This window comes from Barbus barbus (assembly GCF_936440315.1).
Source record: "Barbus barbus genome assembly, chromosome: 50".
NCBI classification, from domain to species: Eukaryota; Metazoa; Chordata; class Actinopteri; order Cypriniformes; family Cyprinidae; genus Barbus; species Barbus barbus.
In genome coordinates, this window is record NC_136728.1 from 14,539,575 (window position 1) to 14,666,480 (window position 126,906).

A 126,906-nucleotide genomic window follows, 5' to 3' on the forward strand; every position below is an offset into this window, starting at 1 on the left:
ACCACTGTAGCGAAAGAGGAAGTGAAAGCTTTGCTATTAGGTCTGTCCCTCAAAAGGCTTTGCCTAAATATGACTTGTGAAGGTCAGAAGCACGTGTGGGATGACGGGAGATACTGCTGTACTTTCTTTCTGTGTGGGTGAATTCAACCCAAAATCTCCCTCCTCACATTCCACTCATAAAGGGATATTCCCCTCACAGAAGAGTCTCTATAAAGTCTGACTGCCTGGACAATGAGCCACACAGCAGCAAGTCCAGCTTGAGTGCTTACCTCTAACAGACTGTACATCAAGTCAATCTAATACAACAAAACGGCCAAAATGACTGCCTCTCGCTTTGTCATTTTCTCCGCAGTGGTGGTGCTTCTGTGCGCAGTTAGCCTCAGTGAAGGTAAGATGGAGGAGAAAGATAAAATAACATATTTAAAAAAAATAAAACATGTAAAAGATTTAATTAAAGTCTATGTAACGTACAGTCTAGTTGTATACTGTTTTAACAAAAACTTTGTTATTGTGTATTCTTCAATCTAGGTTTGCGTGTTGGACCACAAAGGTGCTGTTTTTCCTTTTCAAGCCGTCCTGTGCCAGTCAAAAAATTGGTTGAGTACAGCATGACAAGCCAGCAGTGCACCAATGAAGCCGTGCTGTAAGTTTCACAACAATATATTTCTGTTTTTGTGTATGTTGGAGAAAAAATACAATAGTAGTATCATTATTAAACACATTTGTTTTTATATATTTATTTATTTATTTATATTAATAATCATTAATATTGTTATGTTTAAACTGGTTTGAACTTATTTGACCAACATAGCAATTCCTTTGTGTTTGATGGCATGAATTTCTCTGAATACAGGTTCAAGACTGTGAAGGGTCATTATGTGTGTGCCAAACCCACTGACTCATGGGTAAAGGAGAACATGAAGATCATTGACAGCAGGAATGTCGGAAGCCAGGGGACCTTGTAATCATGTTGACCTGCGTCCTCCAACTTCTGAACCATTTTGGAAGCACTGGACAAGTGTGGAGTCTGAGCAAAACTGAAGAAAAAAAAAAAGAATGCAGTTATTGTACTCGCCGACAAATGCATTGTCACTAACTGATCAGCATGTTGAAGCTATATGGGGTTAAACAATCCAGAATGTATGTTATTTGAATTGTTTTTCTTTTTGACTCATCTGTCATTTGTCTTCCTTATTTCTAAAAAGAGTGTCTTGTACTGAAAGATAAAGTAGATTGCAGATTATCAGCCTATAGCTTAAAGTATAAACTATTTAATAGAAGAACATGAAATTAATCTGAATATTTTTGTAATGTGTCATTTAAGACAACATAATTATGATGACAATCTGTTTATGTAAGTTTTTGCTAATGTAACCTCCTCACAATAAAGGCACTTTTGGGTCTCTATTTGACTTTTATGACTCCATTTGTGTAAAAAATAATCCTGCGTTATCTTTTGCCATGATTCACACTGTTCACACTTATAGAGGTTGTCAGGTTTCAAGATTTCTGTACACTTGAAAAAACGTTAATATTCGTGTATTTGCATATAAGAGGCTGTTTAACATGCAACCTGCTTAAACTTAATCTGTGGAAATGTTGCCACATAAATCCACTTGGTTGTCCTACTGGTTCTGTAAGCTATTTTATATAGAAAAAGTTAAAAGATAATCTACTCCCTGAAGGTTTCACTAAAATAACTGTTCTAACATATCACACAGATCTGACAGACAGCAACGCCACCTCAGTAAATTAGTGAAACATTAAACTGAGATAATACCTAAATAATATATTTTAATATTAATAATGCAAGAAATACCCATTAAAGCAGAAATAAGAACGATGTAAACGGCATCTCTCATTCAAACTCGCTCATCGTCAGCATCGTCAGTCCTCTCCCTGCACTGGATTATGGGAAATAGTGCTTCAGCGAGTGTACATCAGTTCTTCCATAGATAAGCTGCTATATGTAAGAGCAAGAGCAAGTTGCAGGTGGGTTTTACAACCATTGGCTGTGCTGGATTGTGGCAACTTTGAATATTATTTGATTATTATGGTGAATGACGTCAAGTTGACCATTGCAAGATGGTGGACGCGGTGGGTAAAAAGTACCGAACGAATGTAGGGAATGAACTCATTCACTCAGACTGTGGACAGCACTACAAAATGGCAGACAGCTGATATAGTGCATTATATAGGGGATAGGGAGCAGTTTCGGACACAGCTCTTGTCTCTGTCAGCTCTAGTCTCTACACTGTAAAAAAAAAGAAAAAAAAAAAAAAAAAGGTTGAGCCAACTTAACATTTTAAGGCAACCAGCTTCAGCAGATTTTTGAGTTTTCTCAACTTGTTGTTTAAATTTTAAGAATCTCCTACAAAAATGAGCTGAGAGAACTCAAAAATCTGCTGAAGCTGGTTGCCTTAAAATTTTAAGTTGGCTCAACTTTTTTCTTTTTTTTTTTATACAGTGTGGGCCGCTGTCAGATTAGCCAATCAAAAGGCCTTTTGAGTTGCTTTATTCCTGTCAATCAATTAGTGCATTCTAGAAAACAGTCCATCTATGAACAGCCGGAAACGGAAAGATTATAAATGTAATAGTTTGGATATTTTATCGTCAATGATGTTTTAACCTGCATAAAGGCTGAATAAAATAAAAAAGACCAAAAGCAATGAGACAAAAAAAGACGCAAGATGAGATTGAGTGAAAACTGAAGCTTTTCATCGCTGGATGGATCTGAGTGCTTTAACACTCTTACAAAAATGTCCAAATGTGATTCTGCTTGACAGGCAAACATACGGTTACGCTGGCATACAAAGAAGGGGCTTGGTTACATCTGGCAGAAGTTATAGATTGGCTACGCTACAACAACAAAAATAAATCATACGAAGACAAAAATTTGATTCATCACTGATTCATATTTTATCTACTTCCCTCAGACTCTGAAACTAAACAGCCTGTGAATAATGAGGCAAGCATTGTTTACTTAGGCTTAGTAATTGCAAAAACAACTTGTCGCTAGCCCAATATTTTTCCCAGAGTGTACATCATTAATAACACAGTTCTTTTGGGGTGTTAAAATTGCTCTGTAAACCAGATGGAAAGTTTGGAAAAAGTTTATGACCTTATGCATCTGACATACAGTGAGTGGTGTTTTCAACCACATACAGTAGGTTTGTGGTCATGTGTATTCTACTGTTGAACTTGAGATGGTGTAATCTTCAAATATAACACAGTTCAGTTCAGTTCTCTATTCTGCCCACAAATACACGTCATGTTGGTAATAGGACGTGACGCTGTCAATTTTAGATCCGCATACTGTACGTACGTAGATAACTGTGTAATTTGACCATGCAGCGGTTGTGGGACTGGGATTCTCTGAGAAACTACAGAGGTATTTGGATCTGACGGATTTTGAGGGCTGATCAGTTGGCCTAACATAAGGGCTTTCAACGCTGTTCAGACCAAGGACCCTTTAGAGTTGTTTTTTAAGCCTAGTCTCTAATATTCTTATATTACCATATGAATGTATCTACATCCTACTTACATTATTTACATTACTGTATATACTGTACTTGTACATTAGGACTACATTCTAATGTTACTGAATGCATTTAGTGGTAGGGAGACAAAAAAAGAGGAACACTGCCTTACTCTGTTCTAAAACCTTCTTCCGTTCTTCTCGACTGACCTCTGGTGTTCAGTCAACAACATGTCTCTCTCTCTCTCTCTCTCTCTCTCTCTCTCTCTCTCTCGCTCTCCCTCTCTCCCTCTCTCTCTATAAAATGATGATCAGTAATATTGAAACGAAGTATCTGTGGTTAGTTAGCCCTAAACCTATTACTGTTCTGCAGTCCTTTACTGCCACCTACTGATGAAAGATTTAGGCTTTTATTGGGAAACAACACTAGGCTACACAAAATATTATGTGAACATGTTTGCCCAAGTTATGTTAGATAATACCATATTAAATAATTAGTATTAATATAACAGTACATTTCCAGACACATAATGATTTACTCTGACTGAAAAAACAAACAAACATTTTATTGTGAATGTAAACTCACAAGTACAACCCAGATTCTGGAAATGTTGGGATGTTTTTTTAATTTGAATGAAATCAAACTAAAAGAATTTCAAATCACATGAGTCAGTATTTTATTCACAATAGAACATAGATAACATAACAAATGTTTAAACTGAGAAATTTTGGTCTCAAAATATTTGGCATGGGGGCAACAAAGGGCTGAAAAAGCAAGACATTTTGAAAAGATTCAGCTGGGAGAACATCTAGCAATTTATTAATTAGGTTAATTGACATCAGGATTGAGTGAGCTGATAACTGTCCGCCATTATGTCGACTCCGGTGCAGGGGATGTCTCTGATTAAGCGATTGAGGCGTTTTGTTGTTGGATGTAATAATGAATATAGCAGTCATCATTTACTCCCTACATTTGAGCCGCTGAAGACGCAGAGGATTAACGCTACGTTTGTTTTGAAGGGAATGCGCCGATCCCGATCTACATAAATGTGCCTATGTTCACGCAAATCATTTGTGATCCAGCTTCATCTACAGAAGAAGTGAGTATACGTGTTAGTGATGCGTGGATGAGCTATAACGTCATCCGAATCCGCAGCTTCAAATAAATTATCCACCCGCCACCCGCCCGCACCTATATTTTTGTCTGATTTAGATAACCGCACCCGATCGTCACATTAAGGGTTCATACTGTAATGAAAAACCTGGAAAAGTCGTGAAATTTTAAAACAGCAATTTCCAGGACAGACAAGTTTTGGAAACTCATGTGTATCGGTATTGGATCCGTGAAATAGGTCTTGTGACAGCAGCCTAATAAAGCTGTGCCGTTTGTCATTAATGTTAATCAAACAACAAAAAGACAAGAGAAAATTCCTCACTGCTCTTGACTAAATAATGTTTTGTTGAATATGTTCATTTACAGTTTATTCAATTTCTGTAGCCTATTTAACACACGTTCATAATTTAGAAAATGTAGTTAATATTTGCATCATTAATGATTTATCTTATCCTTATGTTTTTTAAGAATATTTGCAAATCACCTTTCCTAATAATGTGCTAGTTAGCCAGTTTTGTGGATGAAGTGTACAATCTGCTTGCCACCCTATGGAAGAGAGGGGCAGGGTCAGCAGAGCTCATTAGCATTTAAAGCAACATGGACTAAAACAGCTTGCTGAAAACAAAACTGATTTTGACAGGGTAAAAAAGGAGGTTTTTATACACTACCATTGAGAAGTTTTAACCAAAGTATGTTTTTTCATTAAGACCCTAAAGAATCATATCAACTTGTGGAAAATGGGCATCCGATGACCCTTTTAAGAAAATGTGCACACAACAGAAAGTGTGCAAGATTGTCCCAGGTTTAAATCTCTAATACAACTTCAAAGCATCACAGTCCAGTCACATCTAAACCTGTACGGGGAAAAAAAATGGACTGGTATGATTTCAGTTAGACCAGTGCTTTTCCCCTCATTACATTTTAATTTTTTAATTCTGTGAATCAGTTTAACTGTGGCTGAATTATTCTAACTTCTCTATTAGACCAACAAGTGTCACTAGAAACAAGAAGTGGTTTTGTTTTCTTAGAGCAGGGGTTCTCGGTCCTGTTTCTGGAGGTTCAACTTGAGTTTAGTGCTTTAATTAAACAAACCTAAACAAGTTAGTCAAGGTCTTTGGGTTTATATGTGAGTAACGGGTCAAGGTTAAGCACCTGATATTTGGTATTATTTTTGGAAACTGGTGGCATCTTACCACTGGACCAGCAGCAGCTGTCTCAGACGAGCTATTGTGTGAGTGTCATCAACATTGTTTTATTTTCAAACTGTAAAGCTAATCTTTATAAGACACTCCATAAAAAAAACTTTGACCTAAATTTTTATTTTTGTTTCTTTCCCATCAGGTTTAAGACAACTGCAGAGAGAGAGTTCTGTGTTGATCCAGAGACCACCTGGGTGAGCGGCCATATTGATAAAGTGGACAAAAGAACAAGAGTCTAAAAGAAGCTACACTGTTTCTATTTGAACTGTGCATTTCATATTGTATATTCAAACCTTCTGTTATCGCCAATGTGTATATATAAAGTATTTTAATTTTACAGAATAATTTATGTTATTGGGTTCAGCTGTTTTAATAAAATATATATCAATGATAAAATTATCATAACATAGTAATGCTTTTATTCTCTATTCCATACAGGTATGTAAAATGTTATTAAAGTGTGTGTGTGTGTGTGTGTGTGTGTGTGTGTGTGTGTGTGTGTGTGTGTGTGTGCATGTTTATGTGGTTTTGAGGACACAAATTTGCATAATGGGTATGACATAGGTATTAAATTGTGAAGGTGATTCATGAGAGTGTCCCCGTAATTCAAAAGGCAAAACAAATTGACTAAATGGTGGGGTTTTTTTTATAAAAAAGTACAATGTTTTCTATGAGGGTTAGGTTTAGGTGTGGAGTGATATAAAATACAGTTTCTACAGTATAAAAAAACGTTACACCGGAGAGTCCCCGTAAACCATAAAAAACTCTGTGTGTGTGTGTGTGTGTGAGAGAGAGAGAAATAATTATTATGAAGAAACAAAGTATTTGTTTTACATATCTCAGACTATCATGAATTTTATAAATATGACTAAAAACAAATCTGTTTTAGCAGCACATTTCCCTTCTCATGTAAACACTTGTTTACAGTTTAGGCTATAGTGAATACATTAGATATTATGCAAAGTTTTCCCTTAAGTAGATCACAAAAAAAAAATTCTTAGTGTCATTAACTGTAAATGAAAAGCTGCCCTTTTCCTGTTATTACATTTGCATATATTAATTCTGTGAATCCAGACTTCAAGCATGACGGTCTGAGCTGCAGGCTGATATAACTGAGGAAGAGTGGCAAATAGCATGTTTAAAAGCCCAAACTCAGACAATGAGCACCCATTTGAGACTGCTTCAGTATAAATGGCTGAGTAGGCAGTATATCACTCAGTTAAGTTACATCACTTCAACCGGAATATTCCTGAAAAATGCTACAAATATAAACAAGAGAAGGGAACTTTATCCCATTGTATGTGCATGGGAATGCACTAAAGTTCATTGTTTTTGGGTTAAAATATTTATAAGTCAAATCATTGGTAAAATAATTCCTCTTGGGTTGTGTATATTACATATTTGTCCTCTGAATTTTAAAATCACCAAACATGAAAGATTGTTGTTAATTCTCTGTTTGCTGGTAGCTAATAATTGCATGTTCTTGGAAAAAAAAAGAAAGTCCTGGTGTGTCTCACTGGATAAAGGGGATGACCTCATGACTTGCTTTAGAAAAGACTTCCTATATTTTGAAAAACAAACGTCATGTATTTTAGTCCATCTGGAAAGTGTTCTATTACTTTTTAGAGAGTCTAGAACTTTAGTTTCTAGAAAGAGGTGACTCTTTTGTGGAACTGATAGTCATTGAGAGTATAGTCAAGTACGTTATTGCTGTATTTTTAAGAGTACTGAGTTATCTTTGAGTTCAATTATTTATTATTATTATTATTTACTTATTTTTTTATTCAGTTATAATGAAAAATTTAACTGTTGTCTTAACATGACACTGTTTGAAAATTGTTTGAAAAAAGAAAACAATTCCGTGAATCGGTTTAACCGGGGGCTGAATTATTCTAACTTCTCTGTTAGACCAACAAGAAACTAGAAACAAGAAGTGGATGTGTTTTCTTAGAGCAGGGGTTCTCAGTCCTGTTTCTGGTGGTCCAATATTTTAAGTTATTGCTTTAATCAAACACACCTGAACCAGTTAATCAAGGTCTTTGGGTTTATATGTGAGTAAGGGGTAAAGGGTTAGCACCTAATATTTGGTGACAGTACAATTCATATTCAATACATATTTGATCACGAAATCTTCAGATGTAGTTAATTTTATGCTGAGCTTGACAGGCCTGAAAAAAGCAGAAGTTGTGTGTTGTTTTGCTGAAGCACATTTTCATCTGAAAGAAAAGTCTGAAACCCCTTTGCAGAAAAAGGATGAGAAAAAGAAAGAGCTAAAAACAGCTCTCATTCTATAATGTTGATACTCAGAAATGGATTTGCATGAATGTCTTTATGAGGAATATGTCTCTGACTCTGTATAAGAAGGTGCTCAGACATTATTCTGGACACAACAGCTCTGAGATCTTCAAGCTCTAAAGAACTTCTACAGATTCTTTCTGTGATTGTGAAGAAACATCTTGAAGAATGAGAAGCCTGATGTCTGTGCTGTTCCTGGTGATCTTCTGCTCTGAGCAGATGACTTCAAGCGGTGAGGGCTCTTCCAGTTTTTATTTTTGAATGAAGACCAAATGTATTGCATTTGTTGCAACTGGTGATTAAAAATGTAGAAACATGATCAAACTGAAAACGTTTGTCTTATTTCTCCATATTTCAGCTACCAGTGCAATTGATTTGGCAAACTCAAAGTGCTGTGGAGAGCTCTCTAATGTGAAGATTCCTGTGAAACTGGTGGCGTCTTACTACTGGACCAGCAGCAGCTGTGCCAGACAAACTATTGTGTAAGTATTATCAACATGATCTCATTTTCAAACCGCAAAGTCAAGATACTCCATTAAACAAACTTTGATCTAAATCATATTTTTGTGACTTTCCTCTCAGGTTTAAGACAATTGCAGGGAGAGAGTTCTGCGTTGATCCAGAGACCACCTGGGTGAGCGGCCATATTGATAAAGTGGACAAAAGAACAACAACTTCTACAAAAGTCAAACTCAGAGTCTCAAAGTCTAAAAGAAGCTACACTGTTTCTAATTAAAATTTGCATTTCATATTGTATATTTAAACCTTGTGCTATTTCCAATGTGTATATAAAATATTTTAATTACAGTATAATTTATGTGATCGGGTTCAGTTGTTTTAATAAAATATCAATGATACAATTATCATAATGTAGTAATGTTTTTATTCTATATTGTATACAGGTATAATAAATGTTATTCAAATGTGTGTATCATGAAGAAACAAAGCATCTGTTTTAAATATTCAGGTCAGACTATCATGAATTTTCAAAATATGACTAAAAACAAATCTGTTGTAGCAATACATTTCCCTTCTCATGTTAGCACTAAATCATTTTATAGCTATATATTCTCAATATTTAACTTACAAGTTATAAGATGTATACGTTCTTCATGGTACTCTCCTGCAGTCATATACTGCCGTCTAATGGTGGAAGTTTTCAGTCTGATAGACTTTCAATGATAAAGTTAAAATACATCAGATGTTATGCAAAGGTTTCCCAAAGGATTAGATGATAAAACCATGCTAAAAAATTATTGTTGACTCTAGCTGTAAGATTACAAGGATTACAATATTACAATTTGCAATGGATTGTTTGCATTATTATTGTATCGTCAAACAAAAATCAATAAAAAAGAAAATGTACAGAAAGTTTCTGAGCAGCTCATGTAGTCTCTTGAGTTTCTAAAAGGACCTTGTAGATCTCCGGATGGATCTTTAGAAATTTCCAGAGACTCCCCTTTACTAATTATTTTGAGAAATGCACTTGCTGGTTTGTTAACTTTAAGGATGATTTGAGAAATGTACCAAAGCAACTGAGAACAACTGTAATATGTGAAATATAGGCGTTGAATAGTTCAATTGAATAATACTGAAATACTTGTTAATACCAGATTTGTTAAGCATTCAAATAAAGAAGGCAATGTGAATGTAATAAAGTGTAGAGGAAATAGAATCTGAATCATTCTGATAACATTAATAACATGATTCTAAATGATTGATTGGGACAAACTAAATGAAAATGTTCATGTATTTTATTCATGCTTTTGTAACTTAACCGAAAGCTTGAAGCTCTGTGGAACTTCTTGATTCATTGCGTCATTGTTCATTGAAGAATGAGAAGCCTGATGTCTGTGCTGTTTCTGGTGCTCTTCTGCTCTGTGCAGATCATCTTAAGTGGTGATGGCTCTTTTTGTTAAATAAAGATTTATTTTCAGATTATTTAGGCAGGTCTTAGTTTTTCTTGTTGCAATTTCTCGTTGCTCTTGGTGATTTGAAAATATAGAAAGATACCAATAATTCTCAAAAACGTGCATTTTTTGTGCATGAACAAACAGATACATGTGATTTTTCTAATTTGGGATATTTTGGTTGTAGTACTCGATGTGGCACAATTCAAGTGCTGTGGAGAGATCACTAATGTAAAGATTTCTCTGAAACAGGTGACATCTTACTGCGGGACCTGTCCCAGACACTAACTGTAAATGAGGAGCCCTGTTCCTGTTATTATATTAGCATATTTCAATTCTGTGAATCAGTTTAACTGGTGGCTGAATTACTCTAACTTCTCTATCAGACCACAAGTGTCACTAGAGACAAAAAGTGGTTTTGTTTTCTTAGAGCAGGGGTTCTCGGTCCTGTTTCTGGAGGTTCAACTTGAGTTTAGTGCTTTAATTAAACAAACCCAAACAAGTTAGTCAAGGTCTTTGGGTTTACTTTATATGTGAGTAGCGGGTCAAGGTTAAGCTCCTGATATTTGGTGACAGCACAATTCAGATTTCATCATTAAAATCTTCAGATGTAGTTAATTTAATGCTGAGCTTGACAGGTTTGAAAAAGAGGAAGCTGTGTGTTGTTTTCCTGAAGCACGTTTTCAGTGAATCTGAAAGAAAAGTACCTTCCACTTTCTTACATGGCAAGAAAACGGATGAGGAAAAGAAAGAGCTAAAAACAGCTCTCATTCTATAATGTTGATACTCAGAAATGGATTTGCATGAATATCTTTATGAGGAATATGTCTCTGATTATGCATATAAGAAGGTGTTCAGACATTATTCTGGACACAACAGCTCTGAGATCTTCAAGCTCTAAAGAACTTCTACAGATTCTTTCTGTGATTGTGAAGAAACATCTTGAAGAATGAGAAGCCTGATGTCTGTGCTGTTCCTGGTGATCTTCTGCTCTGTGCAGATGACTTCAAGCGGTGAGTGCTCTTTTACATTTATATTTTTTACTCGAAGACCAAATGTATTGCTTACAGATAATTTATGGCAGTTTCATTTGTTGCATTTGGTGATTTAAAATGTTGTGACATGATCAAATTGTAATGTTTGTCTTTTTTCTGCATATTTTAGCTGTCATTTCAATTGATGCAGCACAGTCTAAGTGTTGTGGAGAGTTCAGTGATGTGAAGATTCCTGTGAAAAAGGTGGTCTCTTACTACTGGACCAGCAGCAGCTGTGCCAGACGCGCTATTGTGTGAGTATCATCAACATTTTCAAACGGAAAATTCAGTCTGAATGAGAGACTCCATTAAACAAACTTTGATCAAAATCATATTTTTGTGACTTTCCGCTCAGGTTTAAGACAACTGCAGAGAGAGAGTACTGTGTTGATCCAGAGACCACCTGGGTGAGCGGCCATATTGATAAAGTGGACAAAAGAACAAGAGTCTAAAAGAAGCTACACTGTTTCTATCTGAACTGTGCATTTCATATTGTATATTCAAACCTTGTGTTATCTCCAATGTGTATATATAAAGTATTTTAATTTTACAGAATAATTAATGTAATTGGGTTCAGCTGTTTTAATAAAATATATATCAATGATAAAATTATCATAACATAGTAATGATTTTATTCTCTATTCCATACAGGCATATAAAATGTTATTAAAGTGTGTGTGTGTGTGCATGTTTATGTGGTTTATGAGGACACAAATTTGCATAATGGGTATGACATAGGTATTAAATTGTGAAGGTGATTCATGAGAGTGTCCCCGTAATTCAAAAGGCAAAACAAATTGACTAAATGGTGGGGTTTTTTTTATAAAAAAGTACAATGTTTTCTATGAGGGTTAGGTTTAGGTGTGGAGTGATATAAAATACAGTTTCTACAGTATAAAAAAACGTTACACCGGAGAGTCCCCGTAAACCATAAAAAACTCTGTGTGTGTGTGTGTGAGAGAGAGAGAGAAATAATTATTATGAAGAAACAAAGTATTTGTTTTACATATCTCAGACTATCATGAATTTTATAAATATGACTAAAACAAATCTGTTTTAGCAGCACATTTCCCTTCTCATGTAAACACTTGTTTACAGTATAGGCTATAGCGAATACATTAGATATTATGCAAAGTTTTTTCCTTAAGTAGATCACAAAAAAAAAAAATCTTAGTGTCATTAACTGTAAATGAAAAGCTGCCCTTTTTTTCTTTTTATTACATTTGCATATATTAATTCTGTGAATCCAGACTTCAAGCATGACGGTCTGAGCTGCAGGCTGATATAACTGAGGAAGAGTGGCAAATAGCATGTTTAAAAGCCCAAACTCAGACAATGAGCACCCATTTGAGACTGCTTCAGTATAAATGGCTGAGTAGGCAGTATATCACTCAGTTAAGTTACATCACTTCAATCCAAATATTCCTGAAAAATGCTACAAATGTAAACAAGAGAAGGGAACTTTATCCCATTCTATATGCATGGGAATGCACTAAAGTTAATTGTTTTTGGGTTAAAATATTTATAAGTCAAATCATTGGTAAAATAATTCCTCTTGGGTTGTGTATATTACATATTTGTCCTCTGAATTTTAAAATCACCAAACATGAAAGATTGTTGTTAATTCTCTGTTTGCTGGTAGCTAATAATTGCATGTTCTTGGAAAAAAGAAGAAAGTCCTGGTGTGTCTCACTGGATAAAGGGGATGACCTCATGACTTGCTTTAGAAAAGACTTCCTATTTTTTTGAAAAAGTGATAAAGTGATAGAATGTACCAAAGCAACTGAGAACAACTGTAATATGTGAAATATAGGCGTTGAATAGTTCAGTTGAATAATACTGAAATACTTGTTAATACCAGATTTGTTAAGCATTCAAATAAAGAAGGCAATGTGAATGTAATAAAGTGTAGAGGAAATAGAATCTGAATCATTCTGATAACATTAATAACATGATTCTAAATGATTGATTGGGACAAACTAAATGAAAATGTTCATGTATTTTATTCATGCTTTTGTAACTTAACTGAAAGCTTGAAGCTCTGTGGAACTTCTTCTTGATTCATTGCGTCATTGTTCATTGAAGAATGAGAAGCCTGATGTCTGTGCTGTTTCTGGTGCTCTTCTGCTCTGTGCAGATCATCTTAAGTGGTGATGGCTCTATTTGTTAAATAAAGATTTATTTTCAGATTATTTAGGCAGGTCTTAGTTTTTGTTTTTTAACCATGGCAGCATAATCCAAGGTTATTTTGTGGCATGATTCACACCGTTCATACCTGCAGGGGTAGTTGTTTTAACTGAACTTCTTAAATTTCAAGCTCTCTGCGGAATTTATACAATCTTTATACTCAGAAATGGATTTACAAGAATGTTGTTTTGTGAAAAATCTCATATAATAAGGTGCCCGTACATTATTTTGGACACATCCGTGTAATGACAAGTATTTAGCTACAAAATTGTGGGGGTTTTTTCTTTCTTTCATGAGTAGGGTTTTATTTGTGTTTCAGTTGTGAAATGCTGACTGTGTAGTGACTTTTGTATGGACAATACAAAGGTTAGTTTATTTTGGCCTGATCATATAGGATGAAAATGAATGAGTGATTTAATGCACCAGCTTTGTACCACGAGAGGAGCTTTGACAGAGCGGACGTGATTCTCCTGCTTCTTCATTTTCTCTTATTAGGCTTACAGGTAAAATCCGTAAATTAAAAAAGAAACCATTTAAAATAGAAGGATACTTTGATCGTGAATATAAACAGTGGCAATAGTCAATTATCTGTTATGTATGCAAAACAGAAACAAGTGCAGCCTTGTGCATTTTTTGGTATCAAAACACAGCAGCAGTTTACATCAGGAAGCACTGTCAGTACATAACATGGCTAAACATTTCGACTATCTTGTTCATTCTGATGGCACTAACGCATTCATTGATATACATTTTTACTTTTGAGAGATGAACTAAGGATTTTGAGCAATTAACAGGCTTTTGGTAACCCACTGTGTGATGCTGTTTGTATAAATTGGAGAAATGCACTTGCTTGTTTGCAAATGTTAAGGATGAATTGAGAAATGTACTAAAGTGACTGAGAAAGACTGTAATATGTGAAATATAGATTAAATGAATACTGAATACTTGTTAATACCAGATCTGTTAAGCATTCAAATATAAACTAAAAAAGGCAATGTGAATGTAATGAAATGTAGAGGCAATAGAATTGGATTATTTTTGATACTGATTATTCTAAATTAGACTGATTGGGGTAAAAAGGGACACTGAAATAAATTAAATGAAATTTTTAAGTACTATTTTATTCATGCTTTTGTAACTGTGTAACCTTTTGATTCATTGCGTCATTGTGAAGAAACATCTTGAAGAATGAGAAGCCTGATGTCTGTGCTGTTCCTGGTGATCTTCTGCTCTGTGCAGATGACTTCAAGCGGTGAGTGCTCTTTTACATTGATATTTTTTACCCGAAGACCAAATGTATTGCTTACAGATAATTTATGGCAGTTTCATTTGTTGCATTTGGTGATTTAAAATGTTGTGACATGATCAAATTGTAATGTTTGTCTTTTTTCTGCATATTTTAGCTGTCATTTCAATTGATGCAGCACCGTCTAAGTGTTGTGGAGAGTTCAATGATGTGAAGATTCCTGTGAAACAGGTGGTCTCTTACCACTGGACCAGCAGCAGCTGTGCCAGACGCGCTATTGTGTGAGTATCATCAACATTTTCAAACGGAAAATTCAATCTGAATGAGAGACTCCATTAAACAAATTTTGATCAAAATCATATTTTGTGACTTTCCTCTCAGGTTTAAGACAAATGCCGGGAGAGAGTTCTGCGTTGATCCAGAGACCACCTGGGTGAGCGGCCATATTGATAAAGTGGACAAAAGAACAACAACTTCTACAAAAGCACAAACTCAGAGTCTCAAAGTCTAAAAGAAACTACACTGTTTCTAATTCAAATGTGCATTTAAACCTTGTGCTATTTCCAATGTGTATATAAAATATTTTAATTACAGTATAATTTATGTGATCGGGTTCAGTTGTTTTAATAAAATATCAATGATACAATTATCATAATGTAGTAATGTTTTTATTCTATATTGTATACAGGTATAATAAATGTTATTCAAATGTGTGCATCATGAAGAAACAAAGCATCTGTTTTAAATATTCAGGTCAGACTATCATGAATTTTCAAAATATGACTAAAAACAAATCTGTTGTAGCAATACATTTCCCTTCTCATGTTAGCACTAAATCATTTTATAGTTACTAAATCACTTTATAGCTATATATTCTCAATATTTAACTTATAAGTTATAAGATGTATACGTTCTTCATGGTACTCTCCTGCAGTCATATACTGCCGTCTAATGGTGGAAGTTTTCAGTCTGATAGACTTTCAATGATAAAGTTAAAATACATCAGATGTTATGCAAAGGTTTCCCAAAGGATTAGATGATAAAACCATGCTAAAAAATTATTGTTGACTCTAGATATAAGATTACAATATTACAATTCGCAATGGATTGTTTGCATTATATTATTGTAATATTATTGTAATTATTTTGAGAAATGCACTTGCTGGTTTGTTAACTTTAAGGATGATTTGAGAAATGTACCAAAGCAACTGAGAACAACTGTAATATGTGAAATATAGGCGTTGAATAGTTCAATTGAATAATCCAGAGGTGGGTAGTAACGAGTTACATTTACTTCGTTACATTTACTTGAGTACATTTTTTGGGTAACTAATACTTTTAGAGTATATTTTAAAATGGGTACTTTTACTCTTACTCAAGTATATTTTTAGAGAAAAAACGGTACTTTTACTTCGTTACTGTGGGCGACTCTCCTGTCGTTACTGTATCTTAATGCAATACAAGTAAAAAATGCTTCGGTTTATTCCAAACGCGACGTCTACTTTTCTCTGGGCAATGAACGATGCCCATTCGCGAATGATTCATTCTTTTGAGTCGATTCTGTTTAAAGGCTTTATCAAACCAGTTGGCAAACCAGTGAATCGGTTCGCGAATCAGTTTGAATGATTCGTTCAGTTCCCTGCCGCACGCGCTGAGTCTCTGAAGCGGTTCTCACTCAGATAACAGAGAGTTTAAGAACATCAAGAGCGCTGAAGACGTGGCTTTGGATCTACAGTCAGTTGAAAGCAAATCTGCAAAGGCTTGTTTGCTAGAGCTATATGAAGATCTTTATTAGATGAACACCACGTGTGCTGTCTACTGTTCCACAGGTATAGGCCACGATACCACTATGACATTACCAGTTTGTTGTACATGTACCTTACATTAAATACAATGTATAATTTATACATTAAATAAGCTGTCACAGAGTATGAAATGAACACTCGCGGAACCCGCGTTAGCTCTGCGCAGCGGCGCGCGGCCTGTTCTAGACACAATTAATATTCATATTTTATATTTAGGCTTGCAAAAATATAGGCTACATTTGTTTACATTTTGCAGAACAGAAGATCCGTCAATATGCATTTGTTTTGTTATGTTCAGAGCAGTCGTGAGGCGTTTTCAGAGGTTATAGGATAATACATAATTAATTTACTTTAAAATATAATTTAATTCAGTGATGCAAATCAGAATTTGCATCAGCTGTTACTCCAGTTTTCGGAGTCATATGATCCTTCAGAAATCATTATAATATATTGATTTATTACCAGTGTTGGAAACAGTTTTGCTGTGTAATATTTTTTGGAACCTGTGACATTTTGTTCAGTATTCTTTGATGAATAGGAAGCTAAAAAGAGCAGCACTGATAATAAATCAACATGATTTCTGAAGGATTATGTGACTCTGAAGACTGGGGTAAAGGCTGATGAAAATTCTGATTTGCACTGAAATAAATTACATTAAAATATATATATATATATATATTTTGAACGGCAGTGTGTGTGTGTGTGTGTGTGTGTGTGTGTGTGTGTGTATACACATACACATTACATAAATTTAATCTATATATCTAAATAAAAATAGACTATATTCAGTATATGATCCAAAGTAACTAGTAACTAACTACTTGAGTATTTTTTTTTATCCGATACTTTTTTACTCTTACTCAAGTAACTATTCAGACTATTACTTTTACTTTTACTTGAGTAAATATTTCTAGAAGTACTTTTACTTGAGTACAGTTTTTGGGTACTCTACCCACCTCTGAATAATACTGAAATACTGGTTAATACCAGATTTGTTAAGCATTCAAATAAAGAAGGCAATGTGAATGTAATAAAGTGTAGAGGAAATAGAATCTGAATCATTTTGATAACATTAATAACATGATTCTAAATGATTGATTGGGACAAACTAAATGAAAATGTTAATGTATTTTATTCATGCTTTTGTAACTTAACCGAAAGCTTGAAGCTCTGTGGAACTTCTTGATTCATTGCGTCATTGTTCATTGAAGAATGAGAAGCCTGATGTCTGTGCTGTTTCTGGTGCTCTTCTGCTCTGAGCAGATCATCTTAAGTGGTGATGGCTCTTTTTGTTAAATAAAGATTTATTTTCAGATTATTTAGGCAGGTCTTAGTTTTTCTTGTTGCAATTTCTCGTTGCTCTTGGTGATTTGAAAATATAGAAAGATACCAATAATTCTCAAAAACTTTTTTCTTTTTTTGTGCATGAACAAACAGATACATGTGATTTTTCTAATTTGGGATATTTTGGTTGTAGTACTCGATGTGGCACAATTAAAGTGCTGTGGAGAGATCACTAATGTAAAGATTTCTCTGAAACAGGTGACATCTTACTGCGGGACCTGTCCCAGACACTAACTGTAAATGAGGAGCCCTGTTCCTGTTATTATATTAGCATATTTCAATTCTGTGAATCCGTTTAACTGGTGGCTGAATTACTCTAACTTCTCTATCAGACCACAAGTGTCACTAGAGACAAAAAGTGGTTTTGTTTTCTTAGAGCAGGGGTTCTCGGTCCTGTTTCTGGAGGTTCAACTTGAGTTTAGTGCTTTAATTAAACAAACCCAAACAAGTTAGTCAAGGTCTTTGGGTTTATATGTGAGTAGCGGGTCAAGGTTAAGCACCTGATATTTGGTGACAACACAATTCAGATTTCATCATTAAAATCTTCAGATGTAGTTAATTTAATGCTGAGCTTGACAGGTTTGAAAAAGAGGAAGCTGTGTGTTGTTTTCCTGAAGCACGTTTTCAGTGAATCTGAAAGAAAAGTACCTTCCACTTTCTTACATGGCAAGAAAACGGATGAGGAAAAGAAAGAGCTAAAAACAGCTCTCATTCTATAATGTTGATACTCAGAAATGGATTTGCATGAATATCTTTAAAGGCCAATTCACACCTCACAGACAAACTCCATCAAACAAGTTGGCTCAAGTTGGCTGTTGGATATAGAATCTTAATAATCTTAATAACTGTCAGGTTCACACTGCACCAACAGACACCGACCAACTCTATATCTATAAGCATGTTCAGTCGGGTGAAAACAAACTCCAACCAACACCAACAGGGGTAACAAACTGATCTAACAAACTCCAACAGACTAGTTTGTTGGAGTTTGTTAGCGTTTGTCTGTGCGGTGTGAATTGGCCTTATGAGGAATGTGTCTCTGACTCTGTATAAGAAGGTGCTCAGACATTATTCTGGACACAACAGCTCTGAGATCTTCAAGCTCTACAGAACTTCTACAGATTCTTTCTGTCATTGTGAAGAAACATCTTGAAGAATGAGAAGCCTGATGTCTGTGCTGTTCCTGGTGATCTTCTGCTCTGAGCAGATGACTTCAAGCGGTGAGTGCTCTTTTCCATTTTGAATTTAGACACAATGTATTGTTTTCAGAATATTTATGGAAGTGTTAGTTTCATTTGTTGCATTTTGGTGATTTAAAAATATTGATATAACAGCTTATAATCTTCATGAAAATGTTTTTTTCATGAATACGGATTTTTGATATTTTGCATATCTTCATATTTCAGCTACCTTTGCAACTGATGTGCAATCAGACCGCTGTGTAGAGTTCAGTAATGTGATGATTCCTGTGAAACGGGTGGTGTTTTACTATTGGACCAGCAGCAACTGTCCCAGACGAGCTATTGTGTGAGTGTCATCTTAGCTATTATTTCATTTTCAATCTAAAAAATAAACCTCAATAAGACACCCTTCTGAAGTCTGACTTAAATCATGTTTATGTGTTTTTCCCTTCAGGTTTAAGACAATTTTTGGGAAAGCGTTCTGTGTTGATCCAGAGACTGCTTGGGTGAGCAGCCATGTTGCTAAAGTGGACAAAAGAACAACAACTGCTACAGAAGCTAACACTACAACAACTGCTACAGAATCTACTGCTACAAAAACAACATCAACTGAATCAACTGCTGCATCGCCAACTGCTACTACAGCAAAAACTCTGAGCCTTACAATCTAAAAGAAGCTACACTGTTTCTATTTGATCTCTGCATTTCATATTGTACCATATTTCTGATGTGTATATGAATAGATATTCTACAAATAATGTATGTAAATGGATCCAGCTTTTTTAATAAAACATAAATTAATGATAAAATTATCATGTAATTTTTTTTTCTTTTATGGATTTAGTATTTAGTCTTTATTTAGACTGTACTTAAACTTAATTTAGTTTTATTTAAAGGTCAGTCGTACATGTATATGTGTGGTACAAAACAAATCCATTCCATTGTTAAGTTTCTTGTAGACAACAGAGATTTGTGCAAATCCTCATAACATACAATTAATTTATATGACTGTAAATGTTTCAAAAAGACATTTACACACACTTTTTTAAGGGGTGTTTATTCATTCGCCTCCTCATTAATAAATCATTTTATTGCAATCTAATATGGATCAAATGCAAAATGAAGAAAAGTGTTTTTTTGTTTGTTTTCCAAACTGCACTTATATGATGCAACACCATTTTTTTCATTCACAATAACTCTGCTTACTTCTTTCTTGTAAAAACTGGTTCTATAGACTTTATACAGTTCATTATCTTATTAGGTTCATTATTCTTATTAGTCTCATATCTTCTTCGTCATGTTCATCTCTGCAGTTGTGACGAACCATAGAAATGAAAGGGGAAATTATCTCCATTAACATTGCCCCTGTGGAATATTTCTTACCCCAAAGGGGCTACAATTTTTTTATGTTCCAAGGAGGAAGAGACCTGGAGATATATGTGGAGGGGTTCATCAGCACCAGCCACCTCAACATCTGTGATGACATTGCGCTTATAGAGGGGTTTTGGGTGGGACTGGAACTGGTGACATACTACAACAGCTGGTTACAACATCAATAAACAAGAAGGAACAATGACAACAAGATGGCTACTTATAGCAGCCAATACAAGTCACATGACAAGAAACAACCAATGAGAGACACGACACATGACTAAGACTACCAATCAGAACATGACACAATGAACAAGAGAACCAATGGCATGAATACATGAGGGCAAGGGAAGCATGACACTAACAGCATGAAACATTTACAAAATAAAAGACATGAAAGCAAGAACATGAAACAGAACCCAAAATAGACCTTACAAAAATACTTGTCTATAATGATCTAGAGGGCCTGCAATACTCACACTTGGCCTCTTGAGAACTTGTGCATGCCACCGGAAATAAGTGCATAAGACTTTCACTTTTCCTGTCATTATATTTGCATATTTTAATTATTTGAATCAGTTTAACTGTGGCTGAATCATTCTAACTTCTCTATTAGACCAACAAGTGTCACTAGAAACAAGAAGTGGTTTTGTTTTCTTAGAGCAGGGGTTCTTGGTCCAACATCTTATGTTTAGTACTTTAATGAAACACCTGAATCAGTTAAACAAGGTCTTTGGGTTTATATGTGAATAACGGGTGAAGGTTTAGCACCTGATATTGACAGCAGAATTCAGAATTGATTATTAAAATCTTCAGAATGAGTTAATTTAATGCTGAGCTTGACAGATCTGAAAAAGAGGAAGTTGTGTGTTGTTTTCCTGGAGCACGTTTTCAGTGAATCTGAAAGAAAAGTACATTTTCACATTAATGACAAAGCAGAAAAAAGATGACGGAAAGAAAGAGCTAAAAACAGCTCTCATTCTGCAATGTTGATACTCAGAAATAGATTTACACGGATGCCATTATAAGGAATACATCTCCTACCATGTATATAAGAAGGTGTTCAGATGTTATTCTGGACACATCAGCTCTGATATCTTCAAGCTCTACAGAACTTCTACAGATTCTTTCTGTGATTGTGAAGAAACATCTTGAAGAATGAGAAGCCTGATGTCTGTGCTGTTCCTGGTGATCTTCTGCACTGAGCAGATGACTTCAAGTGGTGAGTGCACTTTTTCAGTTTTATTTTTGAAAGAAGACAAAATTATTGTTTTTAGTTTATTTATGGAAGTTTCATTTGTTGCATTTGGTGATTTAAAATGTGGTTGCATGATCAAATAAAAACATTTGTCCTATTTCGCCATATTTTAGCTACCATCGCAATTGAATTGGCACACTCAACGTGTTGTGGAGAGTTCACTGCTGTGAAGATTCCTGTGAAAAAGGTGGTCTCTTACCAGTGGACCAGCAGCAGCTGTGCCAGACGCGCTATTGTGTGAGTATCATCAACATTATCTCATTTTCAAACTGTAAAATTAAATTTGTATGAGACACTCCATTAAAAAATTTTGATCTAAATCTTATTTTTGTGTCTTTCCCATCAGGTTTAAGACAATTGCAGGGAGAGAGTTCTGTGTTGATCCAGAGACCACCTGGGTGAGCGGCCATATTGATAAAGTGGACAAAAGAACAAGAGTCTAAAAGAAGCTACACTGTTTCTATCTGAACTGTACATTTCATATTGTATATTCAAACTTTCTGTTATTTCCGATGTGTATATAAAATATTTTATTTACAGAATAATTTGTGATTGTTTCAGTTGTTTTAATAAAATATCAGTGATAAAATTATCATAATGTAGTAATGTTTTTATTCTCTTTCGCATACAGAAATTCACATTTTACACATACATAATTATGATTTTGTTGTGTTTTAAATAAGTACACTTATTTTAATATATTCATCAATATACTAAAGCAGTAATGTAAAATAATTTATTTTAATTTCAACTTAACTGTGTTCTTCAAAATTACATTTGTTAATGTATTTGAAATGTATTTAGTCTATAATATATACTATGTGCATTAATGCACTTGAACTGTATTTTTCTTCTAAACTTAAATACACTTTCTTATACAGTATCCTCCAATAAAACTTATTGTTGAAATTTTCATCACCAGCTCTTGCGCTATGAACTCTATGAAATTTAATTTTCGACATAATATTTGATACAGTGTCATTTATGAGAGTACAGAGTACTTTCAATATCATTATGTTGTTCTCACTTAAACACACATTTAATTGCATTAATTGCAAGCAAAAGTTTAACAGATCTAAACAAAATTCATTTGTATTCAAATACGTTTGATTTTAATTAGACTAGGCTACACTGCACTGTAAAAAATGACTGACTTTTAGTTAGGAGAATGAGTCATGTGTAAAGATACGTCTCACTAAGGGAACACAGGATTCAGAGATACAACGAAATGAAACTTTAATGAGGAAGAGCAAACCTTTCCAACAAAGGTTACCAAAGATCCTACATTACTTTAAGACTGGACGATGAAACTCAAGAAACTAAAGGCTTATAAAGACAGAGAGTAATGAGCAAAGGAGATGAACACAAGTGAGGATACTTAACGATGATAGACTAATAATGAACTTTTTGCATTACAAGATGGCGCCGCTGATGGCAGCTATTGCGCGTTGCTCTCCAGTGTTTGTACTGTTTTTGTTTGTTTTTCCTGTTTTTTGTTTTTCAAATAAGATCAATTTTACCAGGGATGACATTCAGCAGAACACACCACAAAGTCTTTTACTGGATTTTGATTTTTCGGACGTTTTGCTGGACATTGTAGTTGGCGGAGCTGTAGCTCTGGTCAAACGCTACAGGAGGCGCAGGCGGCGGGGGAAGCAAGCTGGAGTGCTCGTGAAGCTTCGTCAGCGCGGATTTTCAACGGCGTTGCCTAGCATCCATCTGGCGAATGTCCGCTCTCTACCCAACAAAACGGACAAACTCCTTCTGCTCTCCCAGACAAACAAGGATTTTTCTAACTCTGCTGCCCTGTGTTTCACGGAAACCTGGCTAAATGGCGACATACAGGACAGCGTACTACATCTGCCTAATTACCAGCTGATCGGAGCAGATCGCGACGCGGAATCAACGGGGAAATCGCGCAGCGGCAGGACGTGCTTTTACATCAATGAGAGGTGGTGTACAGATGTAACTGTGTTAAAGAAGATGTGCTGTTCAGATCTAGAAACGCTCTTCATTAACTGCAAGCCGCGGGAGTTCTGCTCGTTCATTCTCGTGAGTGTCTACATTCCACCGCAAGCGCACGTGAGCACAGCTCTACAGAAACTCGCTGATCTGATCACAGACACGGAACAAATCACCTAGACTCTGTTTTAATCATTCTCGGGGACTTTAATAAAGCAAATCTCTCCCGCGAACTGCCAAAATACAGACAGCACATCACATGTCCCACCAGAGACAGTAACATATTGGATCACCATTACACAACAATAAAGGACGCATATCACTCGGTTCCACGAGCAGCTTTAGGACTCTCTGATCACTGTTTGGTTCATCTTATTCTGTCCTACAGGCAGAAACTTAAATCTGCAAAGCCTGTATTAAGATCTGTTAAAAGATGGACTAATGAAACAGAGCGGGACTTACAAGCCTGTTTCTCTCTCACTGATTGGACTGTTTTTGAAGCCGCTGCCATCGATCTGGACGAGCTCACAGAGACTGTAACATCTTATATCAGTTTCTGTGAGGATATGTGCATTCCTAACAGGACTCATCTAATCTACAACAATGACAAACCATGGTTCACTGCAAAACTCAGACAGCTCCGTCAGGCCAAAGAAGATGCTTACAGAAAGGGGGATAAAGTCTTGTACAAACAGGCCAAATACACACCGGAAAAGGAGATCAGAGTGGCAAAGAGGAATTATTCTGACGAGCTAAGCAAAAAATTTTCTTCCAGTGATCCTGCTTCAGTGTGGAAAGGCATGAAGGATATCACCAGTTACAAGACACCATTCCCCAGCACTCTGGAGAATCAACACCTGGCAGACGACTTGAACGAGTTTTATTGTCGTTTTGAAAAAACACCCCACACCTGCCCTGAACACCTCTCCACACAACCATTAACACCTCCAGCAACCCTCCTCTCCCCCACACCTACAATTCAAATCAGCGAAGAAGATGTGTGCCAGGTCTTCAGAAAGAACAAAAGAAGGAAAGCACCAGGCGTGTCACCAGCCTGTCTGAAATCCTGTGCTGACCAGCTGGCCCCCATCTTCACCTAGATTTTCAACAGATCACTGGAGCTGTGTGAAGTCCCCTCATGCTTCAAACGCTCCACCATCATCCCCGTCCCAAAGAAACCCAAAATTACTGGACTTAATGACTACAGACCTGTGGCTCTAAAGTCTGTAGCCATGAAATCATTTGAAAGACTGGTTTTGGCTTATCTGAAGGACATCACTGGTCCCTTACTGGACCCCCTGCAGTTTGCCTACAGAGCAAACATGTCTGTGGATGATGCAGTCAACATAGGACTGCAATTAATCCTGAAGCATCTGGACAGAGCAGGGATTTATGTGAGGATCCTGTTTATGGACTTCAGCTCCGCTTTTAACACCATCATCATGGAAACCCTTCTGAATAAACTAACCCAGCTCTCTGTCCCCACCTCTGTCTGTCAGTGGATCAACAGCTTCCTGACAGACAGACAGCAGTTAGTAAAGCTTGGTAAATTCACATCCGGCACTCGTACCATCAGCACTGGAGCTCCTCAGGGCTGCGTACTCTCCCTAGTGCTCTTCTCCCTCTACATCAACAACTGCACATCTAAAGACCCCTCTGTCAAGCTCCTGAAGTTTGCAGATGACACCACACTGATCGGCCTCATCCAGGACGGTGATGAGTCTGCTTACAGACAGGAGGTTAAGGAGCTGGCTGTCTGGGGCAGTCTTAACAACCTGGAGCTTAATACGCTCAAAACTGTGGAGATGATCATGGACTTCAGGAGAAACGCCCCTGCTCTCCCCCCACTCACCATCATGAACAGCACTGTGACTGCAGTGGAGTCATTCAGATTCATGGGCACCACCATCTCTCAGGACCTGAAGTGGGATATTCACATAGACTCCATTGTCAGAAAGGCCCAGAAGAGGTTGTACTTTCTTCGCCAGCTGAGGAAGTTCAATCTGCCACAGCAGCTGCTGAAACAGTTCTACTTCGCCATCATTGAATCCATCCTCTGCACTTCAATAACTGTCTGGTTCAGCTCAGCTACCAAATCTGACCTCAGAAGACTACGGAGGGTAGTCCGGACTGCTGAGCGAATCATTGGTACAACCCTCCCCACTCTCCAAGAACTGTACTTATCCAGAGTGAGCAAAAGGGCTGGTAAAATCACTCTGGACACCTCACATCCAGCACACTCCCTCTTTGAACTGCTGCCATCTGGTCAACGCTACACAGCACTGAGCACCAGAACGACCAGACACAGGAACAGTTTCTTCCCTCAGGCAATCCATCTCATGAACACTCAACAATAAACGTGGAACATACAACTATAATACATTATCCATTCACCACACTCACTTATTTTATTTTTATTTTCTCATTTCTAATTTGCACATACTTGACCTGTACATACATAGTTGTCTATATTATATATTGTGTTTTTGCTGCTTCGAACATTGGCTATTTGTATATTATTCTTCTATTATCTGTGTCCTGTCCTGTTGCTATCTTTCTGTTGCACTGTGGAGCTTCTGTCACTACAACAAATTCCTTGTATGTGTAAACATACTTGGCCAATAAAGCTCATTCTGATTCTGATTCTGAGCTAATGAGAAAAACCGGAACAAAACCAAATATGGGCAAACAGGAACCAAACCGTGACATCATGAATGAGTCTAACAATTTGGTCTAACTACACAATGAATTAGGACAACTTGAACTTGAACAGAAATGAAAAGCCTGAAATAACATGTAATCACGCATTCATTTATGGTGTGTGATATGATGTTACATTAATCCATATTGAGTAAAAATGTCCAGCTTATCATCATTATTAACATAATTTTTTTTATCATAATCTCGATATTATATCGTTTATCGTCCGGCGCTAATTCAGGCTGGCGGGCGACTCAGAGACTCCATGCGGGCTACTAGGTGCTCGCGGGCACCACGTTGGTGACCCCTGTCCTATACGTTATGGAGATCAAATGACTCCACAAGGCTAGTAATACCAGTAAATTTTGACCTTGTGGACATTTTTAGGTCCCCAATGAGGAAAAGGCTTATACATCACACAGAATGATGTTTTCTATGATGGTGAGATTAGGTACTTTTGTATGTAAGTATATAAGTGATTTTGCATTGTTCTCCAGACTCTTTCTAATAAGTGAGTTAAAGTGTTGCAGCTGTGTGTAGTGTCTTGTGCATCAGCAAAACACATTTTTGTGTATTTGGTTTAGAGATTGTTTTGTCAATAAATGTAGTGTTTTCATTTTGTGTTTGTGTTGATTTTAACTAGGTAATTAAGAGATTTTTAAAATAAAATTTGAAATAGCCTATACTAAATTTCAACTTGATTGCCAGAGATATATAACATTGAAGTACATTGAAATGACATTTGAGTATATTTTAGTTCACATTAATTGCTTATTGAGAAGTACATATTTACCATGTTTCAAAGTACATATAAGATATACTAAAGTCCCACTTAAGTGGTTTAAAAATATCACTCAAAAGTTCAACTAATTGCATTTAATGTAATTTTAAACTGTAATATATTTGCAATCAATTACAAAACATGCATTTAGGTGGTCGAGAATATTACATTTAATTCATGCTTAAATGTATTGTTAACTGACATTAAAGTATATTTTAGTTAACATTAATTGCTTGTTAGTACATTAGTAGTACACTTTAAGCATATTTTAAAGACACTAGAAACAATTATGAAAGTACATATAAAGATGTACTAAAAAGTACCACTTAAGTGGATATATTTGAAGTTAATTACAAATACAATGTATTTAAACCTCGAAAACAACATTTAATTTGTACTTGTGTGTTCTTTTAAAGTATATTATTTCTGCAATAAGTACACTTTATAAAAGTATACCTAAGTGCACTTCTTTTTCACAAGGGATGGTTTCTGTTGTTTTTAGTTAGGTAGTTTGTTTTTGGCTACATTTATGTGACAAACTTGCATATCCTTAGTAAAACTGTGAGTGGATAAAAATAGAAATCATTTTCAATTCCTTTCAAGGTGTAGCTGAAACACCATGCACTTCACACAATTCGCTCTCATAGAAACACTTTCACTTTCATCAAATGTTTTATGTTAAAAGTTAAAGACACTAATGAATGAACAATACTCGGGTTGACCAACAGACCACTAGGCCTTTTTAAAGTGCCTATTTTGTTATAGAAGTAGGGTATTTCCTGTGTCAAATGCAATGAGCTGCATTTTCTCTAATGCATTTTTAGCACCTAACAGCTATGCCAAATAAAGAGGAATTAGAGGGTTCAGAGATTAATGCTTTCTACTTTTCTACGAAAAGATTGTGTTACTAGCTCAGAGAATCAACAAGGGGATTTCGTTCAACACAAAAAGTCATTCATCTCTGTTTGCTGAGCTGCTGACAATTCACCACATATTCTTCTCTTGACGTATACCTGGAGAATGAAGACCTTAATGAAGACTTCATTACTGTTTCTGATACTGTGCAGTACTCTGCTTTTTACTTCAGCTGGTGAGTGTCTACTTCCGTCACTTTTTTGGTTGTAAAGCAAAGGCTCCATATTCACACTTTTCCCTTCATTTTGTTAATTAATCAATTCTCTCTGAAAATATTGGATAACACTTCATCTCGCCAACAGCTCAAAATCTTCCAATCTAATATAACATTACTTTTTAACACATACTGTATGCAAGCACTTTTAAATGGGCATGTGCAAAAACATTTTAAATGTGGACTTTTTCCCTCAGGTTATGACACCTAAAATTAAATTTAGTGAAAAACCAGACGAGTCTCGGATGAAGACAAAAACGTGAGAGTCTTCATTGAAAATGCAACATATGTAGCCAAAATGATATTGTTTCCACTTTAAAAACTGCAATAATATCTTTTTACTTTTTTGTTGTTGTTGTTGTTTGTTTATTTATTTCTATCTTCATTAAGAGCTGGTGTGACAAGACAAGCAACTCTGACCAAAATTGACCCTACTTCACTCCCCCCTACCTACCTCATCCCAACAATCCAGTCTGTCTCAAAATATCACCCCTCAAATTCCATGCCCATCCTAGCAACCAATTCTTCCATCCTGCCAAAGGAAGATGCACCACCCAATCCTCCACCTATCCACCCACCTTATCATGTTGTAGAGGACCATTTTCATTTACATAAAACAGTTTTAAGTTTGTCTCTGTATGTTGTATATAATTTCTTCACTCTGTATAGAATGTGTTGAATCACATTTTACTAGTGAACCCTTCACTTTTTCAGACCCTTATGCATTTGAGATGGCAAACCATATCTGCTGCTTTAATGAAATCAATATCAGAATACCTCTTAAACGGCTGGAGTCTTATTTCTGCGCTCTAAAAAATGCTGGGTTAAATACAACCCAGCGCTGGGTAAATTATGGACGCACTCAGCGATTGGATTGTTTAGACCCAGCGGTTGGGTTACTGCCCAGAAGGTTGGGTTAAACATTTAGCCCAACTGTTGGTTGAAAACAACCCAGCATGTGTTCTGTCCAATATTTACCCAGCACTGGGTTGTATTTAACCCAGCATTTTTTTAGAGCATGGACAGGCAGCAGTTTCCCTTTCATTCTAACACATTGTGCGAGTATCCCCTATTTTTAGATGTTCACTTACAGTATATTGATGCTAATATTTAGTGTTTACTTACATTCATTTTGTTTGAATGCTTTTCACTGTAATTTGCTGGAGGTTTGTAACACTTCCTAGGAAGACACACATCTGTGTGATCCCTGAATATAACTGGGTCCAGCAAGCCATAAACTACATAGATAAGAAAAGTCCTTCAGATTCAAGTAAATTCTATTTTCTTCATCTACACAGATACACACACACACACCCTGCATATACGAGTACAGTTGTAAAATAAAACTTCAGTATTGTACTGTAGGATTTCAGAGTGTTAACATGGAAATGTTGTAATGTATATTAATAAAATGTGTTGAACTTATGATCTGTATGTCAGTAATAACCCTTAAAGGTCTGATTTAAACTTTAAATTAGCTATTTTATTATTCCTTTATTAACATAGAGAATATTGTATATAGAATTGGCATATGTTAAGATTTCCTTTGTTTTATGTCCAAAGTTTTCTGTATATTTATATTTGAAGTGGTATTGTAGTGTTTTGTGGACAAAAGCAGAGTATTTACGTCAAACGCATTATTTTAGCACTTTTAAAACCACCTCCACTTAAAGAGGAAGAAGGTTCAAAGACAGTGCTGTATTGTACTTAGAGAAGGCAGTGTCACTGGTCCAGAGAATCAGCTTAGGGGGATTTCTTTCAACATGAAAACTAATTCACCGGCACTATATAATGGACTACAGGCAGTTCACCACATACTCTCCACCTTCTCTCTGTCTCTCTGGAGAATGAAGACCTTCATGAAGACTTCATCACTGTTTATGATGCTGTGCTCTGCAACTGACCTCAGCTAGTAAGTGTCTGCTTCTTTCATATTTGTTCTCTGGCACAGAATGTAAATGCTCCAGATTTAAACTTTTCAAAAGTAAACTTCATTTTTTTCTCTTTTCTCTTTCTTTAGCTTTCTGAAAATATTGGATTACTCTTATTTACTCTATATTTTAAAAATCTTTTTTTCAGGTCCTTTAGCAGATGATATGGCAAACAGTCTCTGTTGCTTTAATGAAAGCAATGTGAGAATACCTCTGAAACGGCTGGAGTCTTATTTCTGGACAAGCAGCAGTTGCCCCCTCAAACGCATTGTGTGAGTATCCTCTCGATATGTTTGAATGCACACTCATATTGTACACTTATATATTATCTTTAGTATTTACTTCACATTCATGTAGTTTTAATGCTTTTGTCTGTAATGTGCTCTAGATTTGTAACAGTTCCAGAGGATAGCGCTCAGAAGAAACAATTCTGTACAGACCCTGAAAAAAAGTGGGTCCCGCGGGCCATTAACTACTTGGACAAGAAACATACTTGAAAATTAACAAAATGAAACTTGCAATAAATTTTCTACTTTTCTACACACACATCTGTATATATGAGAAAAATTGTAAAATATACTTGTATCCCTTATGAAACAGAAGTTTATTCAAGTGTGCTATTAGTATACTTTTAAACTAAAAACAGGAAAGTATATTTAGTCTATTTTTATATAATTCTCAGAAATGGGCTGTATGTATTTCTCAGAAATATACTTAAAATGACATTTAAGTATACTTGACTTATACTTCGAAAAAGTCTAAATATGTTTGAGCTATATACTCCTAGAATCAGTGTTTTCATTGTTATACGGTAGGGGGCGCTAGCACACATCTTCTATACTAGCACACATCATCAGACATAAAACAGCATCAAAACTGTGTAACGTTATGGAAAAAAAAGTGTTTAAAAAAAGAATGCATGAAGCTAGAATAAAATGTTATTGTTTACAAGCAGATACCCTGTTCTTTCTTTTGTTGTTTTGTGTGTTCAGATATTCATATGACAAAATATATACAAATTAATACCTAAATATGGACACAGTAGTATACTTAAAATATGATGTAAAGTTCACTTAAAGAAAACCTATGAGTATACTTGCAGTATAAAACTACTAAACTATTAGTTTACTGAGACTATACTTCAAAGTGTACTAAAAATGCTACTACAAGTATTTAATTAGTAAACTATCAGTATACATATGTTCACTTTTAGTATAGTTGCAGTACAAGCTAAACAACTTCAATGTGAACTAGTTGTGCACTCAAAGTTTACTACTGTTATACTTAAAGTCTACTTAAAGGTATGCTTTTATATACTAGAGAGTGGGCCAATTTAGTCCCAAGGAGTATTGAAATAGTACACTTACAAGTATACCATATTACACTGATATTTGTTCAAGTTTGAAGTTCAAGTTTATTTGTATAGCGCTTTTTACGATGCAAATCGTTGCAAAGCAGCTCTACAGGAAATTACGTTTCCACAATATATTTATATATTGCAGAACCTTAATATATTTAACGTATGGCAAAATTTGGTAATTCTGTATGTTGTCTGAGCATTGGCATCCTCTGAGGTCCTCTGAGGGGTTGGCATTATCTTTTCTCAGGTGTTCGGTCATCTCAGATCATTTAAGGGTTGGATCCAGACTGAAGCTTCTGTAATTCCTATTTACCATGGGATGTTAATCCCATGACAGAAACAGAGAAACAAATAGAGACATAATTAGCGTAGCTGCTGTTCCATCTAAGCAAAAATGATTTGTTCAACCCAAGCTAAAGAATAATAATAATGTACATTTGATCAGATATAACTGTAGTACAAGATTATAAAATGCATTATGTGAATGCTTGGCTAAAGAGATGTGTCTTTAATCTAGATTTAAACAGAGAGAGTGTGTCTGAACCCCGAATGTTATCAGGAAGGCTATTCCAGAGTTTGGGAGCCAAATGTGAAAAAGCTCTACCTCCTTTAGTGGACTTACGTACTACCAAAAGTCCAGAGTTTTGCGACCTTAGGGAGTGGGTTGGATTGTAGCGTGGTAGAAGACGAGTTAGGTACACAGGAGCTAAACCATTTCTCAATATTATCTAAACCATTACTTGCCTTATAGGCAAATAATAATATTTTGTAAATGATACGGAACTGAATAGGTAGCCAGTGCAGACACTGTAAAATTGGGGTAATATGATAATATTTTCTTGACCTGGTAAGAACTCTAGCCGCTGCATTTTGGACTGATCTGTAGCTTGATCTGTAGCTTGTTTATTGAAGATGCAGGTCAACCAGCTAGCAGTGCATTACAATAGTCCAGTCTAGAGGTCATGAATGCATGAACTAGCTTTTCTGGATCAGAAACAGGTAGCATGTTTCGAAGCTTGGCAATGTTTCTAAGATGGAAGAATGCTGTTTTTGTAACATGAGAAATATGATTTTCAAAGGACAAGTTGCTGTCTAATATAACACCCAGATTTTTTACTTTAGATGACGTAACAGTACATCCGTCTAGTTGCAAATTGTAATCCAAGAGATTCTGTGTACTGGTTTTTGGTCCAATAAATAATATCTCTGTCTTATCTGAATTTCATATGAGGAAATTATTGGTCATCCAATCTTTTACATTTTTTACACAATGTATTAGCTTAGATAGTTTAGAAGTTTCATCTGGTCTTGTTGAGATATATAGTTGAGTATCATCAGCATAACAATGAAAACTAATCCCGTATTTTCTAATAATATTACCAAGGGGCAACATGTATATTGAAAATAGCAGAGGACCTAGGACAGATCCTTGTGGTACTCCATACTTTACTGGTGATACCTGAGATGACTCCCCATTTAAATGAACAAAGTGGTAGCGATCGGACAGGTAGGATCTAAACCATCTTAAAGCCTGCCCATGAATACCAGTATAGTTTTGTAATCGATCTATGAGTATGTCATGGTCTATAGTGTCGAATGCTGCACTAAGATCAAGTAATGCTAGATGCAGCCTTGGTCTGAAGCAAGAAGCAAGTCATTTGTAATTTTAACAAGTGCAGTTTCTGTGCTATGGTGAGGCCTGAATACTGACTGAAATTCTTCATAGAGATAATTTTTTTGCAAGAAGGAGCCCAATTGAGCAAACACAACTTTTTCAAAAATTTTAGACATAAACGGAAGATTTGAAATGAGTCTGTAATTTGAGTCTGAAATGAGTCTAGTTGTGGTTTCTTAATAAGAGGCTTAATAAGCACCAGCTTGAATGGTTTTGGGACGTGACCTAAAGATAACGATGAGTTAATACTATTGAGAAGCAGTTCTTCCGCTACAGGTAACAAGTCTTTCAGTAGTTTAGTGGGTACAGGATCTAATAAACACGTTGTTGGTTTAGATGCACTGATAAGTTTATTTAGCTCTTCCTGTCCTATAGTTGTAAAGCACTGCAATTTTTCTTTGGATGCGATGAATGAAGCTGAAATACTAGACGCAGTAGAATATACTGTACATTTGTTATTGTATTTCTGATGTTATCTATTTTATCAGTAAATAAATTCATAAAGTCATTACTATTAAACTGTGGGGGAATATTTAGATCGGGCAGTGTCTGTTTATTTGTTAATCTAGCCACTGTGCTAAATAAGAACCTTGGATTGTTTTGGTTATTATCTATGATTTTGCGGATATGCTCTGCCCTGGCATCTTTTAGAGCCTGTCTATAGCTGGACATACTGTTTTTCCACGCAATTCTAAAAACTTCCAAGTTAGTTTTTCTCCATTTGCGCTCAAGATTACGAGTTTCTTTCTTAAGAGAATGGGTATAACTGTTGTACCATGGCGCAGTACGTTTTTCTCTAACCTTTTTCAATTTGAGGGGGGCAACAGCTTCTAATGTATTAGAGAAGATAGTGCCCATGTTGCTAGTCATTTCGTCTAGTTCATGTGTATTTATGGGTACACAGAGCAGTTGAGATAAATCAGGCAGGTTATTTGTGAATCTGTCTTTAGTGGCTGGAACAATAGTTCTGCCCGGATGATAACGCGGAGCCATATAATTAATATCAGTAATACGCAGCATGCACGATACAAGGAAATGATCAGTAACATCATCACTTTGAGGTACGATATCTATATCGGTAAGATCAATTCCATGCGATTTAATGAAATCTAGCGTATGATTAAAACGATGAGTGGGCCCGGTGACGTTTTGCTTGACTCCAAAAAAGTTTATTAGGTCAGTATACGCAAGTCCTAACGCATCATTTGTATTATCAACGTGAATGTTAAAATCTCCGACAATTAGCACTTTATCAACATTAACCAATAGATCTGAGAGGAAATCTGCAAATTCCTTTAGAAATCTGTATATGGCCCTGGCGGTCTATACACAGTAGCCAGAGCAAGAGATAAGAGAGATTTATTTTGCATATCTAACAGTGTAACATTAAGCAGAAGTATTTCGAATGAGTTAAACCTCCTGTATCCTGTTTTCTGAGTAACATTGAGAATATCACTATATATTGTTGCAACACCGCCGCCACGACCAGTCTGAAGGGGCTCATGTTTATAACAGTAGCTTGGTGGAGTAGACTCATTTAGACCAAAATATTCATTTGGTTTAAGCCAGGTTTCAGTCAGGCAGAGTACATCAAAATTATTATCCGTGATCCTTTCATTTACAATAACTGCTTTGGGTGCGAGTGATCTAATGTCTAGGAGCCCAAGCTTTAAAAATTGTTTTTCTGGTTTAATCACGATCAGATTTTTTCTAGATCCTGCATTAAATGTATATTTTGACCTCGCTATTCGGTGAACAGACACAGTCTGTGTAGATTGGACAACACAAGTACTTCTATCTTTTAAGTGGGTAGAACATAAGTCATCATAGTTATTAGGGCCCAAGCCAGTAAGGCGCAGGGCCCTATTGTTCTTCTAAGGATTATTATTTTTTTTTTGTTTTTTTTTTTTTTTTTTTTTTTTTTTTATTTCAATCATCCGGGCACTTTTGGGGGCCTTAACGTGCCCGAAAACTCTTGAAAATTGGCACGCACATTGGAACCTGCGGCCATTAGGACGCCGCTGAGGCTGGGACCCGGGCGTGGCACAGGGGCTCTACGGCGCCCCCTGGAAAATTGTCAGAAAACTTTATGTATAGCTCACACATACTTGCACATATTCATATGAAACTCGGTACATATATAGAACTCATTGAGCCGAACAACTTCCGTGCAGCATGTCTTAGGCTCCGCCCAACAGGAAGTCGGCTATTCAGGGCTGTTTAAAAAGCACATGCTCTGGAATTTGATATACTCCTCTGAGGATTTCCATACGATTGCCACCAAACTCGGTGAACATGATCTCAAGACATTGGGGACGCTAAATTGCGAAGATATTTTTGATATGTCGAACGGTTTGCCCGTGGCGAGGCGATGAAGTTATGGCGAAAAATGAGACCCAGGAAATGCCTAATAACGTCCACATACATTGTATGATGTAGATCAAACTTCAGAGATTTGTTCGTTGTATGATGCCGATCGGATAGATGTGACTATTATGACTGAAAGTTATAGCGCCACCAACTGGCTGCAGGAAGTGTGTCGTTTTCAAAATGCTTTGAATTCAGCATCTTATTTTTACTCGATTTGCTTCAAACTTCACCAGAATAATGTCAAAACACGGCCGATGTAAAACTGTGAAGGGAATATTGAAATCTAAAATTGTGTTGCCATGGCAACGTGTCAAAGTTGAAAATTCGTTTCTGGTGATTTTGAGGCAGATAACATGTTTAGAATGTCATGAAACTCAACACACATATCCATTTTAATGATAGTTAGAAACTGGAAAAAGCTCATAAACGGGCGTGGAAGAGGCACTCTATAGCGCCACCTTTTGTCAAAAATGGGGGGGTTAGTTTTAGCTACAGACACCAAACTCGGTACATAAATTGTTCTTATTAATCCGGACAACTTTCTAATTTACAGTCATTAGCTACGACCAACAGGACGTCGGCTATATTTATTTTAATGTGGGTTTTTTTTTTAAACGGGCTGTAAACAAATTCATACTCCTCCAAACAGAAACACGGAAATCACACCAAACATTTTTTCTCATGATGCCAAAATACTGATGATGCTAAATTGCGGACGGATTTAGGATATCTTGAACGATGATTTAATGGAAATTTATTAAAGTTACAGTAAACAAGAAAAAACTTTTTTTTTTTTATCTTTTAAGAGCAGCTTCCAAACACTTCATAAGAAATTACATACACAGAACAATACAGTCTGAGGTTATGGGATTAATTTCATGAATTTACAATACACTATGCGGAGGAGAAAATTTAAAAACTATCAGATCTGCTTTTGAGTGAGAGCTCCCTGCCAGCCTGCATCTGAGTGAGAGCTCCCTGTCACTGCTGCTGAGTGAGGGGTGGGGTGGGGGTGGGGTGGGGTGTCAGTGACTGTGTGAGTGACTGTGTGGATTGAGGCAGTGGGTGAGAGAGAGAAAGAGAGAGAGGGTCTGTTTTTTAAAATCTTAAAAAAATGCTTATAAATCATTAAAGATTTTGATAACACTTTATAATAAGGTCTCATTTCTTAACATTAGGAAATGCATTAATTAACGTGAACTAACAATGAAAAATATATTTTTACAGCATGTTAACTCTTCCATGATAGTATGAAATAACAAAGAGCAATTTTTTTTAAAGCATTTATTAATCTTTTTAATGTTAGAAAAATAGTCATGTTCAAAAGATAAACTTTAAAATTTAATAATATATTAACACATTTTGGAATTAATATTGATCAACATTAAATGGTATATAATTATTAATGTTTATATATATATATATATATATATATATATATATATATATATATATATATATAATGATAGCTACAGACACCAAACTCGGTACATAAATTGTTCTTATTAATCCGGACAACTTTCTAATTTACAGTCATTAGCTACGACCAACAGGAAGTCGGCTATATTTATTTTAATGTGTTTTTTTTTTTTAAACGAGCTGTAAACAAATTCATACTCCTCCAAACAGAAACACGGAAATCACACCAAACATTTTTTATCATGATCCTAAAATACTGAAGATGCTAAATTGCGGACGGATTTAGGATATCTTGAACGGTGTTTTAATGGCAATTTATTAAAGTTACAGAAAAAAGAGAACTTTTTTTTTTATCTTTTAAGAGCAGCTTCCAAACACTTCATAAAAAATTACATACACAGAACAATACAGTGTAAGGATATGTGCTTAATTTCATGAATTTACAATACACTATGCTTAGGAGAAAAATTTCAAACTTAGAGATCTCCTGTCACTGCTTCTAATGTGTGCGGTAGGTGACTGGGTGAGTGACTGACTGTGTGAGTTCAGTGAGTGTAGAGGGGGAGAGAGAGAGAGAGAGAGAGAGAGAGATAGAGAGAGGGTCTGTTTAAACTTCTCAATAAAATCCTTAAAAAATGCTTATAAAGCATTAAAGGTTTTGATAACACTTTATAATTAAGTCTCATTTGTTAACAGTAGGGAATGCATTAATTAACATGAACTAACAATGAAAAATATATTTTTTACAGCATGTTAATTCTTCATTGATAGTATGAACTTACAACCAACTAACAATGAACAAAATATTTGTAATATTAGAAAAATAGTCATGTTCAAAAGATAAAACATTAAAATGTAATAATATATTAACACATTTTGGAATTGATTTTGATAAACATTAAATGGTATATATTTATTAATGATGTAAATTAACAACAGTTAAATAATGTTGTTTTTTAACATTGGTTAATTCACAAATAACATTAAATATTAACAATATATTTTTTACTTTATTCATTTGTGTTAGAAAAAATTATTAATGTTAGTTAATGGAAAAATAAATCATTAAAAAATGCTTATAAATCATTAAAACCTTTGGTAACTATAATAATTTCTCATTTGTTAGCATTAGTAAATGCATTAACTAACATCAACTACCAATGAAAAATATATTTTCACAGAATTTAAAGTTTTATATGTTGTTCTGTGTGTGTGTGTGTTTCACAGAGTTGATGGTTTGGATTAACCCTTTAATTGCCGTATCCCTTAAAACCAAACTGCCAGAGGGTTACTGTGATGCGTGTGCTCGCTGGGCACCGTTTTATCGATGCCACCGGGGTGGCGTATGCTGACGGCTTGGGCCCGTCATCGCTGCTTGCAGCTATATTTTGAGAATTGGTTTACTAGTCAGATGGAGCGTAGCGTCCTGGGGATGTTGTCCAACATTTGTATAGTTACTACATAAACTATACTTAAAATATACTTGAACTTTACTTAAGTATACTTAATAAAATATACTTGAAGTATACTACTTTTTGGTAAGGGTCTACAGAACTTCTACAGATTCTTTCTGTCAGTGTGAAGAAACATCTTGAAGAATGAGAAGCCTGATGTCTGCTGTTCCTGGTGATCTTCTGCTCTGAGCAGATGACTTCAAGCGGTGAGTGCTCTTTTTTACCATTTTGAATTAAGACTAAATGTACAGTAATGTTTTCAGAATATTTATGGAAGTTTTAGTTTCATTTGGTGATGTAAAAATATTGATATAACAGCTTATAATCTTCTTGAAAACTTTTTTCTTATGATTTTTTTTTTTTTTTTTTTTTTGCATGAATATGGATTTTTGGTATTTTGCATATCTTCATATTTCAGCTACTGAAGCTGTTAATGTGGCCCAGACTGCTGTGTAGAGTTCAGTAATGTGATGATTATAGACCTACACGAGTACCGGAATTCCTGTGTCCTGGCCAGGTCCTTGATCATCAAGGTTTTAAAATATAGTGTACTATTTATTGGAAACACCTCTATCTTATACAGGATGTACACTGACAGGTTATAGCAGCAGGGATGGGCAGCTTTGATAGTGACAAAGGCCAGCATTTTTTCTCCTTTATACCAAGGGGCCAGATTACTAATACACGTCCACATATCTTTTACATCGTCTTACTCAATTTTTCAAGGCTTGCTTTGCACAAAACCCTGAAGATCTTGTCCAGGCCCTTGTATTTTTACTTTACAGTTTGTATGTGTTTAATATTGTTCACAGTGTTTAAATGTTTATGTAGTCTTTGTTTGTCTTGAAGTCTCTTACCTATGTTTTATGTAAATGGTTCACTCCAATACACGAGGAGCCTGAGATATAAAAGAGTTTACGGCAGCTTATGCACACACACATACACTCATACATACTTACATAAACTTGTATATACTGTGCACCCTGTGGATTATCGCGCACGATTGCATGTAAATAAACACCTTCCTCAGTGCACAGTGCATTATGTAACTCCACATGTATAAATATACAGAAAACTGTTTTTCTTTGATGCAGCTAATGTACACTATACAACAACACAAATAATTAATGATAAAATTAATCATTTCTTCTTGATTAATAAGAGTATGAAAAATAATACCACCCCTGTAGACCCACCCCTGCATATGAAAGTGTATTTCACATAGGAAAACCCTTCTTCTGTCTAAATTCACAAGTCTTATTAAAATTACCTCCCACAGACTCCATGAAACAGCATAGTGCTCTACTAACATCCAAGTAGCCCATATATTAAGAACACAACTTGTCTTCTCTATGTAGTAATTAATGATAGACAAGCTCATTTAGAATCTGTTGATGTGTTTAATATACAATGTCTTGATCTGGTGCTCTAGACGCTGACATTGTTATACTGTAACTATTTTTAAACAGAACCACAAGCACTATACCTGAATGCTTGTTTTTTTTGTTGCCACCGCACAGTCCTCATGTCACCCCCTTGCCACCTTATAAATAATTTCCCCCTTGCTCATATGTAATTTTAGCACATACAGGAACACCTAATGGACTACAGTCTGTTCACCACATACTCTCGTTCTCTCTCGTGTGCTGTATCATACCTGGAAAATGAAGACCTTCATGACAACTTTATTATTGTTTCTGATGCTTTGCTGTGCTCTGCCACTGACCTCAGCTAGTAAGTGTCTGCTTGTGTCATATTTGTTCTCTGGCACAGAATGTAAAGCATTTCATGCTCCAGATTTAAACTTTTCAAGAGTAAACTTCTTTTTTTTTCTTCTCTCTTTTCTCTTTCTTTAGCTTTCTGAAAATATTGGATTACTCTTATTTGCTCTGTATTTTAAAAATCTTTTTTTCAGATCCTTTAGCAGATGATATGGCAAACAGTCTCTGCTGCTTTAATGAAAGCAATGTGAGAATACCTCTGAAACGGCTGGAGTCTTATTTCTGGACAAGCAGCAGTTGCCCTCTCAAACGCATTGTGTGAGTATCCTCTCGATATGTTTGAATGCACACTCATATTGTTCACTTATATATTATCTTTAGTATTTACTTCACATTCATGTAGTTCTAATGCTTTTGTCTGTAATGTGCTCTAGATTTGTAACAGTTCCTGAGGATAGCGCTCAGAAGAAACAATTCTGTACAGACCCTGAAAAAAAGTGGGTCCAGCGGGCCATTAACTACTTGGACAAGAAACATACTTAAAATTTAACAAAATGAAACTTGCAATAAATTTTCTACATTTCTACACAGATACACAGACACACACACACACATCTGTATATAAAAGAAAAATTGTAAAACATACTTGCTATTGTAACATTTCAGAGAGTTATGTATGTAAACGTGTTGATCTCATCATTATCAGTAGGCTACTGTTCTGTAAACTTTTAATGAGCTGTTTTATTATAACTAATAGAGAATATTGCATATAAACTTTGTCATTGATTTATCAAACGTCTTTGTTTTATTTTTTACATTGATGCACAATGTTGTCTCCAAGTAAGTTTCTTAAAAAGAAACCTGTAAATATATATCCATTTTATTTATGAGGTCTATTTTATGAAAAATGCTTCAGATTGTAACATTACTATTCTTAAGGGAAAAGAATAGCCTTTTATTATGATATACAGGACACATTGCAACTACTATCTGAATATTACACTAGAGGGCAGACGTGGCCTACATCATTACAGATTATACACTTAATCTATTAAAAATAGTCCCCCTTTATCCTTTTCATATCTGTTATCTCGGTGCTTTTTAAAAATATTTTGTGTGTGTGTGTGTGTGTGTGTGTGTGTGTGTGTGTGTCACAACTTCACAATGACAGAAAGTTTATTTTAACTGAATTATTCCTTTTACTTCTGAGGATGACATACTTTAATTTATGAAAGAGCCAAAACATTTAATATCATTGTTTTATATGATCTAATTAAAAAAAATACTATGTATATATAAATATAAAATTGAATACTATTAATATTATATAATGGTACATATTGTGTATTATAAGACAGATACAATCCAACATTTAATTAAAAAAATATATATATATTGAAAATAAATGTTTACTATTTGAATGATTTAAACTGCATTCAAGGAAGCATTATTATGAAAGATCAACATCATGGTAGACCTGCTCTTACAAGACATTAAAAAATCTGTTGATGTATTTAATAAACAGTGTCTTGATCTGGTGACCTAGACATTGACATTTTGTTATTTAATTGTTAATATTTTTAACTAGAACCCTAAGCACTATGCGTGGTTTACCCTGGTAATAATTTCCCCCTGCTCATATGCAGTTTTAGCATATACTTAAAACATGAAGAGGGTTTCGAGACGGAATTTTGTTATGTAATATAGACCAGTGATGCAGCTCTTTCCATTTAGAAGAAAACTTTTTCATCATCTCTATATAACGGACTGCTGGCAGTTCACCATATATTCTTACTTTCTCTGTCTCTCGTGTGCTATATCATACCTGGAGAATGAAGACCTTCATGAAGACTTCATCAGTGTTTCTGCTGCTGTGTTGTGCTCTGCAGCTTAACACCTCAGCTGGTGAGTGTCTGTCTCTGTCATACTTGTTCTCTGTCATAGGAATATAAAGCATTTCAGGTTGAAACTTTTCCGGAAACTTCATTTAAACAATCTAAAACAGTTCTTAGTTATTTCTTTCTAAAAATGTTGGATAGCTCTGATTTACTCAGTATTTTAAAAACCTGGAGTATAAAAACATGTTGATTTCACTTTTTTAGGTACTAAAGCAATAATGAGCGTTAACAGTATTTGCTGCTTTAAAGAAATCAATATCAGAATACCTCTGAAACGGCTGGAGTCTTATTTCTGGACAAGCAGCAGTTGCCCCCTCAAACACATTGTGTGAGTATCCTCTCGATATGTTTAGATGTACACTTATATTTGAACTAATCTTCACGTTTACTTCACGTTCGTGTAGTTTTAATGCTTTTGTCTGCAATCTGCTCTAGATTTGTAACAGTTCCAGATTCCAAGAAACAGGAAGCGATTCAGAAGAATCTATTCTGTATGGACCCTGAATATAAGTGGGTCCAACGGGCCATTAAGTACTTAGACAAGAAACGTGACTGAAATTCAACAAAATTAAACTTTCTACAAATAGAAATGTTCTAAATGTGTACAAAACATATATTTGCATAAATAAGTAAAATTGAAAATAAGAAATGGTATTGAATTGTAACATTTCAGAGAGTTACTATTGTGATGTGTATTATTCAAATGTGTTGATCTAATCATTATCAATATTATTATGTCAATAGGCTACAGATTTGGTGTAAATTTGAAATGAGCCGTATTATTATAAGTAATAGAGAATACTGCATACAGAAGTTGTCATATGTTTGGAATTAATTTTAGTGTCATCTGCCTTTTTTATTTCAACATTTATTTGACAGTTTACTTCAGTTTAGGTTACTTAACAACTTTCTTAAATTCTGTCAAGTAGTAATTAGTGTAACTAATATTTACTTCAAATATAAAAAAATATTTTTTTTCACTGATTACCTTTATTTATATTGTGCTTGTTTCAAATCAGTTTTACAGTGATAAAAAAATTCAGTGATGCGAACAAAATTCAAAATTCAATTCTGCTGTAAAGCAGTTTTGAAAAGAAATCAACTTTATTCAGTTGAAATCAGTTCATTGTTTATTTCTGTTTAATAACTATGAAAAGTCCTGCATCACAAGTGAGATATTTGTTAGTTTATTTATGAGGTCTGTTTTATGAACAAAATTTATCAAACATTTTAACATTCCTGCTCTAAAGGAAATAGAATGTCTTATTATTATTATGATAAATATGACACGTTGCAGCTACTTTTTGAAAATTCCACCAGAGGGTAGATGTACGTCATTACAGATCATAGAAATCGCCTGTTAATCTGTTCTTCCAAGTCTGTTAATAATTAAAAATATTTCCGAATTTGTTTATTTATTTATGAGATCTCAATACTGCCATAATTGTGTTTGTGTGTGCGTGCGTGTGTGTTTGAAGTGTGTGTGTGTGTGTTTGTGTGTGTGCTAATGCATCTCCCAAGGCAACTTCACAACCTGCCACTACAAATACCACAATCCTTTGTAAAAATCAAGTGGGAGAGTGGGCGGGATATCATGACATCACAACAAGCGGCCAGTCGCTGACCAATAGGGCTTGCGTTCTTTAGGAGGAGGAGGACAATCGCCTTTCATGCTCGCAGCATTGTAACATTTTTCCCCGGTCGATGCTCACATGCTTGTTTTTGTCCTGTGCACGTTTACTTCCCTTAAAAATCCATCCATTTAGTCCAAATCCGAATCAGCCGTCAGGGTTCATCATCGCTTCTGCACGCGACCGTTTTTGAGTCGACTCATCTTTTTATGCCTGATCTATTGGGATTTAGAGTGGGTGTTGTCACAGGACAATGATCGAGAGACACGACTCAGCTGTTTCCAGCGTTGCAGTGAGTACAATTTTCATGCATTTTCCCAAATCTGTCCAGAAAATACATTTAAGGCACATCTGGCTTACAGATTCATGCATGTGCATAGTGGTGGGCGAATTGATTCCTAGCGTGACTGTCCCTCTAATCATCTGTGTTATGGCAAGCCATTTTCACATGTAGTACTTACAACTAACTAGCGTCTATTTTTATTACTAATTTCACCATTAACTATTCAACAGATGCTAGTACATTTCTCAATGTTATCTAGTAGGCTACATATTCAAGTAGTAACTAGTACTCTTTCATTGCATACATCTATTCTTTTTCTGCTAGTCTTTTTCCAAGTAACAAGTCACTATTTCTCTGTTAATGGTAACAAATGGCTAATTTTGTGGTAATGTAATTGTTTGTAGTACTAGTAATAAGGGAACAACAACAGTATACAATACACAGAATCCTATAAAATAATAGCTAATATTTGCAACTTGTCAAAGCAAAGTAAACTTGACTAGTAAAGGAATAAGCACTAGTAGTCTATATGAAAACAAGTGTCTTCACTATTGGATTACTATTTAGAAATGAAAAATAAGTACTAGTTACGTTAAAAAAGATACTAGCTGTTTTTAAGAAATAAATGTGAAGCTGGCTTGCCATAATTAGGGATCCATAAACTTGATCCAAACCTGTATTTTATTGATAAACAACTATTTAAAGTGAATTGTCACATGTGCATTAGCTCATGTATTAAAACATTATACTTTTATCCAAATCATATGAAAACTAAGAAACAAATTCCGCAGAATAATGTTTTTAGACCTAAACAACCCCTGCATTTGAAACATTACCCTCTATCAATAAATGTTTCCTCATACCATAACATAGTTGAGGCGTATGTGAAATGGTGAATCACATATTTCAAAAATGAATCTGCCTTTTTTGGAGGAGCCCTATTATGGTTGAGGCTGCACACAAAATAATATGTTGAATATGCTGATTATTATTGACCTCAAGACAGATGATTGTGATTGCAGATGCATACAAATGTGTTTTTGGAGTGCAATAGTTGGGCTGTTAATAGCTATTTGGAGCAAATGAGAATGATGGGCTCTAAGCGTGATGCGCAGCTCTCTTGCGGAGAGCAGTGAGTGGAGATGCATTTCAATGGGGTTAGAGAGAACAGCAGCCAAAAACTGTCACCAAGCATATATCACAATCCTATTTGTGTGAACTTGAAGGAAACTGACTTCATACGTCTGCTTAAAATCAAAATGGGGCTATTTGGTTGAGTAATTGCAAAAATAGCTCATAAAAGTGAATTTGGTTCTGAGAAGAGGTCTAGCATTTCTTTGCAGATGCCAGTTGATGTTATATACGTTTATACCTTTTAATACTCTAAGTGCTTTTGGGGGACACTATACTTGGGGTCCTCATATCAGCTGTGTGAAATGCACAAATGTTAAACCTATTCTTAATAGTAAGCTTGTGAGCACCCTCACTGTTTCACATTTACGCTATCTGCATCGTTCAATCTATCCCGCTCTCCACATTGCACGTCTGAGTTAGGATGCTAACATGGAGAGGGGATCGATAATCAATGATTTGATTCACCCATTTGGTCAGATGTTTTGTTGTTTGCCATGTTGGGCATCAGTGACATCAATCTTACAGTTACGTAAGAGCGCTTGAAGAGTGAAAGCATGGAAAATGCCCTGGGATGTTCACAGAGCAAGGCTATTTATAGACTTCTGTATGAATTATATGGTATGGTTTTGAAGAAGATGCTGTCGCATTTTGCACTGCAAGTGTTCATAAACTGTTAGAGGTTTTATATCAAATTCATTTTGAAATTTTGGTCTTTTAAAGGGATAGATCACACACAAATAAAATCATTGTCATTTATTTATGCATGTTGTTCCAAGGCTGTATGAGTTTTAGGGATGCACCGATATTCAAATTCTAGTCGATACCATATGTGACCCTGGACCACAAAACCAGTCATAAGGGTCAATTTTTCAAAATTGAGATTTATACATCCCATGAAAGCTGAATAAATAAGCTTTCCATTGATGTATTTGTTATGATAGGACAATATTTGGCCGAGGTACAACTATTTGAAAATCTGGAATCTGAGGCTGCAAAAAAATCTAAATACTAAGAAAATCGCGTTTAAAGTTGTCCAAATGAAGTTCTTAGCCATGTATATTACTAATCAAAAATTAAGTTTGGATATATTTACTTTTGGAAATTTACAAAATATCTTCATGGAACATGATCTTTACTTAAAATCCTAATGATTTTTGGCATAAAAAAAAATTAATAATTTTGACCCATACAATGTATTTTTGGCTTTTGCTACAAATATACCCCAGCGACTTAAGACTGGTTTTGTGGTCCAGGGTCACATATGATAATTTTGTCTGATAATTGTGTTATGGCTAATAAATAATAAATGGTTTTGCTGTTTGTCCTTTTTACATAATTAAATAGTTTTTTCATATTGTGCTTTTTTTGTCATGTTGTACATTATACTGTTGCTGTTGCAATGTTATAATGTACGATATAAAAATGAATGAAAAATATTTATTTGTCTAAATAAATGAAAAAGAAAACACTAAAATCATTACATTTTGGCATTGCAACATTATAATATACAATCTGAATAGTTAATACTTTATAGCTATTTTTCTGAAGATTCAGTAGAGATGCATGTTACATTGATACCATATCGGTTATTGGCCAATAATGTTTCTAATTTATCGGTATTGCTGATAACCAATATGATACCGATGTATCGTACATCACTAATGATTTTCTATCCAAGTATGCGTTTTTGTTTAAATGAATGTATTTCGTCTAAATGGAAAAATAAAATACAAAAACTGCCATTGCAATATTGTAATGTACAACATGAAAAATATTTTTATATTTTTCTAAAGACGGCATTTTAACAGTATTATTAAATTAGTGTTTAAAGATCAACTGAGTAATTAAGTGGACCTTCTATAATGAAAAGGTTATATAAATGTAAAATCAGGGAAAATAGGATTTATTCTTTAAAAAAAAAATCATTACACTGTAAGAAAAAAAAAAGTAGTTTTAACTTCAAATAATTTGTTACCCCACTGACTTAAAATGTTTAGTTTATTGAACTAAAATATTCCAGTTGTCCCTTAAATGAACATTGAGTAACTTAAATTTTCAAGTTGACTAAATTAAAAATTTTAAGTCAGCGGGGTAACAAATTATTTGAAGTTGAAACAACTTTTTGGAACTTTTTTTTTTTTTTAAATAGTGTAGAGATGCATGTTATTGGCCAATCATTTTTCTAATTTATTGATATAATAATATTCTTACCACAAGCTCTGACAAAAAACTGTTTCCCAAAGAATCTATTGGGTTGGTTTTGGTTTTGATTAGATTAGTACATATGTGGTAAGGTCCAATAGAGTTAAGTTACCTTGATAACTGTAGCCCTCCCCATTCAAAATCTCTCTCTCTAAATGATCAGTATGGCCCCTACTAGTTAGTTTTCCATTGGCCTACCATGCATGAGAAGCTCAGCGGAGCCAAAGCAGAGCGATCAATTGTGTTTGCCTCGCCTAGCATGTGCTTCAGCACTGAGCTTCCGAGAGCATGAGATTATGGAAAGCGACGGAGAGAAAGGGATGGAGAAGCTCTAGAAGGAATTACAGCTGGCCAAGGCACTGGCTGTGATCTGGAGTGAAATTCACTGTCTCCATGACGACGTTGAGTTCATGATGGATTTGATACGAAACGTAAATGAGCATGTGGGCTTCACCTCATCCCATGTGTCCTCCCTTCCCCAGCCTCAAAGTTTGTGTTTGGGCTAGAAAAGCGCTCAACCTCATTGTTGGCCTGTAGCTGTTTTGGTGCGTTACTTTCATGTGCTTAAGAGATCTGTTTACTTATCCTCAAATTAGCAAAATTCCATGTTATCCTTTGTTGTGGTCTCCCTGCATGTGAGATTAGGAGTCGCAAAATCATTATTCACTGTAACTAATGTTAATATTAGTATAGCCTTTAATATCTTTCCTCTGAAGTCCTCTTGAGCCCTGTTTTGAGAGGGATAACAGTAATGGAGGAGCCGTTTTGCTCTTTAATCAGTGGAATGTGGAGTAAAGCTGTGTTCTCTTCCAGCAGAGGAATCTGGAGGGTTATGTCGGCTTTGCCAACCTCCCCAACCAGGTGTACAGGAAGTCCGTGAAGAGGGGGTTTGAGTTCACACTCATGGTTGTCGGTAAGTCGCAAAATACTTTTGCTCACCTGTGAGAAAGTCAAATGGGTGCAGATTGATGTTTTTATAAGATTTTAGACATAAGTAAATATTGTGCTTCCATTTCCAGATGAAATTAAGAATTCAGAGAATTTCCTGGTTGACACATTTGCAGTTCAATTTGCAAATATTGTGCTCAAGGTTATGAAACTACAGAATGTTTATTAAAAATGAATGTTAATGTTGATTTTTCTTTTGAAACAAAAACTGGATGTAGTTGTGCCTTTAGAAAACATTCAGGAAACATTCATTTAATGTTAAGTTGACACATACGGTTCAGTTTGACATTGAAAGTCTTGTGTGAAAGGTTGTGAAACTTTTTTAATTATTATTTAATGCTGAAATTTTATAAATGTTTTAAATTTAATTCTATTTGGATCTATTGTTTATGATGTTATGCAGTGTTAAACTTTTATAATACTAATGACATGAAAAGATGAAAACAAAATAAAGATGAAGTTTGTCATAAAATGTCATAATTACTTTTTTTTTATGGTATTCATCTCTGGGGGGAAAAAAATGGTCAAATATGATGATAACAGGGTTGTGCATAACCTGGGACACAAAATTTGAAGTTATTTTAATAATACACAGACAAATAAAATCTTAAAGAACACATAAAGGGAAATTGCTGGCTTTTAATTCCATGTATTTTTTATTGTCTTAAGTGTCAGTTTTTCCAAATTGAGATTTATGCATCATCAGAAAGCTGAATAAATAAGCTTTCATTGATGTATTTGTTATGATAGGACAATATTTGGCCGAGATACAACTATTTGAAAATCTGGAATCTGAGGGTGCAAAAAAATCTAAATATTGAGAAAATTGCTTTTAAAGTTGTTCAAATGAAGTTTTTAGCAATGCATATTACTATTAAATGAAGTTTTGATATATTTACTGTAAGAAATTTACAAAATATCTTCATGGAACATAATCTTTACATAATATCCTAATGATTTTTGGCATAAAAGAAAAATTGATAATTTTGACCCATACGATGTATTTTTGGCTATTGCTACAAATATACCCCAGCGACTTACGACTGGTTTTGTGGTCCAATGTATCATATTTGAGTGAGAACAGGCCTAAAACTGCATAAAAATAAGAAGCAAATGGAAATTGTAACAAAACGTAATGTTGTCATCAGTGATTAATTGAAAGTCTTTCTTTACATACATGAGGAGCACAAATGGCACTTTTTTTTTTTTATTATTTAAATGACACTAAATCAGATTGCTGTGGGTTGTTGTTTGCTTTAAGGGAATAATCCCGTCTGTGGCTTTGAATGAAAGTGATTTTTTGCTGATGAACGAATGAGTAAATTCCCACATAAAAGAGTACATAGATGAGAAACGTTTGGATGATCAATACTGTTGTCACCATCACACACTCTCTGTGGTTTGGATGCTGTGACTAAAGCTGTATTGGAAATATGGATCTCGGTGGCATAAGTGCTTTGCCATAGTAACTGTTAGCACTTGCAGAGGGTTTGCTTTCCAGCTCTGTTGTGAAATAATCTCTTTATTTTTTCTGTTCCTCTATTCCTCTTCCAAGTTGTTACTCATTCTGTGTCTTTGTCTCTCACTCATTCCGTTCCTCTTTTATATAGGCTAGTTGTCTAGTTTTGCGGTTTCCTGTTTGGTAAACCAGCCTTTTGAGATACTTGTACTGGTGCCAGGAGTTGAGCCGCACTAGTCTTTGTAGAAAGCTAGTTGTGTTGACTTGAAGATGTGTGGCCCCGTTAGGTAAATTTACAGTCACGTTAGCAATATTATAGCAAAATGTTACGGGTTAAAATGATCCATTGTCATTGCAGTAGCAAAGTTACTTTGAAACCTAGCAGCTTTCTGTTCGTCAGCGCAGTGAATTTGTGTGACATGAACAAAATCTGCATGGGGATCTTTTTTGATATTTTTAATGAAATGACTGGATTTTATCCACAAAATCTTGCTGAGCGTTAGTAAATGTGACCTGAAATATTAAACTTTTTTTTATTATTTAAATTTTTTTTATTTGATCGTTCGATTTTTCCACTGGCGTTTCTATTCGCACCTATTATTGTTTTCTTTTTTCTCGCTCCGTTTTTCACAAGTTCATCAAACAACAGTGGTAAGTGGTAAGTTAAGTTGGTATCATTCATCAATCACGGTGAGTAATGGCTTCTTCTCCTGCTATTGTTGTTTGCACTTCATGTCACATGTATAGTTTATCTCTCTCTGTCGGCGATGAGGGATTCACATGTGATAAATGCAGGGAAATAGTTAGGCTGACAGAGAAGGTTTCAGAATTAGAGACACGCATCCAAACTTATTTGAGGACAGTAAGACTATGAGGGCTGTAGAAGCTTTGGATGCGACTAGCTCAGGGAGTCCTGTACATTGTCCGGTTCCGGTTGAGCCCGTGCAGCTGGGTGACTGTCTTTTGTTCCGATCAGAACATCAAACAGGTTCTCCCCACTCAGTGAGGCACCCACTGAGAAACCTGATGAAAGTGCTCTAGTAATTGGCGATTCTATTATACGGAACGTGAAAATAGAGACACCAGCCACCATAGTCCATTGTTTACCGGGAGCCAGAGCGCCTGGCATCTTGGCAAATTTAAAAGTGCTGGCTAATGCTAAACGTAAATTCAGTAAAATTGTTATCCACGTCGGCGCTAATGATGTTGGACTTCGCCAGTTGGAGATCACTAAATATAATGTTAAAGAGGTGTGTGAACTTGCAAGTACGATGCCAGACACTGTAATATGCTCTGGCCCCCTCCCTGCTTACCGTGGCGATGAGATTCATAGCAGACTGTCGTCACTCAATGGCTGGATGTCTAAGTGGTGCCCGCAGAATAGCATAGACTTTATAGACAATTGGATGAGTTTTTGGGGCAGTCCTGACCTGTTGAAAAGAGATGGTCTTCATCCCTCTTGGGGTGGTGCCGCTCTTCTCTCTAGAAATATGGCACATAGTCTTAGAGTTCGTACTTGACTAACTGGGGCCTAGGTCAGGAAGCAGACAAACTGGCTAAACCGACCGTCTGCTAGCCGCCTCACGTCACAGAAGTCAGTTAATTCTCAGCACATAGAGACTCCTTCACTGTGTTAATTATCAGACCTAAAAGCCCCACATGTAATAACCTAGAACACCATCTAACACTTGACGGCTGCTCTGTCAATTCTTCTTCATCAGTTAGGAACCTAGGTGTGCTGTTTGATAGCAATCTTTAATTTGAAAGCCATGTTTCTAGCATATGTAAAACTGCGTTTTTCCATCTAAATTGCAACCTATGCTGTCAACGTCAAATGCAGAAATACTAATTCATGCGTTTATGACCTCAAGGTTATACTATTGTAATGCTTTATTGGGTGATTGTTCTGCACGCTTGATCAACAAATTACAGTTGGTCCAAAATGCAGCAGCTAGAGTCCTTACTAGAACCAGGAAGTACGACCATATTAGCCCGGTTCTGTCAACACTGCATTGGCTCCCCATCAAACATCGTATAGATTTTGAAATCTTGTTAATTACTTATAAAGCCCTGAATGGCTTAGCTCCTCAGTACTTGAGCAAGCTCTTATCACATTATAGTCCTCCACGTCTGCTGCGTTCTCAAAACTCTGGCCATTTGATAATACCTAGAATATCAAAATCCTTTTCCTAAATCAGATCCTTTTCCTATTTAGCACCCAAACTCTGGAACAATCTACCTAATACTTTTCGGGAGGCAGACACACTCTGTCAGTTTAAATCAAGATTAAAGACACATTTCTTTAACCTGGCTTACACATAACACACTAATACACTTCTATTATTCAAAGCCGTTAAAGGATTGTTAGGCTGCATAAATTGGATCAACCGGAACTGGGAACACTCCCCATAACACATGATGTACTCGTTACATCATAAGAAGAATGGCATCTACGCTAATATTTGTCTGTTTCTATTCTGTTTCTCAGTCCGGATCAGATGGTGGATCGGTGCTGGGAGATGATGTATGTGGCCCTGATCATCGGTGGATGCCGGACACCTGGATGAGCCCGGGGACATATCCCCAGTCACCATAGCCACCCGATCCGGTCCGTATCCAGCCCAGATTGTCACTGCAGTCACCAGATCCAGTCCGTATCCAGATCAGATGGTGGATCAGCACCCAGAGACGACCTCTACAGCCCTGAACGTCAGCGGAGACCAGGACACCGAGATGAGCACCAGAGACAGATGCCCAGTGAGGACCCCGCCACTTAGACAGCCATCGGGAAAGACCACTGGAACCAGTTGAGCCCTTACAATCTGACTTTGCTGCAGTTGGAATTGAACTGCTGGTTCGTTTGGCCAGAGGAGAACTGCCCCCCCGACTGAGCCTGGTTTCTCCCAAGGTTTTTTTCTCCATTCTGTCACCGATGGAGTTTTGGTTCCTTGCCGCTGTCGCCTCTGGCTTGCTTAGTTGGGGACACTTCATTTCCAGCGATATCGTCGACCTGATTGCAACCTTGATTTTAAACTGAACTGAGCTGGATGATGACATCACTGAATTCAATAATGAAATGCCTTTAACTGAAAATATATATTTTTTTTATCGTTTCATTTTACATTATTGACACACTATTTTCCTTTGATATTGTGCAGTTGCTTTGACACAATTTACATTGTTAAAAGCGCTATATAAATAAAGGTGACTTGACTTGACTTGAATAGCACCACTGATCTTAATAAACGCTAATATAGTAAGTATCTGTCTTTCAGTTAATAGTTCACTAATATTGGAATGCCACATTTTACCTCAGAAACAAGTTTCCCCCTGAACACAAATTCTCTGTAAACAGGATTTTGCATAAATGTTCCACACACTGGGCTGAAAATGTGATGTACTCTAGCTATCTAAGTGTGTATACGGGGTTTAGTATCTAATTAAGACTGTCATCCAGTGGCCTTTTAAAGGACAGTACTGAAAACTGTCGTCTTGTTCTCTTGTCACTCATCCAGAGAGACACCACAGGGCTTTGGCTGTGGACTCCATTTCTCCCTCCAAAATTTCAGGGAGGAAAAAATCTGTTTCCTGTCTTTTCTGTCTCTCTCTCTCAGTCTCCCTTGTGCTTTTTTTTTTTTCCACAAGCATTTCCTGTCTTGAGCTTTCCCTCTCAAACCAGCTGGCAAAATGTTTCTTCAGGGAGAAACCATTGGAAAATGTGAAGAGTTTTAGAGGTTAGTTTTTCAAATTGAGTTATCTGAGGCGTGTTTGAGGTGCAAGAACAGGCCACAAAAAGATTCACGAAGTGAAATGAAACCTTGAAGTTTATAGTCTTGTTAAAAATATGGTTTAGTCTGATTTATTAACTGTTATTCAATCTGTGTAGTAGAATTCACACCTGTACAAGCAATGAATAGAAACAAAATCATATAATTTCATGCCTGTTTTTGTTAATTGTGCTGTTTGCATTCCTTCACAGTAACAACTCCAACAGCTGTGTTTGGACACAACTTGAGATGTTTTAAGTGATGATTTTTCTAATTGTTAGCTGAAGTCTTCAGACCTGACATGTTGTTGAATTCCAAGTCATTCAGAGAGGTTTTCAACACCACCGCAGCAATTTGTCTGGTGTGGCTGCACTAGTGTAGCTACTGCTTGGAGCTGCCACTTTTCTCGTACATTAGCATGCTTTAGGTCCTTTTAAAAGGTCCCTGCCTGAAACACGGACACACACAGGCAGGAGATTTTAATCCCTGGATTATGAAGCCAAAGCTTCCCCTCTTTGGCCTGCCAACAGGTCATCTAACAACCCGGTCATAGAGCTAAGCCTGTCAGACAGTCTTAGCCCACACATGCTAATGTATCCGCCAGCCCACAAACAAACACTGGCATATCTCTGGGTACTCAAATAAACACTCTTTTAAAGTTTCGTTCAAGATTAAAAGGGGAATATTTTAAGTTTGTTTTTTGCGCAGGACTTGTTCTCGGCTCTTGACGGCTATGAGTGTATGATGTAGTAGAGTAACACCATTATGCAAATCCTCTCTCACTCTACAGAAGCCATTGATGAGTTTCATCATTTTGGAGAGATGTTTGTTTACAAATAATCAATTAGGAATTTAACAGTTTGGAAGATATGTGCGTGATGGTAGAAATGTTGAAGTGGCTATTCATTTTCCAGCGCAGTCCACTTTGCTAATTATTATGAAAATTAAGCTTTGACAAGTATTTATTTAATTAATTACACTGTTAGACATTTCAAAGGTTTTTTGTGGTAACTTACTGTAAATTAAGATTTACAGTAGCAAACTGTATTTGATTTACAGTTGCAAACTGTACTGTTTTACAGTAAATTACTGTAAAAATCCAGTTAATCAATATACTACTGTAATTCATTCATTTTAATATAGATTTCATTAGATTTGATCATTTTTATATAGAATTATTTTTTTACTCTACATAGGTACAACTGGCATTCAATTAAAACAGACACAATAATTACAAAATATCAAATATCAAGATGTTTTATATTCTGGATTTATACTCACAAAGAATATTTAAGCACCAGAAACACGATGGGGAAAAAAGACAAGCAGCCAAAGAGTACATAGCCATCTGCAAAACCCAGGTGCTGCTCTAAAACGTGGCCACCACCTTTGTTCACCATCCACTTTGTTAGTGACAGAAATGTCTTCTCTGAAGAGCAAGTAGAAGTATAAATGGCACACTTTTAAGAGGCAAACCTCATATAGAATACACAAACCATTTAATATGCACTCGATCGTGAAATGTAGCTTTACAGATCTTATGTCACATTACAGGAAGTGAAGTAATTGAATTAACTGCATCATTTTAACCACAGATTTCACATCTCTAATGAGAACATGCAAATTATGCTTCAGGTCTCTGAATCTTTAAATCCTGGTGTAGGTTCTTGGAAAGTTGGTTTGAGGCTTCTGAGAAATATGTGGACAGTGTATTAAGTAAGGTCCATGTGGTTAACATAACTTTTAATCGTGTGAAGACTGCTATGAATGAGAGCAATGGCTTTTGGAGAACCATTACAATCTGAAGCATTTCTTAAAGCTGTTGTATATAATATTACAGATTCAGAACAGAAATTGATGCATGTGGCAGAAACATAGTCCATAGCTTAGGGCAGAATTATGTGTGTTTAAGAGTCTTGCATCGCCGGTGGGGAACATCTAACTCATTTTAACTCTACATTAACTCACATTTCTGCATGTGAGTTAATGTAGAGTGTGTATGCTGATCGAGATGTGCAGTGTGTAACATCACACGTGTCACCTCATGGATCTTATTTTCTTTGTAGGTCAGATTGATTTTCCTATTTGAAGTTACTTGTATATGTGTGTGTGTGTCCATGGGAGTTTTTAAAAGTTTTAGAGTTGCTGATTGTTATCTCAGGCTGTTCGGAGATGAACTCTGACCTTTGTTGGCGAACAATGGATCTCTACAGGAGCCCCTCTCTGAAAACCAGCTAAACACACACTTGCTATCACACATCCTTTAAAATCAGTAACTGTACTAAATACTTGATCCCAACGCTTGTTCTGGCTTGTTCAAATTAAAATAGTTTGTCCTGCTGTTTATTTGCACCAGCAATTCAACTTTGTTTATGTGTTGGGGTAGTGGGGCCTCTCTTTCGCTCTCTGTCCGCTATCTGTTTGTTAAAGGGTTAAGCAACTGTATGGCAGCAGTGCTTGAGCCCCTTTTATGAGGGGAAAAGAGTGAGTGAGTGAGCGAGCAGAAAAGACAGCAAGAGATGAGATAGCTGGGATTGGATGGGGGGCAGGGCAGTGGAAAAGAGGTGGAGGTGGGGAATTGTCAGGATATCTGAGCCCAGTAATGGGCCCTGGGGTGCTTTCTGGCCCAGAGCGTGATGACAGGAAGAGGTAAAAAGATGAAAGTCAAGAAGAATGTGTGGGAATCTCTTGGAAAGTTCATCCATTCGTCCCAGACCTCCCATCCGCCCATCCATTTAGGGTAGTAGCAATTAATAATGGTAAAATAAATCTATAATAATAAATACGGAAGTTTTATTAATTGATAATCATGTGTTAAAGCACTTTTCTAAATTATTAAATGGATAGTTTAGCCGAAAATTTAAATTCTGAATCATCATTTCTTCACCTTCATGTCTTTTTAAACCTTTTTTTTTTTTTTACACAAATTATATTTTGAAGAAATAAAATATTGATATTTTGAAATTTTTTTTATTATTTTTCAGTTTTTATTTTAAGTTTTAGTAATATTGTAATGCGTTTTTGTTTTGTTTTTCTAGCTCTATTCAACTTAATTTTTGAATTTTTTTTAAAAAGTTGCATCTATTTTTTTAAAAGTTGAAAGTTTTAAAAAAATATATTTTACTATATATTTATATTCTAATCATTTTACTTTGAAAAAACATGAGAGTGAGTAAATAGTGACAGAATTTTAATTTTAGGGGTGAAGTGTACAGATTTTTTTGGGCCGTACATTTTTTTGAAAACATTATTTAAAGACTTACAAACATACTGCATGGAATGCTGGTGATTTAAAATACTTTTGAACACCATTCGCCCCCAGTTTTTCAAGCTAAATGCAAACCGTGTTAAACTGGGTCAGGAAGTGATGCTAGCCATGCCCCTTATATTCTGAAATGTTTGTTCCCCTTATGCCTCTCTGGGTCTAGTTCAGCGTAAAACCAGTGGAAATAGGGTCTATTTATCTGCACTATGTGGTTGTGCCAGTCTATTAGCACTGCTATAGACTTTTCCTCTGTTTAATGGTTTTCCAGTGTCTCTGTTTGTCCCCGCTGGAGAAGCACATGTGCTGTATCCCTTTGATTGGAGTAGAAAAAGAAAGATGATAAAGGCTCCAAAACGAGACACGGAGATGAGTTCACTCCATTCATCCGTGGGTCTGATAAAGGTCAGCCAACTGTGAACTAGACCTGGATCCTTGCTGTGTGATTGAAGCGTCTCGTTTTCAGAGATCATGCGGACCGATATTTAATTAAAAGAGGGGATGAGGCTAATTGGGTATGGTTTTGCCCTGAGGGGGTGAAAGGGAAAGAGATGGAGAAACAGAGCGTTAGAGATATCTGGAGCTGGAGGCAATCTACTTGCTCTCACCCGTTAAAACAGTGGCATTGGGATTTCATGAATGCATCCCGCCGTGCACATGTGTACTAATGCTAGTGTGTAGTTTCTGTAAAACACAAGCTTTTACTAGCCTAAACTAACCTCTGGAAATTATTTATTATATAGCAATTTATTATATTTATGAAAATTATTTTTGTGATCTGAATGGTTTCAAAATGTATTTTTGTCTTAGTTTTAGGACTGTATCTAACTTTTACCTGTGTAACCCATTGTTTTTATCATTAACTAAAACTTAAAAAGTAGTTTTTGATCATTTGAAAAACAGCTGAAAAAATATAAATATTAGATAAAAAATCTTAAAATTTGAAATGTTGCCTTAGTAACTAACTGAAATACGCTGAAGTACTAAAATTAAAGAAATAAATTTAAAACTTAAAAATATAGAAAAATAATAATGCTGTTGCGTTACGGGCGTCCCGAGTTCGAATCCCGGCTCAAGGACCTTCCCCGATCCCACCCCTCTCTCTCTCTCTCTCTCTCCCAGTTCACTTCCTGTCTGCTCTCCAGTCATATAATAAAGACAAAACGCCAAAAAGACTTATATAGGGAACTTGCTGTACATGATAAACAAATCAATTTAAATTTCTTTGAATTTGTTAGGTTAGTTAAATCCTGCATATTTTAGTGGAAAAAAAAAGAAAAGGTGCTGTTTCCCCATGGTCTTGTGTGTTGGTACATGGGTTCCATTAAAATGCCAATGTAAGTGCAGACAGACCAAACTCTACTCTGTCTCGCTCTATCTGTCTCTCCTCCCCCTTTCCTTCATTTGCCACTGGTCGCCTCAGTTTCAGGTTGCTGACGTACTCTCATCTTCCCCCCAACCCCACACACATAGATGCTCTCACAGTCCAGTCCCTATGTCTTGTTTAGGTAAGTCGTTGTAGCCAGAGGCAAGGAGGTGTAAATTTACTTAGCAGACAGAGAGTGGGTTTGGTGTCTGTGTGTTATCTCTGGCATAGCACAGGAATCTTAAGTGTATATATGTCCAAATGTTGAACCGTTTTGGCTCCATAGGACACACTGGTAACTGCTCATACTTTGGCAAATTTGGTTGATGTTATAATCAAGCCTAACAATCCAATCCAATATCAATGAACAAATCAAATTATTTAATACTGAATATTAGTTTCTTCTTACAGTTGGTAAATGTCCACATTGGGCTTGGTGTAGTAAATGAATAAGGCAAGATTTGGAAGCTCAGTAGCAAAGGATTATCAGTGGGAAGATTGTTTATTGAGAGAAGGAGCTTTCTTTTAACACCCCCTCTTAAAACCTAGGATCAAGCTTGTGTCAAAAACGTGGAGTGAGAATGTGTATTTGAGTGGGTGAAGATGGTGTACATTGGTGGTCTTTTCTGCCAGATGAGCCCAAGCGTTCCCTTCCCCCAATTCAAGAGATGTTCAGAATGATGAGCCTCTTGCTCATCAGTTATAAAGAGAAGTGTAGAGTTGGCCAGAAGGAATGGAGCAAGCAATGTTGTGTTATTACTTTAGAATAAAAGAGCTTTCTCTCTCTGTCTTCCTCTTTGTCTACAATGTTTTCCCAATATACCCATCTGCTGTCATTTGATTGCTGTCTTCAAGAAGTTCTGGCTAGGGTCCCACGTGTGCCATTAGTTGGCTCAAAAACAACAAACTAATTGTGTGTTTCTGTGTGGGTGGATGGATGTGAGAAAGCTTGTTAGGATCTGTAGAGAATCTCATATTCATCACCTCCTGTTTTTAAGTATGGGTGTCTCCGTCTGTCTCTTGCATTTGGCATTTCATTCTAGCACAAGTTAAGCACAGCCACTTTTAACTTTGTTTGTTTGCCGCTTTTCTGTTCTAGGTGAGTCTGGACTGGGCAAATCCACACTGATCAATTCCCTCTTTCTGACAGACCTGTACTCCAAAGACTACCCTGGCCCATCTCAAAGGATCAAGAAGACTGTTCAGGTATGTCCTCTTTAGCTGACCTTTGACTTCTGATACTGATCCAGCGATCTTCCCTTTATCTACCACTATCTCTATGTTAGTTTTCGCTCTCTATCTTCCCTTACCTTTGACCCTTTATCTCCAGCCACCATTATCTTCCACTGCCTTACAGCCAGATGTGACAGAGAGAAGCCATGAGGGAGGCTTCTGAGGTCTGATTTCTTAATTCTTACCTCGGACCAGGAGTTGGCAACCTTTTTTGTCATGAACAAAGTACACAATTCGAGATGAACTCTGCTACCTAACCATGAAACCTTTTGTATAACACATAAAACCAATCTATTTTCTTGTATGCCCCCACTGTTATGCTGCAGGAATAACAGTTTTGTTGTTGAAACTGGTCTGCATGGTGCTATCAGCAAGTTGGGCAAGTAAACAAATGCAGTCGGCATTATCCAGGGGTTGCACATACAGTTGGGACCCACTGCTCTGCTCAGTTGAGCAGCATAGTTTTGATACTTTTTAAGTGCTTGTTAGATTAGCTGCATGACTATGAGGAACGATTGGGCCTTATTGCATTAATCACACTCACGCACTCTTGGTAATTTCAAGTCAACCAACATGCAAGTGCATTGAGACAGCTGGAGTGCAGAGCACCAAGCAGGCTCAAGCGATCACAAACAGATTCCTTCCTTCTGAAGGTCCCAGGCCAGAGCAAATGCTCCCAGACTTCCCAGAGGAAAGAGACAGCAGAGTTTTGACCTTATATGGATTTGATAAACAAGACAAGAACAGATGCTGAGGCTGGAACATCAGAAACGGGGGAGGATACATTGAAAAGAGCTTGCAATATGATGGAGTGACTCAATTGGGAGTGTTTTTTGAAGAGGATGGGAGGGGCAATATGAAGGGATCTAGATTCCTCTGGAGGCAAGTAGGGTTCAGTAGAAGGTCAAGAATTTTCCCACGAAACCCAACACCCGGCAATGACTTTCCCACCACCCTTGAGATGGGACGTGTTCCGAGGCGGCCAAGCCCTTTCTGGGGTTTTAAGTGCAGCCACTCTCGGTTCTCCTTTATCTTGATGAACAAACTCTGTCTTTGTTGACATCATGACTAAGTTCACCGTTGAGGTTTGGATCCAAGTTGTTTTGGACCTTGGTCAAGCTTGGATGACATGACACGTCCTTTCTGAGGCAAGTTATTTCACTTAGTGTCCAGCTTGAAAAAGCTATCCAATCATGCATGTACATCTCCTGTCTACTTGAATGGGGAAAGATTGAAATTTCAAGAACTTGTCTGCCATATTTATTTTGCATTAACACAGGGCTGTCCAGTTCTGCTCCTAAAATGACACTATCCTGCAGAGTTTAGCTCCAATCCTAATTAAAAACACCTGAACTGGCTAATCAATTACTAGAAACTTAGGGGCTGTTTACACCTGGTCACTTCATCCATTTTGTCTGATCGGATAGCTATCCGATCGTGAAAAGACCAGGTGTAAATGCCCTCTGAAACGCATTCGAGACAGATAGAAATCCAATTGCTCAAACCACTTCAGGAGGTGGTCTGGGCCTCATTCCAGATGAAACTGGACAAGTGTAAAACATCTGGTTGTTGAAAACACCTATGTAAATTTTACTCCTCCCAAAATGTTAAAATAATAAACGTGTGAGAGCATTTTTTAGGCTATATGACATTATAGTCCGATATGACTGCGCTAATACAACACGCATCACCGCGGACGAGTAGCTGAGCAACTCTTCAGCAAGCCGATGCGCAAACTGCCGCGAATGAAACTGAAAGTAAGACGCAGACAGTCAACACACAGTCATCTTCATTAAAAGTAGTAATACAAACTTATATTTCCAGTGCTGATGCCGCACGCTCTCTTATTGCGGTCTTTGATCTTGAAATGAGCTGATAATTAATAAAATGCAGAGCTTTAGATTCTGTTGACATGAACTCTTAAATTTAAATATAGCGCGGAATTGACGATCGGATTTATATCCGTTTTGCGATGACACATTTATGTGGCCAAGTGTAAATGGAAACATTTTACCAAATCAGATAGATATCCGATCAGCGTAAACGCATGAAATGACCATGTGTAAACAGGCCCTTAAGTGTGTTAGAGCTAAACTCTGCAGGACAGGATTAGACGTCAAATCACCAATAAAATCTGACTCATGATATAACTGGTCCAGCATATGTATTTGTTTCTTGCAGCCGCCATGACAAACCCTGTCCCCAATGCAAACAAACAGCTGCTTATTTAACATATTCGTTTTGTGATAGCTCCAGTGACTTATTTCTTCTTAGTTTTCTGATAACTTCTCTTTGTTGGTGAAATGATGGGGTTGTGTGACGTTGTTCCAGAGAGGCATGTAAAGGTCAGGTTTTAGTGAAGCACAGCGGAGCTTCTGGCCCGCCGGTGGAAACTCATTGTGATTTTGGGCTCAGTGCTACAGGTCCGAGGCTATTAGCCCCACCAGGCCTGTTTAAAGCACTGACTCGCACTGGCCCGATAGTGGAAAAGCAGCTATTGAACGCTCTTGAGCACTCTTCTGAATCCTAAAATGACAAATGGGACACCCTACAGCCTCACGCACTTCACATACACAGGACAGTGAACAGGGCTTCAAAAGTGATTTATTTCCACTCAATTTTTAATGAGAAGCCTGTGTTTTCATCATATTGTATCTGTTCACATGGATCAAAGTTTGGAGGTTGTTTTTTTAGGGTTATTTGCTTTTCTCACAGCTGTGCAGAAACCAACCAAACACAACCTCCACATCATCTTACAGTTTGAATCCAGTGACTGTGGCATCTGTCACCCAACATCTAAACAAATCCATTCTCATTTGGAGAGGTGACGTAAAACCAAAAGACATTGCTTGTTCCCACTGGAATTCGGTAGAAGATTCATCCGAGGTGGCACCTCTTTGTTTTTACCACAAAACTACTAGAGATTTTAGATTTGATCTCGCCACTTGGCATAGGTTTACCTGTATTTCACAAATGAAATCTGACATTTTAAGTTTTCTCCTGCCCATGCTTTTCTCTTCAGACCCCATTTAACCTTGTCTGGCGCTTTCCCTGGTGGCATGATGCTTTCCGCCATACACTTTGTCTTGAGCTGTTCCACCATGAATGCCCTTGGTATAAATTTGTCAGCCTGGCCAAAGGCCATGTTGTGATGTGTGGCTGTCTAGTCCTCTGTGGTCACCTCAGGCAGGACATAGAGTCAGCGGCGAGAGTATTTATATTCCAAAACAATCTGCAGTGTTTGTCATAGCAGCCACACAAGGGCCACTCTGGTTGCGTCGAATGAAAGTCTTGACATTTTTGTGGCTTTGTGTTTCTACATTTTCATTTATTTCTTTTTCTGTCTTGTTGCAAACTGAAGTGGCCTGATGTGCCTCATGAACATCCTAGCATAAGAGAGAATGAAAGAGTTTTATTAAGGTTCAGTCCACTTCCATTCCCCTCATTTTCACTTTCTCTCACTTTCTTCTCAAGTCTCTCCATTTTCTCCCTCCCGCTCTCTCCTCTTTTTGAAGAACTAAGAAAGGTCGTGGCTGTTTTTTTTTAGCGAGAAAGTGTATGTGTGAAGGAGAGTGCAGTTTTAGAAAAAGAGGGTCAGCCAAAAATAACCAGGCCTGTGAGAATAAGCCGGTTTTTACTGAAAGCAGCTGAAATAACTTCAGGAGATGATGAAGCTGAATCATAGTGACATTGGAGATGACTATTTCAGTGTCTCACCTTGGTGCCCGACACTGGCCTAACCTAGAATGCAACTAATGTAGAAGATGATGCAGAAACTCTTGTGAGACCACATCTGTTGCTAGCAAGGGGAAGGGATGATGATTTATAACTTGACGTCATTTTAAAAACATGAACATGTTTGTTTGTTTGTAGCAGCGGCACCTTTTAATACAATAAGCTAGTCAATCTCACTATTTGTTGGACAGCTATCTGACCATTACTACGTCCCAAATGATGCACTGTACACTATGCACTATGTACTTACACACTATTACTCAACCATGTAGTCTGTGAATTTTCTATGGTTATTTTATCATTAATAATCAGAGACTAATAGCCCCTCCCCCTTCGCAACATAATTAAAGCTGCTTCATTTTTTCGGTTATTTAAGTGCATCATACGGGTATTTAAAGTGCACTTTTTCTTTTTGGAATTTTCAGTGTGAACGCACTATTTATACTACAAAACCTCATAGAATAGTGTATAAGTAATTTGGGGCGCACCTCATGTTACCTTGTAAATGCTTATTTGTTATTAGCATCTTTTGTATGACATACAGCTATAACATTCATCAATATTTATGTTCTAGAGTCGTCTATGACCTTTTGGTTTGATGCAGGTGAAAAAGTAAAACTTTTTATGCGCAAACCAGTATTAACCAATCTCTCCACTCACATGTTTGTGGTTTGAGTTGGTTAGCAATGATGTTGTGCCAGTGACACGAATCTGGAACAAACAGGCAAGGTTGCTGTCCCAGGCTAACGCACATATCCTGTGGTGACAACTTGTGGTCCTGCTTTCAGGTGGAACAGTCCAAAGTGCTGATAAAGGAGGGGGGCGTCCAGCTCACGCTGACCATTGTCGACACACCAGGCTTTGGAGATGCGGTGGACAACAGCAACTGGTGAGTTTAAGAATTTTGGGGGCATTTCAGATTCTTGGATATAGTCAAAAGATAAAATCATGTTGGGTGTTATATATGATGGTTTTAAATGTTTTTTTTTTTTAAATCCTTGATCAATCCTTTTCTTCTTTCTTTCAGTTGGCAACCTGTCATCAACTATATCGACAGTAAGTTTGAAGACTTCCTCAATGCTGAATCCCGGGTAAACAGGAGGCAGATGCCTGACAACAGGGTGCACTGCTGCTTGTACTTCATCGCCCCCTCTGGTCACGGGTAGGTACTGCACCCTGAACAAACGAAGCCTGGCATGAATCAACCAGCTTAAAATAGAAGCACCACACACACACACACACACACACATCCTGATTTACACATTTTGCACTTTGCTCAGGAGTGGGATGATGTTGGAATTTTGTACATGAATTCTGTACGACTGTGATACAATGAAGGCATCAGAACATCAGACTGTGCATTGATTGAAATGCATTAACGGGTGAAATGGAGAGACAGAGGACATACGAGCACAGATGGAGATGCATACTACCCACACCCAGATCCAAAAGCCTTACATAATGCCTACTAAACTGGGCTTGATGTATGATAGGTGTCGACTCATTTATTTTTGAAAACGAATAGCTTATTTGGCTCATTTTTGCTGAAAATGTTTTTTTTTATATCAGAAATGAGATTTGTGATAAATTTATTGCAGGTGGGAAATTTATTGCAGGATTATTCTTTTTCTTTTTTTTATTATAGTAGGTGTTTTTTATTTATCTTTTCAATGCAGTTATCTGTTGTTTTGTGATTTTTAAAGGAATAGTTCACCTAAAAAGGAAAGTTTTGTCATTGTTTACTCACCCTTATGTTGTTCCAAACCTTTCTTATGTTGAACGTAAAAGACAATATTTTGAAGAATGCTGCTAATCACTTAAACATTTAATGGTCCCCTTTGACTTCCATAGTATTTCTTTCCCTATGTTTGGTTCCTCAAAATATCACCGTTACACAGGTTTGTAATTTTACTATTTTCTCTGAATAGACTAACAAAGCACTGTTTACTTCTGTATTTACATACAGTATAGTGTGACCCCCGTAGCCCTGTGTCTACAAACAGCTATGTTCTTGCTTGCCCTTTTTGAGACGCCACCATGAAGCAACATTCATATCTCTGTGACCTTTGTGTTGCATCTTCAGTCTTGACATTCCTGAAATGTATAAACAGCCCCTCAGCTGGCCCCCAAAGCCACAAAAACACACACACAAACCCTCCTTAGTGTAAGAACAGCCTCTTTGTCTGGAATCCCAAACGAAAGTGATGCAAAGAGAGACAGAGTGAAGCCCTCATTCCCTCCATGACATAATTTTTCTGGTTTGGAAGGAAACGATGAGAAAACGTTCAGTGCTGTGTGGTGGTGGCTCTGTGCTGACAGTGGCCCCTCTGCTCTGGTCTGTTTATTCATGCCCGTTTCTGGTGCCTGACTTGTTTCAGTTCTATTGCATCACTTCAAAGGACACAGATCATTTTTGTGGTTGGTTTATGTGTAAGCTTTGCAGACTTACCCAATGGTTTACTTAACCTTACTGTTACTGACATTGTTCATTATATTCATATTACCTGTGTGCAAAACTATGTGAAAACATGTGGCTTTTTAGTTTTTATTGTTTTTTTCCCCCCAATGTTCCATGTAGTTTTCGTGGTCTCTCTACTTTTGCTTTTAAGACTTTTCAGGATTATGTATTCACTCAGTTCTAAAATGATTTCCATAATGCACTATACTACAATAACCTATATTATATACTCTATACTTTCAGTATTTAGTAGTAAAACAGTAGTTGTATCAACATTTAAAAGATAAATATTTTAAATGAAAAATTTAATATTGTCATAGTATAGATTTGCCTGAAAAATTCATTTAATAATCTAAATAATAATGTATTAGCACCCAAACAAGTGTAAACGGTTAGAGGCAGTTCACTTGTATTCTGAATCTTTTTTCAGACTGAAGCCTCTTGATATCGAGTTTATGAAGCGTCTTCATGACAAAGTCAACGTTATCCCACTCATCGCCAAGGCCGATACTCTCACGCCAGAGGAGTGCCAGCTGTTCAAGAAACAGGTGTGTGTGTGTTAATGTGTGATTTTTACATTTTTCAGCTGATGATTTCCCTTTTACAATTTTTCTCAAGCGCTACAAATACTCTCATCATTAGATTATGAAGGAGATCCAGGAGCACAAAATCAAGATCTATGAGTTTCCCGACACAGAGGATGATGAGGACAGCAAACTGATCCGAAAGATAAAGGTAAAGACTCAATCCATTTGCTTAATACAAAGCACTAAAAGAAGCTGTACATTGTCAGGACTACAGCAGATAATTACAGACAATATTAGTTTATTAATTATGAACTAAAAATGAACACCAGTATATTTATAAACTAAAATGATCAAAGATTCAAAGTTGCCCTGACTCCCTAAATTTGATAAATTATATGTTTATAAATATGCTAAAAATGTGTATATAATTTGTGCATTCAAATTTTATATATATACTTAAATATTTTATAATTTATAAAACAAAAAGTAATATGTAGTGTTTATTATTTATTATAAAAATATATCATTTTTAAATGGACATTTTCTAGGCCTGGAAAAGTACTTGCAGTGTCTTGAGTGAATATATGTTTAAAATTATGCTCTGAAATATATAATCTATTAGAAATAGATTTTTGCATGGACATTTTTCTTTAAAAAATGTATGTATTTATATAAAATCTCGATCAACTGGAAATTGTCTGTAGAAAACTAACTATAGAACTATAGAAAAGTCATAGAAATTCATTAGTCACAGTAAGAATCCTGAAGATCCTGTAAAAATATTGTTCATTGTAGGGTTGGGCCGATAGACGATGCCGTCGTCCATATCCGATGGCTGATAGACATCGCGATGTTGAGCCGGCATGTTGATCATTTATTATGCAGCCTCACATAAATCTTTTGAAATTTTGAATTTGACAACAGAAAACAATGATAAATGTTTTGTCTTTAAAGTCTGTAATTCTCCCAGCAGCATCCACAATGTTGTTTGCGTCTCTAGGTTAGCTTGAGGTTATTATTGACGACATGCAAACTGCTGCAGAACCAATTTAGTTGACTGACCCATCTATGGCTCTGAAGTTCAATGTGAATCTACGTCAGCCCCCCTGTGCCTGTTCACTTTCTCTGTGTGCGGTCAATACAGGCTCACTTGAATTAACTGTGCTTCATACCAACAGGAGAAGATGCCTCTGGCTGTGGTCGGTAGCAACGTGGTGATCGAAGTAAATGGCAGGAAGGTTAGAGGGCGTCAGTACCCCTGGGGTGTGGCAGAAGGTATGTCCCATATGAGTTTTTCACGAGGACTGTACCATTTGTAAAGAGAACAGGGGTGTTCCAGTGCGTGTGAAACAAGTGCATGGGCTTGCTGGACGATTTGTTTCAAAGGTCAAATGTCCAACCTGAGGGGTTCTGGAAAAGGGAGGTGAAAGGTTTTCCAGAGAGAAATATTGTCACCCCCTCTTCTCATCATAGGCCACAAATGACTTCTTGTTGTGGTTTTACTTCCCCCACATTTCTTTCTTTACAAAGCTCTCCTGCCTGAAAACTTTTTCATTTGGAATTGTTGTTTTATGGTGAGCGAGTGTGTCTTTTTTTTCCTCAGTTGTTTATGTGTCATTCTTTCTTTTCTCTTTTTTTCTTTCTGTCTGCTCTTTTTCATGACTGACAGAGGGCATTATTGGTAAACAAAACCATTTTTCATTTATACGCTCTTCGTTAAGGCCTCCTCCTCTCCTTCCTCTTTCACATTTTTGCTGCTCTGAATCTTTGCTGATTGTCAGATTTGTGCTCTACAAATAGTCATGGAGAAACCTATTAGCTGCAGCCCCCATAGAAAATAGAGCAACACTGCTCTCTAACATGTTTATAGGTTCTTAATTACCCTCTATGTAGGGCTGGACGATATAGCTAGAAATATATATATATATATATATATATATATATATATATATCTATATATATATATATATATATATATATATCTATCTCACATATATTTAATTTTTTCAAGGACTCATTGTTTTATTGTATATCGTTATATAATGTAATTTGTAATGTTTATAAAATGTGCGCGTGATTACAAATTACTTCATATAATAATAAACTGTATAATAAATACAATTGAAAAGGTTTTGAAATATAATTATATAGTTTGGAAATATAGATTTTATAAAACTAATTTTCCAAAAAAAAAAAAAAGTTTTTCTCTAAATGACCACAAGGGAAAAATATATATATATCCATGATGATTATATTTACTACTGTGGCAGTGTTAATAAGCAGCAATATTTACCTGCAGATATCTTGCAACTCATAGATGAGGAGGGAACACAGAGAAAAAAAATTGCCTTTATTTATGATGTTGCTTAATTTGATTTTGCAAACAAAATCATTGCAAATACATCATAAATATTTGATATGTCACCCAGCCCTACTCATATGTTTAAACAAAACCTTGCATCCAGACATGCATGCCTCCCATTACTTATTTCCAACCCCCGTTTTGGATTTAAATACGTTGAGGGATACAAAATGTACCCCTGAGGTCAAAACATTTATTTTTTTCCTTTACATACATCATTTTCTATTATAGTGCATTGACATTATTTATAACCATTTTTGACTCAGAACTCTGATGCGGGGTTGAGTGCTAATGTTTCCATTCTAACCTCTGATCAACACGGTCTTAACACACGACCCAATATAAGGGACGCCGTTTTGAGGCACCATCTATACCTGTCAGCATCAGGAGTTTGCGGTCCCATCAAAGAAGAAACTACAAATCCCATGATCCCTTTAGACATATGACTCCACCCCTGCCCCTCCTCCTAGCTCCATTTGGCTGGTCTCTCTGCTTGTCATCGCTATGCCATGTAACCCTTCCTACAACACACCATTTTTAGTCGTAGTAGCCCATGAATCACAGGTTGAGTGGGTGTTCCCTCAGGAGAGACTTTAGTCCCGCCCCTCCAACTGCTCTCTCACAGGTAGGTGGTTGTAGCAGATGATTGACACGTGGGGCGGTCAATCAGCATGAGTTCTCCTTATAGGTAAGATGCTCGCTTGGTAAAGCATCATAGGGCTCTATAACTGCTGTAACGGTGCAGGCTAGACTTGCAGAAAGCATTTCATCCTTTAACCATCTTTCAGAAAATACTGTCTCTGGTCCTTTTCCAGAATACCATGTGATGACAACGATGTTTGATCATACATACCTGTGTGTATGATCACATAATAGCGGTCTGAACTGCTAACCTGCTGTGAATGTTTAACCTTTTGACATATTCTGTTTTGATGTTTAATTACTAAATTGTGTTTTTCGTTTAATGGACAACCACCTGACCTGTGTCTTTTGATTTTTCGTTTGTTTGATATTGTTTTATTGTTACCTGATTAATTTTGTTCTGTCAACAACCTCGGTGTCTGATCCTGTTTGCTTATTAATGTATAATTTGTCACTGTATTATGTTTGTTTTTAAAAAAAATATATTATTATTTATTAGGGATGCACTGATATTAAAACTATATTAAAATATTAAAAATATAGTTTTAATGATATTAAAAGCCCATTAATTATTTTCATGTTATGGCTGCTAATTGATAAATAGCTATTAGTATAATTTTGCACTATTTAGTCTAATTAAATTAAGAATACTGTACAGTATTGCAAATCACGTTACGGCTGATAATAGATAAATGTCCAGTAGTAGAATTCCATACTATTTTGTCAAAATGAATTAAGAATAAATATTAAAAGCTAAAATAAAGTTCTTCAATTAAATTAAGGATTAACCTTATCTTTTACAATATGACTTTTCAGATTTACTATGGATGCAAAAGTTATCTAAATGTAAAAATAAAGGAAATGAGCATGCAAAATAGCATTTCTAATATTGACCGATATTGGTAAATTAAAAAAACTTCAGCTGATAACTGATATGGTATTGATATATCATGCATCCCTATTAAAATTTGTTTTTGACTGCATCTTTTATTAAAATAGAGGTGCAATCTCATATTAAGTGTCTATCATAACTACATACATCCACAAAAATAATGCATTTTCATGTCAACCTTTATTGTTAAAATTAACAGTTTTACAGCATTATATGTTGTAGTCCTGCACATAAATATGCAAGTAGTTTAATTGCTTTAAAGATTGTATTTTGACACATTTAATTTTTCAGCTTTCATTTAAAGTTCGATATTTTAAAGGGTTTGAAAATCAGTGTGATACTATTGAGCTAAAACATCTATTTCTTCCTGTTTCAGTGGAGAACGGTGAGCACTGTGACTTCACGGTCCTGAGGAATATGCTCATCAGGTGAGAAACAATGTGATGTGTTACATGAGAAAACTGTGAATTAACACTGTGTTCTATCCAGGCACGGCCTGACAAGTTTCCAGCATCAAGTCATTGAAAGTGAAATACTGAATTGGAGTTTTAATCAAAGTTTAACCTGTCATCAAACAATCCGTTGCAGGACTCACATGCAGGACCTGAAGGACGTGACTAATAATGTTCACTATGAAAACTACCGGAGTAAGAAACTAGCAGCCGTCACCTGCAACGGGGTCGATGCCACCAAGAACAAGGGCCAGCTCACAAAGTACGAGAACAGTTCTGTTTTTAGTTAAATGTTGAGTATGTTATTGAGATCCTGAATCACCATTTCCTCGCATCAAACCTGCAAACTTTAGTCTAATGGTTAAAAATTCTTAAAAAGTCTAGTCTTCAAGGAATAGTTCACCCAAAAATGAACATTTTCTAAAAATGTACTCACCCTAAGGCCATCCAAGATGTAGATGAGTTTCAACTGAACAGGTTTGGATATATTTACCTCTCTGCAATGAATGGGTGCCGTCAGAATGAGACTTCATAAAAACATCACAATAATCCACAAGTGAAGTCAATCAGTTAACATCTTACGAATCAAAAGATCAATCATGTAAGAAACAAATCCATCATAGTCAATTTTAACCTTAAACTGTTGTTTCCAGCTAAAATATGCTCATAATATTGCTTTATGCAGTGATTGTGGATTATTGTGATGTTTTTATTACCTATTTGTATTCTGGTGGCACCCTTTCACTACAGAGGATAATTGTGAACAAGTTATGTAATGGTAAATTTCTCCACCTCTGTTTCGATTGTTGTGATGTCTCTCTTTGTAGGAGTCCCCTGGCCCAGATGGAGGAGGAGAGGAGGGAGCATGTGATGAAGATGAAGAAGATGGAGACAGAGATGGAGCAGGTCTTTGAGATGAAGGTCAAAGAAAAAAAACAAAAACTGAAGGACTCTGAGGCAGAGGTGTGTGTGATGATGCTTGTGTTTGGTTTCTACTTCCGATTTCTACTTATGAGCATTTTTTTTCCCATTGCACTCTATATTTCTCATGGCTAATATCACAAAAATCCTTGGCCATCTTTGATGTAGTTGGAGCGGCGTCATGAACAGATGAAGAAGAATCTAGAAGCTCAGTATAAAGAGCTTGATGAGAAGAGGCGCCAGTTTGAGGAGGAAAAAGCCAACTGGGAAGCCCAGCAACGCATCCTGGAGCAGCAGAAACTTGATGCATCAAAGTGAGACTCTCGCTGTTCTTTCATCTCAATCCCTCAGTGTCTTTCTCTTAAAATAGTCTTTCTGTAGCTCTCTGTATTATTCAGTCCCTAAATTATGCAGTAAACTTGTTTTTTTTTTGTTTTTTTCTGGATCATATTGAAAATCTGGATTCAGAATCAAATTTGAACCTGAAATAAAGTTTTAGAATTTTAAAAAAATTTAATACAAAATTAATATAGTTATTTTAGTGTATTAATTTTTTTAATTCAATAATTTTTGACATTTAATAAATATTTTGTTAATGTTCTACATATTATGGTTTATGTCTTTCTAAACTTAATTTCAGTTATCTTTTTTCAGCTTTTTTGTTAAACACGCTACCATTCAAAAGTTTGATCTGTATGTTTTTTTATTTTCAGGATTTTTGATAGAAAGTTCAAAAGAACTGCAAATTTTTTAAATATATATTTTTGTGACGACATAAATGTCTTTACAGTCACTTTTGATAAAGTATTAATTTCTTCTTTTTTTTAAGCAAAAAAGTATTGTATATTGTTTCAAAGCATCAGTAAACATAAGAGCGGTAGCATAAAAAGAGTATTAATGTTAATAAAAAAAAAATTAAGTACGAGTAATGGAAAAATATTAATAACTACGTTTCATCAACTGTAACAATTTACTGTTTCATTTAATTTCTTCACCAATGTTTTTGTGTTTTTGTGTTTTTCAGGACAATGGAAAAGAACAAGAAAAAAGGAAAAATCTTTTAAAGACATCATGAAGCTCCATTCCTTATAAAACCAGAAACTCCTTGCATCTCTTTTGATGCTGTAATGTTCTATGACCTCATAAGAAACACATGCAGGAGTGCTATGGTACGGTTTACTGCACATCCATTGCATGAATGAAAGCTATGAAAATACAGGGCATTTTTATAGTCACATCCACACACAACTTTATCTCCCTCTTCTGATTGACTACAATAGTACACCACATGCCCAGTATGTTTTCAACCTTTCGATTAGACTGAGAATATCGACCAACATTCCTTTGAAACTTTAAATTCTGGTTATTACAAACAATACTTCAAGTTTGTGATCATTTCTGACAGAACAGACAGACATTATCAAATCGCACATCTCAGTGATGAGAAGGTCTTGTGGTAGGTTTGTAGGGGTGTGATAGAGAATGAGACAGACGGACGGAAGCAAGTTTATACAGAGCTAAGCATGTTGAAAAGCAACGCTATGGATTATGGTCTTTGATTTCTGCTAGTGTGTTTCTTTGGGGTCATAAACATTTAAAGACTTGTTTTAACATTATTGCACAGCTAAATTATGACGATAACAGTTTTCCATGTTTTTAAACCCATTTGCTGGCTGTGTACGTAGATAATTGTGTCCCTACCATAGATGGTGTAATACAAAATGGCATGATTGTCAACATTAATAACAATAGTCATTTTTTGATATGGATGGATATAAAATAATTACAGTAATATTATAGGATGTTGCTCGAACATTCTGCCTTAAAATTGCAGACTGTTTCTGCTCATGTTTTATTTTCTTTTTTATTGTGAACCGATTATGTCAGATGTCCCTTGATCTATTCCTAAACTGATCTGAGACCAGTTTGCTTCATTTTAATAGTTGGGACTTGGATTTTTAGTTTTTGGGGCTGGTCCTAGATCAGGGCTTGATGGTCAGTTTTAACCTGAGTGAGTTCAGTATCTATTTTAGCCATACTTACCCAGATTACCCTTTATAATAAACTTGCTTTACATTCCAAATGAGAATGGAAGAGCTCTTTTGTTTCTGTTGGATAGTTTAGATTTATAACACGCAGGTCTAACACATGCCAAACAGCGTATAGACCGCAACGTGCACAAAACTCTCAATGCAAAGGGCAATAAAGAGTCCCCGTATGCCTCGTGTGATCACACTATTATATATTTTGCAGGTTTGTCATTATGCAAGTTCGAAAACACTCTGTTCTTCCTGTCATGGATCGCTAAACCACACAGATGCTCTGTGTTTAGTTTAAGGTTTTAATAGAACAGTATTCTGGGAAAAAGAAAAAAATAACTTTTCTTTAACCACTCTACACTTTTTTTTTTTTTTTTTTTTTTTTTTTTTTTTTTTACAGTAGACCTGAACATGGCTCTAGACATGTTTGTTTTCTTATTATTTGTATATGTATATGATTTTCAATTTCCGATTGTATTTCTTCATGTTTTATCTTCAACTGTTATTCTTTTTGCCTAACTGTATATTAAACCTGAGATGTTATGCTGATACTGGTCATGTTGTCATGTTTTCTTATCAGTAGTCTAACACTGGTTTTTGAGGTTTTTAAATGTATATTTTATTTTATGTTAGTACTAAAAACGTTAGCATAAAACCATACTTGACAAATATAAGAAAAACAACAACTCTGCTCCTTCAGAAAACAGCAGAACAGTATTTGAGGAACAGGTTCTTATGGTTCTTTGTAGCACTTCACATTTGTAATTATCTAGAACCATATTTGGAGAACAAAACTTAGAAAAATGAGCATATTTTATTGAAAAATCTTTGTGAGTAGGATATGTATTCTTCAGCTAGGTGGTTGTTTTTGGAGTAGGATCCGTTTTCTTCAGCTGGGTGGTTGTTGGGATGATTGTTGTCTTTGGGGTAGGATCTGTTTTCTTCGGTAGGGTGGTTGTCGGGGTGGTCGTCTTTGGCGTAGGATCTGTTTTTCTGTGGCAGGGTGGTTTTCTTTGGGGAAGGATCTATTTTCTTTGGTAGGATGGTTGTTCTCTTTGGGGAAGGATCTGTTTTCTTCAGCAGGATGGTTTTTGGATTTCACTTGCTGACATGGGTATTGACATAGGGCTTGTTGGGTGGTTTGCCAGGATATATTTTGGACATTAGGTGATGTAAGGTTTGCCTGTCCTGTCACATTATCTCTGTCAACGACGAGACAACAAAAATGAAACTAGTTAGAAAGGAAATGGTTCTGAACATTAAACATTATTTTGGATACAAATGCTGCATTTTCAATGATAAAGCTCACGTTTCTCTGTTTCTCCAAGCACTGTCTAGTTGCACACAAAATTTGCCTATAGATGTTGAAACCCTGAGGAAAAAAGTTTTTGTGACAAAATATGCTAAAAATATATATTGATGTGTGGAATTTATAAGTCTATGAAACCAAAATAACACCTTTCAGAGACTGGAAAAGCTTGAGTTGTTGGTTAAACAAAAAACAAGAGATGTTATACTAAATACAAGTGATTTCATTGCAGAACAACTGTATCCTTGTCTTAAAGTGTGTACACCTTTGTAAATATGTAACTAACTCGTTTAAACTACAAGAGAACCTACTTTGAGTCTCAGAAGTCCAGGCCATCAGCAGGACCAGTCTGAACACCAGAATACAAAATCTTCTCATGGTTTCTGGTATGAAGTTGATCTGCAGGCTTTGGTGATGAGTTGTTTTTTTTTTAGAAATCTGAGTGAATTAGAGTCAGTCTGCTTCTCGCTTTAAATATTTTCCCATCGTGATGTCCTAGAAACTCAGATCTGAGGTTTGATAAGCTAGCACCCACCTCTACTGAGTTGAGATCTACAACCAAACACAAAACTTCTGGTTGAATGTAGCATGTTCAAAAAATCATTACAAAGATGCTGATATACTGATACATACACATATATACGTGTGTGTGCGTGTGTCAGTGCATCAGCTTAGACATAGAATGGCATCTTTGTAATGATTTATTTTTTTTAATGTAGACCTATGTGCATGGGCGTAGATCACGCGGGGGACATGTCACCCCCACTTTTAATATCAAATTATACTGATTCTAAGCCTTTGAATGGTGTATATATAATGTTACAAAAGCTTTTTATTTCAGATAAAAGCTGATCTTTGGATCTTTCTATTCATCAAAGAATCCTGAAAAAATATAGTCAGCTGTTTTAAATATTGATAATACTAATTAAAAAAGGTTTATTGAGCAGTAAATCAGCATATCAGAATTATTTCTGGATCATGTGACACTGACGGAGTAATGATGCTGAAAATCCAGCTTTGATCACAGCAACAATTACATTTTTAAATATATTCACATAGAAAGCAGTTGTTTTACATAGTAAAAATATTTCACAACAATACTGCTTTTGCTGTATTTTGGATCAAATAAATGCAGGCTTGGTGAACAGAAGAAAAAAAACTTCTTTAAAAAAAATCTTACTGTTCAAAAACTTTTGATTTGATTTAATGTTTTATATATATATATATATATATATATATATATATTGTGTGTGTGCGTGTTACATTTCTGTCCCCTTCACATCTGAAACGATGGCTACGAACCTGCCTATGTGTGTATTAAATCCTATTTTATAGAAACTGCAACAAAGAGTACATATGCCTTATGCATTTAGAAACAATATCTTTTTCAGGTTTGTATTTATGCAAACACGTTGCTTTGTTGTATATGTAGGCTATACATTAATTTAATTGAATAGGCCTACATGAATATGCGCACATTCAAATGAGTCTGACACCAGGTAATCTCATTGCATTTTAAGATTTATTAGCATAGATTGAGAGCTAAATGAAGACAGTTTAACATTCAGATTCTTGCAATATTAATCAGGAGATGCAAAAATACATTTATTAAGAAAGGACAGTTGAATAAAGCAGTAACAGTATAATTTTGGGCATAATGCATGTTTATTAACGGAACTGATTCTACGTGTATTTCTTTATCCAATCTGCATCCGGTCTCACACAAAATTCAGTTCTAGGTGTCCTAACCCTGAGGGAGGAAAAGCACACAAAATCAGTTTTACCACTTGTCTACAATTTAAAAGGTTTATAAATAATATATTTTAGTTAAATACTTACACAATGCCAGTGACTGGGCAATGTGTACCTGTCTTCAGAGCACTCACAATTTTTGAGGCTGGAATTTCAAAGTCGATAAATTTGAAACAACAATTCTCAGGAACTGCATGAGCAACTGCTGTTGGTGAGATAAAATATATCATTATGTATATTTTCTAGTTTTAGGAGAGAACCATAAAATTTACCATATCCAACCAAATATGATTTTGACATTATTCATCCTTCCCAATAAATGTCCTTTCTAGAACTTTAGGTTCCGTGAAGGACCATATCTGGCTCTTTAATCAGCATATTGGTTTGTTTCTGGGTTCTTTCAAACTCTCTATATATGTTTTGTTGCTTATTTGTTTCTAATTTGATCCATTTTAATCACTTAAACTTTATGTACAACTTCATGTCTTATATAGATAACAATTTAGTCAGAAGCAAAGCTGTACTTCAAGAGAACTTACGTTGAGCCTCAGAAGTCCAGGCCATCAGCAGGACCAGTCCGAACATCAGACACAAAGAAGACGCCCTCATGGTTTCTGATCTGAAGTTGCTCTTCAAGCTTTGATAATGAGCTGATTCAGTTGTCTGAGACAATCTGAGTCTGCACCATTTTTAAATGCTTTTGGGACGTGATGCTAGATAGCAACTCAGATCTGTGGTTTGATAAGGAAGTGTACTTCAGTCCCCCCTCCTCTTCATCAAAGCCCACACGGAGAATCACATTTGCTATGTGTTTCTATGCTTTTTGCAAGCTGAGATCGTGAGGAGATAAAATACGGGTGTCAGAAGTTTACAGCACATCTTTTTGCTGATGCTCATTACAAGAAATGTAAAAAAGAAATGTAATATAACATCTCTTGTACCATCCTTTATGTCCAAATCACAGAAGGACTATGGGCTAATTCATCGATTGTAGCAAATTCACTTTCCACAGTCGGCATTAAAAAAAGAAAAAAAAATACATGACCACTGACATGGGTTTTCAATATGCAAATATTAAACTAGAATGGAAACGTGTTGTAGTACAAAATGAAAATGTTTTGTACTTGCATAATTCATTAACAAAAAGAACACAACAGATTTCATAATGTGAGGAAATCTTAATGCAAATATAATTATGTATTATATAAATATTGTATGTATTATTTAATCAAATGTAATTATTTGCCATGTTCTAATGAATAATTAAAAAAACATGATATATTTTTAATATAAACTTTATTTAAACTTATTACATCAAATTATTAAAACGTATAATTATTATTATGATATACTAATACGTTTAGATAAATAGAAATTTAGAAAGTAATTTATTTGATTTTCTATAGATTATTAATATGTTTTACTTATTTAGATGATTACTGTATATACCGGTGTGTGAAATAATTATTTTATCAAGATCCCACATAAGTCTTATCTCATTTGTTTTCATATAGATAAAAAAAATCATTATAATTATCAAACATCTGTCCGTCTGTCATTGAGCCACTGAATCTGTTATGATCTTATTTCCATAATATAATGTATGGAATATGAGGTTTCAACTTTTTTTTCTTGATCTATTTAGAATACATTTACATTTATGCATTTAGCAGACGCTTTTATCCAAAGTGACTTACATTGCATTCAAGTTACAGTTTTTACATTTTATCAGCTCTTATCATACATTCTGTATGTAAGAATACATATTACATACAGTATCATTCTTTTATAGAAACCATGGAAAGTCATGTGAAGTTGTAAGACGAAGGTGATGCATCTCAGCAAAAATCAGATTAGCCTGATAATGATCAAGATCTTTGTGTTCAGCACTTTTGGTCTGTGTTTTTTTTGTACGATATGTACCCTCATTTTCATGTGCAGTAAATGGCACACACGCAAATACTCTACTAGAATGTGTAAATGTGTATGAATATGTAGATGTCTATATCAGTCACATAATAATCTAGTTTACAAACTGTACGTTTAATTGTTTTCTGCAATATTCATGATAAATTTGACAAATACGCCATGAAAGATTTGATAATTTAACAGAATAGCATTCAGACCTGCTAAAATATTATTACTAATCTAAAGTACAGTGAATGAAAGAGCAGGCTGATTCAGCAGATCATCAAAACCTCTGAGGAAACCACCTATAGTGTGTCATTTTTAATTCTTTAGTAACTCACTTGAGAAACGTTAACTTGCTTTGTAAGTGTGAAGTGTGACTCAACTTGATGTGAGGTATACATAGTGTTATATATAATATGATCAAACCCTTATTAGTCACACATACTACTCGACTTTCAGCATGAAGTGATTTAAAAGTTTCTTTATATAATTGCAGTACAAAGGCATCCACTTAATCTACATCCATTTTGAGTGTTTTGTATTAAATTCCTCTTAAAGAATTGGTTTAAAATGTTTGCCATAAGAGCAGAACTGGCAGTTCAGTTAACTGGAAAAGACACATAGATCAAGACCATCCTTATTCTGAGAAAAACACCCCTCTGAAACTTTCACCTACGTTTCACAACTGTTCTGCGGTGGATATTTACTGCACAGCAATTATGGTCTTAAAGTTTGCACTCCCTTCATTCACTACAAATAGTGAAAATGCAATTATTACACAGCAATTTTGGATGTAGGCTCTATATATGAACGTATATATGTACAGTATAGTATATATATGCTGTACAGTATATATATATCTATACACACACACAAATGTACAAATATTCATTTATTACTTTATTACATTTACATTACATTTAGTCATTTAGCAGACGCTTTTATCCAAAGCGACTTACAAATGAGGACATTAGAACCAACCAAAACCAACAAAAGAGCAACAACATGCAAGTGCAATGATAAGTCTTGGTTAGCCTAGCAAGGTTTTTATTTATTTATTTTTAAAGAAATGAGTAGATAGAATATAGAAAAAGAAACCTAGTGTTTTTTTTATTTGTTTATATATATATATATATATATATATATATATATAAGAAACAAGTAGATAGAATAGAAAAAAGAAAGTTAGTGTTAGTTTTTCAAGAAAAGCTAGCAGTTAGAGAATAATTGTGCAATTGATAGAGGGTCAAATGTGTGTGTGTGTGTGTTTAAATAAAAAGAAGACAGATAGATAAAATAGAATTAGAATAGAGAGTGCTAGAATTAATATAGGTTATTAATTTTAATTATATTCCTATTCTATTTCGTCTAAATAAACAAACACACAAACTAATTAAGCCATTACAAATAATGCAATATCGAAAATACAGAATTATATATTTTTTCATTTTCATTTTAATTACTGTTTTTTTTATTAGTTTTTTAAAAAATCTATAATTATTGATTGAAAATTGCTGTTGGAGGAAGGCAAACTCTCTTTGTGCTGGATGAATCAGGCCCCATTATCACCGACCTCAATTATAATAACCTGAAATGAAAATGAGAGTCGTGGGCTGTTTATACACGTTTGCATTCAGTTTTTAAGGGTGTAATGTTTTTGTAAATTGCTAAATCATTGAATCAACATTTAATCATTATATTATTTGTTTATTTTTATTTCTGTCTATTGTTATTTAATATAAAGTATTTTCATCTATTTAAATAATAAATACATAACTGCTGCATCCATCAAAAGTAATGCAATATTAAAAATGATTATTAGTCACTGTTAATTTCAACATTTAGCCTACTAAATTACATTTTTTAAAATCAAAATTGTTATATATGTCAACATTATTATTTTTTTAAATATTAATTTACTAAAATGAATAAACAATTTCATTTAAATAACTGCTTTAAAATATGGCCTAGGCCTATTAGCCATTGTAGGTCATGTTAGCTAATACATTCACAAATTAAAACAAATTGGACCTTTTTACAAAGTGTTTCCCTGATTTAATTGTGCAAATATTTCGCTCTATATTTATTTCGGAGTTATTCGTTGTATCTCGGCAGTGGTCTAGTCTGCAGCTCAGCCGCACCAACAGAGGTCGCGAGTTAAACAAGCTGCGCGTTCATTCTCTGCGCATGCGCACTCGCCGCGAGACTCTTCCCTCCACGCAGGATCAAACCGCTGCTTGTCCGCGCCGCCGAAACGCCGAGCTGACAATGGCACAACTGGTGGGACCTCTCCGAAAAGAGCTCGCCGACTCCCTGTCCTCCTGCCGGGTGCTGGTGGTCGGCGCGGGAGGCATCGGCTGCGAGCTGCTGAAAAACCTGGTGCTCACCGGCTTTAAGAATATAGAAGTGGTAAGCTGGAGGAAGGCGGACTCTCTTTGTGCTGCATGAATCAGGCCCCATTATCACAGATCTTCGCTTACAACATCCTGAAATGAAATTGAGAGTTTTGACCTATATGCATTGTGCGTTACAGTACGATTTTTAGGAACGCAATGCCTTTCGCACCATGTTCTGTGCGATACAATGTCCCTTGAAAACAGACCATTGTGGTCACGCTTTACCCGAATTACCGTAGTTACGGTTCCGCGAAATAAGTGCGTTTTCGAAAAGAGTAACTTCTAAAATGAACATTCTAAACCAGATTATATTTAGTTTTGATAAAACAGCATCTTGCCGTCGTCAGTAATGTTTGTTGTGATACGGCTACTATATCTATGCTTGATGAACAGGATTGATATTATTGTAGTTTTAGCCATTATTAATCTTGAACACAAGGTTATGAAACTACAAGCTGTTTATTAGCAAGAAAATTCAATGCAGGTATTTCTACATATAGCATATACAGTTTTCAGTAAGATGGTTTAGTCAGTGTACGAAGTTTTGGTAACAGGATTGAGGTTAAATTGTAATCTGACAAATATAAGAAGCATAAAGTGATAAAATCCCTCACTTAATTAATATTGAAGCATTTATCTCCTGCAAAGATGATGATGTTGATGATTATCCGTGTTTTTATTTATGCAATTAAGTGGCACACAGTCAATTTTTTTAGGGTGTTCTATGATGGCTTTAAAATGCATGCTTAAAATAAATTAAATTTAAGTAATAATAAAACTGAGAACTATATTAAACAATACAGAAATTGGCAAGTGATTTTAGTTACTGAATAATGACTTAACACATTATTTAATTTACAACTTTTTATGTCGTTTTAGGTGTAGAGAATTACTGTACATATAAAATGCATTGTGATATAATGGTTTTGCACTATCTTTAATGATTGCAATAGTGTAGTGTTTTTTTATTTCTTTGAATATCCTCTCATGTTTTTTTTAAATTATCCTCATTTTCAGATTGACCTGGACACCATTGATGTCAGCAACCTTAACAGACAGTTCCTGTTTCAGAAGAAACATGTTGGAAAGTCTAAAGCTCAGGTAAATGCTATAACTGACTTCAACATGTCTAAACCCCTTTATTTCTGAAGCATGTTTTATTAGATTGTGTTGTTTTAACCGTGTGAGAATTTTAATTTTAATCAGTTAAATCGTTTGAAGAGATTTTTAAGCCAGATAAAGGTTTTAGGGTTTTTAGTGAAAATAAATTAAAAGCCTATTATAATTTGTTATAAACTTTTCTCGCCATGAAAGTTCAGCTCAAATCTGCATCAGACATTGACTTATTAGCATGTTTCAGGTCGCCAAGGAGAGCGTGCTACGGTTTTGCCCATCTGCGAACATCACTGCCTACCATGACAGCATCATGAAGTGAGTCCAGTTACATTATTACCAAGATAAAGACATAGTGCATTTCAAAAGACAATTTGTCTGTGGATACTATATAAAGCACTAATTATAGGTAAAAAAAATTTGATGTTCAATTTTGCTTTGCAGCCCAGAGTACAATGTGGAATTCTTCCGAAATTTCCAGCTTGTCATGAATGCTTTGGACAACAGAGGTATGAATTTTTCAGCAGACTTTGGTAGAAGGAACACTACCTTTTTAAAATATCCATCTAAATGTGTCTTTTCTGTTGTCCTTGCAGCGGCCAGGAATCATGTAAATAGGATGTGTTTGGCTGCTGACATTCCCCTCATTGAGAGCGGCACAGCTGGCTATCTGGGACAAGTCACAGTTATCAAGAAGGCAAAGCTCTTCTATTAAATCAACAACTTTTTTTTGGCACATGTTTCTGTATTCATCTCAAAGTCACGCTGTTGGCATTCACATTTTGTAAATTTCCAAATTCCAGGGTCAGACTGAATGCTACGAGTGCCAGCCTAAACCTACTCAGAAAACCTTCCCAGGTTGCACCATTCGCAACACGCCCTCGGAACCCATTCACTGCATCGTGTGGGCCAAATATCTCTTCAAGTAAGTTTTCTACACTACTACGTCTCCTTGAATGTAATTAAACTTGGCTTAGTTCTGAAATTGTCATTTATATTGTTTTCCATGTTCAAGGATGTCGTATTGTTTAAAATTTTAATGCACTTTGCACAAACAATACTGTATGTAAGGGAAAATTCACAGGTGTGAATTAGTGACTGTGCGTGTATGAATTACCCTTGTAATGCAGCGTTTCTGTAATTATTGTGAAGGTGTAAGTTTAATTACTTCGGAAACATTACCAGGGTGTTGTAGCATTATAAAAGCGCGGCGCTTAAGTTAAATGAAGTTCAACTGTTCTTGCATTCTTTCCTATTCCACTGCCCCCGTCGCATCTTTGTCAACACAAAAGCACGTTCTGCATGAATAGCGTCCTTTGGTCGGTGCAACTGGTACGGTCGCACCAGGGGGTCCCACGGTGAACGAACCGAGGGGAACGCAATAACCCACGCTGGAAAAATCGGCTAGCCCTGAATATTGTTAGTATTACTTTGAGAAGTACTTCCTGCTGTACGATAGTACTTTTTGTTTTTTTTGTTGTCATTGTTTCTTTACAGCATTTTTATTTTGTCGGGTTGTAATAAAGAACTTTGAGTTTCTCTGCCTCTTTGATGATAGTTTTATCAAATGAAATGGTGTATGAATGCGATTAGCTTGATTTTGAGAGCTAATTCAATTATTGTCCTCTGCTGACATATCATATTGATTTGCCTCCATAGTCAGCTTTTTGGCGAGGAGGATGCGGATCAGGAGGTATCGCCCGACACAGCTGACCCTGAGGCTGCTTGTGAGTATTCACACATGTACAACAACTTCTTACTACTTCAGTGGTCGACATTCTTTAAGGTGCTTGGATGAAAAATGCATGTGTGATTTGGTTTTCAAAGGCGTAAACTACCTTTTATTTATGAATGGAATTTTGTTCTGTCAAGTATACTGCAAGTTTGAATTGGGACCTTTTGATGACAACATGTTTCTGGGATATTTATTGACTACAGGGAACCCTGCAGATGCAGAAGCCAGAGCTACAGCCTCTAATCAGGATGGAGACATCAAACGAGTGTCTACTAAAGAGTGGGCTCGGTCCACAGGTTACGATCCTGTTAAACTCTTCAACAAGGTGCAAGTTCTGTTACATACCTGACATTACTTCATTATCCAGGCTGTTCTGTTAGATAGTCTTTTAGAAAAAGTGATCATCTTGTGCTTCCTTTCAGCTTTTTAAAGATGACATCATGTATCTGTTGACCATGGATAAGTTGTGGAAAAAGAGAAAAGCCCCATTACCTCTAGACTGGACTGAAATCCAGCAAATTGGTGTGTATTTATTCTGGAATTATCTCGTTATATAAACAGACATAAGTAATTCTGTTTAAAAGACGTTAATGAGGCTGTGGTGTGTGTGTGTGTGTGTGTGTGACAGAATCTTCTCAGGAGGAGGCCTGTGGCACAGGTCTGAAGGACCAGCATGTGTTGGGTGTTCAGGGTTACGCTCAGCTCTTCCACCGCAGTGTAGAAACACTCCGATCTCAGCTGATGGAGAAGGGGGAGGGTGCAGAGCTAGTCTGGGACAAGGTGAGAACTCAAAAGACAAGCAATGTCCGATATACAGTTTATACAGTGGTGGCCAAAATTGTTAGAACACTTGGCATATTCAAGAGGTTTCAGTTGTTTTTGTTGAATTGGCTATTACAATACCCTTAAAACTAACTATTGCCGAAAAATTATGGACTGACACCCTCCAAGTCTGTACCTGAACCCCATCGAGCAAATTTGGTGCGAGTTGGAAAATAACAGACTGGACAGATCTATTGTACATTCAAAGGCTTGAGTTGCAGAAGGCATGGGATAGCATTAGTGTTGACACTATGCCAGAGAGATGTGCTGCTGTTATTGTAAAATGTGGACAAACTAAATATTAAAGTTACAAGTGGATAAAAACAGTACAGCTCGCTTCATCTGATATTTGTTGTGCTCATAGCAACCATCTGCATGTTTCATGAACGTTATGAAATGAAATAAGGTCAATATTTTCAGATTCTAACAATTTTGGCCACCACTGTACCTTCATTTTGTCTCATACTGTAATGTAATTAATTAATATAATTATTTTTAATTGATACTTATTTAGCAAGGACACATTGATAAAGTGGCAAAGACATTTCTAATGTTACAAATTATTTTTATTTAAAATAATTGCAGTTCTTTTGAAATTTCTATTTATCAAAGAATTTTGGGGGAAAAGTAGAGAAAAAATAGTGATGTTCAGTGTGAACTCACTTTATTTGTGCTGCTGTTTTCAGGATGATCCTCCAGCCATGGACTTTGTAACAGCAGCCGCAAACTTGCGCATGAACGTCTTCAGCATGAACATGAAAAGCCGCTTTGATGTTAAATGTAAGTGTTTGGATGGCTGTATTGCCTTGACTTAAATTATTCAAAATTGTCTTTTTAGTTGGTGTTTAACAGTATGATCTAAAATTATATAAACAGTATTTTCTGCCTTTAAATTGTCATTTTTGGCTTAATAATATATTTTTAATGCTTTATTTACCAAGAACTCAACTTCAAGTTGTCAATGTGTTATAGCCTTGGCTTTAAAACAATAAACAACATACAGTACTTCATAATCAGTTGTTTAAAAAAAAAAGTTGGTCCTGAATTGAATGGCTTTAAACTATGTTGCCTTCTCATCTAGCCATGGCAGGTAACATCATTCCAGCAATAGCCACCACTAATGCCGTCATTGCTGGTCTCATTGTTCTGGAGGCGCTGAAGATTCTCAACTCAGACTTCGACCAGTGTCGCACGGTAAACTTGCAGTGTTTCTCCTTTGACGCTTTGAAACCCGAATTGCATCATCCTATCCTATCTAATCTAACACATCTCTGTATTTTTTCTCACTTGGTTTAAGGCAATTACATCTCAGCAGTAGTTTTTGTTGTAAAGACCTTATTTGACCTTAGCCTGTTTTTGAAAGTCTTGTCAAGTGGTATAGGTGGGAGCTATAGGGCTTGTCAAAATACTTGCAGTTGTGGTCTTTGCACTTGTCTACTTACATGACATATTTCCTGTATTTGGCCCAAGTGTTCAAGTGAGCATTAAGACCACACATCGCTTCTCAGAATGATGAGCTTTGTAAAAATCGACGTGTTTCAGAAAGGCAGAGCATAGAGGAACAACAATAATGTACAGTATGTGGAAAATATTTTTTTTTAACCTTAAACCACAAACACATTGCATTACACCAAATAGACAAAATAATGTTATTTTTAGCAACATCATATGACCCCTTTAAAGAATCAAGTGACTTGTGTACGCCAGGTGACCTGTTAATATGAAAAAATTTCAATTGTAGTTTTGCGATCTATTCCTTTTCTGAATTGCCTGAAAAACACCTCATTCATGCGTAAAAAATTTTTGCGATAACACGGGACTTTTGGGAAAGTTGTGTGTAACTGTTGGGCTTATTTTAAATTCACAACTTCAATTTGCGCAATTTGAAGGTTAATGGAAACGTGGCTACTCTTGCATACTTCCTATTTCTTCCTCATTCCTGTGGCCCATGGCCTTATTCCTATGTTGTTGTGTTTTTTTTTTTTTTTTTTTTTAAAGATCTTCCTGAATAAGCAGCCAAACCCCAGGAAAAAGCTTCTCGTACCATGTGCACTGGACCGCCCCAATACTAACTGTTACGTGTGTGCCAGCAAACCTGAGGTCACAGTCAAACTTAATGTGCACAAGACCATTGTGCAAGCTCTTCAGGACAAGGTACCAGTAATTTATTTCAATCCAACAGCCTTGATCTTTGTGTGATCTCCCAAGAGATTCAAGTCTGGATTTGAACGTTTGAGCATTCATTTATGGTGTTGCTTTTTCAGATACTGAAGGAGAAGTTTGGCATGGTGGCACCAGACGTGCAAATTGAGGATGGAAAAGGAACAATCCTCATCTCTTCAGAGGAAGGAGAGACCGAAGGTGTGAATTAAGTCAGCCTCTAGAGGGCATCTTTCTCTATAGTAACATACTCTGAGCTTTGTTTTAATGTGTTGCTCTCTCTGTTTCTCTGCAGCAAACAATAACAAGTTTTTGTCCGACTTTGGGATTCGGAATGGGAGCCGCCTTCAAGCAGATGATTTCCTACAGGATTACACTCTTCTAGTCAATGTAATTCACAGGTCAGTGTGGCTTCATTTAGCTAAGAGGATGATACTTTGGGTTCCTTGAATATTAAAATGTATGTTGCATTTATTGCAGCGAGGAATTGGAAAAGGACGTTGAGTTTGAAGTAGTGGGTGACGCCCCAGATAAGGCACCTGCACCAAGTGCCCCGGATGAAGGGAAAAACATTGCCAACGGTAACAAAGATTCTGCCCAGCCGTCTACCTCATCTAAAGGTAAGAACAACATGGATTGCCTGCAAAACATCAGTCTTTAAAATAAATAGTTCACCTTAAAATTGGGAATGAGCAGCTTGGACATTCTGGCTAAACATCTCATTTTGTATTTTACGGGTGAGAAAGTTTCATTGCATTTAATTCATGTACTTTTCTTGTGTTTACAGCAGCTGCAGAGGACGATGACGTCCTCATCGTAGACTCAGATGAAGAACCGTCCTCGAGCACCATGGAAGCTTCTCAGGAGTCTAGTAACCGCAAGAGGAAGCATCATGACGCTGATACGGATGATGCTGCGTCTAAGCGTAAACGCCTCGACCAGCAGCCGACTGATGATGATGAAGACATCATCGCTCTAGACTAGCATCATTCACAAGATTTCACCTGCCCACAATAGAGGATTTTCCTCCAGTTGAATTTTTGTACGGTTTCTCTTACCAAACATGTAAATATATCTGTACAATATGGTTCAAGCTCAATGGATGTCGTCTTTTCCTTCTGTCCTTTGTTTTTTGGGAACAGAAAACGGCTGAGTTATGAACTACACTCGGTTAGATTTTCCTCGATGGATAAAATGCTTTTCAACTTTGTATTTTTTACAATGCGTGTGTCCTTGTATTTTGCAGTGTTTTCGAAAGGCTGACAAAAGTGCTCATGGTATTTCGATGCATTTTTTTTTTCATCTTAAATCATATTCCATATTTATTACAGGTTGTTTTGTTGACAACCTTAGTAATATTTCTGATCACCAAATCATTTTACAGTAACCATGCATTACTGTATGAAGGGTGGTATGTCTTCTGTTGCATTGCTTTAGAACCACAATGAAAAATATTGTGACTTCAAGAAAATACACTTAGACAACTATTTACATCTTTGTTTCATTCTTCTAAGTTTAGTCTTTACTCGGGTAGTATAAATGAGCCCATTCCTCATTTACTGACTAAACTGAGCAGCTGAATAAACTAGGGAATCATCTCATTTAACGTTTATTTACCATGAAAGCCTGGTCTTGAAAGGGTACAATGTCCTAATTGCACTTTGTTTACATTAGAATGTTTGACGTAAGAACATTCTGTTTTCACGCAGATGCCAGAGTCCACCGTTCACGTGGTATTTGTTGTCAGTAGAGTTCATCTAAGATGCTACATGACACGTTAACCCTTCCTCTAGTTGGCACGTCAACTGAAATGCAAATGTTTTTGTCATTAGTTGCAAATTTTGCAGGAAACTAACATTTTATTATTTGGTCAAGATGTTTTTTTTCAGTGTGATATGAGCAAATACTATGTTTTCACTGCAGAAAAATCTACAGAGAAGGAATTAATACAATCTTGTGTCCAATTTTCATTTCGCAAACGATGAAAATGCAGAAAGTAAATGCGTCTCGCTTACAATGAATGGCCGTTGAGTGGTACACTGGTTATTGAGATGCATCATTATGGGACAGAATGTGTCCACTATGGTTTAAACTATGGGTCGTTTTTTTCATGAACCGGTTTTGTTCTGAACTCACCTTATACACACACACACACGTATAATTATTATTCCGATAGGTTTTCTTAATAATGGTGTTTGTATTTCTTTATAATCATCTATCCCGGTTCAGTTTGTCATAAACTTAATGTAGAGCCTAAATGTAATTTGCATTTACAATAAATTATATTAAAATCATTTACATCACTCGTCTTAATAACCGATAAAATTAAATTTTATGTGAACCGATTCATAAACAAAAAAATAGTATATAAACTGGGTAATAATGGCGACAATTTTGTGTGTGTGTGTATATATATATAATATTTTCCACTAAATAATGGTTACCATTATTACCCAGTTTACATATACAAATAGGTAACAATATTGTAAACAAATTCCTTAAATAAGTCTTGTGTGACATTTCCTCGTGTCCTGTCTCGTCCCTCCTCTGCATATAATTAAGCCCTAACGCCCCTCAGTGGATGAAGCTGATTGGATTGAGGCTGGACCCCCTCAAACTGGACGGAGTCCTCCATTTTATCTCTTTTACTGGGATGTTTAAACCTGTCCGTCTGCATGCGCGTCATTTTCGTCCTGTTGTCTTGACTACAAACAATAACAGTTTCGTTCGACCCACACAATTGGAAACATCTAGATCTCCGCTCGGAGTTTGGTGGGTGTTGTTAAGCAGCGCGAGAGCGAGTTGGGTGTTGTTGGTACAAGTTGGGCACGAGAGCGCACGCGAAAGGGGAATATTTCACAAGCCGTGGCGGGACGCCTACGATTAATCAAGTTTTGGGGTTTAATACGAGTCTTAACTCAGGCAGGTTTTAGTCCTATATAATTAATTATTAGGTTATTAAAGTAAACGGCAAACATCATGGTGACACTGACCGCGATCGTCGCGCCTCTCGGGCGGCAGATCCACAGGCAGCTGGTGAAGCATGTCAGGATACCATCTCGGGCATGTAACTTATCTGCATGCTCCAGCAAATTAGCTCTCAGTCAAGGTTAGTGCATTTTTTATTTTTTTTGCTGTAACATTTTTTTGGTTTGTGTCATGATAGAAATCCCACCACCTTGTTTTGGTGAGTGGTCTTTTTGTTGGAGTATCTGTGCACTATTTACACCACTAGGGTTTATTACAGATATTGTAATGTCTTTTATGACAGGGTTGATGATTATGCGGTCACAGTATGTATGTTTATTATCAGCATAAACGCCTTCCTGAATGACTTCCGGGTTTTGCGTGAAATGGAATGTTTACATGAAACACGGCGGGAAATGATCACTGCATTGAATGTATCAGGAGGCTGCAGTAGTTTATCATGTTTTGGTGGTAAATGAACCTTGAGTGTTAAGGATGTATGTAATAATCCCATTTGTTTACTCCGTGTTTTAGATGTTTCACATGCCCCGCCCATGAGAGATACGAACCATATGATGTCTTGAAAACATTCATTATAAACGGCCTTGAAGACGCAATAAAAGTCACATGAGACAGAGTATATTTCATTAAAGGGAAAATAAAACCGTTTTTTCCCCTCCATAAGAGCTTTTTTGAAAAAAAAATGAACTTTGATACATTTTTAGTAAGTATGAGTGTCTTTTGTTGATTTGTTTTTAATAGTTACTATTAAGCAAACCAAGCAGCAATTTAAATAGGGCCTAAAACTTTTAAAATGTAAAGTGCTTTTCTTGCTTTTTCAGTACATCAAATACTCATTCTTGCAAAATTTTTGCAAGAATGAGTGGGTAACAAGGTTGTAAATGTAGGCTAAACTAAGTTCTCACTCAGAGGGAGTAGTTATTTATAAACTTAGATTTCATAATTCTTCGTAATCATGCTATATAAGAGGTTTGCATGCAAGAATAATCAATGTCATGTTCTTGTATATTAATATAACTGTTATTTATACTCCTATCTTTACTGTGTGATTAGCAGTAGCTTATAGCTGTAATTTATATTGTGTAGACCTTATCTTATCTAAACCAGATTTGTTTATCAAAAAATAAAGCCAGTCTTTCCGATTTTAATTGTTTAAACTTCACATTGAAAGCCACATAAAGCAAAGGACAAATAAAGCTTAAGTAAAGTTTACATACAATTAACCTATTTGTTAAAATGAGTAAACATTAACAAAGGAAAAATTAAAATAATTTCAGTGAATGTGGTCTGTCAGTTATGGTTTTGGGATAGAAAATAACAGGGTAAATATCAAGTTTATTACAAACGTTGGACATTTAATCAAAGACTAAGCTTAAATGAGTATGTCTTTTGATATTTTATAACAGAGTTATAGTTAGAAGAACCCATGCTGTGTTTGCTTTCCGTAAAATGGGTCAGCACGGTTGTAATCCCTCTTTGCTAGACCACTTAAATGGCTGACAGGAATTATAGTAAAGGCCATTTTAATCTCATGAAAGGCAGTTGGACACATTCTCTGGCTGTTTTAATTCAACTCCTTTTGTAGAATCTAGAGCATGTGACCACAATCTAAGCAGTTATTGTGTAAGACGAGCTTCTAGCTGCATAAAGGAGCTCTTCTATGTTTGCACAAGGATCGCCTATAACATTCTCAAGGGAATGTCTATTCATAAAGGTGGCATAAAACTGTGCTGACCGTCTTCCTGTTGAACTCTACAGTCACTTTTTCCCTGACATTCCACGTCAGTTTTTTTTTTCCATTTTTTTGAATCATCGAGTCACAGAAGGAAGCATATTTTCTTCTCGACTTTCAGTTCTCTAATATACTCCAGAAGGACGGCTCGTCGGCTTTTTATGCTGCTTTGGGTTTCTTTTTGCTGCTTTTTTTCTGTTTGGATTTTAAGCATTTAATTTCAGAACAAATGTGTAACTCAACGCATGAGGCTGCACTTTGTGCCATAAAATGTAGGTTTATGTGTTCTGTCTGTCCGTCTGTCTATCTAGTATGTATTCTGTGTTTTGGTAAGGAATATAGGTGTATGATGTCATATTGGTTGTAAAAGCCAGCATAACGTTTTTGAAATGTTGTATTTTTTTTATAAATATATATTTTTTAGACTTTTTAAAAAGCTGGCTTTCTGCCTACTTAGCATTTTGGGGCATCATGCTTGCATTTACACATTTTTTGAGGGTTGAAATGCTGCCTAGATGATAGGTTTTACATACAGACCTAGTTTTATTTGTTTCCTTGTCCTGACTGGTCATTTTCTTCCCAGTGCATCCAATGTGGCAGGAGCCACTGTCCATTCCTGGTGGAGATCGCCAGTCGCCTATTGACATTGTGGTGCGTAAAAGCATGTTCGATCCACAACTCAGACCTCTGAAGGTACAATATGACCCAAGGACCTGCCAGCAGATCTGGAATAATGGCTACTCTTTTCTGGTTGAGTATGACGACACCACTGACAAATCCAGTAAGTTACCTTCATTGTCTTAATACCAAAAAAAAAAAAAAAATCATCCATAGTTGGGACAAAAAATGTTCTGAAAGAAGAAGATCCCATGTTAACTGATTCTGGTTTTACAATAGTAAAACTTGGAACTATATTACTTTGGTGAAGACTCTGCTTACTGAGTATGGTACATTATGGTACAAAATAATATTCGTTAACTTTGTCCAAGTAGGACACAACAAAAACATTTTGTTTTTAATTGTATTATTGTCTAATAACTCTGCCTGAAATGAACAAGTAAGCTTTTTTTCTGTGGTTTGAGGAAACTGTAAACTCACATGAATCTCTTTTAGCTCTGAAAGGAGGACCTCTGGAGGATCAGTTCAGACTGTGTCAGTTTCATTTTCACTGGGGGGAGAACAACGCCTGGGGCTCTGAACACTCCATAGACCACCGCCTTTACCCTGCTGAGGTATTATTAGTACTTATGTAACAATGATGAACACAAAATCTCTCCATTACTTATCTTTTTGAGCCATCTGTGTGTGGTTTTTTACTATAAGGAAGTATTTCTCTCTTGCGACACTGGCAGAGATTCTCTGTAACGTAGGAGACTTTACCATTAGGAATGACCTGCTTTTTCTATTGTAAGATAGTCACCTCGATGAATATGTGGCACTAACCCAAGACAAGTACACTGTACTGCTTTAACTCAGAGCTAATTACATAAGGAGACATGTGTGAGTGACTGTACTGTGCCGAAAAGCCAAGTTTGCCTTTGTTGGCGTTGGTGAGAATGTGACCTTTTTATGCTCTCAACAGTCCTTTAGCTCTACTGATTTGTCTCTGAATGTGTGTGTGTGTGTGTGTAACAGCTCAAATTTCAGTCCTGTAAATGTATCCTGTGTTGCATAAAGTGGTTTCATTTCCACCTCCTTGGTTAAATCTAAATGTTCCAGAATGAATGGAGTTCTGTCCATTTGTAAGGGTGCTGGTTTAAACCATTGCGGTACATCAAAAACACAAAACCTAGCTATGTCCAACTGCAGGATTTTGTAACAGGATGAACAACTGTAGTAACCTGAACCAAATGAAAGGCATTATGGGAAATGTGCTCATTAGTTTCATATCATGGGTGTGTATTTTTTTCTGTCTTCACAGCTTCATCTTGTTCACTGGAACTCGGATAAGTACAGTTTGTTTGAGGAGGCTGTTATTGAGGAGAATGGACTAGCTGTTATTGCGGTCTTTCTGAAGGTACTGATGTGTGTAATTATTATCAAACTTCTTTTTCCTGGATCTTTAAGCTTCCAAAAAAAGTAAATTTGATTTGTGTTTTTCACAGATTGGAAAGAGACACGAGGGTTTGCAGAAACTGGTGGATGCCTTGCCTGCAGTCAGGCACAAGGTAAGGCGTTAAACATTATGTTTCGTACACACTGAGCTTTGGCTTTGTTGTGAGATTAGGAACCTCAGAGCGTGATGTTTAGGAAACAGTGGGATGAGGGATAAACTTGTTGCATACATTTTGTTTTACAATTTCACATTATGTAACATCCTCATCCTTTTCCATCCAGGATAGCGTGGTAGAGTTCACCAAGTTCAACCCTGCATGTCTCCTCCCGGAGGACATTGATGATTATTGGACATATGCAGGTTCTCTGACCACTCCTCCTCTTACTGAGGCGGTGACATGGATGGTGATGAAACAGCACATTGAAGTCAGTCATGATCAGGTAGGAGGCTGATATGTTTGGGGAATGCGAGATAGGAAATTAAGGGGAAATTTTTCCCTGATAGTAAATTTAACAGTACAACTGATCTTGTTAGAGTAGCTCAGCTTTTTCCATATTACTATTTTTCAACTTGTTCAAATGTGTCCTCCTGTATTTTTATTTTCTTTCTTTCATAAGCCAACACAATTGCTGCTGTAATATAAATTACACAATTATAAGTTCACCCAAAATGTACCCACCCTCATGTGTTCCATAGACAACAATGCAACTACCACATTCAAAGCCCAGAAAAGTAGCAAGAATGCCATTAAAATAGTTAGAAGCTACGAGAAAAAAATGTGTGTGTGTGTAGAAAACAAAAATAACAACTTTATTCAATAATCTCTTCTCTTCCGTGTCAGTCTTAGATGCGCGTTCATGACCGTACCACGACGCATTAAGTAATTATTTTGTGGCATTAAATCATTATTTTTGTTTTTTTGCATTCTCATACCGTCATAAAATTACATTTGAACCACAGATGTCACATGGACTATTTTAACGATGCCTTTACTACCTTTCTTTACTTATTTACTTCTGTTGTTTTTCTCAGTTGGCAGTGTTTCGAAGCTTGCTGTTCACATCGGCAGAAGAGCAGGTGCAGAGAAGTATGGTCAACAACTTCCGCGTTCAGCAGGCTTTGAAGGGACGGACTGTCCGCTCTTCTTTCACCCCCTTCCTCCAAGATGCTCCCTCTATGAAGTAGCAACAAAACTCGGTGACCTAATTCACATCTTAACCTCCAAAACAAGCACAGACTCATCCGTCAGTCTTTATTGTGGACTGCTGATATCCATAATGTCTTAACTGGATTTAAAAAAAAAATGTCACTGTTTCCAACCAGGCATTTAAGTATAGATTGGAGAGATTTAATTGAAAGGGATCAACAAAGATGTAGTTTAGTTATTGAAGAGCCTGTTTATTCCTCTGACAAAAGGTTCATGCAATTCATCGTCATTTTGCTGTATTTGTACAAGTTTTGAAAATAATACTAGAATCAGAAAATTCTAATTTCAATATGAAACGCGCACACTTCCTTTCAATATAGTAGCAAAGGGTGTCCACTTTTGAGGACAAACAGCCCCCTCTCGTGGATAACTGACAGAATGCAAATGGGGGGGGGGGGGGGGGGGGTTTAGTAGTTTTAGTTTAGTGGTAGACTTATCTTGTTTGCTGCGAGGGAATTTCTTTTATGCTTGAAACTGCACAATGACTTTCACTTTTGATTGGTTTTTAGATGTTAAATAATTTTAAGTATTTTCAGTATATCTAATAAACATGTAGCGGGAAAATTGGAAATATTTTAAGACTACATTTGAATATTGCAGTGTAAATACAAAATATAGTCTTTATGAAAGATGCACTAGACATTAAGAGGTGTGAAAGGAAGAGGAGTAAATGAATGTGCACAGCTGTTTAGTGAAGATGCATTGCTGTACTTGCTGTGTAATTCAGATTTATATAGACTAGATTATCATCACTAGTGCCTTTTTCATTGTACTCAGTTATCTGATCAACTGCACAAGTGGTTGGCCATAATTGCCTTTCGGCAAAACGTGTGCCTCCAGTTCAAATCTCTTATAGTCGTTGTTGTTCTTATCCATTAAGCTCATGATCGTAACTGTTCATCTGTGGATCTTTAAAGTGTATTTAGTGTAAGTGATTTAAAAAATAATAACAGAAACGGTGTATAGTCTTTATGTAAGAATGTCTTGTAAAATGTATTTGGGAGCACCTGGATGTGGCTTTCCACTCTGTCATGAAATATCTTTGAAAGAGGGACCTCCTTTTTCGAGCATTTGTGCTTTAATTTCTCCACTAGAGGCACACATGAGACCAGGCGCAATGTAGAAATGAGATCTACAGTAAGACCAATTGATTGTTATAGTTTAATCTTGGTGCATTCCATTTTCCTTTAAACACGCTGTAAATGTCAGTAAGAATGAAACAGTTAAAATGAGACTAAGATACTTAGAAGATGGTTGAGAAGTAATGTCAATGTTCAGTTGTTTCACGGAGGTGCAGCATGCAGCTGTATAATTGCCAAGAAGCGCTGGTCTCTTTGTGATGGCTGAATAACAATGTTCTTGTATAAACTGTCCCCAAAGAGGCCTCTTGTTTGAATGGGCCACCTGGTTTTCTCCCTATTGGGTTCATGGTTGAAATTCAGAGTGATACTAACTAGACTGGAAAGCTGGATTTGCACTGTACAAACACTAGGTTACGTGGAGACTGGGATCCATTCCCTACACCTGCCCAAGTCTTTATAGCTGCTCTCAGAATAGTGTACATTCTTTCACATCAGGAGGCCTTGGAACAATGTTTTCTCATTGAAGCACAGTTGAAGAGTGTGTGAAGACACCTTTTGTTGTTTGAATTTAAATTATGCAGTGGATGAATTATAGCTTGAGGTTGTGTGACATTCTGACTCTTTGTGCTGTAATGGGTTGGCATTAGGGACATGGATTTATATGTAATTTTTTTTCTCTCCACACTTTTGGTAGGATTTGTCTCGGTTTTGGACTTTTTAAGTAGCTTGAGGCCTTCCATTTTTAAGGGAAATCAATTATAGACAGTCTCGTCATTCACTTATCATCTTAAGTCATTTTCATAACTGTCACTTATGCTGCCTTTTTATAAATTTGTCTTTTAATATGTTGTGTTGCATGCAAACGCTGTATTTTATTAGTTTTGTGGGATTTTTGTTAGACCCTGAAGTCTTTTTACATTTGGGCCATTTTTGGTTGATTTAGTTTTGTTTTACTTCTGGGCGGACACAAGCATGTGCCCTAGGGATTTAAGCAGGACGAGGGTGGTGCCGGAGGTTTATGGAGGCCCCATCCCAGCACGTGTTGTTGCACCAGGTGCTGGTTAGGTCCGGATCAGCTACACTAAAAAGTGCATGTTTTGGTGGACTAAGCAGAGGGGGAGCCTACAGACCCAGAGGTGAACATCAACAAATGCACAGTGTAACTTCTCATTCATGCTGTCTGACATGTTGTGTATTAACATTTTAATGTGTAAAAATTAAATGATAAGAATAATAAAAACATTTATTTGAGATACTTCTTTATGGGTGGACTGAAATATTTTTGTGATTATTTAAACCCTTGTAGCTTAACATTATGTAGTTATATAATATTATATAGTTCTATGTATTATTTTTTAAGTGCAGAATTACACTGTGAAGTTAAAGGCTACCTTGTGAAAGATGTTTTGAATATATTTTTTAATAACCATGTTATCTATTGATCTTCTCCAAGAGTAAAGAAGATTCCAGGCAATAAACCTGAAACGGTTTCATAACATTTGGGGCTAGACAGCACCTTAAAAAACAAGAGACAGAGAATAAGGCCAGGGTGTGGGTGTTTAGAAAGGCCGGGGAACCTGGATTGAGTTTTGGTTCAAAAAGATTCCGTTCCATGTTTGTTGTTCTTTGCTACATGACTTATAAAAATGGGATGAGACACTGAGTTTTTGCGTATCCCAAACACACCATGGTTTCCCATCATTGTGTGAGAGCATTTGGGAACATGCTCTTTGAGCTCTACAGGAAAAACAAACTATAGGTGAATTGATTAAAGAGCAGCAAATCAAGACTTCTTCTTTGAAAAACGCTGGAGATGGTTGCAGTTGGGATCAATAAAAGAAGTTATGCAACTGGAGTATCTCAAGGGATAGTGGACGCTGATATGTCTTCTGTGGTCTCTTTAGCTGATGATCAGGCATCAATAAATGAATAGAAGTCACAGATGAAAGCTGCTAATATTAGGCTGCTTCCTCTACTATGGTTTTGTTCTTCAGTGTTTTTGCAGGTTATTCTTAGACAAAAAGAAAACTCCATTCAGTCCTATTTGCTTTCTATAAACAGGAACCTATGGGTTATAAATGTTTCTCAGAACTCCAATCCAGTTGCTTTCCTCTTTAGATCAAACAAACTGGGGGGAAAATGTACATTAAATCTTGTCCAAAACCCAACAGGCCCTCCAAAGTTTCACTTGCAGATGAGAGCTGATTGTTTTCTACTTTTAATGATAACCAGTCCTTGTGGCAGCAGAGTACTGAGACACCTACACCCTTCTCTCCTATAGAGAAAGAAAGCTGAACTCTTAAATATCAGGGCACAACACAGCAGCAACCATGACTTATCAAATAAAACATCACCTGCTGTCTCCTTTATCTTTAAGCTGAGCAAACATATACCATAAATACAATTTAATTCTCGTGATGGGGAGGCTAATGTAAGAAATGTGTGAATGAGAGAGCATGTGCAAAGGGAATGCAGGTGGCAGGTTTTTCTCAAACATGCCTTGATGAACAACCTTAAAACAGGTCATGAAGTTCATAAGTATTAGTACAACTCACTTGCCCCCTGCGGATTATACTCTCCAGGTCTTCAGAGATTGATACCTTGTAGGCATGTGACATGCAAGTCTTTCTCTTTGAAACACAAAAGCTTTTGGATGAAATTTAAGTTGTTTTGTTTAATTTGAGAACCAATATCTTTAAAGCCCACAGGGATGTGACATTTGTGATGTTTCAAGAGCCTTTACCTGAAAACAGGAAATTAGCAGGGACAACTTTGTTATTTTTTCATGTTTCTTCAGACATTATGATCAAAGGAATTTGAGTCTAAAGAATTTCCAAGAGCTGAAACGACAAGTTATGGTAATTCATGTCTAGCCAAGGATTATATTCTAAATATTTAAAATAGAAGACTAATAAGAAAAACTCATTGTCCAGAAGGTTTTCCAAGGTTCACAAATTCCTAGATGATGTTTGTAAGATGCTAGAAATGCTAATACCAAATGAAATTAAAAATGTGTAAATGTTAAACAATCAACCAAAAAATATATATTTTCAGAATATTCTAGAATATTTACTACTTTTAGTATTTGCATACTATTTGAAATATTTATATCAAGAGAAATAATTTACCACATTGATTGTTATAAGCTTGTAGACGGTAAAATCTGTGAAATTTATGGTAAAAAATAGCAGCGGGGGTTGCCAGGACTTTATCGTAAAAAAACATTTTAGGTTTTACAAATTAAACTTAAAAAAAATTATTTAATTTCATTAACTGTTAATTCACAAACTTACCAAAGCAGTCTACTAAAATCTGTTTTGTAATACACTAACAAACACCAGCAATGTCATGAATGAAAGATCATCACAAGCTTAGGTAAATATTAATATAGAAGGTAGTGTCATGCACACAAATACAAAACACCATGGTAGCACACTAAAACAACGCAATAAATATTAATTTAACAGATTAGGAAAATCTAAGAAAAACAAATGTAAGGTGAATTCTGGGATGTTCTGTTTTTTCACTGACAGTATTTTATGGTGAAATATTTTTTTTAATTGTTTTTTTTACAGCTGCATTTTATCGTAGGGTATTTTTAGTCGTTTTAAACTGTAATTTAGATTATATTTATTTCAATGTTATGATGTGACTTGAAATCTCAAGGTTTACTTATGAGTTCAACTGAACTGAAAAATTAGGAAAAGCGCTGCTGGACCACTCAATAATAATTTCTTCCAGAAAAGGCTACTCTAGAGGGCGATATAAACCTCATGACGCGGAGGAAAGAGGCAGCGCCGAATCAGGAGATGCTTTTGTGTTTCTACAACGTTGACACACTTCAGAAACCACGTTTCTGTGAGTCAGAGCGGACTCAACGGTACCACCGTGCATCAGCCAAGCCCAGTCTGAGGGAGCCGAACAGGTCAGTTTCACACTTAGAGCAAAACAAAGCGCCTGGCTTTGTTTGACAACAGGAAGCAATGTCGGGGTTGAAGAAACGGAGTTCAAATGCGTCCGCGGACCGGGATGAAGTGACGGAGAAGATGCTCTCCAGCAGAGGTGGGAATGGCAACGGGAGCCGACCAGGAGACGGCACGCCTGAAAGCCCCTCCGCAGATATTACCTCTGCGGATGGAGAAGAGACAGTCGTGCTGAAAAGAACTATTACTCTCGTAAACGGCGTGGCCATTATTGTAGGCACCATCATTGGCTCTGGCATCTTCGTGACACCGACCGGAGTGGTGAAAGAAGCCGGTTCAGTCGGGTTGTCGCTGATCGTGTGGTCTATATGCGGCGTCTTCTCCACTATAGGCGCTCTGTGCTACGCCGAGCTGGGGACCACCATCACCAAATCTGGGGGTGACTACGCTTACATCCTTGAAGTTTACGGCTCCCTACCTGCGTTTCTGAAACTCTGGATCGAGCTTCTCATCATCAGGCCGTCCTCGCAGTATATTGTCGCCTATGTTTTCGCTACCTACCTCCTGAAGCCCATCTTTCCCGACTGTCCTGTCCCTGAAACAGGGGCTAAGCTGGTCGCCTGCCTGTGTATCCGTAAGTAACCTGTTACCTACCTCGCTAGGTGACATAAAAGTTCGGTTTACTCATTTATTCCGCAAATAAACAATATGACTGAGGGCTTAAGTCACTCTTTATCGTAAATCTCCTCAGTTCAATGGTTCTGACGTTAGAATTTACCTCAGCTGTCATTCGCGCGCTTCTTCAACGTTCGAAACGCGTTCAACATGTTTCTCACTAAATTATAAATATAAACGATTTTATCTACATATGTGATAGAACATGTGTAATTAGAGACAGAAACGCCATGTGTTCTCGCTACTACAGGATGTGGGAGGAACTGAGTATGTTGAAAAGGTGCAGAAAAATTTCATCATCTAGTTCGGATGATTCATGGAGGAAGTGGCATGCGCTGCTACATCGCCTTGGCGGGCTTTATGCAAATTAATTGCTTTGTTAGCATTATTAACACACCAATTTAGCGTCGCTTTAGTATTGATCATATTTTGATTATAAATGAATATTTTGAGAAAATGCAAATCCGTTTTTTTCGCAGCATGGAAATGAAAAAGCAGAGTAATTATGAAGTCTTGTTAGATGTTTAAGTTATTAACCAATAGTAACATAAATCAATCAACGTTTTTTCTTCAGAAACTCCACTTATATGTAACTTCATATGATAACAAGCATGTCTAAACCACGATTACTCATTGTTATGATCAGGTTACTGTATTCTCTTTTTGCCATAAATTGTGTGTGTTTTTTGCAGTAAGAGTACCTATAGGAGGACCAATAGGAGTTTATGAATTCAGCCCTGCAGCTCTACAATCACAGATCTTTGACATGCATGCTCATGGCAATATGTTAAGGTTGTGATTTACCATGCCAGCAATGCAGCCCTCCTGCAGGTTTAAACCAGTCAGGATTAGGAGAATTAGCTCAAGACCTAATTACCAATTGGCCAACAAATTAAAACCCATATTTCTCTCCCTGTCTTTTTCTTTCTCTCCTCCTTTCTCATTTAGGCCAGATGAATGCTTGATTGAGGTACAGGAATGCATATTCTTTGTGATTGTGTTCGTTGTGAACACAGCACCCACTATCCGTCGTAATCTCGCCTTGTTAGTGGCTCGTCTAAACCTTCCATAAGAACTCACACGATGAGACAGAAAGGGAGGTAAAGATGACTATGGCCATACGTTTAAGCTGCGCAACGATAGGTTACAGGATTAATACCAACATTGATACAAACATTGAGAGTTCAGCCCAAGTGCTCAGTTTTATGGTTTTGTACCTCATAGACAGTATTTGGGTCTGCTGGCATAGCAGCTGGCCACTGTTCCCCTGACCCATTTTCTCATGTGTTTTAAGGTCATGATTGAAAAGGGACTGCAGGATTGGTTCGTTGCATGAAACTACGCTGCGTGTCCATGGGAGAGGCCCCCTGAGTAGGACCATGCTCCTGCCGTAGGGAAGCTCAGGGAGGAACCTCTGTCTCATGATCCCTGGTCTAATAAGAACATGTGCATGTGTTCTTGTGTGAGGGGACCCAGGCCCTACTGTCCTACCCGATACAGACCCCCTTTTGTACTTTAAGGGCACACAAAGGCCGACGGGCTTCGCCTCTCTGTTTGGTGCCCAGACCGATTTATAGTTAATGCTGCTTTGAAGTATTCGTTAGTTAATCACATTTAATAGGAAGCTTGGAGCCAGGGGCTGGAGGCTGAGGTGGTAGGAGCTCATGATTTTTATTATTCCCTCAAAATCTGCTTATTTGGTCAGTGAACTTATAAGTTTCATTCAGGCCGTGGCACCTATACCTGCTCATTTTTATTCATACATCCATTCTTTTCCCAAACCATGTCTGGTTCCCCAGCTCCTTGGACTGTAGGCAGGGAAACACCCTCATAACTACTGACAATTTCCAGTTCACTTGTGCTCTTTGGATAATGGTGGAAAGCCAGTCTAACACAGGGAACATGTAAACCCCACACAGAAAGGCCTCATTGCTCAACCAGGACTCAAATTGGAGACCTTCTTGCAGTCAAATGCTCTACTATATTAATAAAGTTAAAAATGTGTCCTAAAATGTAATTTTTATTTTATGTAAAATACATAATTTTATATCATTATACATGTATGTTTAATACATATTATTGTTGTAACAGTAGTCAAATTATACCGTTGTAAAATAAAATAATAATACTAATTAATATTATTACTATAATATACTGTTTATTTTACAGTAGTAAAATAAATATAATTTAGTAAGTTAATATATTTCTTTATTGATTTTCTTAATTGAATAAAATAATTCCAGTAATATTAATTATTGCTATTATTATTATATTGTTGTTATTATTGTCATATTGAATTGGTTCAATAAAAACAGCAGTGTAAATGTGGCCTGAGACAACTCAAGTTTTTTTACTTAAAATTTAAAAAAAAAAAAAAGAAGAAAACATGCATAGCAGACATAGATCTCTGTTAAATTCATAAAATAAATACATTTTTATTCACAGTTTTTATCAGAAAAAAATTCAATTCGATTTTTTCCCCAAATCATTGCCCACAAGGCCATCCACCCCAACAAAGCCAGTCAGTCTTATTCAGTATATTGTGTGACATAGACATCTAGTCAGTAGGATTTCAGTTAATCGCATTGAAACAGAATTAAACAAAACAAAAATTGCAAGTAAGTGGATTGAATAAGTAGGGCGAGATATTTGCGTATGATTCAGGTAATAATTATCTGCAGATCCACCCTGTAGTACAATCCAACCCCATTAGGCAGGTTATTATGTGCTATAGTATACAATATTCCTAATCGTTTGAACCTACATGTGGTGCTGACATTTTCAAGATCGGACAGGTAGTCCTTTCACCCAATTTTATTCGAGGTGTGTTTTTCCATTGAACCTTGATAACTTTGGCAGGCATGCGGTTTCATTTAAAAAAGTAGCACACCACATCATGCTGCCACGTGTATAGCTGCAATGTAAACAGCTCTTGACGCCTACTGAGTTAAAGTGTGGATGACAAATTCTAGCCTGATTAGTTTACCAAGTATTTAGGTTTACTTCCTCTGAGCCTCTGTTGTGAAAGACTAAAAATAAGAACCTGTCGTTCTGTTTTTCCCTCCATCTCTCCCTATAGTGTTGTTGACCGCTATCAACTGCTACAGCGTGAAGGCCGCCACAAGGGTTCAAGATGCCTTTGCTGCTGCTAAGCTGCTCGCCCTGGGCCTCATCATCATTATTGGCTTTGTGGAGATCGGCAAAGGTGGGTAACACACAAACACTTCCAACATGTACACAAACAATCAGTCAGTTAACTAAACAAGAGCTGAGGAATGGAATGGAAGCACTAGTTTTGGTTAATGACAGTGTTTTCCATCTTTAAAATGAACCCATTGGAATAGTTTATGTTTGTAAATTCAGGCAGAGTGATTGTATTTATGTTTTCTGGTATGAATAAAGATTTGTATGGTCTTAGGCCTTGGCTTCAGTGTTTATTTATTTTTTATGTTTATTTTTGCTATGGATACGATGTAGCGTTCCAACGGTTTTCATTACAGTGTCGCTTTGTGGCCTCTTAGCTGGGTGAAAAGTGTCTTCAAGCAACACAAAGTTTGAGACCAAGTTCAGTTCAACATCAGCCTCATGCAAAAAATGACTTTTTCGATTAATAGGGTACAAATTGGTGCCGCATTACTTTTTTTAAAGCAATAAAGGCGCAGTTAATAAACACACATTATAACTTTTATTATATTACTAATTTCACATTTAATATCATGCAAAATATCATAATTTTTAAGATTTTGTGTTATATTTCTGAGCCAGTTGACCCTCTTACAAAAAAAAAATATGAAACAAAATAATTTTCTTTTATTTATAAGAAATAAATAAATAATATATAAATTCATCAAATTTGATATAATTTGATTTTTATAGTCAATATACTGTTTATTTCTAGAAAATAATGAAATAATGAAATCATACTGTAATATATAAATCAAATGTAAAAATAAAATTAATTAACAATCTTGGATCGGCAGTCTTGATTCATGCCATGTCGATATTTTGGTACTTTTTGGTATTTCAACTCTTTTAGAACTCTTTTTGGACTCAGGTTCTAATTACCGTTGTGTAGTTGTGGAGCAGTTTGTTTAGCAGGGAATTGTAGACCTGCTGAATGTGCAGCCAAAACAGCAGCTCTGAGTGTTTGTTACTAAGCACTGACAGCAATAGTCTAGAGAAAGAGTGAGCAAACAAAAAGAAAGGTCAGTTCAAAGATTTTGTAGTACAAGCTGGCAGACTTGATGCCAGACTTGACATGAACAACTGTAGTTCGTTTAAATGGTCACAGTCACCAACTGGAATTAACATCAGTGGTTTCATGGAAAGTAACATTTACATTCATGCATGTAGCAGATGCGATTTTGGGCGCATTGTTCCGTTAATAACATTTTTTGGTTCGGTTTCTGTTTCTCATTAGCTTACTGGTTTAACCTCTCAAATTCAGAAAGGAAAAAGAGGATTTCACAGTCTGAGATGCAGATTAACTAAGGTCCATTCACTTGGTGCATGTCCGTGTCTACTGCAAAAACAAACACCTGAAGCTGGTATCACAGACTCAGTTGTGAGTCAGCGAAACAGGACAGGTTAATTCGAATGGATTATTAGCTCTTCTTTTCATCTTTTATCTCCAATCCACCCACTCTCACTGCCCACAGCAGTGGACGTGTAATGACAGACAGCAAGATAGTTTCTGAAAGAAAGGAAAATGAGAAGGAGACGCCATGCTGATGTTGATTATGGAATATTGGAGCCAGAACTGTAGGGTACGTCTCTTCTAATTTTCCTGCCTCACCCAAATTTTGCCTAGACTGCCAAATTTTGGTCTTGCCTTTGGGTGTTGGTTTCTTTGCTTGATTAATAAGTCTGAGAATTTAACCTTAAGTTGCTGAGGTTGCCACATGTACATCTCTCTCATGGTAGAGAGATGCTTCTAAAGCAGCATTGTTCAAAAGTCCCAAAAGTTGACCCTAAAAAGTTACCTTTAAAAGTTACCTTTTAAACGTTTGTGGTTGGTACGATTTTAAAAAAGTTTTTAAAATTGTTTTCTTTTTTTAATATATTTTAAAATGTTATTTATTCCTGTGATGGCAAAGCTGAATTTTCAGCATCATTACTCCAGTTTTCAATGTCATAAGATCCTTCAGAAATCAGCCTAATATTCTGTGTTCAAGAAAAATCTCTTATTATTACCAAGATTGAAAATGATTGTGCTGCTTAATATTTGTGTGCAAACCGTAATTTTCAAGATTCTTTGATGAATAGAAAGACGTCCCAGAATGCATTGCTAACTTAGTGAAAAAGAAAATCCAAGATAGTGGATAAGGCAATAGTTAAAAAAAATATACATTCCAATTGGTTCGTTTTTTTTGGCGATAGTATTTTAGCTGATATATTTATGTATTTTAATGTTAAGATTTTGATTTGCAGTTGTGCTTTATGAGTATTGCATTTTTAGCTTAGCCACATGAAGGGTTTAAATTGGGCCGGGGTCGTCCGGGGTGAGCCCCGCCACATAGACTCCAGGGCTCGACATTAACGCTTCATTAATGCCAGACAAGTAACATGATTAAAACATCACTAACCAAAAATAACTATGGAAACACCAAAACGCAATATTATTCAGATTTTATTACATTAGTGGTGAATAGTGGATATAGCTACTATATATAATGCATCTATTGACAGTATAAGGTTGCGCTGCTGAGGCGAGGCTCACACAGCCTCTCCAGGAGAAATCTAAACTCGCAACACTAACAAACTCAGCATACTGGGGTAAAAATTCAAAATGGAAAGTTTTTATATTTAAAATACAGTTAGTTTGGCAACATCACTCACCATTAGGACGGCTTAATAGTCCTATAAACAGTTCAATGAGCAAATACAAATGCAAATACTTACATTTTTGGCGTAACCACCACATTGCTGAATGATTCAGTGTTTTGAACGAATCAGTTGAGTCAAAGTTTAGCAAAGTTAAACATCTGATGAACGAATCGTTTGAATGAACGACTGGCACCTACTGGCGTTTTAATTTCGTTGAAAAATATCATTTCCACCATCATTTCTTGTTTGTATATTAAACAAAAAAGTAGTATTTTTCAGTGTAAATGATTTAATTTGATAACGTATAGATAATAACAATCACATTATTATAATTGAATTTAGAGATCAAATGTAAGAATTTGAAATGAAGGTTAATGAGATTAGTGGGAAAATGCCTTCTATAAAGGTAAAAAAAAAAAAAAAAGCCCTTGTATTAAATATAAAAGCACGTGCCTATGTCACAGCTGATAGAAAACCGATGAGAATATTGCATTAGAATAAATCATATTTGCAAAAAAAAACACACATAATACATATATATTTCCATTGTCCTCATTTGTAAGTCGCTTTGGATAAAAGTGTCTGCTAAATTACTAAATGTAAAAAAAAAAAAAAATTAGCTACTTCTACAAAATAATGAATAAAGAATGTGCATCAGGTGTGATTTAGATTTTTTTTAGGTTTTTATTTTACTTATGAAGGTGCTCTAAATTTAAATATTATGTATTGTATCGTAATTGTACAATAATATCTTATTTTAAACATGCAACTACTTTGTACTTACATGTAAATGAATAAAAATCCATTCCATTTATTATAATATTAATAATAAATCATTTATTTCAACAAATTTACCATCTAGGATTCTGCATCTATTGCGTAACCCATATTTTCTCATTGAGACGCTCACAACTCAAAAACTCAGAGTTTCCCAATTGTAATTACGACATTGTGAATGCATTCAACCCGTAAATGATGATCTTCTCGATATGACTTGAACACACCAAAACTCTTGTGTTGAGTCATTGTGAGGTCGACTCCTTTGAAGTCAGTAATTTATGACTTTCCATTTTAGTTCACTGAAGACAGCAAGGCAGCTGGCTAGCTATCAGGTGTTTTTGTGTGCGAGCTAGATAAGCACATTCAAAATGATTGTGAGAAAAACGAGGCCAGATAATGATAACTGTAAATTTGAACCACCGATAGACACACCCTCCCTGTCCTGACAGATGTCTATGGAAATGTCCTCAGATATGTATATGGCTGAACTGACAAGTATCCTATTTATTTTCTTTATAAAGTCTCACTTTTGAAAGAGCTGTTTAATTCACAGCATCTTCCTCTGTGACATTTCCTCTCTCCACGTCAGTCTCTGTGAACAAAGTAGCTTCTGTTTGATGGCGTAATAGACTTATCTCACTTAGAAGTCCAGAAAAGGTGTCAGTATGTATCTTAGTGCTTGTGTTTGTTTTGAGAAAGCCACTACTGCTTAATTCGATTACATTGCTGAAATGTAGCATGCAACAGGATACCTCGTGGTTTATCAACCATCTCGAACTCTTCTGGGACTGGAGCTCCACCCACACAGAGACAGTGAGACGCTGCATGCTTTTTAGACTCCGCCCACTTATTAGCAGGATCATTGTTGGGAAGTTTTTATGTTTTGGTCTTTTTGCCACTTTTTGATAACTATATTTGATAGCTGTCAAGAAATGAAAGGGATAAAAGGAGGGAACAGAAACAGGAATGATACAAGCCCAATAACACAATAAACAGGCACATGTATGATCCGGAAGAGTAAATATTTGATGCAAATAGATCATAATGGAAAAACAACACAAAACCAGCGTGACTACAGCACTGCTTCTGAGGTTGTGTAACACTTCCTTTTTATTTAAAAATAGCTTATTTTTGTCTGTATTATTTGTTTTAAGGGAAATGAATGATATAAAATTGAAAGCTTTTTTTCCTGCTCAATAAATATATCTTATCATTATAAATGTTGAAAACAATTGTGCTGCTTTTTTTTGTTTTGGTGGAAACCACTACATTTTTTTTTCAAGATTTTATGATGAACAGAAATTTCAAAAGAACAGCATTTATTTAAATATAGATATTTGTAGAAACATTATAGCTGTGTTTTCTCCCACTTTAGATCAACATATAATAAACATACAATAGATGATTAAATAATAAAAAAATAGAAAAATAATAACTGACCAAGGCCAGAGAACAGCATTTAATACTTTACCACAAAATTGCGAACTATCAGAATCAAGTATTCCAAAGCATCATCTTAACTTTCTTTTGTTTGATACTAGAATATGACAATACACTTTTCCAGTATGTCAGTGCAAATGTCTATTTGACTGGATGCCCTAGTTTTCCTCTCAGATGATTTTATTTGTCCATTAAGCTGTCTAGATTGATGCGACAACGGTTACATAACTGATGTACTGGACACTCAACTCACTGAACTTACTTGCCTTCACACACTGCACTGTTGTCTATTAGAAAAGTGTGTTTTTGAGATTGCGTGTTGTTTTTAGGAACTCTTCAGCCTGAATCTAGTCTAAGCTGAGATCTGCTGTCGAAGCGTTTCTCTCAGACAGAGATTGGGCTCCTCTGGACTGGCGTAGCTCAGGTCTGAGCCTGTAATACTCAAGTTTATACAAAGAGTTTATACAGGCTTTCAGTCTCGTTCTGTGCTTGACTGCCTCATTCATACAGTCACACACACACAAACACCTACTTCGCCTGCCGTGTCATGTGACCAGGCGGCGTTGGCCTCTATCGATCACACTGATTCACATGAGCTTGCCTTGGGCTGCAGTCATTCTTACACAGTGGACATGTTCACAAGTCCCCAAGGTAGGATTCATGGAGGTGGAGTCCAACTCAACTCAAGCCTAAATTACTTTTAGTCTCAATTCGTTGCCACAATAATTTTTTTACACTTACATGTTAAATTAAGATAATGCAATGCTAACATGAAAAAAACCCAAAAAACTTTTACATAATTTTTTAATCTGAGTGTTCTACATATACCAATATGTGTTACCAATATATATTATATTTTAATCTTTTTTTATTATTAATATATATATATATATATATATATATATATATATATATATACATATATATATATATATTATTGAAATATTTTTACAATTTAAAATAAAAACAGTCTTCAGTGTCACATGATCTTTCAGAAATCATTCCAATGATTTGCTGCTCAAGATATATTTCTTATTATTTTTAGTGTTGAAAACGATAGTGTGTATATATATATATATATATATATATATATATATATATATATATATAGGAAGAATGGCGACACATTATATTTGGGGAAAACAAAGAGAAATGTTCTATTGAATATCCATTTTTAGATTTAAGAAGGTTGTGCTTAGGTCATTAAACCTTGAAAACATACAAATTAGGACATTAAATCAGTTGATACTATTGTGAGGAATGAAAGAACAAACAACCTACCACAAATTCTCAAAAGAAAGTAACAAAGAAAGCATGTGGGAGACTATTTTGTATCAAACCCGTGTAACGATTTTCACAGTGATTACTTTGAGAGAAGTCAAGTTGCAAGTCATTTTTTGACGATTTAGTCATAACAATTTCTTCAAACCTGTTAAACTAGCTTTTTTCTACTCCTCTACATGTTTGTTGTTATACTGCACCACTTGTTGGACTGCTGGGCCAATCCTTTAAAGTGGCAGAAGTTCCTAAACATGAATGGAATCCTTACGACGTCTTCTGTTAGGGAAGCCTGCAGGCTTTGGTGAGATGTATGTATGTAGAGGTTTGATCTCCCCTGGCTTTCTCACGGGAGAAAATGAGAACGGGCCCCAGCCAGAAACAACACTATGTTCATCTGTTGATCCAGTGGGAAATTCACGAGCTTCGGGTGTTCAAGGATTTGCAAACCCTACAATTTCTCTTTAGTTCTTTTGTTCCCATCAGTCTTGCGTTTCAGATGTGACGTCTGTGACCTTGTACTTCATTCACCGACCTACAGCCCACAACCGGCCTTGAGAATGTCAGCATGATGGCTTTGAAAACTCATCGTATCATGATAGCGGGAACCAGTCGTCCAACTTGAATTTATCCTCTCATGGGATAATATTGTGGGAATTACAGAGTACTCCCCAGATATTATGACTTGTATGGGTTGTTTTATTATGTAATGTTTCTGATAGTTTACAACAGCATTGTAATCTCATATTTCATGCTGATTGTTTCTGTTGCAGGTGATACTACTGATCTTTTGCCTGAAAATTCGTTCAAAGGAACCAATTCAGACTTTGGCCAGATCGGATTGGCTCTTTACAGTGGGCTGTTTGCTTATGGAGGATGGTAAGACCACAGAACTAGATTTGGGTGGAACTGAGGAAAAAAAGGAAGAGTTAGACTTTCACAAGTAAAATGTAATGACACACCATGTGAACCAAGACACATATTTTACATGTAAATCAACTTTTTTTTGTCTTAAACAGCTCTGACTACATCAACATACAAGATATTTTGGTCTATTTTTTTTTTTTTTTTTTTGCCCACCGTGAAATTTGTCCATTGGTCCAAAATCCAAATCCACTTAACAATGTAGTTTTTTTTGATAATGCCACAGTGTTTGCACTTTTCATGGAAATCAGCTGAATGATTTACTTATTGTTGACTTTGCATATTCAGCTGGTACAGAAGTATTTTTATATCCACAAAATTTCACCCATATTCCCTTATTAGAATTTAAACTATTTGTCGAAAATTCTGTACATTGCTTGTTTCATTTCTTAGAATTTTCTTGCATATTGATATATTTTCTTTTCTCATTTTCTCTGTACTTTCTAATTATTGGTCTTCAGCAGTTGAACTTGTAGGACAGGATGTGTTTAAATTATTTAAATTGTCTTATTTACTTTTTCGTTTTTAACAGGAATTATTTGAATTTTGTCACAGAGGAGATGATCGAGCCATACAAGTAAGTTAAACTTACCTTATTTTACTCTGTGTTACTGTGTTGATTTTTTTTTAAATGTATGTATTTTAAATTTAGCTTGTTTCATTTTTATTTATTTATTTAATTCTCCTTTTTTAAGGTTTGGTGGGGGAGGGGTGGAGTGGGAACAATATTTTTTTCACTATTTTTGTCCTGTTATTATTGTACAAGTTCAATAAACAATTTAAGCCAAAAAATATATATTTTCCTTATTAAACATATTTTTAATAATTAAATAAAAATAAATATTTCCTAAACAAAAGTATTTTACCCATAAAAATATGAAAACTCTTTTTTTAAATGTTGAATATTTTGAAAAGCAAAATCACTCCTGTAAAAAGAAGAATCAAGTCATTATCTTTCTTTTATATGTAATAAAAGCTGATTTGTTTGTATTTTACATGGTGCAAGTTGCCTCATGGGAGTACCATGTTTAGATGTTCATCAGCTTATTCTATGCTGCTCATAATAACTTTTTCTTTACATTGGAGTGATATTAATTTCTTTAGGGGTAAAATAGTATAAAAAAAAAACCAAGATATGTATTAAATATATTTTAAATATTTTTAAATGATTAAATATATTTTAGACACTTCCTCTCACTGAATAAATGAATCAAGATTTCTAATAGGGCATTTCTAAAAAAAATAAAAATAAATAAAACAGCACAAAAAAATTGTTTTTGAGAGGGGTGGTTTATGTAATAGTGTATGTGCCAATGTTTTACAGAAATCTGCCTCGGGCCATCATCATCTCACTCCCCATTGTCACCGTTGTCTATGTGCTGACCAACCTGGCCTACTTCACCACACTCAGTCCGGAGCAAATGCTCTCATCCGAGGCTGTTGCTGTGGTGAGTGTCGCCACATTATATTCCATATTTAGCTCAGTTGCTTTAATGTTTTCTTTTTTATTAAAGTTTATTAAAGTTCCATAATAATTAAGTTCTTTTTTAGGACTTTGGAAACTATCACCTAGGACCAATGGCTTGGATAATCCCTGTGTTTGTGGGCCTGTCCTGCTTTGGCTCTGTGAATGGCTCTCTGTTTACTTCATCTAGGTAATGCACACACACACAAACACTAACACACACTTGTTATAAATATTCTGTGTTGGAAGAGGTTGCATTAATCAGATTACTTTACTTGAAGTTGTTTATTTGATTAATCTGTCTAGTTAGTGTTGTTCTAAAGTCACCCTGCAGGCTTTTCCACTGTAAACACTGGTCAGGTTATCTCGAAATAGATCTGTTTATATCGCTGTTTGGTATCAGACCTAATGGATAAAACGGTCTCTTTTGTATCTTGCTCTTTCCCTTCAGGCTGTTCTTTGTGGGCTCCCGAGAAGGTCATCTTCCCAGTTTGTTGTCGATGATCCACCCTGACCTTCTGACCCCTCTGCCTTCACTTATTTTTACGGTAGGTGTCGGAAAACCAACCACATCACTCCCTGCAACTTTTTACTTTACTTTATTTATAAAGCACATTTCACGCAACTCTAGGTTGACCCAAAGTGCTGTACAAAGAGCTATAGTCAACAATACACAACACAACATTACACCCTTACATCAAAACAGGAACTATGCCTCATTAAAGGCTACAGAAAAAAGGTGTTCTTTAAGTAAATGCTTAAAATATGACAAGGAAGATACAGTTAGGCAAATTGAATGATAGAAGCAGGCAAATTGTTCCAAAGATTGGGGCCTGCAACGGCGAAGGCTCGATCACCTCTACGTTGTAGCCTTGTTCTTGGAACAATAAGGAGGCCAGAACTACAAGATCTTAAGGCTCTGGTAGGATTGTAGTGTAAACAGGCTTCTGTACGGTAGGATGGGGCCAGATTGTGTAATGATTTAAAGACAAAAGTTAGAACTTTAAAAATGATTCTATACTTGACTGGTAGCCAAGATTAGATTAAAGATTAAAATGGGCATGGCATGATCAAACCTTCGCCTGCCAGTCAGCAGCCTGGCGGCAGCATTTTGAGCCACCTGTAAACGCTTCAGACAAGACTGGCTAATAGCGTAATATAAGGCGTTACAGTAATCAAGACGAGAAAGAATAAATAGATGGATAATCTGTTCAAAGTGTTTCGTTGAAAAATAGACTTCAATTTTGCAACACGTCGCAAATGAAAAAAGCTTGATTTAACCACAGCATTAACTTGCTTCTTGAACGTCAGGCCTGAATCAGATATAACACCAAGATTCTTTGCAAACAAAGTAATATACTTGGAACAATGGCCAAGTTCAAAAGCATGATCATCATGAGGTTTTAAACCAAACATAATAATTTCTGTTTTGTTATCATTTAACACCAAAACATTTTGATTGAGCCAGTTTTGTAATTCAGCTAGGAAAAGCAAATAATGGTCCAATGAACCCTTTATTTTTATACTGTAATGGAAAATATAATTGTGTATCATCCGCATAGAGGTGGAACAACACTCCATGCTTTTCAAAAATGGCACCTATGGCCAGCATATATAATGAAAATAAGATCGGAGAGAGAACTGAACCTTGTGGTACTCCACATGAAAAAGGATGCAAAGAAGAAATGTGCTGACCAATGGAAATAAAATAAAATAAAAATCAATCCCAATAATATCAAATATTTGCTTTAAGAATCTAGGTGGAACAATATCTAACGAACAAAATGTTGGTTTCAAATGTTCGACAACGTCTTTACAAATTTCGAAAGAGACAGGCACAAAATAACTCCAAGGCACCAAATAGGCCAAGGACTCAAATTGAGCACAATTTTCCATGGTCAGCTTAGATCTTAACAAAACAGTTTTATCAATAAAAAATTTTCACAGGTCGAGATGATGTGAGTGCTGTATTTTTGTTTAAAAACAACGGCCAGACCTCCTCCACGACTGGTTAGCCGAGGAGAATTATAATAAGTGCAATCCAGTGGAACAAGCTCAGAGAAGGGGCTGGAATCCCCTTCTTTAACCCAAGTTTCATTCATAAATAGAAAATCCAAATCCTTTGAAATAAAAAAGTCTTGTAAAATAAAAGTCTTATTGACCAGTGAACGTGTATTGATTAATCCCATCCTGAGCGGCAAAGAATTACTAGATAGCTGGCGATGTCGATCCAACACCCGGAGAAGGCTGTAATTCACTCCGCGGGCACGAATACGTGGAGAACTGAGACACACGGGATCGATCAAAGAGACTGGGAAAATCGGTCGAATCCACCGAAGGGGCTGCTCCAAAGAGCGTCCCACCGGACAACGACCATTTCCAGAGCCCGAACACCAGGAAAATCCAGAGCGTAATCCGAATTTTACCCTGACGGCAAATCCTGCTCGTTTCCCTCGTCTCCTACTGCATCTCCTCCGAAAGGCGTCAAAGGCCGTTGGCACAAAAAGGCAGGGATGTTAGAGTTGAGCAGCGGTGGGAAAGTATATGAGCCACTATACAAATCATCAGGCAGGTGCGAAACTTGGTTTCTGATGTCAATTAATGTCTGACGGTCATAAGTTAAAAATAAATAGTTCGCAATGTTTAAAAATGAACTAAAAACAGTCAGTAACAGCACACAAGACAAACAGAGCAGACGGCTCGCCACACACACCAAGCCATCTTGCTTCCAACTTACAAGTCATTGTTGAGTCCAGTTTCTGAGTGAATCATTTTTTGGTTTAGTTCCTTTTTTTCAGTTTTAAATTATTTTTTCTGTTTAACCAGTCATAATTTTGAAGTGAATCATTCTTGTAAATTGGTTGTTTCAGTGAATTGTTTTAGTCAGTTCTAATTTGTGAGTGAATCATTCTTTTGAGCCGCTTTATTTTTTATTTTTCAGTGAATCGGTTTAATGAATCAGTGAATCAGTTTAATCAGTTCTAATTTGTGAGTGAATCTTTTTTTTTTGAGTCAGTTCCTTGTAATGAATCAGTTCAGACAGTTCAAATTTTTGACCAAATAAATATTTTAAGTCCATTCTGTTCAATGAATTGGTTTAATCGGTTCCAATTTTTAAGCAAAACATTCTTTTGGGTATTTTTTTACTCAAATCAGTTTAACCAGTTCTAACATTTTATTAAATATTTATTTTGAGTCAGTTATTGTCAATGAATTGGATTAGCAGCAGGCTTTAATATTTGAATTAATCATTCTTTTGAATTGTTTCTTTAAAATGAATCTTTATAAATAGTTCTAATTATTTTGAATTACTCTTTTAAGTCCATTTTGTTCAATGAATAACTTTAACTAGTTCTAATTTTTTGAGCAAATCATTGATTTGAATCAGTTCTTTAGCAAATTAGTTTTAAAATGTTTTCAAAATCCTTATTCAACTGGAATAGTCATGGAAATTCTTCAGAAAAGGTGTGAATTGATAATAATTTCCTATTTTTAAGTTAATCACATTTGAATGGTTTCTTTTCAATGAATTTGCTGAAGATTCTTTCTAAACCTTTTCTTTCCTTTTTCCCCACAGTGTATCATGACTCTACTCTATGCTTTCTCCAATGACATTTTCTCCGTCATCAATTTCTTCAGCTTCTTTAATTGGCTCTGCATCGCCATGGCCATCCTCGGCATGATGTGGTTACGCTACAAGAAACCTGAATTGGAACGACCAATTAAGGTGAGCCAGGGGGCAGAGCTAGTCACCAAACGCTGATAGACTGTGTGAGGGTGAACAAGGTCATACTTTCAAATGCATGAGAAGTGACCTGCCATATTATATGTGTTTAGAGGCTAGAGATTAATCGGGCCGATTTTTGGCATTTTTTTTAATTAATCGGCATTGGCCGATTGTGATGCAAATTAGGCCGATTTATAGGCAGGCGCATCTGCGAGCAGCTTAGCATTGTTGTGGAACGCTGTACCGAAGAATCTATCCACCCTATCTGCCCTAAATAGTATTGAAAATTACTACTATCATGTAGAATTTAGGATGGATAGTATGCCCATCGGGACGCAGACTCTCTCTCCCTCTGGCTACGTGAGACGGAGCAGCTCACACACTCTGTAGCCGCGCTTACTATAGTAATTTATAGTCAATACTATAGTGTTTTCAGTAAAGTGTATTAAACTGTACATATTATAGTATTTATAACACTTTTTTTTTATGAATGCTACAGCATATTGTAGTATTAACTATAGTGAAATAATAAACTGTGATAAATACTGTAGTATACTTTAGTAAACTGTAGTTTATTGTAGTATAATATACCCTATAGTTGTAGAAAACGTAGTACAGTATTGGGTGAAGTAATTTGTTTATATTTCTATAGATGTTATATTACCACAGCAACTATAGAATTACCACAACATATTAATTAAAGTACTGTATCTTTGAAAAGAACCGACCGTCTTCAGAAAAGCTTGATTTAATTTTAATTTCGTCTTTCGTGTAATGCCTGATAAAGTAGCTTTTGTGAGCACAGGCTTATTTGATTACAGCCGTTACCAGGGAAACCGCTATATCTCCTGCTCCAACAGCCCCTCCTGCTGGCAGAGAATGAATTTGCAAGTCTGTGGGAAACACTGGTGTCTGTCAGCAAACATAAACAAAAAACATGCTTCAGAACTGTTTTGAGAAGGTGCTTAAGTTTTGAGCCATGTATTATTACAATGACTTAGGCTACTACTACTATTACTATCTTGTACCCTGCAATAAACATTTACTCAAACTCTCTTTCATGAGAAAAAATGAAAAGAAAATCAGCCAAACATATCGGCCAAAAATCATCATCATATATCGGCCATCGGGTGTCCTGATGTGTAAATATCGGCATCGGACAGAGAAAAAGCCATATAGGCCGACCTCTATATGTGTTCTCTGTCAGACATAGCCAGCCACAGAACGGTAACACACAGGCCCTTTTGTGCGCTTCTCTCACATTCATCCACAGTCAGTCTCTCATTGCACTCTGTGGCCTGTGCTCATCTGCTGGACACAGAGGGATGTTCATCAAATGAGGTTTGGAGGCACTGGAGTGAAAGAGGCCATTTGCTTATTACTCTCATTCTAGATCTCATTAGCGACAGTCCATTGTCTGTTTCATGCACCGTACTTAGTACTGCCTGTGATGTTGGATTTCTCTGCTTTTAGATACTTTAGTGGTTTCATGAAATGAACTGTTGAAGTGTCAAACTTCTAGATGGTAGGACTATTTCTAATAAATTAAGACAATAGGGGTATTATAATAATTTTCAAAGAAAATGTTATAAAAATATTTTTTACATAGAATTCACAGTAAATAGCATTTTATTTTATTTTTTTTAGAAATTAAAGGGATAGTTCACCAAAAAAAGAGAAAAATCTGTCATTAATTACTCCTCATGTTGTTCCAAACCCGTAAATTTGTTATTAAATGAATACTTTTATTCAGCAAGGATGCTTTAAGCTACTCAAATGTGACAGAGACAGCATAAATACTAATCATAATGGGGAAGTGAAATGTAATGACATTAGAAATGAGCTGGTCTTGATCAGAGCGAGCTTGAGGAGAGTATCAGGCCATCTGTCAACAAGCTAAGTAAGTGAAACCATTCTGCAAAACCAGATCAGTCCGGCTATCACAAAGAGCAAGAGGCTACCCGGGGAACTCTGTGATGAAGTTGTAAGGAGAAAAAAAAGGCAGGAGAAGGCTATAAAAAGAAGAGCTTTGAACCATTCTTAGAGCTCTGTGAAGTCCATTGTATACAAATAGAGAAAACACAAACATCAAAGATCAGGATATCCTACCAAAATGAGCAGCCAGAGAAGAATGGTGATTGTCAGAGCGAGTAACACTGGGTTCAATACTTCTACGTCTTTCATAAGTGAAGTAAATATTCTTTATTAAACATACTTTCTGACTGTACTTTAAATAGACTTTTGATCACATTTTCAAAGCTGTCCCACCTCTCTGTCCATTAGGTCAATATTCTGCTGCCCATTGTCTTCGTATTGGCTTGCCTGTTCCTCATCGTAGTGTCCATCTGGAAGACCCCTGTAGAGTGTGCTATAGGATTTGGAATCATCGCCACAGGAGTTCCCGTGTACTTCTTCGGCGTTTGGTGGCAGAACAAGCCAAAATGGCTCTTGCAGATCATCTGTGAGTGTCTATCCTCTTGTTTGCTTCACAACATGGGAAAAAAGATGGTTCTAGCCAGTTAAAACTTCATAACTGATATCTGAAATGTTCCTCAGGTTTTGATGGCTAAGTTGTTCAAATCAAATCTTATAAGAGTTTATTCAACAAAGACTGCTTTTTAAGACAAAATTAGATATTTGTTATGCATTTAACCTCCATAATTTAACAGATTTACAGAGTTATATTATATTTGGTGGAAAATAGTTTAGGACAGGGCTTTTGTCTGATGAGATTTCATTTAGATTGTAAAAAATGGGCTATTATATTATGTTATTTTTTTAAGTCTCCCATGGTATTTAATTATATGTGACCCTGGACCACAAAACCAGTCTCAAGTCGCTGGGGTATATTTGTAGCAATAGCCAAAAAAACATTGAATGGGTCAAAATTATGGATTTTTCTTCATTAGGTTAGGTATAAGTAAAGATCTTGTTCAATGAAGATATTTCGTCAATTTCTTACCGTAAATATATCAAAACTTCATTTTTGATTAGTAATATGCATTGCTAAGAACTTAATTTGCCAACTTGAAAGGCAATTTTCTCAATATTTAGATTTTTTCTTGGCCAAATATTGTCTGATCCTAACAAACCATACATCAATGGAAAGCGTATTTATCCACCTTTCAGATGATGTATACATCTCAGTGTTGAAAAATTGACCCTTATGACTGGTTTTGTGGTCCAGGGTCACATATACACTTTTCAAATGCAATAAATAAATATATATATATATAAAAATAAAAAAAAACTCTTTACATGCAATTCAAATTCATTACACTCTATTTTGTTGGGTTTAAAAAAGATTTTTTTTTAAAAATGTTGAAAATGTTTTTTTTTTTTTTAAATCTTATGCCATCAAGGCAGCATTTATTTGATCAAAATCCAGAAAAAAAATTATATTGTGAAATATTATTACAATTTAAAATAACGGTTTTCTATTAGAAGATATTTTATTCCTGTGATGCCAAAATTGTCAATGTCGTTAATCCAGTCTTCAGTGTCACATGATTCTTCAGAAATCATTCTTATATGCTGATTTGTGGCACAAGAAACATTTATTTCAATGTTGCAAAAGTTGTGCTGCATAATAGTTTTGTGGAAACCATGATACATTTTTCTTCCATAGATGAATCAAAATAAAAAAAGATCAGCATTTATTTAAAATAGAAACATATTTTGTTTCTAAAATAGAAACACTTTTGATAAATTTAATGCATCCCTGCTGCATTAAATTATATATAAATATATAGAATATTATATATATTCTTATATTGTTTAATTTTCTTTCCAGTCTCTGCCACGGCGACATGCCAGAAGCTGATGGAAGTGGTACCTCAGGAGTCCTAAAGACCAAACGGAGCAACAGATGCCTCTTCCACGCACAAGTCTCCTCGTTCCCACCTCAGACCCCCATTACTATATTCCTCGACTGCCTCACCTCCTCTTGCATGAGCCAGAAATGTCTTATCCTGCTGAAACTGGCTAAATCTATATGAATTTCCACATGAGAAACCAGACAACTTCTGGTCACAGGAGCATTTAAATTGAGATGTAGATTTTGCCAGTCCTTCCTCAGTCAAATGTATTATGCTGTATACATTTCAGTCTTTATGTTTGACTCATTAAGTTCTCAATCAGGACTTTCAATTTATTTTATATATATATTTTTAAAACCGTCGTGTTTTTAGCTTGTATTTCAGAATGTACATGAGGAAAAGTGCGTACCGAGCTCCCCTCATACTAGTGGAGAGGCGCCATTGTCTCTCAGCTACCAGAACCGTGATTCCCACCTGACCGACAAATTTGCATCTTGGATTACAGAATGCCCTATTATATGCATTTCTGTTTCTACAGCAGATAATGACCAGTTTGCTGTGCCTTGTCTGTTGGTGTAGAATTGCATTATTTTTTGAGATCGACTTGATATGACTTTATACGTCAACAGATTTATTTTTGATAGCTTAATGCAGTTTTTTTATTGTTACTAAGAATTTCTAGGAATCTCCTTTTTGTTTGGTCATGGTCCTCTAATTGAGTATTACAGAAGGCATAGACGTACAGTATTCACAAATTCAGAATACCTATAGCCTTGCCGCTTACCTCAGTAAACATACAGGACATTACATTCATAGACCTGGCTGCATATTTTTAGCACACAAACTTTTTTTTTATGTTTAGCACCTCTTTTCTGCATCTGTTATGCAAATACACGTGAAGTACTTAACACTGGACCACCTTTTTTATTTAGTTTTTCCTTAAATTTGGCAATTATTTAAACAAAGCAAAGTTACTTGGTAGTTACGAACTTTTAAAAGAAAGTTATGTCGTCATTTTGTTGCTGTTGTACTACGTATGGTTTGTCAGTTATTACGTCTTTTTATTGTAGCGTCAAGGTATCGTATAAAAATAAATACCCTTACCGAAGAGATTTTAGTGCCTCATCAGTTTGCAAACTGAAAAATTCAGAATGAATTTGCTTGAAAATGCGATATCATTATTGTGTTTTAGTTTTAGACGGCTGTACGCAGTTTTTTTGTGTTAGTTTCGGTTTAATGGACATTTGTTCCTATTCTGGACCAAAATCAGCTGTATGTGCGGGCGAAAATGCACATTTTCCGTTAAAAAGTGGTGAGAGAAACGTTAGGGGTGTTTTGGGTGATGGAGAGGGGTGTTATTTTTGGACAAAATGGAAGTTGTCCTTTGGTTTTTATGATTATAGAAACATTGTCAAGGCTTCTGGATAGAAGGACTCTGTAGATCTGAAATGCTTTTCTTCAGTGCTGTTATGTTTATAGTGGGTGTTTAGATAATGATGCTTTGTATTATTTAGAGAATGACTAACACTCCAGCCAACAAGATCAGTTTATCTAATTTAATGTAGAAATTTACTTATTTGTATTTATTTATTAATTTTAGAGTCATTCAGTTAGTGCTCTAATAATTGTTTAAAGAAATGCTGAAAATAAATTGTTACTGATATTTTTTTCCATCTTAAGAAAATGTATTTTTAATATTTTTTTTGTGAATCTGTAAATTTATTTTGTAATTGATGGCTTGGTGTAGTTTCCATTTGTGCCCATTAATATAAAAATAACTGCAGATGAGCTGAGTCTGCCTGCACTGACAGATCGCATCACAGTCATGCTGCGTTTCATTATTTTTTTGATGTATGATGAATTATATTTGCTCGTCGCAGATTTTTGGTGTCATCGCTGTCTTAGTTAAATACTTATATGATATGATATAAGATATGACTGACTCTTATGTGTTTGCTTATGTTCTTCGAATAAAAATAGTCCGCTAAACAGTTTCTTTAAACTTTAATTTCTATAAACACCATATGTTGCATTTATAAACTGGCATGTATAATTAAACTTTAGATCCAACAACAGGCATGCAAACCCTTTTACCTGAGGGCAGACTTGGTCTTTCATCAGTTCATTTTTGAAGCTCTTTTGAGAGAAGACTGTTTTCTTGTGTGATCTTTAGATGTTGTATTCAGCTGATCAGTTATAGGACTCTGAACAGTTGTAAGTATTCTGTTGCCAACCATCTGTGCTGTCTTCTCGGTCATGTCCAGTGAAAAACAACTACGAAGAGATCCTATTGAGCAGTTTCTTGTAATGGTTATACTTCTACTGTACAAAAGCTTTTTCTTTTTTTTTAGAAATGAAACAATTCATGCTCTGTGATTTTTTTACTTTGTTGCAGGACATTGTTGAGTATTCAGAGAAATAAAACATGAATGCATTCAAAACATGAGTACTTGTGTGTTTTTTATGAGCAGATCAGCTGTTTTTGTTAGCACTGACATACAAAGATACTTAATAAATTACTTGTTAATATGCAAATACACTCATCACAACAACTTATGAACTTAGTGGTGACTGAAAACTATTTAAAATATAATTACAATTTTAAATGCATTTTTATGTATAGTAAAATTATAAATAATTAGTTAAAATGATTAAAATACATTATTTTTAATTAAAACATTTTATATTTTTATATGCAAGGAGAATTCTTCAGGCCTATATGGATCTTTAGTTGTTCCTGGATGGCATATTTCCCTCAAGCAAAGTTTCTCAGTCGTGAATTCCTGCTGCTCGTGACTAAAATGTGCTCATGCAAGTTGGACTGATCTAAAAGCCATTTTTCTCCTAGGATATGCGTAATAGCTCCGGTCTTGCATCAGCTGCTGTGGCCTAAGGAAAGCTCTCGTGTCATGTGAGTTGCGAGGAAAAGATTAGCCAGTGTCATTTCACAACGCTTTTATTTGTTATATTACCAAAATGAGTGTTATTTGGTTAAAGAGCAGATGAACCGCCTCAGTGATAAAGCGTGAAGAGCACTAATTCAGCTATTTCAAAGTAAAATAAGACATTTCTGCAGCATTAGCTACTGTCTGGCACCAAGTGCCTATTGAAAGAATAGCCTATTAAAAAGCGATAAACAAACCACATGCGCGATGTAATTGTTAAAACAGTTTACTAAGACTGAATATAAGTAATTCATTCTAAGCAATAAAAAAACAATGCATGATACAGATATGCATAAAATTAGAGATTTGAACATACATTTGCGCGCATTATGAAAAGGTTAAATTGTTACTATTTTTTTCCATCTTCAGAAAATGATTATTTTTTATTTATTTTTTTTGTAACTGATGGCATGGTGCAGTTTCCATTTGTGCCCATTAATATAAAAATAACTGCAGATGAGAGTCTGCCCATCCAGTTGCTGTCGCTCGTGTCGCCGGAAATCGCCAGCTCTCCATTGAAATGAATGGGATAGTGTCGCTTTGTCGCCGACCGAGTGTCGCTTGTATCGTGCCGCGTTCACACCGCCAGTGATTTTTTCGCTCTACTCTGTACTGTGAAGAGCTTGTGGGCGTTCCTACTGCTGTTACTCTAATGTTATTGGTTGACTGCACGTTTACGTCCAACTGAAATGTTTTAGAAGAATGTTGCATGAACGATAGCTAAGTGTTTTTGTGCTAACATTATTAAAGACCAGATAACCAGTAATGTTACCAGAAGAATGTTTGTTTCTGCCAGAACGTTCCTTTGAACATGTTGTCTGAGAACCTCTTCTAGATGAATAAATACGCAAATTGTACGATTATTAGTCCGCGAGTAATCTAGTAGGCCTACTCTAAAGGTCCTGTGATTTCAACATAACGGAAACCCACTTTAAATATAGAATAAAATATGACTTTACATTATTTTCAATTTTTTTTTCAAAGGTTTGAATAATTTCGTAGGATAAAAAAACTTTTTGTGGAAAGTAGGGGAGAGCGGGGCACAAAGTAACACTTTTTGACTTTCTCAAATTGTGTAAATCCACTTCGTGTTCAGAGTATATTTTTTTATCCACAGTAATTTCACACTTGTCAAGTACAAATATGTTGCGTTGCTTCATAAATACAGTGTATACGCTTTTCTTTATTTACCCTCAAAAATTGGAAGTGAAATGTGACAACATGTCCCATAGGTGGGGTACATTGTAACAGCTGAGGGGCACATTGTATCCTCTTGTAGAGAATCCTCATACTTTACTGTTAAATGTAACATGTAGACACTGACTGAACTCCTGCTGACTGCAGGCCTCATGTGAAAAGTGTTGTCAAAAACAAAACTGGCCGACTGACCGCTGTGATGCTCTGTACATGAGTCTGTACTGCAGGCCTTTACATTTTTAATAATTTCTATGAAAATGGTGAAAAATGTACGGCTGAATAGATTAGAAAAACAGTGAAGGTGTCCTAATTTGAAGTAAAATGATCAACAGCTCCTGTTAGTTAAGTGCAATGGGGGAAGTTTTCTGACGTGGCAACCTGATGGAATTTTCTAGATTGCAGGGGAAAGTAAAGGTTGGGCGTTTTTCTGTTCTTGCTCTATTGGTCATAGGTGTTTAGCAATTTGAGCTACGGCAGAGCTACTTCAGTCTGCCTGAGGCAAAGAAGAGGTTTGAGCTCCTAAAATAAGAATCAAGGTAAACCTGTCTGTTTACCAGAAGGTTACAAGCCAATCACAATAAAATGAATCACCTCACTCACAAACGATGCTCACTAAGGCTTCAATAATTGATCTAAAACACAGTTAAACCATTGTAACCTTCTTACTATTAATAGTTTTCTGATTAGAAAAAGATATTGTTGCTGCTATCTCTGATATTGACATTGTGTGTCTGTGTGTTTGTGTGTTTACCTAAGAGAATTAACTCTGTTGCAATAGTCTCTTGGCAACAGGCAAATCATCAGTAATTTCTCTCTGGTTCAAAGATAAAATCATTTGTTGCCATCGTGTTCAATATTTTCATTACGGTGAATTTCCAATCTCATCTCGTTTCTTTATATCACAGGCATCTCTGTGGTCACGACTCTAATACAGAAGCCTTTTGTGCAGCTGATATCAGGATGGAGAGGCGTGTCTGTTTTCTTCAGTAATGCAGGTTCATACGCACACAGAACCCCATGTTCTTCAAGATTTACGTCACAGCGAACACTTATGTGCCAAATCACAAGTGTTTCCTGACACTGAGACCAGAGGTTTTGAGCTGTGCAGAAGGGGCCGATAAAGGGGCAATATCAGCTTTGCACCAAACACTAATGTTAGAGATAAAGGTTGAAAATGAATGATAATTGATAATTAAGTTAACCTATTTATGTTTTTGCAAGTTCCTGATAAACAACAGTGTGATATATACGCTGGTATTCGGAAGTTATCCAATCATATCAATCCTTTTACATAATGAAGTCTGTGTATATCTAGGGGTAAGAAGGAGGGTATAAAATGTCATGCAATATTACATTATGTATGTTTTGGTGCAAAAACGATGACTAATATGACAGGTAAATAAAAAGGTTAAACAAATAAAACCACACATATCATATCTTTCCTCAGTGTTACTGCTTGCTGTATTCAAATGCAACAAACGAACCAGAGAAATCACTCCTGGCAGGCCTCGTGTCCTTCTGCACCACTTCTTTCAGTGGAAAGCGCAAAAGAAAACAACAGGAGGCTGGGACTGGAAGGGGCAGAGAGACAGAGGTCAAAAGGTGACGGAGTGAGACGTATGACTGGAAGTCTGGAGGCAGAGAGACACACAAAACACACACAGAATTAGACAAATCTCTCACTCAAGGTCACGATTCCACCCTCACAGTGGCCGTCAGGTGACTGGAAGCAAGATCCGGGTGGTCATGTGCTTGGCAACACACTTTTATTTGTCCTTTATGTTAGAAAAAGTTCAAAGGGACAACATGGCATATTTACCAACCAAGGCCATATGTTTGTTTTGTTCTGGCAGGGACATTTCAAAAAGAAAACTTTTAAAATTGCTCATATTAACTTTTTTTTATGTTTTTTAAAATGGTTTTCATGCCTTCATTATCACCTGATCTTTACTTTGAAAGGCCTACTATTTACACTTTTTAGGTAAAGAAATATTGCACGGCAATATAGCGTTTCTCTCACACACACATAGTGCTGACTAATAAAAATGAATGCCCAGCTGATAAGGATATTGCCTCTCTCCCTTGTTGTCGACGGTGTGAGAGGATATTTTTCAGTGATTCAGATCATTTTAATTTCCTCTGGTCTCCTGGACTGCCATGAAACATTGGAACATGTGCTCTATGTGTACTTACATCATTGTTTTTTTTTTTTTTTTGCTGGGTCAGTACAATTATAATGTATATGACTTTAGATCAAATATTTGTTCATATACCACGTTATTACTATCGAAACTGAGCCATAATGGGAAGAGGGATGCAAACCACAGGCTTTTGCGTCAGTTGCACGAGACATGCATGTTAAATAGTGTCATTTCTGAGAAGGATGGGTGTCAGAGCTTCATGTGGGTCAGGGCCTGTGGGATTGATCCCATGTTAAACGAATGTAAACTGTATCAGTTCACTCTGGTAACACATTCCACATTGTTCAGGGGAATGTAGAGGCTTCATATCCATACATGATTAGAAGTTTATACAACATTTACTGGGTCAGCAATCTACACAGCAATGTGTGTGTGTGTGTGTGTATTTAGTGATATATATAGTGCAATTAATCACATCCAAAATAAAAGTTTTTGTTTACATAATATATGAGTGTGCACTGTGTATATTTATTATGTGTATATTATTATACAAACACATGCATGTATATATTTATGAAAAATATGTTATGTTTATATATTATATATATATATATATTCATATATATATATAATAAATAAACAAAGTACACATACATATATCATGTAAACAAAAACTTTTATTTTGGATGATTAATCGTTTGACAGCACTGATATATATATATATATATATATATATATATGTATATATGTACACACATACATATATGAATATATATATATATATATATATATATATATATATATATATATATATATATATATATTCATATATGTATGTGTGTGACCCAGGACCACAAAGCCAGTCATAAGGGTCAATTTTTTAAAATTGAGATTTATACATCATCTGAAAGTTGAATAAACAAGCTTTTGTTAGGATCGGACAATATTTGGCCGAGATACAACTATTTGAAAATCTGGAATCTGAGGGTGCAAAAAAAATCTAAATATTGACGTCCTTAGCAAATGACGTCCTTAGCAACACATGTTTCTAATCAAAAATTAAATTTTATTTTTACGGTAGGAAATTTACAAAATATCTTTGTGGATCTTTACTTATTATCCTAATGATTTTTGGCATAAAAGAAAAAACAATAATTTTCACCAAAACGATGTATTATTGGCTATTGCTACAAATATACCCATACTTATGACTGGTTTTGTGGTCCAGGGTATATTTATGTAATAATTTATAATAATGATATATGTTGTGCTTTTTTATTATTCAAGATAAATATGACCTAAGCCCCCTGATGTTTGATGCTGTGAACATTTAATTTAATTTTATTATTTTTTTGATGCTGTGAAAATT

The 126,906-nt window shown here is 35.9% G+C and overlaps 7 protein-coding genes across 9 annotated transcripts; all 7 read left to right on the forward strand.

Moving 5' to 3' along the window:
* Nucleotides 1-172: 172 nt before the first annotated feature.
* On the forward strand, nucleotides 173-1,407 carry LOC306868251 (monocyte chemotactic protein 1B-like). The gene is made up of 3 exons (XM_079414338.1): nucleotides 173-388; nucleotides 529-643; nucleotides 854-1,407. Exons 1-3 carry the CDS (start codon nucleotides 319-321, stop codon nucleotides 963-965), a joined length of 297 nt encoding a protein of 98 aa, XP_079270464.1. The 5' UTR covers nucleotides 173-318; the 3' UTR covers nucleotides 966-1,407.
* A 12,213-nt stretch (nucleotides 1,408-13,620) lies between these two features.
* LOC306868059 (monocyte chemotactic protein 1B-like) lies at nucleotides 13,621-15,112 on the forward strand. The gene is made up of 4 exons (XM_079414050.1): nucleotides 13,621-13,720; nucleotides 14,392-14,469; nucleotides 14,621-14,744; nucleotides 14,845-15,112. The coding sequence occupies exons 2-4, from the start codon at nucleotides 14,406-14,408 to the stop codon at nucleotides 14,972-14,974; spliced, it is 318 nt and encodes a 105-aa protein (XP_079270176.1). The 5' UTR covers nucleotides 13,621-13,720; nucleotides 14,392-14,405; the 3' UTR covers nucleotides 14,975-15,112.
* A 6,130-nt stretch (nucleotides 15,113-21,242) lies between these two features.
* Nucleotides 21,243-22,015, forward strand: LOC306868253 (monocyte chemotactic protein 1B-like). The gene is made up of 3 exons (XM_079414340.1): nucleotides 21,243-21,386; nucleotides 21,536-21,659; nucleotides 21,769-22,015. Exons 1-3 carry the CDS (start codon nucleotides 21,323-21,325, stop codon nucleotides 21,863-21,865), a joined length of 285 nt encoding a protein of 94 aa, XP_079270466.1. The 5' UTR covers nucleotides 21,243-21,322; the 3' UTR covers nucleotides 21,866-22,015.
* Nucleotides 22,016-43,467: 21,452 nt separating this feature from the next.
* LOC306868190 (septin-7-like) lies at nucleotides 43,468-73,685 on the forward strand. 2 transcript variants are annotated; one of them, XM_079414260.1, is made up of 13 exons: nucleotides 43,468-43,745; nucleotides 47,886-47,985; nucleotides 58,974-59,080; nucleotides 63,631-63,731; nucleotides 63,870-64,004; nucleotides 65,731-65,848; nucleotides 65,943-66,035; nucleotides 67,006-67,102; nucleotides 70,100-70,151; nucleotides 70,312-70,437; nucleotides 71,003-71,138; nucleotides 71,265-71,410; nucleotides 72,121-73,685. In XM_079414260.1, the coding sequence occupies exons 1-13, from the start codon at nucleotides 43,707-43,709 to the stop codon at nucleotides 72,158-72,160; spliced, it is 1,290 nt and encodes a 429-aa protein (XP_079270386.1). In that variant the 5' UTR covers nucleotides 43,468-43,706; the 3' UTR covers nucleotides 72,161-73,685. The 2 variants fall into 2 exon arrangements, with proteins under 2 accessions (XP_079270386.1, XP_079270387.1); XM_079414261.1 differs by having other exon boundaries at nucleotides 47,889-47,985.
* Nucleotides 73,686-80,258: 6,573 nt separating this feature from the next.
* Nucleotides 80,259-88,630, forward strand: LOC306868020 (SUMO-activating enzyme subunit 2-like). Its single transcript, XM_079413991.1, has 17 exons — nucleotides 80,259-80,516; nucleotides 81,521-81,604; nucleotides 81,864-81,934; nucleotides 82,061-82,125; nucleotides 82,213-82,313; nucleotides 82,420-82,541; nucleotides 83,276-83,343; nucleotides 83,555-83,676; nucleotides 83,774-83,873; nucleotides 83,980-84,131; nucleotides 84,860-84,953; nucleotides 85,255-85,367; nucleotides 86,172-86,327; nucleotides 86,438-86,534; nucleotides 86,629-86,734; nucleotides 86,814-86,953; nucleotides 87,121-88,630. Exons 1-17 carry the CDS (start codon nucleotides 80,295-80,297, stop codon nucleotides 87,315-87,317), a joined length of 2,010 nt encoding a protein of 669 aa, XP_079270117.1. The 5' UTR covers nucleotides 80,259-80,294; the 3' UTR covers nucleotides 87,318-88,630.
* Nucleotides 88,631-88,916: 286 nt separating this feature from the next.
* On the forward strand, nucleotides 88,917-96,655 carry LOC306868021 (carbonic anhydrase 5B, mitochondrial-like). Of its 2 annotated transcripts, none has more exons than XM_079413992.1 (7): nucleotides 88,917-89,442; nucleotides 91,637-91,834; nucleotides 92,167-92,285; nucleotides 92,975-93,070; nucleotides 93,159-93,221; nucleotides 93,391-93,549; nucleotides 94,142-96,655. In XM_079413992.1, the coding sequence occupies exons 1-7, from the start codon at nucleotides 89,313-89,315 to the stop codon at nucleotides 94,292-94,294; spliced, it is 918 nt and encodes a 305-aa protein (XP_079270118.1). In that variant the 5' UTR covers nucleotides 88,917-89,312; the 3' UTR covers nucleotides 94,295-96,655. The 2 variants fall into 2 exon arrangements, with proteins under 2 accessions (XP_079270118.1, XP_079270119.1); XM_079413993.1 differs by lacking the exon at nucleotides 88,917-89,442 and adding an exon at nucleotides 91,171-91,325.
* Nucleotides 96,656-99,178: 2,523 nt separating this feature from the next.
* On the forward strand, nucleotides 99,179-121,691 carry LOC306868126 (large neutral amino acids transporter small subunit 1-like). The gene is made up of 10 exons (XM_079414162.1): nucleotides 99,179-99,955; nucleotides 103,076-103,201; nucleotides 110,094-110,199; nucleotides 110,777-110,821; nucleotides 111,569-111,692; nucleotides 111,796-111,899; nucleotides 112,161-112,257; nucleotides 115,287-115,436; nucleotides 117,720-117,897; nucleotides 119,230-121,691. The coding sequence occupies exons 1-10, from the start codon at nucleotides 99,382-99,384 to the stop codon at nucleotides 119,283-119,285; spliced, it is 1,560 nt and encodes a 519-aa protein (XP_079270288.1). The 5' UTR covers nucleotides 99,179-99,381; the 3' UTR covers nucleotides 119,286-121,691.
* The last annotated feature ends 5,215 nt before the right edge of the window (nucleotides 121,692-126,906 follow it).

What these genes read in the sequence shown, in the direction of transcription:
- LOC306868251 (XM_079414338.1), top strand. Translation starts at nt 319, where the DNA reads ATGACTGCCTCTCGCTTTGTCATTTTCTCCGCAGTGGTGGTGCTTCTG. An exon ending in CGCAGTTAGCCTCAGTGAAG is followed by an intron (nt 389 to 528) that starts GTAAGATGGAGG and finishes TCTTCAATCTAG; the next exon opens with GTTTGCGTGTTGGACCACAA. An exon ending in TGCACCAATGAAGCCGTGCT is followed by an intron (nt 644 to 853) that starts GTAAGTTTCACA and finishes CTCTGAATACAG; the next exon opens with GTTCAAGACTGTGAAGGGTC.
- LOC306868059 (XM_079414050.1), top strand. Translation starts at nt 14,406, where the DNA reads ATGAGAAGCCTGATGTCTGTGCTGTTCCTGGTGATCTTCTGCTCTGTG. An exon ending in TGTGCAGATGACTTCAAGCG is followed by an intron (nt 14,470 to 14,620) that starts GTGAGTGCTCTT and finishes TGCATATTTTAG; the next exon opens with CTGTCATTTCAATTGATGCA. An exon ending in TGTGCCAGACGCGCTATTGT is followed by an intron (nt 14,745 to 14,844) that starts GTGAGTATCATC and finishes CTTTCCTCTCAG; the next exon opens with GTTTAAGACAAATGCCGGGA.
- LOC306868253 (XM_079414340.1), top strand. Translation starts at nt 21,323, where the DNA reads ATGAGAAGCCTGATGTCTGTGCTGTTCCTGGTGATCTTCTGCACTGAG. An exon ending in TGAGCAGATGACTTCAAGTG is followed by an intron (nt 21,387 to 21,535) that starts GTGAGTGCACTT and finishes GCCATATTTTAG; the next exon opens with CTACCATCGCAATTGAATTG. An exon ending in TGTGCCAGACGCGCTATTGT is followed by an intron (nt 21,660 to 21,768) that starts GTGAGTATCATC and finishes CTTTCCCATCAG; the next exon opens with GTTTAAGACAATTGCAGGGA.
- LOC306868190 (XM_079414260.1), top strand. Translation starts at nt 43,707, where the DNA reads ATGATCGAGAGACACGACTCAGCTGTTTCCAGCGTTGCA. An exon ending in GTTCACACTCATGGTTGTCG is followed by an intron (nt 47,986 to 58,973) that starts GTAAGTCGCAAA and finishes TTTCTGTTCTAG; the next exon opens with GTGAGTCTGGACTGGGCAAA. An exon ending in ATCGCCCCCTCTGGTCACGG is followed by an intron (nt 64,005 to 65,730) that starts GTAGGTACTGCA and finishes ATCTTTTTTCAG; the next exon opens with ACTGAAGCCTCTTGATATCG.
- LOC306868020 (XM_079413991.1), top strand. Translation starts at nt 80,295, where the DNA reads ATGCGCACTCGCCGCGAGACTCTTCCCTCCACGCAGGATCAAACCGCT. An exon ending in TACCATGACAGCATCATGAA is followed by an intron (nt 81,935 to 82,060) that starts GTGAGTCCAGTT and finishes TTTGCTTTGCAG; the next exon opens with CCCAGAGTACAATGTGGAAT. An exon ending in GAATGCTTTGGACAACAGAG is followed by an intron (nt 82,126 to 82,212) that starts GTATGAATTTTT and finishes TTGTCCTTGCAG; the next exon opens with CGGCCAGGAATCATGTAAAT.
- LOC306868021 (XM_079413992.1), top strand. Translation starts at nt 89,313, where the DNA reads ATGGTGACACTGACCGCGATCGTCGCGCCTCTCGGGCGGCAGATCCAC. An exon ending in CGACACCACTGACAAATCCA is followed by an intron (nt 91,835 to 92,166) that starts GTAAGTTACCTT and finishes AATCTCTTTTAG; the next exon opens with CTCTGAAAGGAGGACCTCTG. An exon ending in TTATTGCGGTCTTTCTGAAG is followed by an intron (nt 93,071 to 93,158) that starts GTACTGATGTGT and finishes TGTTTTTCACAG; the next exon opens with ATTGGAAAGAGACACGAGGG.
- LOC306868126 (XM_079414162.1), top strand. Translation starts at nt 99,382, where the DNA reads ATGTCGGGGTTGAAGAAACGGAGTTCAAATGCGTCCGCGGACCGGGAT. An exon ending in CATCCGAGGCTGTTGCTGTG is followed by an intron (nt 111,693 to 111,795) that starts GTGAGTGTCGCC and finishes GTTCTTTTTTAG; the next exon opens with GACTTTGGAAACTATCACCT. An exon ending in ATGGCTCTTGCAGATCATCT is followed by an intron (nt 117,898 to 119,229) that starts GTGAGTGTCTAT and finishes TTTTCTTTCCAG; the next exon opens with TCTCTGCCACGGCGACATGC.